The following is a 143204-nucleotide window of genomic DNA, read 5'->3' on the forward strand; positions in this document are numbered from 1 at the left end:
ATTAAATAAGAAAACTCATTAAATAACTGGATATCTGACTAAAAAAAATGATTCTGAGTGTACCCTAAAGTGTAAGCCTCCATAGCTTAACTTATGCTGATTCTTTACAATCAAATTAGAAACCCAGTGCACGAAATTGTGCATGGGTAGGGTCCCTAGGCCAGGCCGGTGATCAGGGCTGATCTGTGGGGTGTCTGGTGGGACGATTGGGGGGGCCTCCACTGGCACCCACCTTGGAATGTCTGGCACCACCCGCTTGCCGGCCCCAACCCCTGCCACCGCCACCAGTCACCTCCCTCTGCAGGGCAACCAGTGGAGCGATTGGGGAGGCCCCCGCTGGCACCTGACTTGGCTGGCCTGGCGCTGCCTGCTCACTGGCCCTGCCCCCTGCCACAGCCACTGGTCGGGGCCTACGGGCTGGGGGCAGCTCCTGCATTGAGCATCTGCTCTCTGGTGGTCCGTACGCATCATAGTGACCAGTCATTCCACTGGTCGTTTAGCCAGGCAGTCAATTTGCATATCAGGCTTTTATTATATAGGATGCCTACTCTTACTCATGACTCAAAACTCAAATTAAATATTGGAGCCAAAATCAACCAGTCTTTCTTCTTAGCACATTAAAATAAAAAATTAAGGAGCCCAATTGAGTTCCACACTGATTTTACTGATTCCCATCTCCCTACCCTAAAACCTTGCTTATTTGGAATTTACCACAGTGGACATAAATCATACTTATTTCACCTCCAGCTTTCCAAATATTTGCTTGTTTCTTTTTCCTTCAGAGCAACCATTTGGCTTCCCTCTAGTCCTCACATTGGATTAGCCTTACCAATAGAAGAAATTGAGTTGACCCTTAGGACTGTGATAAATGCTAATATAGTTCAATAATCCTTGGCTATAAGTCATTCTTCAACAAACTTGACCTAAGCCTTTTTTATACACCAAATTAAAGGCCATAGTAATCATGGTGAATGTCTCTCTTTAGAAATTCTTCCAACCTAATCACTTAGGTAGAACAATTCTCCCCAGTTGTTTCTCCTGGTGGTCTCAGAGGTGAGGGAGGCCATCTACCCTCTCTTCTGTCAAGTCCGTTTTTCTAGACATAAATATGAAAATGGGATGCTGTCACCCACTTTGTAACATTATAATACAGGACGTGAAAGTGTTTATTACATTTACTACAAGAATGTTGTTAAAACAGAAAGGAGATTGTTGACTGTCAGGGGAATGACGACTCAGTGGATATAGGGTTCTCATTTTATGAAAAGTTCTAGAACTAGATAATGGTGACAGTCGCACAATAGTGTGAATATACTTAATGCAACTAAATTGTACACTTTAAAATGGGTAAAGTGGTAAATTTTATGTTATGTGCATTTTATCACAATTTTTTAATTGTGTTTATTTTGTTGATGATCATTAACTAGATTTCAAAATGCCCTCCCTATAAATATCCTTGGGAGGGATGTCTCAGTATATTACTAATATTGTGAACTGCACAGTGGATTGCATTTCCCTTTAACAATGGCCAACAGGAAGGTGTGAGCCAACTTTTGGCCCTTTCTTGGCAAGTGCATAGGATTTCACCGCTCGTCTTTTTGTACAAGTAATTCCAGGCTCCATTGTACTTTCCTATCTTTATTTTTCCTTTGATTCATTTTTCATTTCAATTCCAACTTATTTTGTCTTTTTACCATATATGAATTTTTGTGTGATACCTTAAATCATCTTATGAATCTGGCAGAATACAAACAGCCTAAATCAAAGTCTGACCAAATAAAGTGTTTTGCTTATTTTGACTCTCATAGTGTGGTCTCTTTTCCTGGTATAAATTCCAACATGGTCCTTGCACTGAGATCTCCAGACACATTTTTAGACTCAAGACATATTTTTGTTAGATAATTAGCTTCCTCCTAGTGAACATCTTCTTTTCACTGACTTTATTCCCACCTGGTATTTTCCTTTGCTAACGGAACACCTATCGCCAAGCGCATATTACAAATGCAGTGATAATGATGAAATGTTCTTAACTCTGAGTAACAGCCACTGTTAAGGAAACAAATCACACTTACTCTCTGTCAGGTTTTCACTGCTTTCCCTGATTGCGAGGAAAAAGAGCTTAGCAATGCCTTTTTGTCCAAAGCGCAAACAAAATTGCTACTAGGAAAATAAATAATAGACCACTATGATGTGCATCTTTCTTCTTTTCGTGGCAAATTGGGGAGAATATAAATAATTCTTCAAAGCAACAATGCAAGCTTTTGAGGGGATTCCCCATAAAACAGGCTGGTTACAATGGCAGAACATTTTAAAATAAAATACCCATGGATGATCTGAAACAAAGGTTGACTAAAAGGACACTAGGAATATGTCTTGGAGATTAGGCATTTTATTGTTGACTGGTAATATAGTGGCAATATTAATGATTTTATGTACTAGAAAAATGCAGGGTTCATCTGAAAACCTCCAATATCAATCACTGAGGCCCACTGCAGACCCCAAGAATTTTGGGGGTAAAGCAGAAAAAAGTATAAAGAAAGGAACAGGACCACATACATATACTTCAAACTCTATCTTTAAGATGTTTAACTGATCTCTTCTGAATTCTCTCTTGAACCAGAAAGGTAGTGATTAAAGATTAATACCATATATATTATCAGGTATGATCTTATATTAAAAGAGAATCAAATTTATTAATTATCAAAAGACAAGTTGTCATCATTTTGGAAGATGTTGGTTTTCTGGTATCAACACATTCTTATGTGAAGCTCATGGCAGCATATTCAAGCAAATGAGGAAACACTGTCTGAGAAGCAAAGCAATTTCTCAACAGTCACACAGAGAATAAAGGACAAGACCAGGATTCAAAACAGAGATCTGTTTGTGTTCAGCACCAGTGATCCTAACCATTACACCACAGTGCCTCATGGGCTCACCTAGCAACACTGACAAAGTGCTCTCACACACCTGTGAGGAACACCAGAGAAACACTGATGTTGCAAAATGTAAAAGTTCAAAGTGGTTAGTCATCTGGACTGTGAATACAGTGAGCAAAAATAAAACCTGGGTCTCCTAGCACTCAGTCCAAAACTTTCGCACTATTGCACATGCATGAGCATGCACATGCATGCACACACACAAATACAAATGTGCGAACACACACACGAACACACACACACAGTCACAGGGACTCAACTTTCCAACTGCAGGCTGCCAGACAAGAAATGCATCATCTTATACCGTAAAAGCTGTGAAAGCAGAAAAATCAATCTACCATTTTAATAAAAAATGCGAGAAACTGAGAAGATGAGCTATGGTGCAATCACTTTGGGCGGACCTGGCTGTTTTGCTATTAATCATCTCTCTACTGTGCAGTCAGAAGACTTTTATTTAAGTCTATTCAGTGCTTTGTAGAGTGCACTGCAGAGGCACTGTGACTAAGTGGGGTGAGATTATGAAACCATCATTGTATCCTAAGGACCAGGAACTGTGAACACAATTACAGTCTTCAAGTGGAAAAAACTAACCCGGGGAAACACAATCATTTTCCCAACACTGGAATATTGAAATTTCCTGACATACATGACAACTTACATTCTAGCAACTGCAAATCTTGGATTTAAGATAAAATTTTATACTGCATCTGGACTCAGTTTTCAATCATTACCTTTCTGTTTTAAGATTTTGAATAAGATTAAATTATTCCTTGCAACTAGGGTTTTAAATTTTCTGATAGATCTGGTCATTTTTGGTTATCTTTGTCTTCCACTCCCAAATTAATTTGGGGATGTCAGTGACTGCCTCACAGGCCTTCATACTGTTCCTTCCTGGTGTTTGATACTTAGAGTCATTCTGCTGGTTAATGAGTTACCTAAAGAGAATGGGGAACTTTTTCTACCAAGCCTTTTAAATCGCCCCACATGAGCCAACTGAATACCTAAAATACCCAAGATCTTGAAGCAAAGGCTTATACATTAAAGAACACTATTTTTTAAAAAAAGAAAAAAAAGCATTAATACCTTCAAGCACCCAACTCCACTGATCCCACAGCAACACACTCTCCAGATCCAAACTTCCTCCCCAGAAATGCATGTAGCAATGGTATATTCAATGTTGATCCTTCCTGAACCACCCGGGACTGCCATTAGTTTCTCAACTGCAGGAGCTCGTTCAAGGTGGAGGTGTCAAATCTCAGCATCAACCCAGAGAACATGATAGGGTCCTTTTTCTAAATACCATATTCCCTCCTGAGACAAAGTCACCTGAAGCGGGGTCTTTCCTTGTATAGTTCAATTGTTTTCTATTGCTTAGTGAAGGAAAAACCCAGAACATAAAAATAAGAGGATCATTTTCTTAGGAGCAGGATGTTTTATCTTCTTACTTTCATTCCAGTCCTAAACATCTTTAACTCTTTATTATGCCCTCGTCTGACATTCTGTCCTATAGTTAAAATAATCATAACATTCTCTAAGAATTTTCTTTGAATTGCACAAGTTTACTACCCTGATAAGTCAGTGGCCCTGGCTGTGGACTTTGCTGGCCTCTGCACAATTGCATGCTATGTTATCCAACCTACACTGAGATGTCTTCCTTTTTCAAATATATTTTTAATTTATCTGAGAGAGAAAGGGAGGAAAGAAAGATAGAAACATCAATGATGAGAGAGAATCATGGATGAGCTGCCTCCTATGCAGGGGGCTCAACTGAATACCACACTGGGAAACTGAGCCCACAACCCGGGCATTTGTTGATTGCGAATCGAGCGGTAATCTCCTGGTTCATAGGTCAATGCTCAACCACTGAGCAACACTGTTCAGGTGAGATGTTTTCCTTTTGTCTTCTCTTGGTACCATGCTCCCTCCAGCTACCGGAAAGGCTCCTCTTTCTCATTTGTTGCCTACTTTCTCCTCAAGTGCAACACCAAAAAGAACTCACAATTCTCTAGGCCAGTGGCTGGCAAACTGCAGCTGGCGAGCCACATGCGGCTCTGTGGCCCCTTGAGTGTGGCTCTTCCACAAAATACCACGTGCGGGCACACATGTACAGTGCGATTGAAATTTCGTGCCCCATGCGCAGAAGTCGGTATTTTGTGGAAGAGCCACATTCAAGGGGCCAAAGAGCCGCATGTGGCTCGCGAGCCGCAGTTTGCCAACCACTGCTCTAGGCTCTAAGCCAGCAGTTCTCAACCTGTGGGTTGCCAGCCTGTGGGTCGTGACCCCTTTGGGGGTCGAACGACCTTTTCACAGGGGTTGCCTAAGACCATCGGAAAACACATATATAATTACATATTGTTTTCGTGATTAACCACTATGCTTTAATTATGTTCAATTTGTAACAATGAAAATACACCCTACATATCAGATATTTACATTATGATTCATAACAGTAGCAAAATTACAGTTATGAAGTAGCAACGAAAATAATTTTATGGTTGGGGGTCACCACAACATGAGGAACTCTATTAAAGGGTCGCGGCATTAGAAAGGTTGAGAACCACTGCTAAGCAAACTAACTATTGGCAATGTCGCCTCAAGACAAGACCTCACTAACCACATTTCAGGGCTGTAGTTGGCCCACAAAATGTAAGATGTCACTGGTTCTAGATCCTTTCTGGTTTTGCTCTCCACCCTGGTTTCATTTTCAAACTCACTGATCCATCTAATCTCAAGAACAATAGTGTCTTCAGCCTGTTAAATATTTCTAACCTCAAAAACTTGCATAATATGATATGCATGAGTCTGCTGTCAGTCTCTTCTAAGTCCGCTGGGCAGCATTAAGGTCTATAAGCTCGAAGATCAATGCCATTTATCCCAGTCTTATTGTTTGGGGTACAAAAGAACCTCCTTAAGACAAAGGGTGAAAGAGATTATTCTCTAGAAAACTATACCTCTTTCTATAGCTTTCTCCTCTTCCTCCCTTTCAAATTATCCACTTACCATATTTAATATATAGGAGTAAACTTTTGATTTTATGTGTTGAACTGGTGAGTGAGGCTCAGAAAGAATATTTTCATAGCATAAATTAAATCTTCTAATTCCTTCCATCAGCCCCTTAAGATATGAATTACATATACATAGACCAAATGATGTTTCTACAATAGACAGTCATCAATTCTATACAGATTATTAAGATCACTTCATTCAGACCCCATTAATTTGATATCTCTCATGAAGTATGACAATGGTTTAGCTGTAGTTTGTGAAAGAATTGCTATCCTAAGCAAATTAAGACAAAGTGATAGGAGACCCACATATGACATTAATCTTTAATCTCTTCTAACTACTTTTTTTTTTTCAAGAACTCTGGAAATATCAGTGTATACTACTGCAAAATTCTTTGTTAATCAAGTCATTGTTGATATTTTGTTTGTGTCAAATGGCTACCCTCAAGGCATTTATAACCTAAGAACTACAAATTTCCCTATTTAGAAACAAATCTTATGATTGAATAGTTAATTCCCAAAAATATCTGAGTAACTTTTATATGCCAGGTTCTGTTCCAACCCTAAAAATACAGAAGTAACAAAACTAAGTACCTGTGACATTTGTGGTTTACATGTATAGGGATAAATAAAATAAGCAATAAATGGGTAAAATTCATAGTATGCCTTCTTCTTTGTCTTCTTCCTTTAATTTCTCTACTGAGGGACTCTCGCTTTTCTAACTCAGGTATTTTACAGTGACTGTTCTGCTATGGCAATGATGTCTTCTGCAGATGCTGTCAGAAAACTGAAGCTATGATGTATGTTCAGCCTTGAGGATTTCATCCTAGGGAAAGCTGCTAGCATAGAGCAGGATGTAAGCGAGTTATAATCACTCACTTCTTCTAACATATAGAGCAAGTTGCTTCAATTAAGTATTTCTCTTAACTTGGCAGAAGCCCACCATCTTGATTGATGTTTCAATAGCTGATCATATCAATGGAACAGAATAGAGAGCCCAGAAACAAATTCATGCCTACATGGTCAATTAATCTATGACAAAGGAGACAAGAATATACAATGCCATAAAGGCAGTCTCTTCAACAAATGGTGCTGGGAAAACTGGGCATATACATGCAAAAAAAAAATGAAACAACCACTTTCCATAGGCAGTAACTCTTTGACATCACTCTTAGAAATATTTTTTGGGTATGTCTACTTGGGCAACGGAAACAAAATAAAAAAATAAGCAAATGGAACTACATCAAACTGAAAAGTTTTGCACAGTGAAGAAAACCATCAACAAAATGAAGAGACAACCTCCTGATCAAGAGAAAATATTTGCTAATGATATATCTGATAAAGGGTTAATATCCCAAATATAAAAGGAACACATACAACTTAACACCAAATAAATGGGCAAAGCACCTGAATAGACAGTTCTCCAAAGAGGACATAGAGATATATGAAAAGATGCCCAGTGTCACTAATCATCAGAGAAATTGTAAATTAAAACCACAATGAAACATCACCTCAAACCTGTCAGAATGGCTACCATCAATAACTCCACAAAGTGTTGTTGAGTATGTGAAGAAGAAAGAACTCTTATGCACTTTTGAGATTGTAAATTGGAGCATCCACTATGGAAAACAATATGGAGGTTCCTCAAAAACAGAACTACCATATGACCCGGCTATCCCATTTCTGGGTATTTATCTGAAGAAACTCAAACACTAATTTGAAAAGTGCTTTGCACACCTATACTCACTGCAGCATTGTTTATAATAGCCAAGATACAGAAGCAACTTCAGTGTCTGTCAGTAGGTCAATGGGTAAAGAAGACACGGTACATATATACAATATAACATTACTCAGCCATAAAAAAGAATGAAATATTGCCATTTGTGACTACATAAATGGTCCTAGAGGGTATTATGCTAAGTGAAATAAGTCAGAGAGCGAAGGACAAATACTATATGATTTCACTTTTTATAGAACCTAAAAAACAATAGAAACGAACAAACAAGAACAACTCATAGATACAGAGAACAAACTGATGGTCACACAATGGGAGTGGGATCTGGGAAAGGGGTGAAAAAAAATGAAATGGATTAAGAAGTACAAATTGCCTGGTATAAAAGTAGTCACGGGGATGTAAAGTACAGCATAGGGAATAGTCAATAACATTGAAATAATTGTGTATGATTTCAGATGGATACTTAGACTTATCAGGGTTATCACTTCAGAAGTTATATAAATGTCTAATTACTATGTTGTAAACCTGAAACTAATATAATACTGTAGGTAAACTGTAACTGAACAATAAATTAAATGAATACCTGACCATATTAATAAATGCACCAAGGCGTTTGCTTTTCTCAAAAGGAATAATGAGCTTTTTTCCTTGTTTGAAAAATGATGTCGTTTTCATGGCAAACTTAGACCTTATGCTTTGTATTTATAATGAAAATATTCAACTATAATATATTTTAATGACTACGGGAACTGCACTTTGGGAAAGTTCAAAGTTGCACTCAAGACAGAAAAAAAGATCCTCTATCTAATATTGGTGAAGGCTTCTATGCAGATTGTCCATTTATAATTTATCCCACCCAACCCCACCCCTTTATGCTGTCACCTTCATCTCAGGGAATGACTGCCTGGGAATTAGATTTCCCAAAATCCCTATAACAGAGTTCTGGATTATAGAATGCAAATGAGAGGCATCCTGTATGATTCAAAAGTGGTGCAGCAGGATAAAAAGAAGTTAGGGGGAAATCCTGACAAGTGGGATGAGGAAGCAGAAGCTGACATCTCAGGGGAATAAGTCCCTAGGTCCTCTCACCAGAGCCACCCTCCACAAGATCAAAGGGAAATAGTTTATGGAAGAAAACCCTTCGGTGGTCCAGAAGTTAACAGCAAAAACAACAAGGATAAGATAAAACCATATCCATCCAAGATGGAGGAAAAGCTGAGCACAGACTCCAAAGCTCATTATACCATCATTATAATGGAAATTGACACCACAGGTATAAGCGTATGAATGCCATGACACTTTCAGAACAGACTATCTTAGAAACAAGACCACCCTCCCAACCAGAAGGTGGAGTCAGAATACAGCACCAAAGCTTAGAAACAACCCCTTGGAAACACATAAAATCCAAGAACTGACTGACCACATGTGCAACTCACTCTCAGTCTGGCCCATGTCCACTCAGATGTGTACTTTAGCTTCTTTCACAGTGGCACCCACATCCTGTCCTGTCTCCAACTGAATAAAACTTGCTATTGCTCTCACTTGGACTCTCAAGACTCGTTCTTGAAATCTTTCTCGCACAAGTCCAGAACCCGGAGTCATAGACCATGCCAGGGCAGGACCAGACCCCAGCACAACCTGGCACAGAATCAGTCCAGTGACAGGAGAGAGGAAAGTCAAACATTGTTCCCTGGCTACAGTGAACATGGGCCTTTGTATATGCAGGATTTTACAAGTACTTCTAACATGTTTCCTCATGAATCTCCAACTTGGTGCTGTGGGACTGTGATGTTCCTAGAACTTGCTAATTCCCTGAAAGCTGGTGGTAAACCTGAAATCTAGCAATGGCCTTCCTTGACCTTCTATACCCTCAGCTCTTCTAATAGTTTTGAAAGCACCTAATTATCTGTATTAAATCCCCTTCTTGCAGAAATACCTAGAGTGTGTCCTGTTTTCTAAACTAAATTCTGAATAATACGGTATTCCATTCTTTCTTTTGTCCCTTTATTGATTTCTAAATCCCAAAATCACAAGCAACGTGATTGATAGACATCAAACACAGGAGAAAAGACACCTCCCCACTAGCTCCTGAACTGGAGACCCGAAACCCCAGAAAAACCTAACCTTTAAGTATATTGATTGGGAGCCCAATAGATTCTTTTTCTTTCTTTTTTTAATCATGCTTTTTTTTAAATATATTTTTATTGATTTCAGAGAGGAAGGGAGAGGAAGAGAGAGATAGAAACATCAATGATGAGAAAGAATCATTGATCGGCTGCCTCCTGCACGCCTGCCCTGGGGATCGAGACCGCAACTCAAGCATGTGCCCTTGACCGGAATCAAACCCGGGACCCTTCACTCCACAGGCCGACGCTCTACCCACTGACCCAAACCGGCTAGGGCCCCAATAGATCTTTTGACCTACAGAAAAACAAACATCAACATAAGAATTTCTATTTCATTTCATTATATTGTGGCCATAAATTTTTTACAATATTAGGAACTTTTATTCATAAATATGTATGTGCAAATGCTGAGAAAAATGGCCTTTTTAAGAATTATATATTTTGAACATCTGATTCAGGCAATTACATTTGCTAAACTTCAAAGATCAGATTTCTACTAAAGGCCAATTTACTAAACATCTGAAATATGCCTTACAATTTAGCATCTGTATTAGTTTGCTAGGGCTGTTATAATAAAGTACCACAAACTGAGTGGCTTAAACAACAGAAATTTATTATCTCACAGAAGCCTGAGATCAAGGTGTCAGCAGGGCCATGCTCCCTCTGAGGGCACTAGAAAAAGATCTCTTCCAGGTGGTTGGCTGATAATCTTTGTTGTTACTTGGCTGGTAGATTATCACTCTGATCTCTGCCTTCATCTTTACATGGTGTTTTCCCTTTGTCTTGTCTCTGTACCCAAATTTCCCCTTTTCATAAGAACATAAGTCATGTTGGATTAGGGCCCACCTTAATGACCTCATTTTAACTTGATTACTTCTGTAAAGGCCCTATCTCCAAATAAGGTCACATACTGAGGTACAGGGGGTCGGGACTCCAACATATATTTTGGGGGAAACACAATTCAACCCATACCAGCATCCTTCAGAATTGTCTATCAATAGCCTCCTCAAGGTCAGATCCAGACAGCATCAATAGATTACAAGCCACATTCTGAATCTAATAAAATCCTAACAATTAAATGCAAGTATAGTTTAGTTCCTTAAGTTTTCTTCCGTGTGTCTCCGAAGGGAAAAGACTGTCAATTCTAGGTGACCTTGATGTTTTTGTTTCATATTGTATATTTAGATCTTTTCTTTACATAAAAACAATATATGATCATAAAAATTCAAGCCATACAGAAGTGAACAAAGTATCTTCTCTAGCCTCTTCCCCTCCCTGCCTCAAGTCTCAAGTCCCAGAAAGTCAGAGTACTTTCTCCCAGATCTTTTTAAAGCATGCACTATACAATTTTTGTCTTTTTTGCTTACCTGAATTTTCTAATGTGTCTAAATGAACACAACGTGCTTACCTTAAAAAGAAAAAAAGAGAAGCTTTAAAAAATAAAATGGAATTTTATTCCAAGGTAGCTTAAGTGTATCTCTAGAATTTTAGGGGGAAAGCAAGCCAGAAATACTCTTAGCAGGGGGAAAGGCAACTTACTTGTTTGCATATTGCAAGAGAAATACTCCCATAAATTCATAATCGGTTCAGCTACAGTTCAGCTGGGAGAGAAGCAACTAGCACATTGCCTGGCACACAATAGCTGCTCACTAAGTTTTAATTAATTAATTAATTAATTACACAATAAAGTAGTCTCCAGGAAACATCTTCTGGGACTGGAGAGTCTGGATCAGGAATCTGAGGGGCACAGGTGGTGTTGTCACTGCTTCTTCCAACTAACATTTGGGAGCTTCACAAAGAAAGTAGGCTATGGGAGGTGAAAGACTGGCTACGCAGATGGTGTCAAGGATTGAAATTTAGATTTCTGGACTGCAAGCTAAAGCACCAAAATGCTAAGCTTTGGGCTAGAAATGCAGCACACGTTAGTAATACAGGGAAGCATATGTTTGCCCCAAAATGAACTGACCTGATTAAAAGGTCCTGAAAATGGAACAGGAGGTCTGGACATTGGTCGAAGCTTTGCCTCAATTAAGCATAATTAAATACCTCTATTGAACCACTGCCATCCTAGTCACTTTTTAAAGGACAACATAACGCTCATGAGCCCTTCTAATCTTAGTATTAGATGTATCTCTATTAGGGAGGGAGTAAATTAAGAAGTGAGGTATATATCCACTTATTAAGGACACCTAACAGGCATGGCATGGAAAGAATTAAGTAGTGCCCAAGGAACCCAGTATGCCCACAGACAAAAATTAAGAATAGACTCAGAAATAATAGCCATAGTTGCAGATTATCATCCACTATTATATAGAGCAGGGGTCCTCAAACTACGGCCCACGGGCCACATGCAAATACAAATATTGTATTTGTTCCCGTTTTGTTTTTTTACTTCAAAATAAGATATGTGCAGTGTGCACAGGAATTTGTTCATAGTTTTTTTTCAAACTATAGTCCAGCTCTCCAACGGTCTGAGGGACAGTGAACTGGCCCCCTGTTTAAAAAGTTTGAGGACCCCTGATACAGAGTATGGGTAGAGAACTAAAAAATCTTTATATTGTAAAAAATAAAAAAAAAACAAAGGCAACATTAATGTTGTCCTCAGACTTGGTCAGGCAGCTGCATAAAAATGGCTGATTATGCTTTATGTGAAGAAAGGAGAGGCATATTTAGTGTAAATAAGATATACACCTTGCTCAGAGACTCTTAAATGTGAGATGAAAACACCCTGAAGAATATAGGGTGAAGATGAAGGGAGATCAACCATAATAATTCATTTATCCACTCATTCATTCAACTTGGATGATATTCAAAGCATTTAACACCTGGTATGGTACAGTCAATCAGAATGTTCACTTTGTCTAATCAGAAAAGTTACCAGCTATAAACAAATTGTATAATGACACAGGGCAGCCAGTGTATGTGTGCTGACTGCCTACCATTCCTGTATTTAGCAACTGAATATATAAGAACTGAATATGTAAGAACAGTGTGTGTGTGTGTGTGTGTGTGTGTGTGTGTGTGTGTGTGTGTTTAAAAACATATGGAATGCTTTTCATCACATATACCTCCAACTTTCCTGACATATTAGGTCCAAATTATTGTTAATAAAATTGTAAGATTACATATACTCTTCAAAAAATTATTTGAAATTTTCATTTAATTTAAATCTCATTTTATGCCCTGGCCGGTGTTTCTCAATGGTTAGAGCGTCAGCCTGCACACCAGAGAGTTAAGGGTTCAGTCCCTTTGAAGGGCAAATACCTGAGTTGCAGGTTCAATCCCCACCCCTAGTCGTGGCACGTGCAGAAGGCAACCAATCGATGTGTCTCTCTCACATCAATGTTTCTGTCTCTCCTCTCTCTGTCTCTGTCTCTGTCTCTGTCTCTGTCTCTCTCTCTCTCTCTCTCTCTCTCTCTTTCTCTCTCTCCCCCCTCCTCTCTTTCTCTCTCTCCCCTCCTCCTCCCCTCCCTTTTACCCTCTCTCTAAAAATCAATGGAAAAAATGTCCTTACTCCTCAGGTGAGGATTAAAAAACAAACAAAACAAACAAACAAACAAAACTCATTTTACTATAAATAGTTGGCTTAATCCTATGTTTCACTAGTTTCACATAACCACAATTCTTTTATAACCATATGTTTTGCTCATTCTTGGGACATGGGAATAAAACATTCAATAATTTTAAGTGTTTCTCCATGCTTTGCATATATAAAAACGTGTTTCTCTTCCATTTACACATGAAATCTACCTTAAATAGGTATTAAATTGGTGAGCTCCAAAAGTCTCCTCACAGAAATTTGAAATCAGTGCCCCATTGTTCTCTAGCATTTATCACTCCTGAGAATTCTGAGCCAGCCAGATTTTTATTCCTTTTCAGGTACATGTTATATGCATTAAAAATTTTCTGTTCATCTGAACATATTTTATCAGTAAATATCTACGTGTGATTTTTCTCTTTATACTTTTTAATTCTTTTTTATTTTTATAGATTCCTTTCAGGAAACTTTTCTGCTGTTATATATCTCTATTATTGCTTCTGCTTCTATTTCTCTAGTTTTTCCTTTTCCAAAATAGCAGTAACTCTTATTAACAAATAATTTTCTAAAACTATACACATGCACACATATACATAATTTTTAGCTTCATGATTTACATACACACACAGTGTTTAGCCTCAGCCTCCAAGGCAGGCCACGTCCTTCCTTCCTGTCCCTGGCTCTGTAACAACTTTTCCATTGGCCTTTGTTGTCGTGGCAGATGTTGCTGAGGTGGTGGTGGTGGTGGTGGTTGTTTTCATCATCAAATGAGAAGCAGTCTGCCCAGACAACATGTTTGTCAACAGTGATTTTTCGTTTCCTTGACTTTTTTCACTGTACATTGGATGCTCATCAAATCCCTTCTTGGGGATCTAAAATGAAGGGTGGGTTGATGTACACATGACGAGCAATGGTAGATTGGATGAAAATAGTCATTTGACTCCATACTTTTTTCTGATGCTACAGCATGAGTCAAATGTACCCAGGTATGACATGGAGATAAAGCAGTGATGCTATTACAAATATATATCTACATGAGTGCATATGTAAATGAATATAAATAATTCATAATGACAGTCACCTATTCTATTAATCCTAATCCATAACAGAGAAGGATTCAAAATAACATTAAAACCAAAGATGACATAGTAAAATTCATTGTTATCATGCTGGTGTAAGCAGAAGGTTTAGTACAGTTTATGCAATGAATAATTCAAAGAACACGATACTAGTACATCCCTGTCAGTGTGGCTCAGTGGCTGAGCGTCAACCCATGAACCAGGAGGTCACGGCACATACCGGGGTTACGGGCTGGATACCCAAAAAGAGGCATGCAGGAGGCAGCTGATTGTTGATTCTCTCTCATCACTGATGTTTCTAACTCCCTCTCCTTCTCTTTTGCTCTCTAAAATCAATAAAAACATTTTATAAAAGAACACTATACATTGCAACAAATTGAAGGGCTTCTTTCCTACTCACAATATATGCTTGATAATCCTCCTCCCTTTGGCTTTCTCATTTGCCCTAAAAGAGCCTGTAGAGTTATGTAACTGCAAGATGAAATGCAGCACAGAGAGTGATTTTCCATTTATACCATCCAATGATTAAGTGATCCAGTTTACAGCAACGTCAACAGTCATTAAGAAAAGTCAGAGATTAGATGCTGTATAAAAACAAACAGACTAAGCAAATGAATAAATAGCTTTGAGAACCTGCTGGTTAATAATGGAATTTTATAATGAAATTAAAAACTAATTTACCTGTAAGTAATGATATTAGTAAAACACAAAACTGTTGTACTGCAGTACATTTCCTGTATGCCTTCCCTGGTTTGTCAGTGGCAACTCCTTTATATTCTGCTTATTTACGGTATTGACTCGTTGGGGGATCATGGTCATAGAGGATCACCTTGAACTCTTCAACTTTACATAGTCTGGAAGCTACTCATATGATACCATAGCCCTGCTCACTAGGAGTCTTATTAAATATTTAATAAGCAACAAATTGTTAAAAGGCTAATTAGCATGACCTCACAGTACCTTCAGAAATTTAACTACAAGTTATATCATTTAATCACAGAAATAAAACTGGGTTTTTGTATATGATTCAGTCACCTAACAACCTATCAAAAATTTTCTTCTTGTTTCTAGGCAGATTATTTAGCTTACTTTTTTTAGTTGCAATAAAAACAAAGTAATTCAAAGAAATTCCCCAAAAGTCATGTAGGCAAAATTCACTTGGATTCAGATCCATTGATTTTTTTTCATTTGTTTATAATTTTAATATCAAATAGTAATTTAATGTCAATTAAGGAAAAATTAGAAAAATTTAAATTATTATGAAGAAATTATTACTACCTCTTAGAAATAATCATGGTTAGAATATATATTTTGGTTAGTCATTCAATAAACTTTTACTGTGACTAAACCATATACTGAATGCTGTTCTAAGTATTATAAATACCAGGGTGGGGCAAAGTTGTTTTATAGCTCTTCTTATGGAGAATACTAATAAATAATAATACAAGAATAAACTGTGTTTTCTGTACTCAAAACTGCCAACCTACTTTTGCCCCACTCTGTATGACTAAAGTTTTAAGAATCAGCTATATATCATAGGGCAGAGTTAACTAAAGTCTGTACCTCTTGACCTCCTATAGTTAACACTGTTGTATGACACATAGGAAAGTTGTTAAAGAGAGTAGATTCTAAGAATTCTCATTACACAGAGAATGTTTTTCTTTTCTTTTTATTGCATCTATATGAGATGATGGATGTTAACAAACCCTAGTGTGGTAATCACTTCCTAGTAAGTAAATCAAACCATCATGCTGTACACCTTAAGTTTATACAGTGATGTATGTCAACGATTTACCAATAAAACTAAAAAAAAAATCCAAAATTTTTTAAAACTGCTAAACTGTTTTCCAGAATAGTTAAAGCACCTTTTATTCCTACAATGTGTGAGGGTTGCATTTTCTCCATATTCTTGCCACTTCTGATATCACCAATCTTTTGGATTATAGCCATTCTAGTAGACATGCAGTGATACCTTGCTGTTTTAATGTGCACTTCTCTAATGACATTTTAACATGTGTTTGGGACATTTCCCTACATTCTTTGCGTTACTGGGATGGCTCCATTTTTAACTCCGCTGCTTTTCTAACATCCCATTAATTAACTCTTGTTACAAAAGTTCTTGTTTTCTTTAGAAAATTTTAAATGTTTTTATTTATTTCAGAGAGAGGAAAGGAGAGGGATAGAGATAGAAACATCAATGATGAGAGCAAATCATTGATCGGCCACCTCCTGCACACCCCCTACTGGGGATTGAGCCAAAAACCTAGGCATGTGCCTTGACTGGGAATGGAACTGTAACCTCCCGGTTCATGGGTTGACATTCAACCACTGAGCCACACCAGCCTGGCAAACGTTCTTTTTTTTTTTAACTTATAATACAGTGTAGGTGCATTTCTGTTTCTTGCTGAAAATTTTTCTCAAAAGTATATTTTCTGCCTCTATTTTATTTTTCTTACATTACTTTTCAGAATAATTTACAATTCTGTCAGATTCCATTCTGTTCTGTATCGGCATTATTATCCTTGAATGAGGATAACTTTAACCTGTTATGTATCCCAAAATGATCTGGTAAATTTCTCCCTTAAATCCTAAAATGAAGGAAAGTTCACTAACCTAGCAGCCTGAGGAAGGGACCTGGGACTGTGGGGATGGCAGCACTGGTCTTTGGTTAATCACTTCTTTGTTGAGAAACCATAGCTGCCTTTCTGTATTTGATTCTCTGTTTCTTGCACTCAGGATGATTGACGGGCTCCTTCTCCCTGACATTACTCCCATCATTTTGGGGGGGATTCCATCTTATTAGTGAGAAGCACGTCAAGTGAAAACCTGATCCCTGCTGGCTTCCTATCTGGTATGATCCTGTTACTCTCTAAGCCCCATCAGAGCCACTTCCAAAGGTTATTGATCTGTGTGTAAAAAAGGAACTCCAGGTGGCATGGCCCTCGCTATTGATTTTTCCTTTAGCCATGAAATGTATTTCTCTTACCAGGATTTTCATTTCAGACTCTGCAAATCCTTTTGACCTGCAAACTCAGGTGGTTTTCCAGTGAGAAAAAAAAAAAGTTAAGCAATGTATTTTCCTTTTGTCCTGATCTCTCTAAATGGCCTTTATATTTCTAATTTCTGTTTCCATTCTCATCATTTTCCTATCATCTTTATAGTTTGATATCCTTTTTTTATATTCTAACACAGCATTTTAAAACTGTCTTCCACATATATAATTTTCTAAAATCTCTCTTGTCTTGTAAGCTCTTAATTCTGATTTTAAACCTGAAGTTATGTTTTTCATTTAAATCTGAATTCAGGACTTTATTTCTTCATGTCTTTCAAAAAGCTCTTGTGTTCATTTCAACAGGCTGTCTCATTACACTGTCTTTGACCTTGCATGATAGAGTTGATGAAAAACTACAAATCTAGTTAATTCTATAAACAGATGCTATCAAAATAATTTATAAATCCTGTAGCAAATCTTTATCAGAAAGTTTGTGCTTCTGAATTTTTAATGACTTCACCTATTTTTGAAGAATCCCCTATTGGTTTTCTTTTATCTGCTCACACTGGAATTAGAAGAGGTCTGCCAAGGCCCAGGTTTTCCCTCACTGCCCCAGTGCATGTTGGAATTTCTTACACCTTAAGCTGAATGCTGCTTTATATAGCTTCACCTCACACTTCAGTGAACCAATGGCAGCTGTAGCAAGGAAGCTTCACGTGTCATTTCTTCTTAGTGTTTGGTTGCACAGCTGTGACACAGGCCAGTTTTCTCTTAAGAGGTTTGTGCTTAGACCACAAGTGCACCAGTTCCCTGGTTTGGCCCTCACTAGCCTCCCTCCCTGACTTTCTGCTGGGTGCCAACACCTTTCCAGCTGCCAGCCTTTGCTTAATTTAGTAGCTGCTGTGTGGATTCCGGGCTGCTCTCAGTGTTGTTGCTCCAAGTCAGCAAAAGAGATTCTAAATGGTTTGTGTGCTTTCTGCATCCCAGCTCACCTTTTCCTCTCCAAAATATGGTGTGTAAGGGAATTTCTACCAGCTGCTACTGTCTCAGAAAGAGCAGTGGGGAGTGAGCTTTGATTCTCCATTGTCTTGAATCCTTTCTTAACTCCCCAAAACTGGGCCAATTGGTTCTAAATTTATTCAGTCCCCTAATCTTTATTGATAGTTACTTATCCCACCCCACCAACCAATCTCTGACTCTCAGGACACCTTTCATATAATACCATCAATTCTAACATACACATGCAACACACATACACACACAGCATACCTATAGTTACACACAATTCCACTGAAGTCAAGAATATGACAGACTTATTTATCACAATTAATTATAATTGTTCTGGAAAGTCAACACCATTATGATGGAAAACAAAAACAGCAATGTAAATATTTGCAAAAATGACATCAAAATATATTTATGTGATAGATCTGATAAATGCAAGAAAATCAGTGGTAAAACTACAGGAACTGATAAAAGAGTTAATCAAGACCACAATTTATTGTTCAGTGGAACACATTAAAAAACTGGATGAATATTTTAACTTTCTTTTAATTATCTGAAATAGTGTCCATGCATGTGTCTGTGTGTGTCCACATATGCATGTGGGTGTATGTGTAGAATGAGAATATCAAAATGTCAATAATGGTTATATGTTTGAGTGATAACAGTACAAATGCTTATTTTCCTTATCTATGTTTTCCAAATTTTCAGTAGCAAAAAGCCATGCATTGTTTTTATCACAAAAAAAGGTAAGTTTTAAAATGAACTGACATAATGAATACTAAAGTGCCTATGTTAGCCACTCCTAAAATAGGATTCACCTTAATGAATATTTAGAAATATATTAAGAAAGCCATTCTTAAAATTATAATTCAGATAAAAATGATTATTTTTTATAATAGTGCCTTTCACAAAGCACATCTGAGGAATAAACCCAGCCAAGCATAGATACAACCTAAAAAATTAAAACATGAGCAAAGGACTCGAGTCCTTCATGAAGACCTTGGAAGTTGGTATATAATGAGATTCAGTTTTTAATAATAGAAAACAATTTTAATGCAAAATGAGTATTTTAATGTCAAGTTGGGGTGAAGTGCAAACAAGACTGGCAGCTCTGTAGCATTTTCTCTTCTGTCTTCAATATGCTCTTCCTCACTTGTCCTTAAGTAGCCTCGGAAAATGCTACATATCCCAAGCTTTCCACAAATATTTATAAAGATAAAGGGCAAAATAACTTTCCAAGAGTCATTCAGCTATTTTCCAGGGAAGAAGTTAATTCAGTGCTAGACACTTGATGGAAAGTTCTCTAAAAACAGATTCCAATTTTAAGTTAGTAAATATTTGTCAGACTGTACCAAGTATCCTAGGCATTTATACATACTTTAGCTAATTTAATTTCATAACACCCTAAGAGGCAAATACCTTTTCCCTAGGTTAGCTATGAGGACACTTAAGGTCTTTAAAGCCAAGATTCTCAATCAAAGTGAAGAATAAGTTGGGTATTGCTGTCCTATCTAACAAATGAACAAATAGAGGCAGGAGGGGCAACAGCTGCTGATACCCAACAAGAGGTTTTATTTCAAGTGGAAGTGGTGGTTGTCTTTACTAAACAAGACTGGAGAACTATACTAGACACCAGGGACACAGTGGTTTTTCCAAAGTACAGGCCCTGCTTTTACCTTCCTTCGTGGTACAAACCATCTATTTGGAATGATAAGCATTAAGTGGACACTCTCATTAGAACTTATTTTAAATAGTGAAAAGGACTATAACAGAGAAGCACAGGTGAACAGGAGTTGTCCAGGTAAAGGGTGTAGGTAAGATCATTCTAGGTAGATGGCACAACCTATTTGAAGGCTCTGAAACAGGACAAAGCCCTGAAAATCCAAGAGAATGAACAAGAGTCAGCTCTGTGAGAGGACAGTGACTGAGAACAGAGAGTGGCAACAGATGAAGCTGGAGGAGTAGGCAGGTCACATCACCAGGAACTTGTAAGGTGTCTTAAGTATTATCATCTTTACCCAAGGAGCAAAGGGAAGCCAACAAATGGCTTTAAATAATGGAGTGGCACAACACAATTTCTCTTTTTAAAGACTGCACTGCTGCATTGTGAAGAAAAGACTGAAGGGAGGAAAAGTGAACGTGGGATAGGAATAACTCCTGTGATAACATAGTTTTGACTTTCCTTCTCAGTTTACAAGTCCCCAAAATTCCTCCAAGTTATGTCCCCTGTGACATTCTTAGCCTTGTAGTTTGAATGGGATTCTCTACCTCTAACTCTAAGAATCAGCCTCCAATCAGCAAAACCCATCACTCTGACTACTGTGATTGATATGACCCGAACTTGGTAAATTAGATGATGTATGAGGGTCTTTTTTAAGAGGCTTTGTCACTATTCTATGGAACCTGCTAGTAAAATATTTTCTCTTTATGAAGATCATGAGCAAAGAATTGTGAGGACCTAGGACCCCCTCGTAGCCCCCTTATTTGACAGGATGATTTTTTTTTTTTTGAGCAGGAAGATAATATAGCAGAAAGTAGCTAGGAGAAATGGAAAGAAACCAGAATTAGGGGGAATACTGTTGACATTCGCAATCAAGTCTTGCCCAAAGCCAACCCTAACTCTGGCGTTTTTGACTATATACACCAATAAAAGTTCTTTCTTGTTTAAGCTGTTTTCTATTATTTGCCACCGAAAGTTCCTTATGGAGATAACTCTTAAGAGGCTGTACTCCAGGAAAGAAATACCATTAGCAAAGAGTAGGGTTGTAGCAGTAAACATGGAGTAGGGTTGTAGCAGTAAACATGGATAACGAATTTGAGATTTAAGAGAGATACTCAGGAGATATACTTCAGTTGGTAAAGAGAAGTTTTCGAGTAGAGGTGTCAAGGGTGAGTGCCAGGTTTCTGGGTGGTGAACAGTGGTGGTATTTCCTGAATTCAGGGCCAGCAGAGAGAGAGCAGGCTTCAGGTTGGGTTCAGAGTTGGGGGAGATGAACATAGTTTTGCACATATGAGTCTGAGGATCCTGTGAGCTATCCAAGTGGAAAGTCATAGGCAGGTGGACATACAAAGCATATAAGGAGTAATAAAACAACACTACATAAGTTTTTTTCTGCCTCGTTTCTCTCTCCTTCAACGAAATGTAAAAGAGCAAGTCTACACAATCTCTTACATTCAGCCTATTCTCAGCCTCTAAAATGAGAATCAGAAAGATGACAAGAAGAAAAATAGGAAAAGATACTCATTGTTTAACAAAAGAGGCAAAGTAGAGTTTCTCCCATTCTGTAGAAAATGATAGAAATTCTAAGGAAATGAGAATTGGATGTGAGCCAAAACATCTTCGGTGGACGGCAAAGAAAAACAAAAAACCTATGAGCATTAGTAAAATGATGGTTCAAAACAGAGACGAGTTTCATCTAGTGACAATGTAAAGAAGTCTTTCTAGTCCATTGAAATACTATGATGTATGTCTGAACATAGCCAGGCAGGCATAAAAATGTGCTGTGATAAGCCTTGCTTATGGAAGAAATGGCCTGTGAATCCCAGGGAAGTAGACTTCATATACAATGGGAGGGAAAATATTAAAGACCCCAAACTGAAAGCCACAGATCCAGGGGTGTCTATGATTGGTTTTGTTTTATTTTTCTTTCTTTCTTTTTTTTTTTTTTTAATTCTGAAGCCTTGACATTTTGATGTGGACAGTGAGAAGGAATGTATTTGAATTCCATTGTGATATAATCTTCAAAGCATCATTTCCAGCATCCTGGGCTTTCTCCCTAATAATGCAACTGACTTAAGGAATTAAATAACAGCTTTGCCTGTCTCAAGGAAATGAGACATTATTTCTGTGGTCAGAAAATATTTGGTATTTAATCCAAATAAAATGTTTTGATAAATTAATTGTATGAAGAAAGGCAAATTCCCTGTGGAAGAAGAAAAAATATCCAGATGAAGAAACCAATCTAAAACGAAAAACAATGCTGATGAGATTACAACAGAAAAAGAGATGGAAGGAGCAAAGTGCAACAGAGAAATTAGAATCAACATTGAAAGAAATTAAGAGCAGAATTGATACTTCAGAAAATGGAATCAATGATAGAAAAGACAAACTTGAAAATTTCCATAAATGTAGAAGGGAAAAAACAAAGATACACAGGAAATTGAAAATATGAGCACATGTGGAAGACATGCCAATTAAACTGATTTTGACTAATATAAGAAACTAGTGTTCTGGTGCACGGATTCATGCACATTGAAAAAAAATTAATTATAAGAGATATTTTAATATCGCTATTCGCCCTTTCTCTATAATAGAAATGTCAGAGGAAACCTGAACTCATTTTCAAGTTCCACCATTTCTTACATCTTTTCAGTTGGGTCAAGATTCTAAACTTTCTAAATCTCCGTTTTCTTGCTAATGAAAAGAAAATAGGATTCTACTGAGTCTCCTATCTAACTACTCCAGGACTTCTGTGAGGATCAAATAAAATGAGGCATGGGAAAAATCTTCACAAACATTTGGTTAAACTGTAAAATGTTTGCACCTGGCTATAAAGCAAGTCAGGTCCCTGGGATGAAGAAACTCCAAGGAGGCTAGTCGCTAGGGAGAAGAAGCTGGGTGTTGCTACATGACATCATTACCTGGAGCCCACAGCCACCATTTCCGGGACTGAGCTGTGGGCCACATTTTGCGCCATGAGGTCTTGGCAGCGTTAGCTGCGATTTGGGGGGTGTTGCTCCGGGGTGGTGGTGGGGCCTGTGTCCCACTTGGGGGAAATGGCAGGTCCGCAGTGCCGTTTATTTTTAAATGGCCAGTGCGCGTCATGGCAGCTCCTGCATTGAGTGTCTGCCCCCTGGTGGTCAGTGCACATCATAGCTACTGATTAGATGGACACTAAGCCTTTTATATATAGAGACTAGAGGCCTGGTGCACAAAAATTTGTGCACTCGGGGGGAGGAGGGATCCCTCAGCCCGGCCAGTGCCCTTTCGCAGTCTGGAACCCCTCGGGAGATAATGACCTGCTGGCTTAGGCCTGCTCCCGAGTGTCAGAGGGCAGGCCCAATCCCTAGGTGCAGCCCCTGGTCGGGTTCAGAGCAGGGCCGATTGGGGAGTTGGGGCGCCGCCCCCTGTCATTCACAGAGCAGGGCAGATCGGGAGGTTGCGATGCCACCCTCAGTCACGCTCAGGGTAGGGCCGATTGGAGGGTTGGGGCACCGCCCCCTGTCACACTCAAGGCAGGGTCAATGGGGAGGTTGCGGCACCACCCTGTCACGCACAGAGCAGGGCCAATCAGGGGGTTGGGGCGCTGCCCCCTGTCACGCACAGAGCAGGGCCCATCAGGGGGGTTGGGGCTCCATACCCTGTCACGCACAGAGCAGGGCCAATCAGGGGGTTGGGGCGCTGCCCTCTATCACCCACAGAGCAGGGCTGATCAGGGGGTTGGGGCGCCGCCACTCTCACAATCAGGGCAGGGCCGATAGGGAGGTTATGGCTCTACCCCGTCACACACAGAGCAGGGCCGATCAGGCTGTTTGGCGCTGCACCGTCACACACGCTGCAGGGTGATCAGGGGGTTGGGGAGCTCCCCCCTATCAGGAACAGAGCAGGGCTGATCAGGGGGTTGGGGCGCCTTCCCCAGTCATGAACAGAGCAGGGCGGATAGGGAGGTTGTGGCCCGCCCCCTGTCACACACAGAGCTGCAGGGCGACCAGGGGGTTTGGGCGCTGCCCCCTGTCACACTGATCCCGGTGCCGGGAGGCCTCTCAGCTCCGCTGATCCCAGTGCTGGGAGGCATATTACCCTTTTACTATATAGAATAGAGGCCTGATGCACGGGTGGGGGCTGGCTGGTTTGCCCTGAAGGGTGTCCTGGATCAGGGTGGGGGTCCCCACTGGGGTGCCTGGCCAGCCTGGGTGAGGGGATGATGGCTGTTTGCAGCTGGTCACACACCCTTCAGGGTAGGGGTCCCCACTGGGGTGCCTGGCCAGCCTGGGTGAGGGGATGATGGCTGTTTGCAGCTGGACACACACCCTTCAGGGCGGGGGTCCCCACTGGGGTGCCTGGCCAGTCTGAGTGAGGGGCTGAGGGCTATTTTCAGGCTGTCGGGTGACTGAAGCTCCCAACTGCTCCTTTTTTTCTTTTTTTTTTTTTATTCTGGGCCAGCTTTAGCTCTGGCTCCAGCTCTGAGGCCTCTGCTGCTGAAATCCGGTATCTGGTTTGTTTGGGTTCTATAACTGAAACACTGTATCAACTCCAGCTCTGAGATTCCAGCGGGCTGAAAGCAGGTTTCTCGGGTTTTATTTAGCTTCTATATTTGTAACAATGTTTCAAACTGCAAGCTCAGAGGCCGGCAAGGCAGGCGGGGAACGTTGGTTTCCTCCTTCACTGAAGCAAGCAAGCCTCATGTTAGCTTCAAGCTGCCTGGCTGCCGGCTGCCATCTTGGCTGGCAGTTAATTTGCGTATCTCGCTGATTAGCCAAAGGGAAGGGTAGTGGATGTACGCTAATTACCATGTTTCTCTTTTATTAGATAAGATAAGGAATGTTTTCAAAGGATTTCTAGGAACTCACATAATCAAGAAAAGGCTGGAAAATCAGCTTTGGAAATAGGAACCAAGGAAGCTCCAGAGGATAAAGATGCAGAAACTCTAGTCCATCCTGTGGATAGAAGAGGCTCTAGGGCACAGCCTACAAGGGACCACCACCCATTGGTTCCGTGTCACTTGCTCTACTGGCAAATCCCAGAAGAGAGCATGACTTAAGAATAAAACAATCCCAGCTGGCATGGCTCAATGGTGGAGCATCGACCGATGAACCAGGAGGTCATGGTCTGATTCCCAGGTAATGCACATGCTCAGGTTGCAAGCTCGATCTCCTGTGGGGAGCGTGCAGGAGGCAGACAATTAATGCTTTTCTCTCATCATTGGTGTTTCTATCTCTCTCCCTCTCCCTTCCTCTCTGAAATCAACACACATACATTTTTTAAAGAATAAAACAATATTTCCAGGTCCTTAAATAAGTTTCCCTACACTCTAAGCTTCTTAAGGATCAAGACCAAATAATATATAAAATACACAGTCCCACATGCTTAAAACATTGGGTGACTTTTTTTTAGGTAGCTACTCAACAAATGCTTATTGCATGAATGACTAAATAAAATCAAAACCATTTGGGCACCAAATAGATTATCTTTTCAGAAAAAATTAATGACAAAATTAAAAATAATTCCTTCAATATTGTCTCCATTTAAAAATGCCCATGGCTTTCATTTCTAAGAGATCCCACAATTCCACCCCTTTCCCTCCATTCTCACTTCCATTATCTTAGTCCAAACCCTTAGCCTTACTCACTGTAACTACAGCCATGAATCTTAATTACTGATCCTCAGGCAGGCCTCCACATAGCAACCAAGGTGACACATTTAAATTTTTCTAATGATTTTACCTGTTTCTCCTTAAAATATTTCAATGATTCATATTACCTACTTGAACACACCCACACTCCCTACCCTGGCCATACAACATATTTCTCTCTCTCTCTCTCTCTCTCTCTCTCTCTCCCTTTCTCTCTCTCACACACACACACACACACACACACACAAACACACACACACACACACATACTTTATTTGCCTCCATTTGAAACTCCTGAAAATTCTTTGCCTTGTACAGTACCACCTTTATTCTTAGCCTACTTTCCACCTGCAAAAAGACTTAAGTCTCCTTTAGGACTCAATTGCCTTGAGGTTTATGTTTTATGGTTCAGTATTCGACTGGAATTCTGTGAGCTTTTTGAGGGTGGAAACTAAGTCTAATTCACTTTTGGATTATCTTATACCTATTACACAGTTCCTGGCTATGCAAGCCACTTGTATAAGATTATTAATATATCAATTAATTAGCTGATGCAGGCCCAGAGTTATTTTATGATCAATGATTTTATGACTATTTCCAATGTGTGAGCAAGCTATGATACTTCTAAGATCTCCCATCGTTGACATTTTAATATCCATAGGATAGATCTTCAAACACAAAAAACTTACATCTAACCAGAATTTTCTTTTCACAGTCCTCTGGGTTTGCCTGTCATAGACGCACAAAACTGATTTTGACCCAGCTGTATAAGATAGTTTTGAGTGTTACTTTAAGCACAGTGACTTTAAACAATAGCCACAGACTAATGATTGAAGATAATGAATAACTCACTAGAAAATGACAAATAAAAGCCAACAGAAAAATTGGGTTTTATTTGTCTTTGATGTTAAGATGTATTGTGTAGGGATTGTAACTGAAAGTGACAGATATGCTCTCAATTCTCTCATGTATCATTATCAGACTCTCTGAGTAACAACTTTCTAAAAGGAGGAGGTTATCCTCAATATAAATGAAAAAACAGATTTATAGCTATGAACGGAAGCTATCAATATCAACATCAAGATGTACTGTATGCCGAAACCGGTTTGGCTCAGTGGATAGAGCGTCGGCCTGCGGACTGAGGGGTCCCAGGTTCGATTCCGGTCGAGGGCATGTACCTGGGTTGCGGGCACATCCCCAGTGGGAGATGTGCAGGAGGCAGCTGATCGATGTTTCTCTCCCATCGATATTTCTAACTCTCTATCTCTCTCCCTTCCTCTCTGTAAAAAATCAATAAAATATATATTTTTTAAAAAAGATGTATTGTATATATTGCATATAGTTCTAGATTTGAAATGAAGCCATAACCCAACCAGTGTGGCTCAGTGGTTGAGCATCGACCTATGAACCAGGAGGTCACATGCCCAGGTTGCCTGCTAAATCCCCAGGAGAAGGCATGCAGGAAGCAGCCAATCAATGATTCTCTCTCATCACTGATGTTTCTATCTCTCTCCCCCTCTCCCTCCTCTCTAAAATCAATGAAAAAATATATATTTTAAAAAAGAAATGAAATTCTAGAATTCCTGCTTTGACCCTTATTAGTTGTATGGGCTTAGCTGCAAAACTAGCTTTCTGAGCTTCAGTGCCATCTACTTTATCTACCACACAAGATGATCGTGCGAATCAAGTAAGTAACAAATGTAATACATTTTATAAACCATAAAGTGATTATAAAATTTAAATAAATAACAAAAAACACCCATTGGCAGAGGTAAGTAAATAGGAATTTAAAATTGTCTGGATGATAAACTTTTACTGCAGGCTCAAAGTTCTCAGCAGGGTTTAAAAGTTTCATGTGACAAAGGTCTAGGAGTGTACATGAGTGTTTGTTTCCCTCTGGGGTCACTGTCTCTCGGTAGCTCACCAACTTCACTTTTGTCACATCAGCACAGGTGGTAGGACAGTCACTGCCAGGCATCCTTTTCTCATAGGCAGTACAGCAGTGGTTAGGAGCATGAGTTCTGGAATCTGATTACCAGGGTTGGGCTCCCAGCTGCTACTGTGCAAATCCTGGCATGCTTCTTCCTCTCGCTCCTCATCTATAAAATGGGAATCATCCTCTAGATTGGATTTCTATTGCTGCTGTAATAAAGTACTATAAATTGAGTGGCTTAAAACAACACAAATTTATTATATTACAGTTCTGGAGGTAAGAAGTCTGAAGTGGGTCTCACTGGGCTAAAACCCAAGAAGTAGGCAGGGTTAGATCCTCCTGGAGATCTAGAGGAGATTTAGAGGAGGATCATTTTCTTTGCCTTTTCTAGCTTCTAGAAGCTGCTCTCATTCCTTGGCTTGGGCGTCCCTCCCCCACCCTACCCCCAATTCCCTTCATCTTCAAGGCCAGTAGCATAGTATCTCTGCAACCCTGCTTCTAGTTTTACATTTAGCTTTCTGATGTTGTCTTTTTTACTCTGTTGGAAACAGTGTTGTGGTTAACAGCTCAGGCTTTTAAGCAAAGGTTTACCCAATTAAATGCCACTTCTACCTAGTAGCCATAGCAAGATATCTAAGCTATCTGTGCCTCGGTTTTCTCATTGTAAAAATGGGGACAGTAATGGTACCTGGAAGAGTTTTGTTAGGCATTAAGTAAGTTAATACATGTAAAGCAATTCGGGTAGTGCCTTACATATAGTATTTACTCAATAAATATTAATTATTATTATTCGATCTATGTCAAACACAATCTTTAAGAATACATGCCCATTTTTAACAATAACAAAATGTTAATTATTTGGTAGCCTGGTTCTTTTACTAAGTAGTGTATCATAAACATCTCTACAGTCTAAATCTTTTTCTACAACATGTTTCTTAAATATAGAACATGGTCTCATATTTGAGGACATTGAGGCGAGTTCCAGATTTTGGATATTATGAAGTGCTGCAATAAGGCATGCTTGAACATCTCATTATTTCCTTAGCAAGAAGTAAAGTTGTTGGGATAAAAAGTGTCCACATTTGGTACCTTTCAGGCCCCAGGATTTATATCAATCAAAGTTCTTTTCAATGTTGTTATTTTGGGCTTATTATGATGGGTCTAGGAGACTGTTTCTAAGCAAAGTGGAATAATTAATTCAAGTTAGGGTGCTCCTTAGCCACTCTGAACAGCAACATGATGTTGAAATAAAAGGTATGGGTGATGTGAGTAGCCAGTGAAGGTAACTTGCTGATAGACATGGGCTGGCTACCAGACCAGCATCTCCTGGCCCAGGCTGCTTGAGGTATCAGCACTTCTGATGTAACTAACTTCAGATAGGAAGAGCATCTTCGGTCCTGAGTGTCAGGAAACCTTAGCCTCAGGCAGTGCTGAACTTGGGGAAGAGCAGCTGAGCTGCACTGATACACATTTCACAGGCTTTCTCTCTTAATTTATTCCATTTGTGGAGAATTCCTCTGGACAAGGTGTTATGGCCCTTGTGTCAGCAAAACCTTGTATAATTTAGAAGTGTGTTCCTAAAATAGTGAAAGGATGAAATGTCTCAGAGGCAGAAAAAGTACCTAAAAGGATTCCACTGGGAGCAACCCTGCCAGAGGGAATTAACACATTGAATCACAGGTGGGGAAGCAACATGACATAAGTGTCCAACCCATTGGCCCAACACGTTAAGCCTGCCTGTTATTAAAGAAAGAGGCCTTAAAAATAGATCATCCTATATAATAAAAGCCTAACATGCAAATTGCCCCCTTGGGCGGTCATTTGACTGGGAGACTGGGAATTTGGCTGCTCGCTATGACATGCGCTGACCACCAGGGGTGGCGCAGAACATGGCAAGTGTCAGCGACATGCTGCAACCTCTTGCCAGCTACCTGGGGGCGGGGATGACAGGGACAGAGGTGCAGTGAGAATGCAGGGTGTCCGCCGAGCTCGATTTCACTTCCCCTGCTACCGTCCCCTGGGACACGCACCAGGGAAAGGCACCTCCCCGCCCCCGCCACCCACGCTCAGGCGAGGAGCCCGCCCGCACCCGCAGGCACACGCACGGCATCTTCCAGGTGAGCCGGGCCACAGCCGCCAGAACCGCAGGGACCAGTCAGGCTCCCCGTGGGCTTTGCGCAGGAGCTGGTCTGCGAGGCTGGCCGGGAGAGAGCACACTGGCCGGGGAAGAGTGTGCTGCCCGCTTGGCTTCTCTGTGGCGCCGTTGGGCAGCCCAGAGGCCCACACTGCACCCCAGCCTGTGGTGTCTGGCTGCACTCACTACATCTCCGCGTGGGGACTTGGGCACTGTGACTCAGGCAGAGGGGGGCGTGTGGGGTCCCAGAGGTCCAGGTGCTGCCCAGGGCCCAGAGGTCATCTGGGACCTGCCCTTCCACACTAGACACTCACACTTCAATCGCCGGCCAGGCCTAGGGACCGCACCCGTGCACAAATTTTGTGCACTGAGCCTCTAGTTAATAAATAACTGTCCTAATATTTAGACAAGTTGAAAAATCATGGATTCACTGACTCCCAAGAGTATAGAGATTTTCAAGGTCATCTATTCTAGCCCAATGGTCACTGTTACTTGAATTCCATTTACAATTTATCCCAACAAATGATCTTCAGTCTCTGCTTGGACATCTGCAGTAGCAGAGAGCTCACTACTTCCTGCAAGCCACTCTCTCTTTAAGACACCTACTATACCTAGAAAGTTCATCCTTATTAGGATCCTAAAACTCATCAGCCTAAATAAACAAATATATATGAATTCTGGAATCCAAAATGCACAGATGTTTTTCAAATAAACAAATAAGTAAATAGGTGTTTTTCAAGCATTAGTGAAACAGAGTGTTGAAAGCATTATCTTTACAACTGGCTCCAGAGCCTTTTATAGGGAGGGAACTAACTTTGTTCAGAAAAACTCCTTGGCCCTAGCCCAGTGGTCAGCAAACTGCAGCTCACAAGCCACATGCGGCTCTTTGGCCCATTGAGTGTGGCTCTTCCACAAAATACCACGGGCGGGCGCGCATGTACAGTGCGATGGAAACTTCATGGCCCATGCACAGAAGTCGGTATTTTGTGGAAGAGCCACACTCAAGGGGCCAAAGAGCCGCATGTGGCTCGCGAGCCGCAGTTTGCCGACCACTGCTCCAGTTTGGTTCAGTGGATAGAGTGTCGGCCTGCAAACGGAAGGTCCCGGGTTTGATTCTGGCCAAGGGGACATGCGCCTGGGTTGCGGTCTCAATCCCTAGTAGGGGGCGTGCAGATGGCAGCTGATCAATGATTCTCTCTCATCATTGATGTTTCCATCTCTCTCTCCATCTCCCTTCTTCTTTGAAATCAATAAAAAAATTTTTTTTAAAAAAAGGAAAATACCTTGATGAGTCATTTTGGGTGACAAAGATGAGGTCCTTAGGGCTTATAATGTAAGAAGAGAGCAAGACCAAATGGTTGTGCTTTAGAAATTAATGGAACTTTGAGGTTGGGTGAGCAGTGAAAGGTTGAAAACGAATTGTAGACCGAGAGAGGGAGCTGAAGGACACAGCCAGATGCTGGAGCCTGTGGGGGAAAGGCAGCCAGTCAGAAATTCCTTGTGCCTGAGATCTTTTAAGAACAATATTGAATTTTAAGTGGATTTCATTTCTACCTTAGAAAAGATAGACTGGTATAGCATTTTTGGAAACCAATTTGGCAACTATAGCCTGATAATCCCAATTCTTGACATCTATCCTGAAAATTAAATCAAATACGGAAATGCAAAAACTTGGAAACAGCCTAGATCCTAAAATAGATTGCTAAGTGAGTTTATAGTACATTAAATAACCATTGCAACTATTAAATAAAAAAACATTTAAGGAAAAATAACTAAAATGTATCAGTGTACCTTCTATATGTCAAATACCGATGTAGAGACTTTATATACATTACCACACATCTTTACAAAAATGCCATGAGGTTGGTGTCACTCTCCCCATTTTACAGACAGTGAAATGGACACCCACAGGCTAAGTAACTCAGGTCACCTAGCTAGTCAGAGGCAGAGCAGGCTTCTACACCACCGTGAAACAACCATGTGCAGCAGAAACAGATACTTTTCAATGAAATCACTATTCCCAGGTATAAAGCTGTCAAGTAGCTGAACTCAGCAGGAAGCCTCACAAATTTCTCTGCATAGGAGAAAGCCTCCCTATCCACAGAGCCCCAGTGTGCACTCTGAGATTCCTTTCCATATCATGTTCCATCCACAGCAAAAGGGAAATCTATAGATTAAAATGGCAAAAGCTTCCCAAGAGAAAAACTCTTCCAAAAACCTCCGAAATCTCTTGAGATTTTTGGTAACACATGGCAAATGTGACAGGTTTCCTGGGTGTCTGCTAGTATTTGGCATCGTCACACTCCGCAGTTTCAAATTGTCATTTTTTGGCCCACTGAGGCTTTAAATAGCACCTAACAAGCAGGCCAGCTTTTGTAGCTTTCGCTTTCTATTAAGAGCATGTGAGGGCTCACAAGCTAGTGAAAATAAATGTCACAGAGTAAATGCTTTTATGCATTTGGTTTGTTTAAATTGCTTTGAGGATGCTGAGAATCAAGACACACGGTTCATAATGAAATCTTACCGAATAATGACGCCATATCTTGAAGCATCCAAAATAACACTTGCTACCCTAAACAAGATGCTGCAATAGATATGTATATGTCACATTAATGCCAGAGCCATAAAGTGAGAGAATAAAAGAAAATTAAATTTTACAACACTGATGTTTTTTGAGCACCTTCTGCTTGCCAGGAATTTTGGAGAACTAATCTCATTTAGTCCATACAAAACTTGTAAGCAACCCAATTTTACTGCTGAAGACACAGAGCCTTAGAGAGGTTTAGTAACAGGATCAAGGTCACTGTGCTGGACAGCAGTGAGGCCGGGGCTGTCTGGCCATGAAAAGAACCCACTCCCCACACAGTCAATCAAAGAGGCCAGGCTCAAGGATACAGGACAAGAGTCAACCCTGACTCATTGGAAGACAGCCTGAGTTGGAAAAATAATATTTATTTGCTTACAGGCTGTATGGGAGACAGGAAGCATTTAAAGACAAAGATAAAAGACCGGCATGTGCAGCTATTTAGTTCCAGCCACCACAATCTCAACGCACCTCACAGGAATGGTGATAGTAACATCCTGTAATTACATAGTGCCCTTCTCAGGGAAGCTCAGAGCTCTTTACAGACACCTTCACATTTGTCTTCCCAACAGCTCTGCAATGGAGGAGACAGCACAGTCACCTTCCTTTTACCAAGGGAGAAGTAATGCATTTGCCCAAGGTCATTCAGGGACACAGAGGCTCAGAGAGACAGTAGCTCTGAGACTCTTGTCCGGACTGCTTACCCATTGGCTATGGAAAACCAAATTCATTACTCTGAGCTCAGAGACCCTGGTGATACATTCATTTAGCCAGCTTTACAATGCTCTGTAAAATAGCAGTTAAAATGGCCCTTACCACTGGAAACAGGTGACAGGAGGGGCCTCTACAGCCTTCACCCTCCGGACAGCCACTCCTGGTGGAGAGGCAATCTTCCTTTTGCTAATCAGTATATTTGCATTATCGAAGAAGAACCGGCCTTAACCAGAGAAAGGTTTATCAACTTGAGGCTCTACCCCCAAAGAACCTCAAATCCTTGAGCCAAAAAGATCCTCAATCATTTCCCAGGATGGAATTCAGAATTAGAATTTCTGACCTTGTCTATAAGGATCACCAACTAAGGAAAGTAAAACCCCAGGGGAAGGCTAGAAGAAAGAAAAGGAAAAGGGATAGAGACCCTGCAGAGAAGGGACCCTCAAGTGAGACATCTGCTGTATGGGCCACTCCCCGGGTGAACCCTATGGATGGAAAAATGTTGTTTAGCACAAGCTCCCTACATCCTTGATGTTTGCAATTGGTTGCTGGTGTGACTGTGGTTTTTATGAGGGTTTCACTTTTATGTTCTCCAGGTATTTCAGGGCCTAATAGTAAGTATACACAAGATTCAGAATGTGTCTCCTATTTGTCTCACAATACTACACAGCATAAAAGCAGGTAGAACTCCAGTGGTCTTAAAAAGTGTGCATCATTCCAATTACCAGCTTTAACAAAAGGTTCTACCTACAGCACCTACATAAAAGTCGTCACAGTGAAGTACTCCTCATGACACAAGGCTTAGCACTCAAGACCTGCACTGTCAGCTTCCTCAGCTGTGATCTTGACCAACCATTGAGGTATTCTCAACTACAAGGGAAGCAGCTCCGTGGTACTGTTCCCTCCCTGAGGCAAAGACTTTATTTACCATTATGAAATATTCAAAAGCTCAAGCCTGATTTAGAAATGCTAGTCTCAAATGTAAATTCAATGAAAATCTTATGCAATTTTGTTTTGTTTATTGCTCTTATATTTGAAGCAAGTAGCAATTAATTTTGGATTAATAAAATCGGTTTTGCCTACCCCCCTTCCCAATTTTTAATGAATAAAATGCAAAGGAAAATAGAAAAGGAAGAAAAAAACTGAGCACTCTGAATTAGAAGAAACTAGTAAATAAGATTTTTTTTAAAAGTTCTGGCCCTAGCCAGTGTGGGTCAGTGGATAGAGCGTCACCCTGTGGACTGAAGGGTTCTGGGTTGGATTCTGGTCAAGGGCTCAATCCACAGTAGGGGGTGTGCAGGAGGCAGCCAATCAATGACTCTCTCTCATCATTGATGTTTCTCTCTCTCTCTCCTCCCTTCCTCTCTGAAATCAATAAAAATATATTTAAAAATAAATAAATAACTTCTGCTGCACAGACAACAGATGAAGACAAAATGAAGGAAAAGAGCACAATCTGGCTGGGAAGAAAGGGACCAGAACCCAAAGGAAAAGTCACAAACAGCCTCCCCAACCCAGCTCACACCTGCAGGGGATGAAAGCAAGAGTAGCTATGAGTCAAATTCCCACTCTCCTAGGCCATCGCAATTATAACGATACATACATATATCATTAATACATTAGAAAATTAAATCTGTCAGGACATTTAAAGAATAATACACCATGACAAAGTAGGATTTATTCCAGGAATGAATGCAATTATGGGCCAATATTAGAAAATCTATAATTCATCATATTAATAGATCAAAGGAGAAAAACCATCGAATTTTCTCAGAGTTTTTTTTTTAAAAAAAACCATTGATAAACTTTTAAATTTATGACGTAGAAATAGAAGGGTATTCCTCAATATGATATGGAATCTCCATAGTCAAATTAGTTGGCAACATAATACTTAAATATTTTAAAACACTATGGACATTTTTATTAGTGTAAAGAATGAAACAAATATGCCCACCATCACAGCTAATATTTTAACATCCTTCTGGCAGTTCTAGGCAACTAAAGACCACTAGAGTTAAAAAGAAGTATATATATCAGAAAAGAGGAGGAAATTTTATCCTTACTTATACATAATAAAATATCTATCTGAAAAAAAATCCAAGATAATAAAAATAAATATTGGAACTAATATGAGAGTTCAATAGTATGACTATTTTAAAAACAAATATATATTTAAAATGTTAAATTTTGTACATTCCAATTGTGTCCATTTTCTCCCCAGCTCAAATTCACTCATGTTGAGGAAACCCCCCTTCCAAAAAAAACGAGAGTAAAAGAAAACCAGGTTCATGAATATTTCAGGAAACATATATATATACCAAAAGAACGCCAGTCCTCAATCTTATAACTTCCCAAAATACAATGGCAGAGTCAAAAAAAGGTCAGAAACATGTCAAGGATCAATACAGATAGTTACCTACAAATAGGAACAAGCAGCATTCCCTTCCCTTTTTTGTCAAAATATTCTACATTTTTATAACAGATTGAGTCTTTACCACAGTGTTCCACACCCATGCACCAACCTGCTGTAAGAGCACACATATCTAAACTTGAGGTTTTAGAAGCCATGCTTAAGTCTCCTTGCAGTCCCCAGTCACAAACAGGTAATTTCACGACCAGACCCTCACAGGTTCCTGTGGAAGTCTCCTCTAATCTCTATAGCAGTGGTTCTCAACCTTCCTAATGCTGCAACCCTTTAATATAGTTCCTCATGTTGTGGTGACCCCAACCATAAAATTATTTTCGTTGCTACCTCATAACTGTAATTTTGCTACTGTTATGAATCGTAATGTAAATATCTGATATGCAGGATGTATTTTCATTGTTACAAATTGAGCATAATTAAAGCATAGTGATTAATCACAAAAACAATATGTAATTATATATGTGTTTTCCGATGGTCTTCGGCAACCCCCGTGAAAGGGTCATTCGACCCACAAAGGAGTCACAACCCACAGGTTGAGAACTGCTGCTCTATAGCAATGGTCATCTTCCTTTCTTCCTAAAACTCCGAATTTATTCCTTCATTTACTTTTCAACTCCTCATCAACCAATTCTATTCATTAAGAAGAAAAACTTTCTCTTACTACTTTTACTTGGGAATTGAAATATTCCTACCCACTCAGCATCTGTTCTGTACATTTCTTCATTCATACATTCGTCCAACAAATGTCTACCAATGCCAACTATGGCCCAGGCATTGTTGCTGGTGGCATAATAATGACTAAGCTGGACACAGTGGGCCACCTCATACAGTTTTATAACCTGGTGGGAAATCCAAACATGTTGAGAGGCAATCATGACACAGTCAGTTACTGTGTGTGAAGGGGAGCACAAGATGCTAATAGGACCGAAAGTAGGGTTGTCACCCAGCCCAGGTCGAGGAGGGAGACGCAGAGAGAATGAAGGACGAGTAAGAGTTGAAAGGTAAAGTATAGGGTACTGAAGGTGAGAGGAAGAAGCCTGACTCATTTTACTCATTTCTGGCATAAAAACAGCTTACACCTTCAATTAATATTCTCAGACCCAGTAGGCAAGCCTCTAAGAGTTGTAACAACGTTAGCTGGTATAGACACCATGTTACATGCAGTGTTTTACAGCTCCTTGGAGATCTCTGACAGCACTCTAAATAATCCTTTTGGAACTAACAGAAGTTTCAAGTAAATAAAATGAATTCTGGGCAGAGTGGCTTTAAGAGCCTCTTATCCTCTGGAGCTGAAACCCCTTTCAAGGACTGCTCTAGCAGTGCTAGTTGTTAGATGACACCCCCATGGTTACCAAGGATAAGAAAAGCATATGAAGAAAATACTGGTTGGGTCTTCAGTAAATATTTGAACTCTGCTGAGTCTGATAGAGAAACCCCAAGGACAAAGATGAATCTTACGATGTAGGCTTTTCCCATCAAGACTCAAAAGTAAGTCTTTTTAGACTCAAATCGGGGTTTGCTACCATGGTCAGCATTTAAAGTATGTAGTATAGAAAAGAGCGGCTCTATAGATTTGGAGAATCTTACTGTCTATTGTCCAGAACAATCTGAATGTTATAAAGCAAAAATGTTTCTGGTCTCCTAAGAACCAGCACTGCTATCCAACACTAACAGCCCTCAGCCACTACAAACACCATTTTATTAATATGTGGCTACTTGCCTCTTCCAACATCGTTTAATTTTTAAATAGCAAAGACATAGTAACTATGAAAGTAGTTACTATGACACCTTCCTAAACTTAAATATTTAAGTATTATGTTACATCCTAAAAGTGAATGAACTCTAACATTCACTCATATAAATCATAGGGGAAAAAATGGTTTTGAAGCTATTTTTATTAAACACAATATATTTTTTGTTTAAAATGTGACATACTTGTTGGTATTTAGGAATTAGCAACTTTCCTAAATTCCATAAGGGAAACATAATTACTTTCCCCCGAACATCAGAAATAAAATAAGGATTTCTGTTCTTACCTCCATCTTTTAACATTGTACTAGATATTCTAATTGAAGAAATAAAACTATATTTACCCATAGACAACTTAATTGTCTATACAGGAAATCCTAATACACTTTCTGGTCTTGGTCAGTATGCTTTCATGTTTGCATAATTTTTTAAAAGTATAAATTAAATACTCTTATTTTTTTCACCAAACATTGTATTATAATCTTTCTAACATATAGCAGACTATTATATTTTTAAATAAACCTATGATATTCCCTTCATGTTGCTGGATCACAATTTACCTAATCTTTCTCTTTCATTGGATGTTTAAAATTCCCTCCTCAAAAATAAAAAAAAATAAAAAAAAAATTCCCTCCTCTTTTCCCCCTCTTGCTGTTATACTTAACTTTCAGAACTACCTTCATGCATATAACTTATACATTCTTTTAAAATACATGTTACCCAATTGTTTTCCCAAAGGGAATCATCATTTTATATTTCCCTCAGCAATACGAGTGTGTTGGTTTTATCATAAATTCATCAGTATTGCATTGATGTGTTGTTTTTGCTATTCTTGGGGTTTTGAGGGAGAGAAATTATCTACTTTAAAAAAGGCACAAAATGATGTATCATTGATTGCTGACATGGTTGAGCATTTTCCATGAATTTGTCTACTATCTATATTTTGTCTTGTGTAAATGATATTATCATTGTCTTATTATTACAAGAAAACAGTTATAGTTAATAATTTCAAAAGGAGGAAAAGGAAAGAATGAAGCTACATCTGTATAAAATAAATGAGGGGGAAAATGATATATTTTACTAAAAGAGGTTATTGATAACATGTTTCGGTGGATAGAAAATAATACAAGTGCATAAGCTGTAATTAATTTCCTAAATCCGGGAAACACTGTTCCAGGGTTGGGCAGTGACAGATAACTGTTTCAGAGCTGTGAATGGAGCTGATATTGGGGTGACTGTAGCAAGCCAATGAGCATATGCACAATCACCCCTCATATCCAGTCAATTGGCACCAGGTGATAATGTATGACCACCTCTTCTGATCTGTTTTAAAGTTGTATGAATTCTTGGTTATAATGTGAACACTGCCCTGTATTTATAATAGTACTAATTCAATAAAGAGCAAGCTTTGTACATTCGAAAGTCTGGGGCTGTTTTGAATCTGCAGGCTGCTAGTTTTCTGCTTCTGGGTTGAGCTTACGCCTGAACATCTGACTTCAGTTCCAACATTTTTTATGAACATCCCTCACCATGCTAAATCGTTCCTCAATAGGAAAGGGATTAACACTCTCAGTGAAAGACATCTGGTAAATCGTGGCACAATGAACACATGCGCTTATCTCTACTTCTCAAAACTCCACAAATGAGAATAATAAGGTAGAATTCCATAAGGACTAAGAAAAGAGTGGAGAAAACTGCAATAATAAAGATAACAAGAGAGGAGATATGCCAACAAACTTTTGAAAGATGGAAAATAAATGGAGGATTTATCTTAGCTGAAAATACCAAAACCTGCAATGAAGGGTGATAAGGAGAAGTAAATCAATTCATACCGTTAGCCTCATAAAAACATAAGAATTGGTGGCACCAGGTTTACAAAATTGCATATGAAGTATGGGGCTGAAAATATGAGCATTGGCTGACTGTCTATGCAAAGGGCAGTAGGACAGGGAATTAAATCTCTGAAGAAATTAAACCAGAGATTCTCCAAACCCAGACCGACATACAGTGGAAGGTAGGGAAGAGCTGCCATGCTAAAAACAAGAGTGGTAAATAAAAAGTCTACATTCTTAATAGTGAGGTTCTCATCCAGCCTTCTTGCATTGCTTAGACCCAAGCGTACTAAGAGCCACAAGTATATAGTCCTGTCTCCACGCAGAAATATAATAGAGCCCTGAATTGCCCCCAAAAAGACTTATGAGAATTCCCAACTAAAGGAAGGTCCCAACCAACAAGTCTTCACAAAACCTCCTGTAGAACTGACCTCAGAGAGGAGAACACTCTAACACTGTGTTTCTCAAGGAACCCAAGTGGTTCTGTGAAAGATCATAATTCAAAAAAATAATAAACAGCATTAGTCTTAAACTTCAAATGCCTTGTGATGAAATGATGGACAGTGACTCAATAGCCCAATATTTAGTAAGAGGTCTTTAGTAAGAGATCTTACAGCAATGCACTATAGGATCGTGTTTTGGGTTTTTGTTTTTTGTTTTTTGTTTTTGCATTAACACCATTCTGTTTCTGACATAAAATAAAGGAGGTTGTTAATAATTGGTGAGTGCTGCCCTGCATAAAGGTGACTATGGTGGGCTGAAGACATTCTCTCCAAAATTACATCACCCAACCTCTATTTATGGGCTGTTTATGTGAATAAAGAAATTCTTCTGGTGTAATAAAAAGAATTTGAGGAAAATTTTCATTCTAAAGAGTGAATTTTTATGTGCTGTGATTCAATTGCTTTCCTGCCAATTCTGTCATTTTGCTATAATTTTAAACATTGCAAAATGTGGTTTGTCAAGGTTAGAAATAAATTGTATTTTGAAACTCATTTTTTGTGATATTTTGTGTGGTTATTTATTGTCTTTGTTTTACATTTCACAAACATGTTTGGTGGCCCAAGATGGTTATTTTGAAGATGAGGTATGAGTTGGAAAAAGAGAATACTAAACCTGACTCAAGGAACAATTCCAGTAAGATCAGGGATGAAGAATTACAATCTCAAGAGTAATTTCACTGCAATAATGCAGCAGTTGATCAATAAAAAGTTCAGTCACTCTCTGAAAGACAATGAATATTTTTTTCTGTAGTTTTCAACATTTAACTTGTCTGAGCAAACATTTCTTATTTAATAACTAGAGGCCTAGTGCACAAAATTTGTGCGGGGGGGGGGGGATCCCCTCAGCCTGGCCTGTACCCGCTCGTAACCGGGACCCCTCAGGGGATGTCTGACTGCCACTTTAGACCCAATCCCGCAGGGGTGGGATCTCTGCAGTATCGGGCCTAAACTGGCAGTCGGACATACCTCTCGCAATCCAGGACCATTGGCTCCTAACCACTTGCCTGCCTGCCTGCCTGATTGCTTCTAACCACTCTGCCTGCCTCATCACCCCTAACCATTCGCCTGCCTGCCTCATTGCCCCAACCACTTGCCTGCCTGCCTGCTTGCCCCTAACCCCCCTGCCTGCCTGCCTGATCGCCCATATCTGCTCCCCTGCCTGCCTCATCAACCCTAACCACTCACCTGCCTGCCTCATCACCCCTAAGCTCCTCTGCCTGCCTGCCTGATCGCCCCTAACTGCTCCCCTGCCTGCCTCATCACCCCTAACCACTCACCTGCCTGCCTCATCACCCCTAAGCTCCTCTGCCTGCCTGCCTGATCGCCCCTAACTGCTCCCCTGCCTGCCTCATCACCCCTAACCACTCACCTGCCTGCCTCATCGCCCCTAAGCTCCTCTGCCTGCCTGCCTGATCTCCCCTAACTGCCTCTGCCTCACTCCCGCTGCCATGGCTTCATCCAGAAGGACGTCTGGAAGGTTGTTTGGCTGTCAGTCTAATTAGCAGATTATGCTTTTATTATTATAGATCATCAAGAGGTCATTTGGTTCAAAATGAAATATGTGCCCTATCTGGGTGGCTCAGACGGTTGAGCACTGTCTCATACACCAAAAAAGGTTGTGTTCTTTCAATGTTTAAAAAAAATAATATATTTAAAATATTTCACCCTAACTGGCTTTGCTCAGTGGGTAGAGCATCGGCATGCGGTCTGAAGGGTCCCAGGTTCGATTCCGGTCAAGGGCACGTACCTTGGTTGCGGGCACATCCCCAGTGCAGGCTGTGCAGGAGGCAGCTGATCAATGTTTCTCTCTCATCGATGTTTCTAACTCTCTGCCCCTCTCCCTTTCTCTCTGTAAAAAATCAATAAAATATATTTTTAAAAAATATTTCAATAATTTCAATTCAACATAATTTTCAATGTTTAAGATAATAAAATATTTCAGTCATATTTTTATTAAGTAAATCATATTTCATGCATTCAACTATTTCTGGAGATTTCACTGAGCCTGATGGTTGAATTCACCCCAGACAAAGGTATAATTTAAGCATTGCTGTAATATTTTTAAAAATCTAAACATTATGTTCAAGGAACAGAAAACACTAATTGTAGCTGTAACTGCATCTGCTCAATTCATCTACATTTACTGCCTCAGTATCTCTGTCTGGGAGGTAGAGATAAGGCTTACCTTTATCATAGTGCAACTAGGAAGCTTAGTCTGGAAGAGGATGTGAAAGTTCTTTGAAAAAGATGTATGAACACTCTGATTATATATTATAGTCCTAACACTAATATATTTAGGAAAATCCAATTAGGTAGCAAGATTCTGCTATAGAAAATCTATTTCTCTTTTCTTAATCAAAGGACAATTTTCAAGGAAAACTTTCTTTTACCCCTAAATTTTATTTTACCCTTTTCTTTTCCAGGTCCCTCTGTCATGTGACATATCAGGTCTCGGCAGCTTTCAAAGCGAGCCCCTGTAGGATAAGAACTCGTGGTCTTTAGGGGAATTCTCTAGAGCAACTTAGATGCCACAGATGACATCAAATTCTTAAAGAATACCTTTTGCAAAAATACACTAATGCCAATAGAGCCAAAAACCCACAAAACAAAAAATTTTAAAATTTTTAAGAAGGAGTTCAAAAAGTTTTAGACTTTGTAACTACCTGCTACTAGCTCTCCTTTTTCCACTTTCATATTACCATAGCAACAAAGGGACTTATCTGCCAGTTAATAAATAGGTGAAAATATAGCACCAAGCAGCTATTTAATTCATTGATTTATAGGGTGTTAGCCCCCTGGATATATTGGCAGCGCTGGGCACGTTTTGCCACTGATCCTACTTCAATAAATCCTGCATGTCAGGGAGTTAAAGCCACTTCCTTTCACATTCATTTTTCATGCCTTTTCCTACTGTCTCAGATGAGGAGACTGGAGAAGAAATAGCTGCCTTGCTCAAAAGGCAGTCAACATACATAAATATTAAATTTTTGGTCAAATAATGGCAGAGCCATCAACCCCTCTCAATCCCATACAAAATGTTAACCTGAAGAAATCCATAGAAAAATATAAAACCAGACATAGAAATCAAAATTTTTGGAATTTGTCCAAATAAAGCAATGAATATATGTACTGAAAACCCTCGGGCTTCCATTTTAAAACTGTCCTAGAGCACAGAGGGGGGACTCAATTTTACCATGTAGCCAATTCTATTAAATTGATTCGGTAGTAGAAGAAAAGTTGTCTCTAGAGCAAATCTTTCAACCATTCTTTCAACTTATTTCCATCTAAGGGGGAATTCTAAGAAAGGAGTTAGTATCAAAATATCTATAATTATAATGAAATAGGCTGGGGATTTCCACTGTACTGGAAAGAATTTAGATAACAACTTTAGTTTTTTAGAAAACTGCTTGTTAACTGCTCCATTCTGGAGGGGGAAAAAATACTACACATTTTTCAAGAAATTTATGAAATCAGCAGCTGAATTTAAAGCTACAGATTTTTTGTTCTCTTTTTTACTTGCACCAATACAGAATATGAGTTTATGACTCACATTTACTCATTAACAGAGCAATGGAAGTTCTCTTCAACTACAGATCAAGGCACTTTTATAAGCCTACAGCAAAAGGAATCCTCCCACATAGAAAATTCACAAAGCAGAAGGCTAATAGACTCAGCTCTTGTGTTCCTGAGCAGAGAGCTTTCTAGACAGTATTAAACAGCTATGCAAAGTTCATGCCATGCCTGTCTAATCCCAGTAATGCCCTGAAGATACACAAAAATACCAAGTCCTGGGGACTGCAACACATGGATCAATAATGAGGGTACAGCTAAATGAATGCAGGCAATCTTCACAGTTACGAGAGTATTTTGATAAGATCCACCCCGTAGTTTTGGCTAGGAAAACCTCTTTATTAAAAGGTTCTATGATTCCCTTTGAGCATCAGTTGATTATCAAATAGGCTGCCAGAGATTAGGAGATGGATATGGTGGTAAGAAGGGAGCCACTGACTAGTGGTGAGACTTGATGAAGTACCTGCTGTGTTCCATGGGGCTCATGAGCTAAAAGAGACCTCCAGGGCTGATTCTAGGAGAGGTAGCCTGCCAATAGCAAAAGAGTATGTTCCACTTAGATCAGCCGTGGGCAAACTACGGCCCCCGGGCCGGATCTGGCCCGTTTGAAATGAATAAAACTATTGAAAAAAAAGACCGTACCCTTTTATGTAATGATGTTTACTTTGAATTTATATTAGTTCACACAAACACTCCATCCATGCTTTTGTTCCGGCCCTCCCGTCCAGTTTAAGAACCCATTGTGGCCCTCGAGTCAAAAAGTTTACCCACCCCTGACTTAGATTGTTAAATGTTTCTATAAACAAAATGATGATGAAGGAAAGTTTTTCATAAAAGAATTTCCACTAATAATGAAAATAAAAGCCCTAACTGGTTTGGCTCAGTGGATGGAGCGTCAGCCTGCAGACTCAAGGTCCCAGGTTCGATTCTGGTCAAGGGCATGTACCTTGGTTGCAGGCACATCCCCAGTAGGGAGTGTGCAGGAGGCAGCTGATCGATGTTTCTCTCTCATCGATGTTTCTAACTCTCTATCCCACTCCCTTCCTCTCTGTAAAAAAATCAATAAAATATATGTAAAAAAAGAGAAATGTTCTTTAAAAAAAAAGAAAATAAAATAATTAGAAAAAAACAACCTTTATATAAAGCTTGATGAATAAAGGATCTGACCTTAATTACCAATGGAAGCTAAAACCATTAAGTGACAAGCTAACAGTGAACGTTAATCTGGCTAAACCACCTAGACCTACAGATCAACTTTAAAATACCATGAAAAGTGAAACAGTCATTCTGTGCCTCACCACCTGTGAATTATTCTTGCCAAAATAACTGAATCTAAGTCTAGTTGAGCCTTTAGATCACGTTAACAGTACACAGGGAACATATGAAATTGAAGAGGATGTTAAAACACCATAAAGATGCAATCAGCCAACTACAAAAATGAGACGAATTCATTGTCCCACTTTCTTTAAGAAATAAACAGTATGAAAAAGTGAAGACAAGAAGGGCTGTTGGAGATCAAGAGAGACTTTAGAAAGAGAGGCAAACTAATGCAATGTGTGGATTCAAAAAAAACAACTTAAAATGGCATTTTGGGGACAAATGAGAACATTTTCAAAGTGGTTGTTTAATCAGATGATATGAAATCTTTGCTAATGTATTGTGGTGTTTTTAAATACTTCTATAATATAAACAAACTGACATATTTATGGATTACATGGATTTGCTTTAAATGTGCCACCAAACTAAATATGTGGGGAGGGAAAGATGAGAAATTGGCAGAATTTGATGATTGCTGAAGCTGGTTAATGGGTACATGAAGATGCATTTTTCTATTTTGCTATTATATATGTTTGAAATATCCTATATAATAAAAGCCTAATATGCAAATCGACCAAACAGCAAAAGGACCTGTGGAACGACCAGTCGCTATGATGTCACTGACTACCAGGGGGCAGACAGTCAATGCAGGAGTTGCCCCCAGGTCACAGGCCCCAGGCCAGCCAAGGCGGATGCCAGCGGCCTCACCCCCCACCCTCCCCCCCACCCCGTTCGCCCCACCAGTTGCCCCACAGATCAGCCCTGATCCCCGGCCAGGCTTAGGGACCCTACCCATGCATGAATTTCATGCATTGGACCTCTAGTTCTATAATAAGAAGATTAAAAAGAGAGAGAATTTCTGTGGCAAAGTGTTTCCATAGTTTAGTCTCCCTTAACAAATCCATGAACAAAGAACACAGAGAGGAAAGTGCACAAAAAGAGAGAGAAAGAAGCAAGAAGGAGGAAGAAAAACACAATAGCTGGCCAAGTAGCTACAGGTCATTTGGGTCTCTCTAATGGAGAAGACTTGAATTCACTTTTCTGATTGATTCTCCCTTTTTTAAGGAAAAATAATCTCAGATGAACCCTTTGATTAATCCACTGTTATCATTCATCATTCTTCAGGAAAATGGTGATATAATATGAACACAGATGTTTAGTTTGAGAAGATTCAATTTCGACCCAGTGATCCCACTACTAGGAATATATCCCAAGAAACCAGAAACGTCAATCAGAAAGGATATATGTACCCCTATGTTCATAGCAGCACAATTCACCATAGCTAAGATTTGGAAACAGCCTAAGTGCCCATCAGCAGATGAGTGGATTAGAAAACTGTGGTGTATATATACACAATGGAATACTATGCTGCGGTAAAAAAAAAAAAGGAACTCTTGCCCTTTGCAACAGCATGGATGGAACTGGAGAGCATTATGCTAAGTGAAATAAGCCAGTCAGAGAAAGATAAATACCACATGATCTCACTCATTTGTGGATTATAGAGAACAACATAGACTGATGAAAAGGGACAGACCTAAAGACTGAGAAACAGCGATCAGGCTATCAATCCCCAGAAGGAAAGTAGGGGAGGGCGGGGGTAAGGGGAAGAGATCAACCGAAGGACTTGTATACATGTATATAAGCCAAACCAATGGACATGGACAACAGGGGGATGGGAGCATGAGTGTGCGGGCGAGGGGAGGGGGAGGTTGGGGGTTAATGGGGGGATGAGGACACATTTGTAATACCTTAACTAATAATAAAAATAAATAAATAAATAAAATAAAAACATAGAACTCCAAAAAAAAAAAAAAGATTCAATTTCCATTGTAGATACAGATTGTTGTAAAAATGTCTTTGCCAGTATTATGTCTCTAAGGCTTTATTGTTTATCTTTATAGTACTATTTCTTTTCTATGCATGGATTTAAATAATATGATTGCTTTTCCCTGGAAATGCGTGGGTGCAGGAAAAGGAAGCTGTATTGAGAGTTGCTTAGATAGATAAGGATATGAGACTCCCCGGATGGCAAAGAAACAAGCAGGCAAGATCTTCAGCGGCTTTAAAAGCAAATTAAACTGGGCTCAGCATGGCTCAAACTGGACAGGAATACCGCCACCTTCCTTTAATAGGCCACCTTATTTAAATCTGTAAATCCTTAATGTGCAGATGTTGGGCTATTGTAACTTGGTATCGTTGCTTTTATGGGAGCCACTGGTCAAGATCAGTTGGCAGGGGAATTTCTTTAAAAGGAGAAAATATCCCTGCTGCCAATTTCTCTGAAAAAGAGCAGATCCTGGGGCACAAAGTGAAAATTGAGGAGCCAGGCATACACTAGAGAAACAAAGAAATTCATTTCTCTCTCTGGAAATTGGATCTGGCCTTCAAAGTGTCACCAGCCTTGAGGGACCCATCATCATGGATCCAGACCTATGAAAACTAAGAAGGTCCTCATCTAGAAGGGGTTTGGGGTTAAATTCCATATCGTGTACTTCCCTTCCATTGTTCTTAAATATTCATTGTTAAGTCTGATCGAAGAATTGAATCGATACCCTCTTTCCTGGGAACTGACCTTTAGGCCACTTCACAATGGACATTCCACTTGCTTAGACCATTATCTCTATCTTGCTTAGACCACTATCCGGAGTTTCCCGGAATCCAGACCTGCACAGAAAATTCTCCATCCAGAAAAAGCCTGGTAGAGTCCTTTAAAAACCTGACTCCCCATCTTTGGGAGCTGGAGCCATTTGGGGGCTCCTCTTGTATCCAGATGACCTAATAAATTTATAATTCTTCACCCCTTTTGGCCTTGTGCGTTCCTCCTTTAGCGACCCTAACATTCATCAGTCTTGTTGATGTTGTGGTCGGTCTGATCTCAATCATCTAATGGGGACACACTCTGACAAAGGCTTGTGCCCAATACTCATGCAAAGAAGTTTTAAAAATGCCAGTCAGGAATCTTGTGGTGACCTAAAGCAGAGTAAACAAAGGTTCATGTACAGAGCAACACAGAAATCAAAACTCCAAAGCCTGAGGCTCGACACCAGGAGAGACTTTTTAGTATAGGTAAGCATCTGGATTTCCAGAGAACCTGGTGACGTTTGTACTTATTGCTGGAAGTCAGAGTGGAAGCATAAAGACTTTATAATATAGCATATTAGTACGAATGTGTTCTCACCAACTGATGAGGTTCATAACAAGTTAAAATGATAAAAGGAACACTTAATTTTAGCTTGGATTTAAAAATAAAACAAAATAGCAGTACATTCAATTGCAAAGAAAAACACACTGCAGCTGAAGCTCTGACCGCCCCCCCCCCCCAAAAAAAAGCTCAAAACAATTAAATGTGTTGGATTTACGCCTGTGTGTATGGAAGAGAGAGAGAGAGAGAGAGAGAGAGAGAGAGAGAGAGAGAGAGAGAGAGAGAGAGAGAGAGAGAGAGAATATCATATCAGCTTTCAATATATCCACATCTCCTGACACCAAGGAAATGGAAAATGATTGTTAGACATTAAACTTTGTCAGATTCTGTTTCTGCTGGTGACCTACTGCTCTGAATTTGATAGTTTGATTGACTTTGGAGACCTGATGTATTCAAACTTCAGGACACATTAACGTAGGATAAATAACAAGATCTTCCAAAATAAATGACAATGTGAGCACAGGTGACCAACTTCCCCAGCAGATGCCACACAGAATGATCCCAGTACAGATTTGGCTCTGCCTTCACTGCTGAGACTATACTGGGGGCGGGGGGTGGGGGGGCCTTTTTTGGCATCTGATCCTAGTCTTCTCTGCATTAGACTCCTTAGCCCCATCTCCATGATGTAAGCTGAGAGTTACTTACTTGATAGAATCTAAGATTGAAGATGGTAACTAAAACTAAACTTCCTCCCAGCACTCGATTCTACACCAAACCATCCACCTGCCTTAACCAAGAGGGAAACCAAGTCTCTATCTATCCAGTTCATTCCAACATCCTCAATTCTTATCAACACATGCTCAGCCAAGGATAAATTATCCTTTATCCTACCATGTTCTAATTAATCCCTATTATAATTTTCTTTAGCCCATAACTTTCTACCAATTCACTGCCTCCCGGTCTAGTTGATTCCAAACAGATCTAACCTCAGTAAAATTACCACTATATAGATTTATATATGGGTTCTTTGAAATAAATAAATGTAGTTCCTACATTTTCTTCTTGAAATATGGTTTTCCTGTGTCCAAAGCTAACATGTAATGACAGTGTAAGTGACACTGTTGGTCTATGGACCTCCATACTGTAGCATTACTATAATAATAACAGTAACAACTAATATTTATGGCATTTTCATCATGTGACAGACAATCTGCAAATAATGTCTGCCCCTCCTCTGGTGGTGAGAAAACAATTGCAGAGATACTGATTCCAAGTCCCTGGCACATAGTGGAGAATACTTGTTGGATAGGTGAACAAGTGAACACAACAAACGTAGAAAATTCCTAGCCCTGCACTTCTGGGGAAAAGGTATTCACAGTGGAAGGGGTGGGGGTGGGAGGTCTGTCCCTCCTTAGTGCTTTAATTGTAACAATTAATGACAAACACATGCACACTTTTCTTGGCAGCATCTCTACCACTTTCTTGCCCATTAGTTCTAAAACATGTCAAGAAGAGTCTAATTCTTACCCTCTTTATGTATCAAAGTAGAATATTCAGTGTTCCATGCATGAGTGTAGAATCAAAGGGGCAGTTTTAAAAAGTCAAAGCAAGAATCAAGATTCATCACATAAAAGAAACATATAAATCCTAATGGAACATCTAATGAACAAAATAAACTGATGAACAAGATAGATCCAAAGACACAGAAGCATGGAACAGACTGACGAATCTCATAGGAAAGACAGGGGTGGGGATTAGGCAGTCTGGTGGGGAGACACACACAGACATCAGGACTGTGTGACGCATGCTTCTTACAGGGAGCTATAGAGCCCAGGAGGATCCCCTGACCTCGCCGGGGCCCTGCATTTGGAGCAGATTTTTTTGCAGAACAAAAGGATCACTCTGAAAATAAGAATTTCATCTGGCTTTCCAAGGCAACTGTGGCATTGGAAATATCTTCTCAGGCAATGGCCAAAGCTTTGGGTGGAAACCACAGGCAGGTAGAGAAAACCTTCCTCCACCCTCTCATACTCACCTGGAAGTTTGTGCTCAACTAATTCAATATATTAGAGCAGTAAGATATCCACATTTTGAAATGCTCTTCACTTTATAGTAATGTATGTAGTAATGTAATGATGCTTTTGGCCACCTAAGAAAGATATACTCCTATGAAAACTTAGCTAACCTAAGCTTGAAATAACCTGATGGTTTGGGGAGTCAACATCAAATATACCTTCTCTCAGAGCAACCTAAAAAAAACTCCTTGAGGAAAGAATCTCATCAAGTTATTTTATCCTCCATCTTCCACTATCTTTAATATACTTTTAAATGCACATAGTTCTTTATGCCAGTATGTACCATGAATAAAAATACTGTAAGTGCAGTTTTGCACATTATGGGCAGCATCAAGTATTTTACATAATGATGCCATAGTACAGATTCTCTCCTACTGAGGAAGAAAGAACTGAGGTAGAGCATACAGCAAAGATTTTATAATTTAACTGTGTTTTCCCAGCAAACTCTACAAATTCCAGTAGGTTAGCCTGGCATAATATACTGGTGTTCTTTTTTAAAAATATGTATTTTATTGATTTTTTTACAGAGAGGAAGGGAGAAGGATAGAGAGTTAGAAACACCAATGAGAGAGAGAGACATCGATTAGCTGCCTCCGGCACACCCCCCACAGGGGATATGCCCGCAACCAAGGTACATGCCCTTGACCAGAATCGAACCTGGGACCCTTCAGTCCACAGGCTGACGCTCTATCCACTGAGCCAAACCCATCAGGGCTGGTGTTCTTGTTTTTATTCAATTACCCTATGATTGCATTAAGTGGATTGCTAATGTAGTTTATTAAATGAAGTCCTTTGAAGAGAATTGGTGATTTTAATGTTCCTGGCTAAATAATAAATATCACTAGCATTACAGACTGTATAGCACAGAATACAGAAGTTCATCAAGGATTGAGCTAATGGAGAATGGATGGCTGTCTTCAATTAAAAATAATTTGTTAATATTATAAAAGAAGAAATGGGAAGTGAACATGGCAATAAATAAATGTTAAGAAGTCAATGATGTGCCAAGTTTACCAAGAATGCTAGGGGAACTGGAAACTCTTTATTAAGAAAATTATTGTTCATACATGAAGCTATTTCTATAAGATTCTAGTATTCCCATTTAAACATTAGAAAGTATTATTTTATAATTGTATTGAAGCTTCTTATTATCAAAAGTAAATGCCAAAAATACAGAAATAAGGATTAAAGCAGAAATAAAGATTAGCCAAATTCTCATTAATGAAAATAGCAGCATGGTAGATGAGAGTGGATGAACAGTCCTCAAAACTAAAACAATAGCATGTTAGATAACATTTTTAAATACTTTTAAAATGCAATTCAATACAAAACTGAGCAGGTAAGAAAGTAATATACACACAGAGCCCTGGAATGAAGTGAAAACAGGCACTCATGCAGGTAAGCAAAGCACCAAAGCTGGCTTTTACCCAAAGGCTTCTGTTGAACCCTGGGGACCTCAAGCTTCTATTTTGATGGCTGCATGGATCTCAGTGGATAAGAGAGCACTCCCAAGATCTACTCAAAATGAGTAAACTAATTTTTAAAAACTACACATAAAGCTGAAACACTACAGTCTCCGGTGCAAGATGAATCCCACTGCACAAAAAGGAATGTCAAAATCTTGCCTATTTTCACTTTGGCAATAAGTGGAGAGTTGGGGGTAGGAGGTTGGAGGGGATTAGTAACAACCCTGAGAATTAGTAACAACTAGGTTGCACTTGAGTTTGCAGTCTAAATTCACACCACCTATGAGGACAAAAATCCTCAAGCAGAATATTTAATTCGAAGTAGTCCCAATTTAGTCATTCCACTAAGCAACTGGCAGAAGCCAATGCTAATCCCACCAAGAGGAACTCAACTTCAATCCAGAGCTCAGAGATATAATTCCAAAGAAAATGAAGAGTCCATAGTAAGAAAGAAGTTACTAAACACACAAGGAAAATAAGGCAATATAAATGAGAAATATGTAATAGACCCCTCCCCAAAAGATCTGCAAATGGAATTCTGAGTCCCTGAAAATAAAATACCCATGATTTAAAGAAATAAGAGAGTTTGAAAATATGATAAACAAACAAGAGTCCATAGAGAATAATTAAGCATACAGAATTGGAACCAAGTAGAATTCTAGATACAGATATTAAAATAAGTGAAATTAAAACCTCAATGGAGGGATAAAATAGACAAGACAGAGCTAAAAAGGGAATTGGTGGACTAAAAAATAGATACTCAAAAAACTCCCAAAATGAAATCCAGAGACATAAAGAGATGAAAATGATGAAATACAGGTTAATGACATTATCATCAAGATGGCGACATAGGTTGTTCTAGACCTCAGACCCCCTCATAAGAAGATTCAACTAGCAACCTTCCATAGAGGAAACACCATTGTGAAAATCCCAGAATCCTGAGGTAAGGCTGAAACCTCTGGTGGACCACAGAGACCAAGAAGACTCCCATTAGAAGGGGATGGGGAGAGTTTTCACTTTGAACTCACTGCCCCTCCGTAGACCAGTACAGCACCACACTAAGAGCTCCCCTGGGCTTACAATTTCTCCAGTGGCTAATAAAGTTCCCAAGGCAGATATTCAGCTTCTCTAGCTTTATGGGACACTTTGCAAGAGGCCCACTTAGGTCTCATCCCATGGGGATTATTGAAAGAATCTGACAGGCCCAACCACTGGTGATCAAATAGAAATGGAGAAGGGAACAGGATTTATTGCAACAAGTAAGTGCTCAGATCTGATTCCACAAAAATACAAAGGATCATAAGACACTACTATGGACAATTATATATGAACAAACTGAACAACGAAGAAAAAAATTAGAAATTCCTAGAAACAGAAAACCTACCAAGACTAAATAATGAGTAAGAAGCTGTATCAATAATCAAAAGCCTCCCAACAAAGAAAAGCCTTTCACTGAATAAATCTACCAAACATTTAAAGAATAAATGCCAATCCTCCTCAAACACTTCCAAAATAAGGAGTACTCCCAAATTCATACTATGAGGTCAGCATCACCCTGAGAGCAAAACCAAATAAAGGCACTAAACACACACACACACACACACACACACACACACACACACCCAAAAGGCCACTATCCCTAATTAATATAGATGCAAAAATTCTCAACAAAATACTAGCAAACTGAATTCAACAGCACTTTAAAAAGATAATACAATATGATCAAGTGGGAGTCATTCCTGAAATGCAAGGATAATTCAATACACAAATCAATGAATGCTCAACATCATATTAATAGAATAAAAGATGAAAATCAAAAGGTCATCTCAGTAGATGCAGAAAGAGCATTGACAAAATTCAACATCCTCTCATAATTAAACGCTCAACAAACTGGTGTACTTCAACATAATATAGGTGATGTATGACAAGCCTATAGCTAACATCATACTCAATGGCGAAAGGTTGAAAGCTTTTCCTCTAAGATCAGGAATAAGACAAAGGTGCCCACTTCCTACTCCTATTCAACATAATACTGGAAGGCCTAGCCAGAGCAATCAAGCAAGACAAAGAAAGAAAAGGCATCCAAATCAGAAAGAAGAGGGTAAAAGTGTCTCTGTTTACAGATATTATCTTACATACTGAAAATTCTAAAGACCACCAAAAACCTATTAGAATAAATGAATTCAGTAAGGTTGCAGAATACAAAATCATGTCCTTTCAATTACCTCTCCCAGCAATAAATTTTGATAACAGAGAAAGATGCCAATATACTTCAGAAGGTCCTCGAATACAATTATGTCATTCAACATTGTTTTGTTATAACATTGATGAGAGGAAAAAATCTATTCCCTGCCAGGGCCACTGTCTGTGGTGTTTGCATGGTCTCCCATGTCTGTGTGGGTTTTCTCCAGGCACTCCGGTTTCCTCCTACACCCCAAACAACGATGTGCAGGTGAGGTGAAGTGGTGTGCCTAAACTGTCCCAGTCTGAGTGAACGTGGGTGTGGGTGTGAATGCACCCTACAATGGAAGGGCATCCTATCCATAGTTGGTTTCCACCTTATGCACTGAGCTGCTGAGATAGGCTCCCGCCACCCATGACCCTGAACTATAGAATAAGCAGGTTGGAAATTATCTTACTTGTTTTTATTAATCTTTCTTAAATGTATGTATGGTTCACATTCATTTTAATTTTTAATATTATAATTGTGTGGGTCTTTATTTAGAAGCTTGCTGATGTTTTTGTGGCTGGAAATATGCTGTAGAAACTAAATTCAATTATCATTTAGCCTATGGCAAAATTGGTGTCACGTTGTTTTGCTTAAAGTTGCAGTTTTAATAACCTATCAATAATGTTAAATGAGGACTTACTGTATTGGTAAATTACTATATCTTGATAGTAAATAAGGCAGGCTAAAAAACTGTAGGTATAAGTTTGATGGCAATATGTTTATTTAAAAAAATAAATATAATATAAATTAATATAATCTAAGTAACTACTGAAGAATACTTGTATCACTGTAGCTGCACCATCAGATGATGCTCCTATGCAAAACTTTAACTCTAAACCACATTTTGACAATGTAATTATCCATATTCTTATACATTTTAGAGTTCATTATGTTTGATGGCAACTAAGTGCAAAAAATATGCTAATTCTTTCTTCAAATCACCATAATGTGCAAATTACACATATACTTGATGAATGAATCCACATTACTAAATCCTGCATGTAAATGATATTTGTTTTGATAGTAGTACACTGCTTCTTTAGTCAATATACCTCCACAAATTATATTAGAATCTGCAAAGTAAAATTCACAATGTCTGGAATCCAATTAAGATTACCATGCCTACAAAAAAACAACAAAAAACAGGAAAACTATCATCTAAGGTGAGGAGAAAATTCTATTAGAACTGACGCAAATGTTGGCATTAGTAAACAAGGCATTAAAAAGAGTTATAACTGTGGTCCATGATTTCACAATCTTAAGTAGAGACAGAGAAGATATTTAAAAGACCCAAATTGATTTTCTAAAGATTATAACTACAATGCATAAAATTAAAATACATTGATGGTATTAATAGGAGAAAAGCAACTGCAGAATAAAAGATTACTGAACTTGAAAACATAGCAATACCCAAAAAGAAAAACAAAGAGAAAAAATAATATTTTAATAGCATAGCATCAGTGAGCTGTGGGACAAATTCAAATGGCTTATATATGTGATTTCAGGGTCCTGAAAAAGAGGAAAAATAAAAAGAGGACAAAAATATTTGAAAAATTACAGCTGAAATTTTTCCAAGTTTGTTAAAAACAATCAACCCACAGATCAAAGAAACTCAATGAACTCAAATAAAAGAATTGAGAAGAAAATTACACCAAGGCACATCATAACCAAATTGGAAAAATAAAATAATCATTAGAGGAGAAGATAAATTATAAAAGTAGCCAGATATGCTAAGTGAAATAAGCCAGTCAATTAAAGAAAAATACCACATGATCTCACTCATTTATGGATAATAAAGACCATTATAAACTGATGAACAAAAAGATACAGAGGCAGAGCAGCATCGAACAGACTGTCAAACTACAGCTGGAAGGCTGGGGAGGGTTGGGGGGCGGGAAGCGGGGTAAGAGATCAACCGAAGGACTTGTATGCATGCATATAAGCATAACCAATGGACATAGACACTGGGGGGTAGGGAAGCCCGGGGGAATGTCAAGGGGAGAAAAAAAAAGGAGACCTATGTAATACTCTTTGTAATACTTTAAGCAATAAAAAATAAATAAAAGTAGCCAGAAATAAAAGACACTGTATTTTAAAAAGAGAGGGAGAGAAATTACAAAGGTGCCCTCAGAAACACTTGAGGGTGATGGACATGCTCATTATCTTGACTCTGGCTATTGCTTCACATTGTATTTATACACAGATATCTGGGTGTGTGTGTTTGTGTATGTCAAACACTATCAAATTGTACACCTGAAATATGTACAGTTTGTTTATATCAAGGATACCTCAATAAAGCTGTTTTTAAAAGATCAGGTCAAAGACAAAAACATAGGTTTTCATCTTGGTCTCAGATCTTATAATCATTTTTGGTTTGGTTTGGTTTTACCCTTTGCTTCTATGTACAACCTCAAATAATAGTCTCTGTAGCGTGGTATAATGAGCAGAGTACTGGGTTAGAAATCAGAAGCAAATTTTTATTTTAGCACTAAATATATGTGTGACCTTAGCGTATTGCTCAAACCTTGGGTGCTGTATTTTATTTTTTCATTCAAAAAAAATGAGATTGAACTGGATGCTCCCTTAAACTTCAGCATCTATGATTTCCTGTGAATCAGATTATAGGTAACACAGAACGACTCCTCCTGTAAAAACCGATTCTAGACCAGCAGTAGGACTTGCATCTGGGCACAATTAAATCACTCACCATTCCAACAGACAGAAGCAATGAGAGCAGAAAGACTATCTGGCACTCCCTAAGTTTCCATCTGCTATACATGCAAAGACTATCTCTGCAAAGGGAAAGTGCTGACCTGTATATTGTACATCAACACAGGGAAGTCACTGAGGCAACAGACAGCTCCGTCCTGTCGTCCTGGAGAAGACACCGATACCTTCCCATAGGGCTGGCACAGGAACTCCCGCTTTGAATCACAGATTAGGACTTCAGACTAAATGGTCTATGAAGGCCCTCCTACTTGCTCCAACATTCTGATTTGCATTTTGATCATAAAATGAGAATTAAAATGGAAACAGATGAACATTTTCACAGCCAGTCCCAGTTTCATGTGAAATGTTTCTGCACAAAGGTGTTTAATCACTTTGCAAAAGTCACAAAGATGATGCAATGCCCTTTTCCTCTCCAAATATGTGTAACTATTAACTATGCTTGTATGGTATAGAAAACATGTTTTGGGATAATTTGGAAATGAACATGGACATATTCTCTAAAATAGCTATCACTTGTATCTAAGTCAGCAGGTGCTTCTGAATCTTGCTTTGTTCATTGCCCATTTTGGCTTTGGCCCTTAAGAACATTTATGTCTTTTAAAAGTGTACTTAAACAAAAAGCTAGAGCACTTATGTCTACAGTGGTTACTTACATTTATTGGTGAGTGTGGCAAATACTTCCAATACCCATGCCTGCCTGGCATCCTTCTTCTACCTACCTGTCTTCATTAAAGTTTGAATACATTTCCAGCCTATTCTTTAATGTGTGTGTGTGTGTGTGTGTGTGTGTGTGTACACACACACACACACACACACACACACACACTAAGGGGCCAGATTATTAGACCGCCCCATCGGTACTTCGTTGGGCCACCTTTTGCCTTCAATACTGCGGCGATTCTTCTTGGCATTGACTCCACAAGATGTTGAAAGGTGATGTGAGGAATCTGACACCATGCCTGATGAATAGCACTGTCCAGTTCTGTGAGATTTGATGGTTGTGGAACCAGCTGCCTGATGGCTCTTTTAACTTCGTCCCACAAATACTCAATTGGATTGAGATCTGGAGATTGTGGGGGCCACCTAAGCAAGGTAAAGTCTCCCTCATGTTCTTGAAACCACTCCTGCACAATACGAGCACCGTGGCATGGCTCATTGTCTTGTGGGAAGCAGCCATCTCCGTTGGGATACGCCATCAACATGACAGGAACCTGATCAGCAACGATATTTAGGTATGTTGTGCTATTCAGACGTTGTTCCACATGAATTAAAGGGCCCAAATCATGCCAGGAAAACATGCCCCAAACCGTAACACTGCCCCCACCAGCTTGAAGGGTTGTACTCATGCATGTGGGGTGCATGCTTTCATGCTGTTTCCGCCAAATTCTCACTCTGCCATCTGCATGATGCAACTGGAAACGTGATTCATCAGACCACATGACTTTTTTCCAATGCTCGATTGTCCGATCCTTGTGTTCCTGTGCGAATTGGAGACGTTTTATCTTGGTAACTGCAGACAGCACAGGCGTTGGAACAGGCCTTCAGCTTCCATACCTCATACGATGCAGTCTACGGCTAATTTGCCTACAAACGTCTGGTGGTCATAATAATCTGGCCAATCAGTGTGTGTGTGCGAGTGTGTGTGTATTATTTTTGTTGACTAGAAGCCTGATGCACAAAATTCATGCAAGAGTAGGCCTTCCTTCCCCCCACTGCCAGCACCTGCTTCCCTCTGGCACCTGGAACCTGAGCTTCCCTCCAGCCACTGGCAGGCACCTGGGACCCAGGCTTCCCTTGCAGCCCTGGCTTTGTCTGGAAGGTCGTCAGAAGGATGTCTGGAAGGACATCCAGTCTAATTAGCATATTATGCTTTTATTATTATAGTGTTACAGATTATCTCCCATTTCCCTCCCCTTTACCTTTCCCCTCCCAGCCCCAACCCACCCACCCTAGGTTTTCACTATCCTATTGCCTGTGTCCATGGACTATGCATATAAGTTCTTTGGTTTACATCTTCTCGTCTCCCCAACACCACATTGAGGTATGTCAGTCTGTTCCATGCCTCCATGCTTCGGGTCTTATTTTGTTGGTCAATTCATTTTGTTCATTAGATTCCACAAATAAGTGAGATCATGTGATATTTGTCTTTCTCCACTCTATTCTTGAAGTTAAAAATGAACATATGACAATTCTAGCTATCTTGTAAATATATAAAAGGCTAAGTGACCGACCATACATCCGTCTGACCGTCCAACCAACCAACTGGCCAGTACATATGATGCGCACTGGCAATCCTATATAATAAAAGGCTACTATGCAAATTGTCCCCTCGACTGGAAGTTTGACAAGGGGAGGGGGCCAGCCGGCCAACTGCCCACGGCCCCTGGCCCCAGCCAGCCCCACCCCTGATTGGCCCCCCCCACCCCGATCGGGGGCTGGGCCTGCTGGCCAACTGCCCACAGCCCCTTCCCCTGGCCAGCCCGACCCAATCAGAACCCCACTCGGGTCGGGCCAGCAGGACCCCACCCATGCACAAATTTATGCACTGGGCCTCTAATTTAAAAATAAACGTTGACTCACGCAGGTAAGATATATATAAAGCTCCTGCTGGCACCAATCGCATATGATGCCAGAATGTATCTGAAGACCAACTATGGGCCCTTTGTTGTTGTTATACCACGTTGTTATTGTTTATTTATTAATCAACTAGTGACCCAGACCCACAGGAAATCACACGAGACCTGGGACCGCCAAGTCCCACTGGCGCCACAGGACTCCCCCAGGTCCCGGCACACCACAGGACCCAGAGTCAAGTCCCTGCCCACCCGCATGCACCTCGCTGTGCACGCAGCCCCGCCCACCCATGCACACCTCGCCATGCACGCAGCCTCCTGGTGACCAGTCTTTGGTCGTTATGGTGTTACACCGATTTTTTATTATATAGATTTATCAATCACTGTTTTTATCAATGTTGTTTTTATATCATGTTTTAAAATAAAATGTCTTTGTTGTTTTTATGTATTATTTTCATATACATTTTACTAATTTTCTTTCATGTCTGACACTTCTATTAGAGAATGGGTGATAGCAATATTAAAATATTTTGTATTTTAATTTTATAATACTATATCATATATACTATTTTGAGATGTAACTTTTTGCAGTAATGTAATTACCACACAAATCTTCCTTCTAATTAATTTCCTTTCAATGTGCACGAATCTGTGCACTGGGCCACTGATTCATAAACTGGGTCATAAACAGAAATCATTCAGCAGCCACTGGAAACTTCTGCTTAAACTGATGAGGTTTATACATCCCCCATGACCCATCCCAACCCATCCCACAGCACTGTCTTCCTTCTCTACACACAGGTGTTATGTCTGGACCTGCAGCAGCTGTAGTGCAGCCATGCAATTACAAGTCAGCATGCCAAGGACAACAGAGGGAGAAATAGAAAAGGCTTAGGTCCCCAATGGCATAGCTGAGTTAGAAAGATAAATAAACAAGTAAGCACCTGTTTGTTTAGGCCTCTGTTAACTAGGCTGCCTAGCAGTTGTAGCAGAACTTATTCCTTATTGATACAGTAGGTTTGGGGGGAAAGATTAATTGCCCTCTAGCTTGAGAATATATGTGCCACTTGCCAAAACAAATGAACTTAATCCTTTATTCTTTTTTAATATTAAGAACACCACCATTATTTAATAGGGCTATTACATATAGTGTTGGTTTCCATAAGATTCCAAGGAGGAAATAGCATTAGCATATCATCATCATCTTAGATAAACAGCATATCATATGATATACTGCTAATATATATTATCATCTATTTTCTATCATGGTCACAGCCTTTCCTATTACCAAAAACCATATTTAAGTATTTAACATACATATGTTTTCTGCCTCAGGTCATAGTCATTTCATTCATTCATCTAATAAATAATTAAAAGACCTACTATGTGTCAGATACTATAATTTCACGTTTTCTCAAATGATAAATGTAGGGACTTGTCAATCCTTCTCATTCAATGTGCTTCAACCTCTAAGGACCTAAATTTTTCATACATAAAAGAGAGTAAAATAGTCATGATTTGTTATGTTATTTTAGCTCTACTGAAAGTCAAGATTACGTCTCAGCAAACTGATTCTATAAAGGGCCAGACAGTAAATATTTTAGGCTTTATGGGCCGTAGGGTCTTTGTTGCAACTATTCAGCTCTGTCACTGAAGCACAAAAACAGCCACAGACAATATGAAAATAATTAATGTGACTGTGTTGCAATATAACTTTATTTATAGGCACTGAAATTTGCATTTTATATAACTTTTAGATGTCACAAAATACTCTCCTTTCCGGTTTTCTTCAACCATATAAAAATGTAAACACCATTAGCTCTTGGACCATAAGAAAGCGCGGAAGCTTACACAAACAGTTGCTAAATGAAAACTGTTGTTTTGCCTGAGTGTTTCCGTCACCTGATTATACCTTGCAGAATAAACGAATAGGAGCTTGCCAAACCTCACTCATGTTTCACATGTAGTCTTTTTCTAATAAAGTTTTCAACAGAATCTCCAATGTGTGATTTACAAATAAGTGACCCTAGATTTCTTAACCCCTGCTTTCATTTATTTGGGGGAAATCAGCCATGTACAGCAATAGGGGGCATTACCATGAATGAATTATGATCTGAAATCACATTTCTACTGACAACTGATAATCCCCATGGAAGCTGCATCCACAGCACAGGGCAGTACCCCATTCACCTCTGTGCTTATCCCTCTTAGTATCTTCCCCAGAGATCACCCTATCATGGTTGTTTTTCTCATGTCATATAGCACCCTGGCAGGGTAATAAAGGAAGGCATTCTTTGGTTGGCACGTGATTTTAAGTGTCTTCCTTGAGTTTAGTCTGGCCACTAGAGATTTGCATAGCATTCTGTTTCACATAGAAGTTAATGGGATATGAGGTCAGTAATAATAACAATTGTTATTACATCATTAAACAGGAAAAAAAAATGCTTTAGCATTCTTGGTGAAAAGGACAAGACAACATTATTATAACCCAGAGAATGACTTGGACATTTTATACTATTGTTTTTAAGATCATCTCTTATGCACATTTGGCATCAATAAATCATATAAACTGTCTTTTTATGATCAAGTATTTTCTAATCCCCTCATTTTGCTAGCCCGGAACAGAAATCAGTGCTTTGTGACAGCACCAGGCAGCTGCAGCCCACCCACCTTTGCCCCATTCATTTGACTTATTACCCTTCCTGTGGCTGCAGCGCCTCTTCTAGGACTGGACCTCTGCCCACATTTCCATTATTTTTGGCTAGAGTCCTATTATATGAAGGTGACTTTGATTTCCAGGCCCAATAAAAATACTTGGATATAGCTAGGAGTTATGGATAGTGACTGATCTACGGATAGCATCTACTAATAGTAAGGCCCTATACTAAGTTCTTCATATATTTAACACATTACCTCTCATATTATTCCTCTAACCTTCAACAATACCTCAGGTGAGTGCTATTGCCATCTTATAGACAAGGTAACAGGGGGTACTTGTTCCATTGCACCATACTGCCTCCTGGATTCTAGATCTTTCCAGCCCCTTTCCCTAGAATGTGAATTTATCTCCACATTCTCCACATGGATATAGAAAGATATCCCAAAACAATGATCACCCTGTATTGATTTTGGATTACCTGGAGCTATACGCACCTTTTTCCTTTCAGAATAAATTTGATACCATTGTGTTCTTGCTCCAAGTCAAGCCTCTATCACTAGGCAAGTTTTCACCAACCCCTACCCTATGCCTGGTGAAAAGACCCCACTCCCTCCTTGACAGCCAGCATTTCTGGATAACGAGTATACCCAAACCATGTCTACCCAAGTCATGTTATCTCACTGCAAATCTTTGAATGCTTAATCCTACCAATGTACAGGAAGGACACTGTCCCACCTTAAATAATACTTCAATAATAAACTGTACACTATAAATGCATGCAATTAAATTTGAATTTTTCTATGAAATAAAATATTACAATTAAATTTTTATTTTCTCCAATAACAGTTTTCAGGTGCTAGATCCTGGAAACTGTAATAGTATGCATAAAGCGATACATGGAGCTTTTATTATGTATTTAAATGATCACACCTACTCCCAACTCTAAAAGCTTATATAAATTAGCTAGTGAATTTATATCCACCATGAGAGTGTTGTTTTATGTTGCATAGTGAGGGCATATGCAGCCGAACTGCCTGGGCCTATGCCAAATACTGAAATTGCTGAAGCTGTCTTTGATGTCTCTTCACCTTTTCCCTAGATACCATACTACTGTCATGTGTCACTCAGACCTGCCCATAGAGAGCCCCCTAAATGCATATCCCCTATTTTTTCTCTCTGTCAAAATTACCTGTACAGGGTCTCATTTTCTCGGCCATATTCTCTATTTTTAGCACCAAAAAAAGCCACACTATATTCTAATTATAAGTACCTTAGAATATCTCTCTTCAAAGGTAACAAATTATCAGTCTGGCTCCAAGATTCTGAGCTAGAGGTCACTGGTCAGAACAAGGAGGATCAAGGTAAAATACTTCCAATGACCACAGAAGCACAGAATACTGGACAGCTTGGCGAATAGCCAAGAGAGATGGCAGGTACAGATGGCAGCAGTCCAGTGCCCAGGGATTCAGATGGCAGGTAATTGACAGAAGAAAATAATCAGGCAGGTGGCTAACAGCACAAGATCAGCTATCTAAAGTTAGGTCAGGCACAGATTTAGAAAAATCAGTAATATTCTGAGAAATAAATTCATAGAAACTGAATCATTCCATCTGAAGAGCTTGGGTTACTGAACAATTTCCCTCCCCAGCTTTGGCAATAGTTTGCCCAGGTGAGATTAACCATAAAAGTCTGAGAATAAAAGGGATGTGATAGGCTCAGGTAAGGAGAAATCAGATCATCTCAGCTAAGGTTAATAAAACCTCAAGCCTCATGAGTAAATCTTGATTATTTCCCTCCTTCAAGAATGGGAAGAATTGCAACCACTGAATCCATTCTACATGCAATGCTCAGATCCATTCTATAACAAAGTGTGTGTGGGGGGGGGTGGGGAGCCTCAGGCATTAATTCCACCTGGGAGCACTAGGTTGGACAAGGAATTGAGAAGAAATAGTCAACAGGGGTTTCATAAGGAAATAATATTGATCTTGATTATAGAGCATAAATTGAATATTATCATATAGGAAGAAGGAAAGGCAAGGAGGCTTAAAATATAGGTTACACTTGAGGAATTATGGCTTGTCTAGCAGTGGTCACCAACCTTTTGGACCTCACGGACCACCAGCGGTCCGCAGACCACCGGTTGGCGACTGCTGGTCTAGTGCAGTGGTCGGCAAACCGCGGCTCGCGAGCCACATGCGGCTCTTTGGCCCCTTGAGTGTGGCTCTTCCACAGAATACCACATGCAGGCGCGCACATACAGTGCGATTGAAACTTCGTGGTCCATGCGCAGAAGTCAGTTTTCGGCCTGGGCAAGTCTATTTTGAAGAAGTAGCATTAGAAGAAGTGGGGGTACATTCGCTGAGGTCAACCCCTCATATTGAGGACGTTTTTAGCAAAGGCCAGCTTAGGAGTACCCTAATTAAGTTAATAACAATGTACCTACCTAACTAGTTTAAGTTTAAAAAATGTGGCTCTCAAAAGAAATTTCAATCGTTGTACTATTGGTATTTGGCTCTGTTGATTAATGAGTTTGCCAACCACTGGTCTAGTGGGATTAGCACATAGGCAGCATGGTAGGAAATAGCAAAAATAAGCTAGAGTGCACATATATACATATACACGTGTGTGTATACTCATGTTTGCATATATAAACATACATGTACATACATATATATTTTGTTGTTGTTAAACTATAATCAGATTGTGAAGGTCTTTGACTATAACTCTTACGGAACTGAACTTGACCTTAAGGGAAACCATTTAGAAATTTTAATCTAGCCCTAACTGGTTTGGCTCAGTGGATAGAGCGTTGGCCTGCGGACTGAAGGGTCCCAGGTTCGATTCCGGCCAGGGGCATGTACCTTGGTTGCGGGCACATCCCCAGTGGGGAATGTGCAGGAGGCAGCTGATCGATGTTTCTCTCTCATCGATGTTTCTGGCTCTCTATCCCTCTCCCTTCCCTCTCCCTTCTTCTCTGTAAAAAATCAATAAAATATATTTTTTTTAAAAAAGAAAAAAAAAGAAATTTTAATCTAGCAGAAAGGCATAGCTTTGTAAAATCACTGATAAGAGCACAGAGGATGAATTGAAAGGAGAGAACCATAGCACAGAGACCAGAGATCAACTGATCAAAGGTCAGTTACAATGATCCCTGCAAGAGATGATGAGGGGCTAAAGCTGGGCTGTGGTCACGGAGATGGAGAGAAAAAGGCAGCATCAGTAGTCTTTGAGGGATAGAATCAACACAATAACAACCTATTTCACATATAAGAAGAGAAACACTGAGGTTCCTAACTTATGCATCTGATGAGATAGGAGTGCCATTCATTAATGAAGACAAAGAAATAAAATTCTGGGGACAAGATTATGAATTGGATTTAAATTTGAAAAACAAAAAGCCTGGAACATCAGAATGATGTGCTACAGAATCAAGAATCCAGTATATTAGTGATATCTGAATACTTGGGAATGCACAAAATTACCCAGGAAAAATGTCTAGAAGGAAAAGAGGAAGAGACAGCCTAGAAAACACTAAATTTGTTTACACATGAAAAAATGTGTCATGACTACGAAAGTAATTATGCAGATATTTCAGCCAAATGCCTATTACCCAAGAGAATGATTCCTATATTTGAAATAGGTGGAAAGAGGAATAGATCATGCTTAAGGGAGAAGTAGTAAAAAGCAAGAAAGTTTTTCTGTACTCAAATACACCCATGAAAGTCAGCTACTCTCTCTAGTTAAGGCTTTTTGAAAGAACGAGAAAATGATAGTGGTCTGTGAGGTCCTTGCTAGTCTTAGAATCTGTAATCTTTTAACGCTCTTTCATCAAAAACACTTGCTTACCTTACACCTTACTGATAGAAGCCTGGCCTTTTCATGGGCTGATGCTAAACTGGCAATGGCACAGGCAGCATCTAAAATGCATCTAATTAGTGGAGTTATCACATTGTAAGGTATAAAATAGTCCAATACTTACAGCGTACACCTGAAACTAATATAACCAATATAAGATTGTAGACCAACTATTCTTAAATTAAAAAATCAATTTAACCCAACTGGCATGGTTCAGTGGTTGAAGTGTCAATCTATGATCCAGGAGGTTCAATCCTGGCCAAGGCACATTCTACAGGCTTGCTTCCACTGTGGGGCATGCAGGAGGCAGCCAATCAATGATCCTCTCTCATCATTGATGTTTCTATCTCTTTCTCTCTCTCTCACTTCCTCTCTGAAATCAATAAAAAATATATACTAAAAAAAATTTAAAATATGTTTAATCTATTTACCTAAATACATAAAAATAAAATACATCTACTAGTAAGTTCATGACAACCAAGTCTACCCAGCAATAATATTACGCAGCAGACCTGAATGACAACTTTCCGGAAACGCACCAGTCCTGTTGCGGCCACAATATCCCATGCAAATGAGGTATTTATATTCATCCTTATTTCCTGCTAACAAACAATTTACATGTAATTTTTCAGCTCATTCAGCAACATATAGTAAATGACATCTAGGGCACTGGTCAGAAGCTAACATCCATATTAATTAACCTGACTGTGGTAATCATTTCACAAAGCATCACGCTATGCACTTTAAATATATTCCATCTTATTTGTCAGTTACATCTCAATAAAGTTGGGGGGGGGGGGCAGGAACCAAACATCTAGTTTATTAGTAGAAACCTCAGTATTCTCAATAGTAAAACTTGGATTACAAATGTACCTTACAGGAATGTTGTGAAGGCCAAATACTGGTGAAAATGTTTTACAAACTTTCAATTACTGTACAATTGTTGGTTGTTCTTAGTAGTATCAGATCCCTAAAGTTTAATGTATAGCTAATCTTACACAGAATTAAATGTCAGTGATTTTCAATTTACTTTTACTACAGTTTATAAAAAATAATGAGTAAAACAGTAACCACAAGAAATGTGACATTTTAACAGACAAAATTTGCATTCTGATGAACTATCTGAAAAATATTTATTAAATTTTATAGACAAATACAAACAGAAACTCTAGCCCTTTCATTGTAAATGATGGAATATAGTAAACTAGGCTGCCAATAAGAACCTGCACAAATGTGTTTCATCTAATCAGTAACACTGTGTGAATGGTAAATTATTGAACATCAGGGAATTAAAAGGACATCAATTTCACTGTTGTATCTTAGGAGTGATATGTATGAAAATTATTTTAGAAGAAAATTCTGTTCCAAAATGATTAATCAAAACTAGATAAAATGCAGAAAAGCATTGTTGTTCCAGATACTGGGTTTAATAAAGAATTAGTTCATCCTGAGGAAATACATTCTAATTTCTGCATCTCTCTGCAATATTTTACAACTATGCTCAAAAAAAGCCTGGGGTGAAAAAATATATATATATATGTCTGAATGACTGAACATTTCAGCAGGAAAACCTTTTAACTTATAGTAGAATAATATTAGCTGGTTCAAAAGAAAATCAAGTGATGAAAAGTAAAAAAAAAAAAAATTATAGGCAGGATAAGCGAAGTAAATTCAGGCGCCCACATTTCACAAGAAAACATATGTGCTTATGAGGGGTAAAAAATATGTTGACAATGAAGCTAATTCTCTGCGATTCCCAAGCATTTGAGGGTATTGGAAAATGCAATTTTCTGAAAGAAAATTTTTGTTTAAGAATTATTTATAAATGGGGACAGGACTCTTGTCTGGAAAGACAGAGAGAACGCAGATAGAGAGAGAGACAAGAATCATTTCTCCTCCAGGAGAAAGCTGCAGTTTGTACAGTGGAGATCTATTTGGGAGTGCAGATCTGATTCTGCTGTTCACAGTGCTTAATGTCTCCAAGAATTTTCAGCCATTTCCTCTTACAGAGGCCCTGGTCTGACAGCATATGCTGAATGGGGCCCCAGGATAAGAATCAATCCCAGCTGTCTTTTTATGTGATCACAAGATAATTGTTAAAGCCCAAATATTTTCCTTGATTGAGTGTTATGGCAATTGAGCTCATTTTTCAGTAAATGAAAATGCACGACTATATATTGACCCCTAAACCTTTAAAAGGGAAGCAGAACGCCATATTTCTCAATAAAAGCAGGCTTGGCTTGCCTAGATTATAGATCAAATTAAGTGGGGACCATGAGGCAAATGAGCCCAGATTTGGGACAACAAATTGTCAATAGATTTGGCTCCATTAGACTTAGGGACAAACTACACTAAAATAATGGGATTTGGTTGCATGTGAGAACAAAATTATGGAGCTAAAAAAAAAACAACAACCTCCTTCCCATTACAATCATCTACTAAAGAATTCTGCAAGGGAAATACACTCCAATGAATTAGTTATATAACTGTTACTCTTTCGTTAAAATGATTTAATAGTTCTACAAATGTCTTGGCATTAGCATTTTATGCAAAGCTATAAAACAGTAGCAAGGAAAAAAATCAACTGCCTTTAAAAGTCAGCACTTTTGGACTGTTTATGACACTACGCGGTCACTCTGTGATATGAAAGGGTAACATCACTACGATAAGTACTGTTTGCTCACCAGTTTTATTTCAGGCAGGAGGCCATTAAAGGAATGAGGCTGCCGAATTCATCTTCCATTTGGATGGGCTTCAGCAATGCGTGTACACTGGCTAACTCATCCTAAGATTTCTCTAAGAGAAGAGAAGCTTTTTGGAATACATAGATGCTTAAGAAACTACTTAATTATGTATTTTTATAACGTTTAAACTCCCCTGTCAGTAATACCTAACTGAATATCTAAATATAATAAATAAATTTCTATGGACATATCTATAAACATTTACAGACAGATATGTCACGGCAAAACCTTAACAAATGACATCCAGAAAGACAAAGGTAGCATAGTCTATCCTCAGTTCATTGAATCTCTAAATAAATATTAGGCATTTTCCATCCTCAACAGAGTACGTGGATGATGTTCACATTTTCCATTTGTTGTTGTTTCCAATACTATTCCTTATACAAAATTTTGATTAGAATTAGCAACACATTTAGGTAGGGGAGTAACCCACAGGATTCCACAAGGTTTAAATTATTAATTGTACATTAGCCAATTGTTCAAGTTTAATGGTAACAAGTGCCTAGTGATATACTTAGCATTCAGATTAAAAATAAAGGGTCGTATTTCATAATTTTGAGTGTAAATGGATAAAATTTAAATAACTAATTCAATAATCATGGTCCTTTGGGAGCTGATACCACATAAGAGATTGGTTAGCAAAAACAAATGAGGCATATAATAAGTCTCTTTTCTGTTATTGGCCTTATTTGCATGTTACCTAGGCTATTTTCTTGCTCATACGTTCAGTGACATGTTACAAAGGAAGCAGTATGAAGTAGTGGGAGAACACTGAATCTGGAATAAGATCTGGATTAAAAATCTGGCTTGACCTTGGGAGGTTACATAGTTCATCTCTAAAACTATGAGACTGAATTGGAAGATATCTAAATAATGGACAGGATGGTGTGGGTAAGAAGACCTTGTCACTACACAACAATGACAGACTTCTAGTGGCTTGTCCAACAATTGCCAAGACCCTCAGAATATAGGACAGTTTGGTGTGGCCCCTTAATATCTATTAAATTAAATTAATATGGAAGTTTTGTTACAATGGATTGTAAGAGTGCTTTTCTGGACCCTGTGTGATCTCACTCCAAGAATGAGCTAATTTCATTTATCTTAAATTTCTAGGTGGTATGTTAGTCTTATCACTTTTAAAATTCTATATTCTAGTTATAATTAACTCTGACCAATATCTCTATTCCTTTATTATTAAAATCTCCTCAATTTTAAAGGCAGGCAAACTGAAGCAGGAAATTAAGATGCAGTGAGTGTCAGTCAGAACCTAGAGTATTCATGAGACTGTGTCCTAACTCTGGGTTCTAACTCTGTGGGGCCTTCCATTATTACCAGAAGCTTTGATTGGAAGCTCCATCATATTGAATCTTTCCCACTGTTAATTAATAGATTTAATTTTGCTGCCTACATCAAAAATGCAAGTATTGAGTAGGCAGGTAGTAAATGTCTAAATGTCTATTGCAGACTTTGGGAATTTTAGGATTCCAAATGTAGTTGATAACAATCCCTGACCTCAAAATGTTTGCAGTCTGATTAGAGAGGTGAATATAAAAATGAAAAGTCAGCAAAGTGTGTGCAATAGTTCTCAAAATACAGTTTATAAGAATCACTTGGAAAGCCAAAACCGGTTTGGCTCAGTGGATGGAGCGTCGGCTTGCGGACTGAAGGGTCCCAGGTTCGATTCCGGTCAGGGGCATGTGCCTGGGTTGCGGGCACATCCCCAGTGGGAGATGTGCAGGAGGCAGCTGATCGATGTTTCTCTCTCATCGATGTTTCTAACTCTCTATCTCTCTCCCTTCCTCTCTGTGAAAAATCAATAAAATATATTTTTAAAAAAAAAAAAAAAAAAAAAGAATCACTTGGAAAGTATGTTGAGGATGCCGATTCCCAGGCTCCACATCTAGACTCAAGGATTCCACGACAGTAGATCTGGGGTGGTTTCGGCAATCTGCATTTTTTAACAGCACTCACATAGGTGACTCTAACTAATGCAATGGGCCAGAAGGACACACCGAGAAACACCAGTGAACAGGAGCTCAGGCTTGGGAGTCCAATAGTCTGGGTTTGACTCCTAGCCCCACCACTATCCAGCTCTGTGGCCATGATTCAGTTACTAAAGTCCACTGGGCTTTAATGTTCTCATCTATAAAATGAAGATAATAATAGTGCCTGTGTGTTAGGTGGTTGTAACATTGGAACCCACTAAGCACTTAATCGAAGTTGTTCTTGTTTTTGTTATCATTAATATTATTATAACACTAGAAACTGACAAAGTGCTAATTGGTCTGGCATTATTCCCAGAATTCAATGAATAAAAGGAAGTTCTGGATAAGGGTATGGCAAGCTTTAAGAAGGAAGAAGTTGGACTAAACCCTAAAAATCAATGAAAGATTGTATTATCAGAGTAAATAAATTCTGGGTGAAAGAGACATACTGATCAAATTATTAAGGAAGGTGAGAACAAGCCCTGTGAGAACCAGTAAGGGAAGCAGCCCTAAAGTGGAGGATTGAGAGGGAGGGGAAGTGGGAAATAAGTAGCCAGAAGACAGGAGGCTCACAAAGCCTGAAGTCCCCTCATCTTATTATCTGAAACACCTGTTTTAAGAGGCAGATATGTTGAGATAGGCCCCCACATAAGGAAAAAGAATACAAAAAGATCAATTTGTAGTAACTTATTTTTACAAAAATAATATTTTCTTTACAAAATAATTTATCATACAGAACCTTAATTCATTGGATATGATAATAGGTATAAGACACAATTCAACTTACTAAAGATAAATAGTTCAACCTTCTAATCCTCAACCAATGGTTGTTGGCACCAATTCAGCACCAACAAGAATCCTCAACTTACGGTGTGGTAAAGAAGGAGACTTTATTCAGTGCAAAGACTGTGAAAACAGCTTAGCTATGGAGGTGGCCCTGGGCTAGGTGGCCTTGAGGCCAGGCCCTGCTCCATGCTGGTCTGCTTGCCACTGTGCTGGTCTGGGCTGATCTGTTCCATTATGCACTGGCAAGACATCTTTGGTGTTTCAGCTCAGTCAGGAAAACATAGTCTTAAATCTTCAGTGGAAAGGGAAAGTGTGCTCCCCAAGCCAGCGGGGAGCTGGTTTATATAGAAAAAATGTCCCAACCCCTGACTCCTGATTGGTCTGTCCTCATGCAAATGAGGACTCCAAATATACAGTGTGATTGCTTAAAAAGGCACTGTCCTGATTGGTCAGAATGAAGTTACTCTGATTGGTTGAAGTTGTGTAGTTCCAATTAGATGGGGAAAGCCTCAGTTCTCTTAGTTAAAATAGGATTCCAGGAACTCCTTTATAAGGGCTGGCTCAGAAGGCAGGAACACAGTCCAGGTAGGCAGTTCAGTACAGATTCTTCTGTGCAGTAGAGTTTACATGAGATGCCCCTATATAGAAATGACTGCTGGGTTCTGCTTTTTAAATTTGAACCCAATTAGCCACCAGAAGCACTTCATAGTAGGTATCTTCTTTCTCAGGGTACACACAATAAAGGACTATGGGCTTTTTTAAAATCAAAGGACTATTTTATTTATTTCAGAAACCACAGATTCTAGCACAGGCCAGGAAGATAATGACAGCTCTGAAGATAAAAACATACTGTTGCTCAACTAAATAGTTATATATAGTTATGATATCAAATGGGATATCCATGAAAAAAGTTTCTTCCCTTTGGAGAGCTGCCACATCCATTTATTGTTCATATTCCCAGGTGAGGCTATTGCTTTGAAAATGCAGCCAAATTCATTGCTCATTTACAATGATTGTCCATAACTGTGTAAGCAGCAATAAATTAAGTATTGTACATGTCAATAGTCAAGCTGCATAATTCAACTGAAAATACACAACTCTCATTTGATTTCCTAGGTATCTGAAAAACTTCATTAAATTCGTAATTTAGTGGATTTTGAGAAAAACACAGTGCACTGAAACACTAAAAGCCTGTCTTGTTTCTCTTTTCCGGCCTCTGTTTACATGGAACCTCAGAAGTTTACTTAAAGTTGCACTTGATCCTCCATGAAACAACTCTAAACCCCCAGAATGGAAGTAGCCCCAAACCAGGGATTCTTATTGCCCATAAGTTTCTTTTCTGATTTAAGATATTTTCAACCTCTCTTACTTTATCTCAGGGGGAAAAAATGTTAAAAGAGCATATGGGATAGTTATTATTTCTTTCTTTGACTCCTCAAATGATGTCTTGAAAATTACATCATGATTATAAGACACTCAAAACATATGGCCAGAGTTCATGAGGGTGGGCACACTTCACTTTCATAGAGATCATCCATGCCCCACAGACAGGGAAGCTGCGCTTATCACCTATAAGGCACAAACTGAACGTAGATCATGGAACTCTGTCACTGAGGAATCAGTAATCTAGGCAAGGGGAGGGGTCCATATTGGTTATTAATATATTCATTATAGTAGAAAAGACTTGCCTTAAAAGAACCACAGCAGAAAAATGGGAATTTATCTGAAGTGATACTTTTATATTACTAGGCCCATGAAGTAATTACTATAATGAATATATTTCAATAATACAACTTGTAAGGTTTGATGAATTCAAAAATATGTCTGTTCCCACTACCATTCATTTCCTGTTTTTTTGTGAACTGGGAATACAATGACCAAGTTAAGCTTCACTTCACTAATTTGATTCCGGTTAATGCCCCAAGGGGAGCTATCAGCATGTCTCTTCCAATTGCCTCCTAGGGAACAAGAGAGAAATATTTGGCCTATTAAAAACAAAGGACACATTCACTTCTCTGCTGGCCTGGTGGAGACCCTATGAAGCATTCAGCTCCTTGATTACTTTCTATCAGTGTGTTCATAGCCAATCAAGCCATAGCAGGAGACAATTAAATCCACTGAAACAAAGCAGTGTTTATGGCCACACCTGCCTAATGTCCGCCATTTTATTTTCTGCACATGTAATTAAGAGCCTTCTATGCCAATAACTCAACTTCCAGCAACACAGATTTGGGTGGTAAGAGCTTTGGTTCTTGCCTTGGAGTGAGCTAGCCTGGGTATGTGTTCCAGCTGATACACTTGGTAGCTGTGTGACCTTCAACACATTATTTAATCTCTCTGAACCTCATTTCTCTATCTATAAACAATATTATCTCATGAAAATATTGATATAAATAATCTAATACTCAGCATGTACTCAACCAAGAATTAGTTCTTTAATGAACATTGCTCAAAACTATGTAAAATAACTATGACTTTGACCATATGGGACTTAAATAATGGAAACAGGCAATGATGGGCTCAGAATTGTTGGATTTTAGTTACACACAAATTAATTTGTCATGTAAGTTCAAATAACTGCAACAAATTGATTCTCATCAAATATAAATATGCCCTTATAAAGATATACTGCCCTGATATGAGGTATCTAAAATAATCTCATAGATGTAGAATTGTGGTTGTCAGGGGCTGAGAGGAGGGGAAAATTGAGATATTCAATGGGTATAAAGTTTTAGTTACTCAAGATAAGTTCTAGAGATCTGCTTTACAATATCGTGCCTATAGTTAACAATACAGTGTCGAAATCCCCCTAGTATTAACTACAACAATCAAGGTTTAACTACAGGAGGACTGCACACAAGACCACTAGGGGGTGCACCAAGAAAGCATAAAAAACGCGGAGACAAAGAAACAGGACAAAACTGTCAATGGAGGATATTCAGTTCAGAACCACACTTTTAAGGTCTCTCAAGAACTGTCTAGAAGCCGCTGATAAACTTAATGAGATCCTCAACAAATCTAATGAGACTCTCGATGTTATGATAAAGAACCAACTAGAAATTAAACATACACGGACTGAAATAACGAATATTATATAGACTCCCAACAGCAGACCAGAGGACCGCAAGAATCAAGGCAAAGATTTGAAATGCGAAGAAGCTAAAAACACCCAACCAGAAAAGCAAAATGAAAAAAGAATCCGAAAATACGAAGATAGTGTAAGGAGCCTCTGGGACAGCTTCAAACGTACCAACATCAGAATTATAGGGGTGCCAGAAGATGAGAGAGAGCAAGATATTGAAAACCTCTTTGAAGAAATAATGACAGAAAACTTCCTCTACCTGGTGAAAGAAATAGACTTACAAGTCCAGGAAGCACGGAGAACCCCAAACAAAAGGATTCCAAAGAGGACCACACCAAGACACATCATAATTAAAATGCCAAGAGCAAAAGACAAAGAGAGACTCTTAAGAGCAGCAAGAGAAAGAAACTCAGTTACCTACAAAGGAGTACCCATACGACTGTCAGCTGATTTCTCAACAGAAACTTTGCAGGCCAGAAGGGAATGGCAAGAAATATTCAAAGTGATGAATACCAAGAACCTACAACCAAGATTACTTTATCCAGCAAAGCTATCATTACAGGCCCACAGCCAACATCATACTCAATGGACAAAAACTAACACCATTTCCCCTAAGAACAGGAACAAGACAGGGATGCCCCCTCTCACCACTCCTGTTCAACATAGTACTGGAAGTGTTAGCCATTGCAATTAGGCAAGAAGAAGAAATAAAAGGCATCCAAATTGGAAAAGAGGAAGTAAAACTGTCCTTATTTGTAGACGACATGATATTATACATACAAAACCCTAGAGACTCCATCAAAAAGCTACTAGACTTAATACATGAATTTGGCAATGTAGCAGGATACAAAATTAACCCCAAGAAATCTGAGGCATTTCTATACACCAATAGTGAACTTTCAGAAAGAGAGATTATAAAAACAATCCCGTTTACCATCGCACCAAAAAAATTAAGCTACCTAGGAATAAACTTAACTAAAGAGGTAAAAGACCTCTACTCAGAAAACTACAGGACGTTGAAAAAAGATATAGAGGGAGACATAAACAGATGGAAGAACATACCGTGTTCATGGATTGGTAGAATCAACATCATTAAAATGTCCATACTACCCAAAGCAATCTATAAATTCAATGCACTTCCCATTAAAATACCAACGGCATACTTCAGAGAGCTAGAACGAACTCTCCAAAAATTCATCTAGAATAAAAATGACCCCAAATAGCTGCAGCAATCCTGGAAAAGAACAAAGTAGGTGGGATCTCAATACCAGATATCAAGATGTATTACAAAGCCACAGTTCTCAAAACTGCCTGGTACTGGCACAAGAATAGGCATATAGATCAATGGAATAGAATAGAGAGCCCAGAAATTGGCCTGAACCAATATGCTCAATTAATATTTGACAAAGGAGGCAAGAACATACAATGGAGCCAAGATAGTCTCTTCAATAAATGGTGTTGGGAAAATTGGACAGATATATGCAAGAAAATGAAACTAGACCACCAACTTACACCATACACAAAAATAAACTCAAAATGGATAAAGGACTTAAATGTACGACAGGAAACCATAAAAATTCTAGAAGAATCCAAAGGCAACAAAATCTCAGACATATGCCGAAGCAATTTCTTCACTAATACAGCTCCTAGGGCACTTGAAACTAAAGAGAAAATGAACAAATGGGACTACATCAAAATAAAAAGCTTCTGCACTGCAAAAGAAACCATCAACAAAACAACGAGAAAACCCACTGTGTGGGAAAACATATTTGCCAATGTCATATCTGATAAGGGCCTCATCTCCAAAATTTATAGGGAAATCATACAACTTAACAAAAGGAAGATAAACAATCCAATCAAAAAATGGGCAAAGGACCTAAATAGACACCTTTCAAAAGAGGACATTCAGAAAGCCAAGAGACATATGAAAACATGCTCAAAGTCACTAATCATCCGAGAGATGCAAATCAAAACAACAATGAGGTACCATCTCACACCTGTCAGAATGGCTATCATCAACAAATCAACAAACGACAAGTGCTGGAGAGGATGTGGAGAAAAAGGAACACTTGTGCACTGCTGGTGGGACTGCAGACTGGTGCGGCCACTATGGAAGACAGTATGGAGTTTCCTCAAAAAACTGAAAATGGAACTCCCATTTGACCCTGTGATCCCACTTCTAGGAATATAGCCCAAGAAACCAGAAACACCAATCAGAAAGGACATATGCACCCCTATGTTCATAGCAGCACAATTCACCATAGCTAAGATCTGGAAACAGCCTAAGTGCCCATCAGTAGATGAATGGATTAGAAAACTGTGGTACATCTACACGATGGAATAATATGCTGCTCTAAAAAGGAAGGAACTCTTACCATTTGCAACGACATGGATGGAACTGGAGAGCATTATGCTAAGTGAAATAAGCCAGTCAATGAAGGAGAAATACTACATGATCTCACTCATTCATGGATAATAGAGACCATTATAAACTTTTGAACAATAATAGATACAGAGGCAGAGCTGCCTCAAACAGATTGTCAAACTGCAGCGGGAAGGCCGGGGAGGGTTGGAGGGCAGGAGGGAGGGGGGTAAGAGATCAACCAAAGGACTTGTATGCATGCATATAAGCATAACCAATGGACATAAGACACTGGGGGATAGGGGAGGCTAGGGGACTGTCTAGGGCGGGGGGAAAAAAATGGACACATATGTAATACCCTTTGTATTACTTTAAGCAATTAAAAAAAAATACAGTGTCAATACACTTTTTAAAAATGTTTAAGAGGCCAGACAACATGTTAAATGTTCTAAGCACCCAAAATGTTGGGACAACATAAAGGGAGGCATTCTTTTTATTATTATTATTGATTTCAGAGAAAAATGGAGAGGGAGAAAAAGATAGAAACATCAATGATGAGAGAGAATCATTTATCAGTTGCCTCCTGCACATTCCCTCCTGGGGATCAAGCCTGCATCCATGGCATATGCCCTGACCAGAATCAAACCGTGACCTCCTGATTTGTAGGTTGATGCTCAACCACTGAGCCATGCCAGCCAGGCATAAGGGAGGCATTCTTCAAACCATCTTGGAATAAGAAATTGAAGCTTTTTTGAATGTACAAAATCTAGAAAACGTGGGCTTCATCTTCAACAAAAAGCAAGAAATCTGAGAATGCACTAAGATCTGCATTAATCATCCAGAACTGGCACCAAGGTTACAGCACTCGGTTGAAGATAAGACAACACTATGCACTCACCATCTTCCAGTCCATCAAATATGCCAGTGAACAAGGCCAACTGCAGCTCTCCAACTTCTTTCCTTCATGTTGGAAAACTACCCAATAAAAGTGAGAAAGACTCAGAATTAGTAAGTCTGCTGTTTAGTTACACCAGGAAAACAAGGACAGACAGGACTACGTGGGACTGATAGGTGTCCCAGACTCCTATAGTGGCCCTAGGCTGTAATTTCAGTTACTCACATCTACTGATACTGATTTACTTATTGAGTCCTTCAAGGAACAAAGATTCTTCATGCTTATTATGTCTTAGAAATGCTACTGGAAACCAAGAAAGTCCTAAAACAAATGCTGAATTTTACTCACATAAAACATATCCCTCCAGAATGCAGATTGGTACAACCACTATGGAAAAGAGTGTGGTGGTTCCTCAAAAAATAAATAATGGAATTGCTTTATGACCCAGCAATTCCACTTCTGAAAATAAAAGCAAAGAAACCTGAAACACTAATTCAAAGGGATATTTGCACCCCTCTGTTCATTGCAGCATTATTTACAATAGCAAAAATATGGAAGCAACCCAAGTGCCCATCAATAAATGAGTAGATAAAAATAGCTGTGGTACCTATACACAGTGAACTACTACTCAGCTGTATAAAGGAATGAAATCTTACCTTTTGGGACAGCATTGATGAACCTAGAGGGTGTTATGCTAAGTGAAATAAGACAGAGAAAGACAAATACCATGTGACTTCACTTACATATGGAATCTAATGAACAAAATAAAAAAACAAACTAGAAACAGACTCCTAGATACAGAGAAATACTAAAAGTTGTCAGAGGGAGGTGGGTTAGGGGCTGGGTGAAAAAGGTGAAAGGATTACGAATTACAAATTGGTAGTTACAGAATAGCCACAGAGATGGAGATTATAGCATAGGGATTATAGTCAGTAAGATTGTAATAAATATGAATGGGGCCTGGTGGGTACCTGAAGCAGCAGGGGCGACCTCTCTGTCAAGCATATTATTTTCTAACCTCTTTGCTATACATCTGAAACTAATAGAGTACAACACTGAATATAAACTATAATTGAAAAAAAATTAATTAAAAAAAAACTTGCCCCTCTAAACAGTTAGCAATCTGTGATGATCTACATGGGAAACTAGAGTATCTCTGTTTCATCTTCTACAAGAATAGTTTCCCCTCAGGGAGGAATTCGTATGTTTTTAATGGTGATTTTTTAGATGGAGGAAAAACTTCATGAAATCCTAATGATCCTGTTTGTGACTTTTCTTGTCTATCCTGGTGACCTGGACTTGAACAGAGGGAACCATCAAGACTTTTTGACAAATATGAGATTCAGCTTCACAAAAGAAGTTGTACATAAATATAAGCTACATGGGGGGTGGGGGTGTTATAAATCTTGGAAGAAGTCTATGCCTGATTCCCAATTCATACAATCATTGACAATGAAGTCTTGGTCACACATGATTGGGTATCAAACTCCAAAGATTTGAATTTACTTCACCATCTAGAGAGAAACAAAATGAAATATGTGCTGATGTCACTAATTCCAATAGATGAAGACCAGGACACTGACCTGAAGAGAAATAAAGTAGATATACCTCAGGGAGTCAGAACAGATGGATCCCTTTCTGAACCGTTAACAAAGCACGAGTGGTGGGAACAGGTTTTCAATATTGTGTGGCGTGATCCCAGAGGCAAAAGAGGCTGTATCCAAACACATGTTGAGAAGGGGGGCTGCTATTTTGGACCAGATATTACCTCCCAATACTTACTATATTTCTCAATAAATGCCAGTGGAAGATGCTCATTAGGTTTCATTAACATAAGTCTGAAGGGTATGGAATTTGACATGATGGGAAGGTTATTAGTGTATTTTCTGCTTCTAATTATTATGAAGGCAGCAGCGGTCAAGGAGCTTACATCAGGCTGGGTTTTAGTCTGACCCTTCGAGTTTTCCAGTACTGTGTAAGTAAGGCAATGTGCTTAAAATCTCTTTATCAAAAGGTAAATGTAAAAAAAAAAAAAAATTGGTGCTCCGTTCAAAACCAGACCAGTAATCCAGAGACCTAGGTAAAAAGAGGCATTCAAGGTGATATATCTAAGAAGGCAGGCAGCAGACAGAGATCATTAGAGCAAGTTAAAGGGGTGGAAGGGACAGGAACAGGAGCAATCTCTAAAAAAATCCAAAGAGGAGATTAGGTTCATTTCATGAACATTCATTTAGCACTGTCCTAGTGCTAGGGATACAAAGGTGAATAAGGGGTACTCACTACACTTTGGCAATAAGCAGGGTGCTTTGGGATCAAAGGGGTGGAGGATTCTCACACACAACCTGGGATTTGGAGAAGACTCCCTAGAGAATAGGATATCTAAACTCAATCTGGAAGGATGAGAATTGGTAGGGTGTACCAAAAGATGTCTCTGTTCATAAAGAATCCAGGGGCCCCTTGATACTGTGCTGAGATTGTCTAAAAGAATGTGATCTTTTTAAGAAAAGGAAAGGCACAACCTTCATACACACATACACACACACACGCGCACACACACACACACACACACACTTGGACATAAAGCACCACAAGTGTGACACCTCTAGAGTTGGAGAGCACCTATAGGAATAGCCAGTGAAAAGCAGCAGCCACATTACAGAGCACAGGGAACTATGGCCAGTGGGAGGAACTGATCCCTGCCTATGAGGACATGAGACCAGAAGGGGAATTAAGCTACACATGCCACGTGGAAACCAGTTGGATCTGTTCATAATACATGTGAGCTCCCACACCACTGCCACCTTTGAGAACTACCAGAGAAACACAGAGGACTTTGCAGGGGCACATGACAGCAAGTGAGAGCAAGCCAGAAAAACCAAGATTAAAAATAAAAATAATGCAGATCTCATAAATGTTGTAAAAATGAAGAAAGAAACATAAGATAACATTTCAAAGCAACTGCAACTTAAGATATACCACCTGCATTCCATCTATCAATGTTGGATACAGTCTGCATTTGTATTTACTTTATCATCTTGTGTTAATTTGTCATCATTATTACTTACCAATATTCATTTCTTTAAAAATATATTTTTTATTGATTTTTTAGAGAGGAAGGGAGAGGGATAGAGAGTTAGAAACATCGATGAGAGAGAATCATCGATCAGCTGCCTCCTGCACTCCCCCTACTGGGGATGTGCCTACAGCCAAAGTACATGCCCCTGACCGGAATCGAACCTGGGACCCTTCAGTCCACAGGCCAACGCTCTATCCATTGAGCCAAACCAGTTAGGGCCAATAGTCATTTCTTGAAAGCAATATATTTTGGGAATGATGTCTCCATACCACAAATGAGGTTGCTTTAATGACTCTGGCAAGTGACAATCTAATGGGGATCATAGCAGCTGCAACCGTGAGCACACACAGGCATGCTTGGACCTACTTTGTGCTGCAGCTCTCTGCTAATTGGGTTTAATGGAGGAGTTTTAAGTATTCTCCTTCTGTTTTCCTAATGATGTTAACATCCTCATGAGGTTAATGAAACCATTAACATGAGCCAACTGTGATTGCCTTCGTGTATAATATAAAACCATCTAATCTCAGCCTTATGCAAACACTAGGGTTTACTATTGTGGTGGTTTTGTATTTGTATTTGTTACTGTCTAAAAATATCAGGGTTTTTTTTCTTATGAGATTCAGAGTTAGAGAGCACCAGGATCTGATTCAAAGATTCCTAGACTGTGAGGTGGACATCAGCTGGTAGTGTATAAGTATATAGCCCTGATTTGGTCATATCCTTTATGGTCTCTACTGCCCCCTGCTGGCCTTCAGAGAAAGAAGCAGACCTCCAGCAACCCCTCGGGAGATGGAAAGCACCAAAAGACAAAATATGAACAGCTATCATTAATCACTTACTATGTGCTTTCTAACTTAATACTTACAACATCCCCATGGGTTGGTCTTGCTACTGCCATTTTACAGATAAAGAAACCTAGGCTTGAGTAATAAGCCAAATTACCTATGACATGGGACTTGTGAGAGGCAGATCCAGGACAAGCTATAAATCTGTCTAACAACTATTGTTACACTCTCACTGGGAGACATGGCATATTGAAAAGCATACATCTTTACAAACAGATAAACTTCAGTTTTGACTTTAATTCTCCAACTTAAGCTGTTTAATATAAATGTAAACAAGTTACTAAATGCATTTAAATTTGCTGAGCTCAGTTTCTTCATCTGTAGAATGTGCACCACCATACCTACCTTGGAAGACGGTTGTGAGGGTCAATGTTAAAATAGGCAAAGCAAAGGACCTGTAGTACAGTGGCTGCCCAATAGAGAGTGGTGCTATTTGGGGTCAGAGACAGAAGGTTGAGAAGGATCTGCCTTCCTGTGGCTGAGTGGTTGCTTCATTCAGGTTCCCAGGAGGTTTGTAAGTCTCCAGCTCAAAAAAAAAACAAAAACTAGAATGTTCAAGTAATGGTACCAACACATCTGAATAGCTCCTTAATACTTATAAACCACTTTTGTGTATATTTTATTTTATCTTCATAAATAGGTACCTATAAATTTTGCATAAATATGCCAAAAATAATTGAGGAAACACACAATATGCCCAGAATTACATTTCACACATGAAATACATGGTTAAGTTTCATCTTCAACCTATAGGTTGGTATTATTATTATTTTCCCTACTGTATAGGTCAGTGGTTCTCAACCTTGGCTGCACATTCGAATAACCTGGGAATCTTTTTAAAATCCTGATTTCTGGGCCTCATCCTCCGGAAATTCTGTTTCTTTGTTACTAATGTTGTGGCCTCGCGCCATAACAAAGAAACAGAATTTCCAGAGGATGAGGCCCAGAAATCAGGATTTTAAAAAGATTCCCAGATGATTCTAATGTGCAGCCAAGGTTGAGAACCACTGGTCTAGATGAAGAAATCGAGGTTCAGAAAGGTTAACTTTTCAAGAATCACACTGTACTAAGTAGCAGAGCTAAGACTTTAACACTGGCCCCTCTAACCACAACACTCATTTCTCCCAACCACTGGCCTTTTTCTGAAGTAGGCAGGGCAAGTACTACGCTTCTGCTATATACATGAGAACGTTCTGACCTGTATAAGGGTAAGTAACTTGCTCAAGGACTCGCAAGTTGTATTTGGGGGAAATTAGGCCTAAATGACGACCATGGGTATCTGCAACAAGGAATAAGTTCCTTGTCTCTGAAGAAGATCAAAGTGAGATCAGATGATCACTCTCCAGGTATAATATAGATAACACTTATTAATCAAATAAATTACATGTTTTATTTGCCTCTAAGATTCTTTTCAAACCTTTGATTCTCTAAGTCCATTTTTAATGTAGAATGACTCAGACTTTAGACTAGAATAATTTTTATTAAGATAAATATAAAGCAATATTGGAACAAGAAGGTTCCATGTGTGTTGGGTTTAAAATGTGACAGCTGGGGGAAACTTTGTGAAAGTAATCAATATCCAAAAGCATTAATGTCCAAAGATAACTTAATAATAATGAAAAAATATCTATTGAAACTGGAATGAGGTAAGGAAAAAATGTTATCTCTTTGCAAATCTGGGCCAGCACTTTCACTATAAATTAAAGTGTATGATAGATCACAGATAAATTGAATAGACATCTGCAGCAGAAATGAAATTACCAAAGGAAAAAACTGAACATTTGGGGGATTTTATGAACATGGAAACCACTATGAAAGATGGCTTTCCTTTGGATTCATTTAGCATTTAAAATATTTTAAAGAATAAATGTGATGCTTCCCACTCATTAGCTCCTTTTGAATATTATGTATTTTCTAATAACTGGTCTGTGAAGAGGGATATCTCCAGCAGTAAATCCTTATGTCAGATACATAAGGACATTGCAACACAGGGAATAAAATATATAATGTCTAATTACAACTTTATCAGGTTGTGAATACAAATTTGAAACTTATAACCATGGGATAAAACAAAGCTCAATTTAGTCATAATTATGAATATCATAAGACCTGAATGGAAAAAAAGCTTTTATAAATATGAACTTTCTTATCTATAAGGATGACTTAGGTTTCTATACATAAGGTTCTTTTTATTTAAAACTAGAGGCCCAGTGTACAGATTCGAATCCAGCCTCTAGTCTATATAATAAAAGCCTAAGTGACCTTTATAGCGGAACAACCAGAACGACCAGTCGCTATGATGCACACTGACCACCAGGGGGCAGATACTCAATGCAGGAGCTGTCCCCTGGTGGTCAGTGCACTCCCACAGGGGGAGTGCTGCTCAGCCAGAAGCCAGGCTCACTGCTGGCGAGTGCAGCAGCAGTGGCGGGGGCCTCTCCCACCTCTGTGGCAGCGCTAAGGAGCAGCGAGCCGAGCAGTAAGGAGCAGCAAGCAGGCAGGCGGTAAGGAGCAAGGGGTCTCGGACTGTGAGAGGGCGCAGGCCAGGCTGAGGGACCACCCCCACCCCCATGTAGAAATTTCGTGCACCAGGCCTCTAGTATGCATATAGGATCTTTGGTTAATCTCTTCCTGCCCTCTCCCCCTGCCCTTTCCCTCTGAGATTCATCAGTCTGTTCCATATTTCCATGCCTGTGGTTTCCATTCCTGCATTGAGCATCTGCCCCTTGGTTGTCAGTGTGCATCATAGCTACCGGTTGGCCGGTCACTTAGGCTTTTATCCTTTATAATAAAGAGTTAATATGCTAATTAGACCAGACAGCAGAACGGCCCTCCAGAGCAGGTAGGGAGTGGGGCCGCTGGGCCGCAAGGCTGCGAGAGCTGAGGCAGCCAGGGCTGCAGAGACCTACTCGTACACGAATTTCGTGCATTGGGCCTCCAGTATATATAGATGAACAGTGAGAAAAGTGTAGATAATAAACAAATACAAATAAAATAATATTGTTTCCTTAAAGTTGTATATAAAAGGAAACTTTAATTACTGGAGATCTTGGTATTTAAAATAAACCTATAGGAGAAACCAAGATGGCGGCATAGGTAAACACTGGAGACTGCTGCCTCACACAACCACTTCAAAAATACAACTAAAAGACAGAACGGACATCACCCAGAACCACAGGAAGTCTGGCTGAGTGGAAATTCTACAACTAGAAGGAAAGAGAAAAGCATACCAAGACTCAGAGGAGGCGCAGTGTGGAAGTAAAATACTAAGGTGCGGAGGTGCTCGCAGAGCGGGCTGGCGGCTGAGGGCGCGGTTGTCTGTTTCAATTGGGAGGGAGTCTCAGGCTCTGAGCTCCAGATCCCGGCGAGTCTCTACAGACCCAGACTCAAACAGGCAGCTTTCTCTCCGAGGTTTGCAGCGGCTGCTGGGACACTGAGAGGCAGAGCCTCTGGGGACGGGACTGAGAGCAGCCATAACTGCTCACTCCGCCCACCCTGTTGATCCCCTGGGACCCGCCCCGCCCAAGCCCTGCACAGAAGCATTTGCCAGATAGCCTCAGGCAAAGGCTAGATTAGTACCTCCCTAGAGGACAGAAGTTCTCCCACTGCAAACACAGCTGATTCTCACAGCCAGTTGGCCTGGAGGTCAACCCCCCCCCCCCAGTATTACCTACAACAATCAAGGCTTAACTACAACAAGACTGCACACAAAGACCACTAGGGGTGCACCAAGAAAGCATAAAAAATGCGGAGACAAAGAAACAGGACACAAATGTCAGAAATGGAGGATATAGAGTTCAAAACCACACTTTTAAGGTCTCTCAAGAACTGTCTAGAAGCCGCCGATAAATTTAGTAAGGCCCTCGAAAAGACTGGTGAGACCGCCGATAAATATAGTGAGATCCTCAAGAAATCTAATGAGACCCTTGATGTTGTAATAAAGAACCAACTAGAAATTAAGCATACACTGACTGAAATAAAGAATATTATACAGACTCCCAACAGCAGACCAGAGGAGTGCAAGAATCAAAAGATTTGAAATGCCAGGAAGCAAAAAACACCCAACCGGAAAAGCAAAATGAAAAAAGAATCCAAAAATACGAAGATAGTGTAAGGAGCCTCTGGGACAGCTTCAAGCGTGCCAACATCGGAATTATAGGGGTGCCAGAAGATGAGAGAGAGCAAGATATTGAAAACCTCTTTGAAGAAATAATGACAGAAAACTTCCCCTACCTGGTGAAAGAAATAGACTTACAAGTCCAGGAAGCGCAGAGAACCCCAAACAAAAGATTCCAAAGAGGACCACACCAAGACACATCATAATTAAAATGCCAAGAGCAAAAGACAAAGAGAGAATCTTAAAAGCAGCAAGAGAAAGAAACTCAGTTACCTACAAGGGAATACCCAAACGACTGTCAGCTGATTTCTCAACAGAAACTTTGCAGGCCAGAAGGGAGTGGCAAGAAATATTCAAAGTGATGAATGCCAAGAACCTACAACCAAGATTACTTTATCCAGCAAAGCTATCATTCAGAATTGAAGGTCAGATAAAGAGCTTCACAGATAAGGAAAAGCTAAAGGAGTTCATCACCACCAAACCAGTATTATATGAAATGCTGAAGGTATCCTTTAAGAAGAGGAAGAAGAAGAAAAAGGTAAAGATACAAATTATGAACAACAAATACGCATCTCTCAACAAGTGAATCTAAGAATCAAGTGAATAAATAATCTGATGAACAGAATGAACTGGTGATTATATTAGAATCAGGGACACAGAAAGGGAATGGACTGACTATTCTTGCGGGGGAAAAGGGATGTGGGAGATGCGGGAAGAGACTAGACAAAAATCGTGCACCTATGGATGAGGACAGTGGGTGGGGAGTAAGGGCGGAGGGTGGGTGGGAACTGGGAGGAGGGGAGTTATGGGGGGGAAAAAAGAGGAACAAATGTAATAATCTGAACAATAAAAATGTAATTTTAAAAAAATAAAATAAAATAAACCTATAGCTTGTCCCTTTCCCTTCTTCAGACCCTGTTGGTTTATTTTCATTTTAAATTTATATTTTTTTAACAGAAATATTTATAGTTCTTCAAAAAAGACTTTCAATGTCTGAAAGTGTATTAACTGAGGAAAGTTGGCATTAAACACACTTTCCTGCTTTTCAAAAAGAGTTACCCTTTCTATGACCACAGCATAAAGACTGGGCCAGAAATTGCCTGCATTTCATAAACCATTATGGGTCACCACAATATAAGGACAATACAAAAAGATTGCAAGTGCCCAGGAGCTAAGAAGGAAATCTCCCATCTATTACAAGATGCTTTTAGTGTAAGGGGACAAGGGGGGAATCATCTTAAACACAATGAACATCCCAAATTCCCAGCCTTTCCTCTCCAAATCTGTGCCATCTCCTGAGCAAGTAATGAGGAGTACTCCCTGTACCCAGTCAGTACTTCTGCTCTTTCCCATTCCTGCTGATGGTATGGTATAAGACTCTATCTCCAACAGTGAGACTCTTGGCAAAAAGGCAAACATAGCTATTATTTTAGTAGTCTCTTGAGACCTAGAGAAACATGGAATTAAGAGAACTCTCTTTAACTAAAGAGTCAAAGCAGACCCAGGTGCTCTCCAGAATTTACGCTGGACATGACACCTGAAGCAGGGTGTCCAGGTGTCAGAACAAAGCCCTATCTTTCCCCTCGCAAGGAAGCCTTCAGAACCCAGTCCATACAGTAGCTATCTACCAGGCCAGAGAAAATGCCCTGCCTCAATCTCTGCACGAGAATAGCTTTAACATTTTAGTGTATACTTTTTTCTGGGTGAATAAACTCCTTTCTTTTCGAAAAGAAGACTGGGGAAGACGCTTTTATTTTCAGAAATCCTTAACCCTTTGCAGTCCAATGTTATTTTTGGAATTCAAACACTCTGGTCCAAATTAATTGACGGGATTGAATGTTGAACTTTTTAATGTTCTTATTGCTCGACATTGGACCTGCTCCTAGCGCCTGGTCTGTCAAGTCAGCCTCGAAGTTGGACTGAAAAGGGTTAAGGGGTAAAATCAACCCAAGCAACCTAGAGAAGGAAATCAATAAATCAAACATCAGAGCTTAAGATTTCATTGTGCCCTGACCCGTGTGGCTCAGTTAGTTGAACGAGGCTCAATCCCCAGTAGGGGGCGTGCAGAAGGGAGCAAATTGATGATTCTCTCATTACTGGTGTTTCTCTCTCTCTCTCCCCCTCTCCCTTCCTCTGAAATCAATAAAAATAAAAAAAGATTTTGCTGTATATTAACTGTGAGCTGGGAGAGAAGTGTGGCAGAGACCCATCTGACCCCTACACGGTCTCAGACTAGATTCTAGAAAATCACTGGAGCTGAGACCGCACTCCACAGCAGGCCCACTCCAGGCAGACCTGAGAAAACTGTCTTCTGCCTCCGCAAACAGGTCTGACTTAGGAAGCATGAAACATCTTTTTTATAGCACCTTCCCAACATATAGTTTAGAAAAAGGAGTTGGTGCTTCTTTTTCCTAATGGTTTAAGATTATATAAATGTTACTGAGAATTATTTTCTGGAATAAATGCAGTAGGAAATATACCAAAATTTTATGGTGTGCTGTGAAAAAGACTGGATCTATATCCAGAATACCTGGAGCTCTAACACAGACATTCACTACCAAGTTCCCAGGGCTCTCTCTGGCTCTGTTTCCTCATCTGCAAAACAGGGTGATTGCAAGGGTTGTGAGTTGACAGCCCCTGGGATAACCGCACCATGTTTCTCAAAAATTTGTAGTTAGTCATCTTTAAATGAGGCATATGCTGCTAGGCAGCCAGAGTCCATCACTTTTTGTCTTATACTTGGTACTCCACCCATTTGAGCTTGAAATTCAGGAATCTCAAATAGTCTTTCCCCATTAAAAAAAAAAAAAAAAAAAAAAAAAAGGAAAGAAATCCAGTGTTTTGACCCAGTCAGCCACAGCTAATGAATGTCCCCTCATTGCCTCTATATTAAGTTATCTCACCTTGAGCTGCATTTTGAAAATGAAAAAAGAGATACAGGCAGCCAAGTAGGAGGAAGGAAAATCATGTGTTAAAGTGTGGTAGTGTGAAGTGTCACATGACATTCTAGAAATGCAAGCAGGAGGGTGTAAGGGGAGAAGTAAGGAGAACAGGAAAAGTGAAGTGAGATGGCTAGCAGGAGGTAAATCTTGAAAGCTGTGAGCTAAATGGAAGACCTTGAACTTTGTCCTGAAAACTGAGGGGAGATGGCAGAAAAGGGATAGGGGTCATTGAAGGTTTTTGATCTGCTGGATTTCTATTTTAAGCCTCTCTATTCTGGAGACTCCATGGAAGATGGACAAGTACTTTCCCCCACCAGCAAAAAGCACTTTCCCCATCAGTAAAATGAGTTGGTGTAAATCAGCAGTTCTCAACCTGTGGGTCGCGACCCCTTTGGCGGTCGAACGACCCTTTCACAGGTGTCGCCTAAGACCATCCTGCATATCAGATATTTACATGACAATTCATAACAGTAGCAACATTACAGTTATGAAGTAGCAACGAAAATAATTTTATGGTTGGGTCACAACATGAGGAACTGTATTTAAAGGGCCAGAAGGTTGAGAACCACTGGTGTAAATCAAGGTGCTCACAATGCTGGTTGCAAAGTAGAACCACCTGAGACGCTTGTAAAAATGCTGCTAACCTAGCCTCATGCCAGGGAATTTTTACTAAATTGGAGGATGGGGAGAGAAAGGAACAGGTGATTTTTTTAAAAAACTTAAAGACTGAAATTCTAACTGCATCGAAGAAGGTTCCTACCATTCCGAGTGAAGTGCGATAGAAAGCCACTGCCTTGCATCTTCAGACCCCAAATCTGGAACAACGTTTGGAAAGCACCTCCCAACAGTTTACGTCACTCTTCTTTAAACTGGTTTGATTCTTGGGTGTATCGAGCTTCTCCCTGAAACAGCGTAGCATTATTTCAGAGAATTATTTCAAATTTCTATTTCAGAATTCCACACTCTCACGTCATTTAGATGTGAAATACCAGCACCTCTCAAATAAATGGAATACCAATATGAAATAATCAGCAAAACCTATTCACATCTTATAAGGATTATTTTTAGTCAACCAGTATGTGTGTGTGTGTGTGTGTGTGTGTGTGTATCCTTAGTCTGTAATATTTTCCAAAACTCCAGCATGGTAAGTGAGCAGGCGCCCTACTCATTCTCATGAGACATTAATCTCAGTTTCAAGATCCCGTCCAAATCCAAGCCGCAGATCATTCCTGGGGTCCTGAGATGAGTCTCCACCTCACCGACTGGATGTGGTTATTTCCCTGGGTTCGTACTGTTCGCATTAAACCCGAAGCGTGAACCTTCACGGCTACTGTCTCCTTTTAAAAGCGTGTTGGCGAGGAGGAGGAACGTCTCCGATCTTGGGATGCCGAGCCTGCTTCAGGAAGCACGCAGCCCTGGATGCTTTCTTTCTTTACCCAGAAATTATAAAACATTTAGGGACCCCTGGGGCAAGTGCATCATAAAATATTCAGCAACATCTGTGCCCCATCATTTACTCGCAGCCGAGACCCAGGAAATATGGCGCCGGTCCCGCCGCCCTACGCCACGTGGCCCTTGGCTGGTGGCTGGAAGGCACTGTCTCCCGAGTGAAACCCTGACACAGGCGGCCCGGGCCTGGGCGGCTGGGGTCGCGACCCCCTGCTGGGAACTTACACAAGTGAGTGCCGGGAAGCCAGGAACAGCCTGAGGGCGGCCTGGCCTTGAGGTGCGAGACGATGAGAGCCAGGCTGCAGCCTTGCGTTTGCGCAGGCGCACACCACACCCAGGCAGGTGCGCAGGCGCACACCACGCCCAGGCAGGTGCGCAGGCGCATTCGAAAGCTTCAGCCTGCCCCGCCCCGGAAACTGGCAGAACTGCGTGGGAAGGAAAACAGACTAGAGGGCAAAACGTCTGACGTCCGTCCAGCAGTCAGTCAAGACTTCTCTGTGCCAGGCGCAGTGCTGGGCTCTGGCGCAGTCCTGCCTCTGCCGCCTGGGACCCTCGTACCTCTGTGATGCTCAGTGTGGGTGGCAGGGTGGGCAAACAAGGCAGTCCCCTGAGAGCTCTTGTAAACGCATACTCTCCCTGAGGAAATCTGAATAACTGTGCTCTCCGCCCCACTCATCTCCCCAACCTCAGCTGCATATTTATTCTGGAAAAGGCTTCTCACAAAACTACTAGATTCGATCCTTTAGAAGCAGAGTGACCATACACCCAGTTTGCCCGGGACTATTGTCGCCTTTTGTCCTGGCTTTTAGTAATAGCCCCTTTCACTCTCAAAAGTCTCCCTGATTGGGGATGTAAATTGTACGGTCACCCTCTATAAGGTCCTCTCCAGATTCCATGTGACTTAACACACTCTCGCCAAAGCTTTCAGGGCTTTGAGACACTTCCCTGCAAAAGTCTCCCCAGCTATTTTTGAGGTTCCCAACTGGGGTGTCTCCGCCTTCACACCGAGGTTCCCTATTTCCTCCTCTCTTGCTCCGCTCCAGTGAGAAGCTATGTCAAGACCCCTCACCCCTGAGGCTGCACAGCAGCAGCCAACGGCCCTCAATTCTGGGTAATGAAGGGGGAGAATCCCCCCGGCCCCCTGCTGGTGCCACACTCAGGCAGAAGGTCTGGGAAGCAGTGTGAACCCAGGCACCCAATGACTCTCAAAGGTCTTTCTTGCATAACAACTATTCTTACTGCTTGTGGCTCCTGTGAGACCACAAAATGAGGGCCTAGCAGCCAATCTAGGTTACACGCGTGTTTCCTTAAACTCACCACGTGTTTTTTTGTTTGTTTGTTTGTTTTCATGGTGAGCCAACATGAACTGTTCAACCATCACCTCAATCTAAGTATTGCCTTTGTTTTTAATATAATTTATTTAGGTATATGTTTATATAATTTGCTTAACAACTGCTCACAAAGTTCTTGAAAATTAACATTTGGCTCTCACAAGTGGTTTGTTAGCACATCACATGGTAAGCATGATGTATTTTAAACCTTGACTGGTATTGCCAGATGTTTTCCCAAAAAGTTCTCACATTTCTAATCCCAACCAACAATGTATGACTATCCATTTTTAATTTCACCAACATGTAGTGTTTTCAAAATTTCCCATTGTTAACAGACCAATGATTTTATTTTCCTAAGTACTAGTGAAACAGAGCACCTTTTTATGTATTTACTGGATATTTGCATTCTTTTTGTCAATTTTCTGTGCATATATTTTGCTCATTTTTTCAATTAGGGCATTTGCCTTATTTTTATCACTGTTTATTAAATTTGTCTATCATAGATGTCAAAATATTTTTCCTTTATGTCTTCTATCTTTTGCTTTCATTTGTTATGTTTAAATGTACATGTTTTTAAGTTTCTGAAGTTTAATGTCTCAGTCTGTTATTGCAACTGAGTTTCTTGCCTTGCTTAGGAAGTTCTCCCTTCCCAAGATTATGAAAATATGCTCTTTAATACATCTTTAAAAATCTTTAATATAGCCACAATGCATTTTCATTGAGGTAAAATTCACATACCAAGAAAGGCACAGATGTTAAGGGTATGATTCGATGGTTTTTGACAAACATGTACAACCAAAGAAACAAAAACAACAACAAAAACATTGAGATCCAGAACATTTTCATCACTCCAAAGAGTTCTCATGTGGCTTTTTGCCATCAATTCACAGACCGCATTAATAGCCACTGTTCTGATTTCCATTGCATACGTTCGTTTTGCCTATTTTGAACTTCATATCAATGCAATCATACAGTGTCTGTCTTCTTTCACTCAATATAATGTTTTTGAGGTTTTTCCACGTTATTGCTAAGCCTGCTGAGCTGTATTCCATTGTACGAATATACAAGAGTTTGTCTACCCATTCTCCTGTTGATGGATGTTTGGGTCGTTTCCAGTTTGGACTCTAATGAATAAAGCATCCATGAACACTCACAAACACACGTCTTTATGGACAAATTGGGTAGATCTTCTCATTTCTCTCCAGGGAAATAGCTAGAATAGATATGTCTTCAGGTAGATGACGATTTAAACTTTTTAACAAGTTTAAATAAACTGCCAAACCTTTTTCCAGAATGACTGTACCATTTGATACACATACAAGCAAAACTGAGAGTTCCCGTGGCCTCCCATCCTCACCATTTGTTGCAGTCTTCTGAATCTTAGCCATGTAAGTAGGCTTGAAGTAGCTTCTCATTGTGATTTAAATCTGCATTTCCCTAATGACAGATATGGAGCCCCTTGCCATGTCCTTAGTACCATATAAATTGGGCAGTTTGTCTTTTATTGCTGAGTGGTAGAGTTCTTTATATGTTCTAGATACAACCCTTTTGTCAGATCTCTGTATAGGCCTTGAAGTTCATTTTTTCTCCCAAATGCTTAAGCAGTTGTTCCAGCACCACTAAACTGAAATCTTTATGAGGGCAGGACTAGTCCTATAGAATAAAAATATAAAAAATAATTGCAATGACTAGAATTATTAAAGATAGAATTGGACATTTTTATACAAGCTGGTATATAAATCATAAATTGATAGTCCTTTTCTTCAGAGCAATTTGGCAAATTATCAAGATCCTTAAAATATATGTAAACTTTGAACTAACAATTAATTGATTTTAAAAGTTGAGCTTGCAATTTAATTTCTAAGAATTTATGCTAAGGAAATAACTCATATGCCCAAAGATTTATGTACAACAATAGTCACAGGATAGAAGTAATCCAAATGTCCAAAATCAGGAGGTAGGTAAAATAAATTATGATATTTATAATAAATTTTACAATAGAATTTATGCAGCTATAAAATTGGGTTCATAAATGCTTTAAAATCCTATCGCTATATAGTTGTAATATATTAAACCAAAAAGTAGTATAAAACACCAAATATCATTTGACTACATTTTCACAAAAAGATGACATAAAAGATCAGAGGGATATACACCAACATGTTGTAGTCTTTAAAGAGTAGTTCATTCTTTGCACACATTTATTCTTTAATCCTTTACAAAATTTGGCATTGGGATTATAGGTAGTGTTATTTTTTTGTCTATGTTTCCTTTTTTTCTCTACAATTAGCATATGTTGCTTTTGTACTAAGAAAAAAACGTAATAATTTTAAAAGAAAAAGGGGGAGCCTCAAAAACCAGTATGTGTTTTTGGTCACACATTGTTTTCCCACTCAACTTCTAAACAGCTGTATTTCAGGGAATCGCTACTTCTTTCCCCTTGCTCTGTGCAGATATCCCGTGGACACATGGCAGATTTACAATCACTCCTCCTCCACTCAGCTCACCTATTGTTTTCATCACAGCTCTGGTAGGTGTGTGTCATGTGGGCAACCATGGAGAAATAATGAAGAGCTCATCAACACTATCGCGGAGTCAAACAGGAAATAAAAGACTAAATTGAGAAAAAAAGATAATTTCTAGCAAATATATCCAGAATTTCAGCTTTCATGCAGAGAAGAAAATTAGGGGAAAATTGGAATTGCACTTACTATCCATGTGTTAGAATAAAGAGAACTTGTCTCCTCACCTACCCCGCACCCGCACCTCTGTACAGTTTGTACAACCATTTTATACATTTGCTTTGCTCATGCAGATAATAAACGGGGCATGCTATTTCTCGTTCTGTTTCCTCTTTATGTCAGTGACATAACTTTAGCCCATTTGACCAGTGCCTGGAATCAGGAGTTTCCTGAAACTGAAAGACTTCCCTTGAGCTAAACGCACAATTCATTAGGATCTCTTTCCTTCTTCTGGAGTCAGTTATTCTACTGCGAAAGGAGTAATTGCTCCTAGCTCCCATCCACTCTTTAGTCCCCCACAGGACTGTAGCATTTTGGAACTAGAAAAAGTCTTAGACGATAATAGCTGTCACTTAAAAGTGCTCACTCTATAATAGGCACCTTTCTAGGAGCCCTGCACGTATATTAACACATTTAATCCTTACAGTTCTGAGGTATGGTCTATCCTCATTACAAAGATCAGGGAACTGAGGTACAAAGATGTTAGGTGAAATTGTCCAATGTCACATGAGAAGTATTCCAAGATTGGAAGGGAAGTTGGCACTAAAGTCCCTTAACCTTCATGTTCTGCTGTTGCATTTTTAAATTCTATTTTAGTCATGTCTATGTTCTTCTTTATTTTATCCTTCTATCTTTTCATCTAAGACTGTTGCCTAATTATGATTTATTGACCCATGTATCTTCCTGCATTCTATGGAGGATATAAAATAATTACCTGAAATCTTTATCTTGCAGTATTTTGTTTTCAAAGATACGCTCTTCTTTTGAGTTTTCAGTATCATATTTACTCTTCCCTGTTTTATCACCTTTTCCAAATGTCCCATGTTGAGTACTCGACTTTTGTCTTTAAATGAAGTAAAAAATTATTAAATAAAATATTTGCTCAAAGTCAGGTAAGTGAACTTCTCATGCCTACTTGTTTCTTGAGTGCTGGATCTTTCTTACTCAGATATACAGCTGGAAAGTAGATTGTAGATTGGGGGTAGAATTTAGATTGCTTCTAGCAGGCAGCTCTGCTGTTCTGAGGTGAGGAGTCTCCTTCCCCCTGTTCCTAGGGTCTCTGGCATACTGAACCAATCCAGTGAATTAAAAACCAATTCCCCAGGATGCACTGCAACAAATGTCTCTTTTCCAGTCTCCTCCCCTGACCATAATGTTTTACCTGTTGAAAACTACACATCATCATCATCATCATCATCATCATCATTCACTACATCTTGAACACCTACCATGTACTGACACTGTATATAACACACTTCATATCTTCAATTTACACAATATTGTCTCCATGATATAGATGAGGAAAGTGAGGCTTGAGAAGAATAAGTCATTTCCCCAAAGCCTCTCAGCTATTAAGTAAAAGAGGATTCTAACCCAGATTTAGCTGCTCATTCATTGCTCCTATGCTCATCCCCTTTTTGCAACTGTTGTTTTCTAGTAACCTTTTGTGTAAATTAATATTGAAAGATAGGGAGGTGGAATTTTGTACTTTTGCCATCTTAAAATTCATCAATTATGAAGGAAGGAAGTTCAGACCTAGAGTCCCTAAGATGAGGCTGAGGCTAAGTAGGAGGAATCACAGTATTTTTCCTTTTTTTTTTTTTTTTCAAATAGTGTCTGTTTCATAAGGTAAAGCATGGATGTGCCAAAAAGGGAAGATGAGGAGGTATTTCTTAATCTACTCTCTGTCAATAAGCCTTTGTTCTTTATCTTCTTAGGTGGTATAATGTAGTTTTATGATTTTCCTTGTACCTTCATAGGCATGTTCATACAAAGTTAGGAAAGGTTATGTCAGAGACTGCTAGCCTAATACTATTTTTAACACTGCAATTTTCTATCATTGGGCTAAAGTAGGTGGTTTATGAGAGTCACTGAAATATATGGGGCACACTGACCTACTCACCCCTCTCCTACACGTGAGCCTATTTCACACACATATAGACACCATTACCTGAGAATTTTCAGAGGTCAGCTGGGGGAAATTTGCTACAAACAGCCACAAGTTTAAAAATCCTCCTGGCATTAATTTCAGGTTAATTAGGAAGATGAGTTTGTCATGAGGCCAAACACCTCCTCTAACCTGAAGGAATGATCATTCAGAGCATATCATTCAAGGTGACAGAGAAGCCTGAGGGTCACTCAGTTCTTTTCAGAGTTGCTGCCTATAATTATCTTTATTTACATGGCCTTTTTATAATTTTCTACTTGAATCAAGGAAGAAAAATAAAATATCCATGTTCAGCATTCTTTTCATGCGTGCATACGTTCCCTAGATATTTTTCCTAGAGAAAACATCAATTCAATAGGAAGAATGCTGAGAGAGCAGGATATGGTCCGGGTTATAAATTAACAGCCCATACTCTTAAACAATGAGGATCATTCATTAATGAGCTACATACAATGGACCCAAAAAAATGCATTTTCCTTCTTTCAAGTCATTTGGTGAAATATTAGAGCTTAATTAATTGTAGTTTGAGAAAGAACATTCTCTAAAAACATTTTGACTTCATTCTTCAGTAACAGAAGCCTACCATTTAGTATCCAGGAGTCATAAAATCTGTCCTTTGTGCTCTTGCTGTTAACAATTTTGTACTTGCAACTACGCGTTACTAAAAATATTGAAGGAATTAGCACGGGGTTACGACACTGGGAGCTGAAATCCTATGCCCAGAAACTCCTGTGGGTTTTGAAGTCAGCCACATCGCTGAGTCAGTTGTTCATGTGCATGTCTGCTGGAGAGCGTGATCAGCTGGTGCCAGACTGGGCAGGTGTTGTCTTCACATTCCAAAGTAGGGACAGAAGCTCTCTAAAAATATCTTCCTTCCTTATTCACGCAGGCACCATATTATTCTGGGAATGAATGCTTTACTCCCAGCCACGGGGTGTGTATGCATTCGTTTACCTTTTATACAATTTCTTGTCCCAAAGAAAAAGATGTGTGTTTACTATGTTACATTTGACTTGATGCCTGTAACATATTCCTCAACAGATGCTGAGGAATGAATGATTCAGCAAGCAACTCAGGACCTCTTTCCTGGGAATTATATTGTAAAATACTGAAAGCCCAAAGCAATTGGCTTATTTTTAAGTGCATTTCTAACACATTTTTATTTATTTTCATAATGCTCATCCTTATCTAGATATACAACAGAATTGTAGGTTGTACATCCATGTTCCCTTCTCTTTCAGAGCCTCCTACAATTCTGTATACAAAGTAGTTTAGGGAGATACAACTCCCTTTGGCAACATAGCCCTCAGCTTCTGTCTTTCTGAGCTTTCTCCCAAACATATCTCCCTAGGATCCTTCTCACTATTTTCGCTCAAGCTATTACCTCCTTCTCCAATGATCTCCTTCTCATTGATAACAATCTGAATTTCTTAAGTCCCAGTTCAAAATTCACTTCTTGTAAGACTCTCTCCCCAGGAGCCCACCATCCTTCCCTACGTCACCCCTCACCTCATACACACTATGTCTGTGCTGGTGACCTTGGTGCTTCTAGTTTCCCTCTTTATAGTTGTTCTCAAATTACTTATGATGCACCGCTATTTTATGTCTCCTTAATTATGAATGCCTTTCAGGAAAGCACCTGTTCTGTCTTTTAGACACACTCCCTCCCACTGCCCCATAGGGTTGATTTCCCTACATCGTATACAGTAAGAACTCAATGAATGCTAAACTGTTCAAAGATCACACTTCACAAGGTATCAACCAAAGCTCAAAGCAGTTTTTTGTTCTTGGTTCTTTGGGTGATCCATACAGCCCTCTGACCCACAGCCTTTGCATCCGGCACTTCATACACATACATTTTCCTACAAACATATTAGTAGTCACATCTTGGTAATGTAGTCTAACTTACCTTCTACTAGTGGCCCGGTGCACGATTTGTCCCTCAGCCTGTCCTCCGCCTTCTCCCAATCCGGGACCCCTGAGGGATATAGCAGTGTGGGAAGCAGCAGGCGGCCAGGGAGGAGCCTGAGCCAGGGCTGGGCGCTGCTCCCGCTTATACCAGCCCTGCTGCACCTGCCGCTACCTCCACTTGCAACTCGATAGCACTGTCGTGGAAGCGGGACAGGCTCGCATCATGGTGGGGCGGGGGGGAGCGGGCAGCTCCTGCACTGAGCAACTTCCCCCTAGTGGTCAGTGCGTGTCATAGCAATCGGTTGTTCGGTCGTTTAGCCACTTAGGCTTTTATATATGTAGATAAGGCCTTCCTAATAGGACCTCACACGTAATTTTATGTCAACTCAGACTCATCCATGCTCCCTTCTCTTTCAGAGCCTCCCACAATTCTTAGTCCAAATTTCCTTCAAAGCCTTCCTTGCATTCTTCACCTTGCCCCCTATCCTCCCCTAACCAGACAGAACCACTGTGTCCTCTACCTCCTGTAGGTCTTCACTTATGCTTCTGAAAGCACTTATGTCTCTCTTTCCTCCACTAAATTGTGAGCTCCAAGAGGGTAGGTAGGAGCCACATCTTATTCATCTTTATGCCATGAGCATAAATGCCATAGCACCATTTGCAGCGTAACCATGGGCCACAGGGGAAAATATATCATTGCTATTATTACATGGAGAGACAGCATCATGTGGCAGCTAGGAGCACAAACTCAGAACCAGACTGCCTGGGTTCAAACCCTGGCTCTGCCCTCACTAGTTGTAACTTTGGACAAGTTCATTAACCTCCATGCTGCAGTTCTCTCATCTGTAAAATGGGGATAATACTAGCACCCACTTCACAGCAAGATCATGAGAATTGTATGAGGCAGTATTTGTCAAGAGCTTAGAAGAGTACCTGGCAGTATATAAATGTTCGTCTTAAGATGTTTGCTTAAAAACAAATATTACTCAAGTCCTATTCCTGTGCCACATCATTCGAGAGAGAAGGAAATGCAGCTCAAATTCAAACTCTTAAGCCTGATTTTCCCCACCAACTGTTTTCACCAAGTATTTGCACAGTCAGAGCACATGAGCCCTTCGCATTGTTCCCTACCCTGAAAAGAGGAACTTGGTAGCTGGAATTGATTTCAGAGATCACTGAGTTTAAACTTCTCATTGTAAGGGTGAGGAAGCCAGGGTGAAGTGGCTTTCCCAGGGCACAGGGCTTGTTCATGACAGCACTTTGTTTGCCAACCCACTGCTCTTTCCACACGTTCTCAGATAATACCAGAAAGCTTGGGTGTGGTTAAAATTATTTGGAGGAGAAAAAAAAAAATGTCAGCAAAACCTGTGTGAGCACAAGGCCAATGGTGATTAAACCTCTGTTCTGATTCAAAACAGACCTCATTATTTTTCTGACCACAGTTGGATTCTACTCCTTCCGGTGAACTACTGTGCCCTTCTCCTTAGATAAAATTACCATCAGTTTCAGAAAAGGCCTCTAATTGCTTAATGGGTGGCAGGAAGACTTGCAGAATGTTGAGTTGCCTTAGTGTCATCCGGGGAGAATCCCATCAATTTTATGCCTCCAGTGGGAGAGTACAGATGATTGCTACTGTAACACAGCGGGGACCTCATGGAAGAGAATGCAAAAGGGGCATGCTTTCTTTTTTAAGGGTTGAAGTGGCATTGCAAAGAAATTTCTCATGTCTGAGAGGGATGCTTCAGGCTGCACCTCCAACCCTCGAAGATCAAGTTCACTCTCGGCTGCCCTCATGGGGGCTTCAGTAGAACGGACGTTGTGAGATGCAGTGAAACAGGGAAGTCAGGGCCATGAACCACGGGGTGGGTTACATTCAACATCCTCACACGGGGCATCTGGTCCTAAATACACAAGCAAAAGCAAAACCCGCGTGGCCTCTTTGGAGAGACGAATCCTGGTTTTTTGCCTGCTTCTCTTTGACGAACATGATGTGCAACCGGGAAAGAGCATTTTCATAAATGTTTCATTCTCCCTCCTCCAGGCAGAGCATCGCTGGTGCATGAATTATGGCCACTTGGCTGACAAGCATCTTCCCGTGAGCATCCTTTCTCATTTGCGGTCACGGTAGTGTCTCCTGGGGAATTGACTAGGAGAAAAGAGCTCAGGATCGGAAAACACCCACGGCTTCTCCCTTGCCCTGGGGTTTACCAGGCGTTGTAACTTCTCTGTGCCTCAGTTTTCTCATTTATAGAATGGGGATAGTAATAGTATTTACCTTACGGAATTTTTTCCTCAAAGCAGAGATGAGCGGGGTTTTCTTGGTTGTGAACATAGGAAGAGTCTGCTGTTGCTGACTTCTCCCTGTTATGACTCCCCTTTCAAACATTATTGCCGTTGTGTCATATTTAAACAATAAATTAATGTTAATCTTTTTTAAAAAAATGGTGAATGACTTGCATGGTTGCTGAGTGTTCCCCATTGCAGCTGCATGCACAGCACTGTAGGGGTCACGCAAGGAGAAAAGGACACGGTGTAGCCCCAAACACCCTCTGCCTCGTTCATCTCTCCTAGAATTCCTCTCCCTTACCCATCCTTACCTATACCATAAAACCATCCACAGAATCCACTTAATTTATGGAGAGGCCCTCATAAAACACTTCCATAATATCTGGGAAAGTAGAAGTCGCTGAAGTAGAAAAACCAAATCATCTTTAAGGAAACCCTCCATGGGAGGTAAAGCAAAATGCACTCTGAAAGTGTTGTACTTTCCAGGACTTGACTTCTCCTGTGTCCCCAGCTCACTGATGGCTCCTTTGCCCAGGCAGTCACCCAGCTCAAAACCTTCCTCTTCCCTCCACCTCATCACCAACACAGTTAAGTTCTACTTCTGAAATATTTCTTAAATATATCCTCTTATCCCAGTGGTTCTCAACATTCCTAATGCCACGACCCTTTAATACAGTTCCTCATGTTGTGGTGACCCCCAATTTCATTGTTACAAATTGAACATAATTAAAGCATAGTGACTAATCACAAAAACAATATGTAATTATATATGTGTTTTCCAATGGTCTTAGGCGACCCCTGTGAAAGGGTCGTTCGGCCCACAAAGAGGTCACGACCCACAGGTTGAGAACCGCTGCCTTATCCCTAACCTCTGTTACAGCCTTGATTCCAATCATCGTTTCTCAGTATGCTATTTGAAATATATTTTGGAAGACCTATTGGGTGACTAGGAACCACTGCTCTGTGCAGTTATTTTTTTTCCAGGAGATTTATTAAGGGGAAATCAAGTCTGAGAACCCGGAAGTAAAACATGATTAATGGCTTGTCAACATGAGACATTGCTAATAATATGACCTTGGGTAATATGTAACCTCTCTGTGCCTCAGTTTTCTCATTTACAAAATGGGGACAGTAATAGTATTTACCTTACAGAATTGCAGTAAGTAAAAAAAATGAGATTTTTGAATGCAGAGTACTGAGCATAGCTTGGTACTTAGTAAGCACTTAAAAACATAAGCATTACTATCACCAGTATTGCAATTCTTGATTATTTTAAGAGCCTATCAATGCCACAAAGTCTGTATTTGGAAAGAAAGTATAAATATGGGACAAAATATGTTCTGGAAATTATGAGCGCATAATAAGATTCAAACTTATATCAATTAAGTCTTTGTACATGTCCCCCTCCAATTCATTCCAAACAGTAGGGCCACTGGAGTTCCTCACTGGTAAAGTTAACCAAGTCCCAAATAATATGTTTCAAGAATTTGAGATTTTGGACAGAGCTTTCCTCCAAACTTTATACAACTTGCCCAGGAATACAGCTGTTCAGATGGAGAAAAAGGTGGGACTATTACCTAATGAGATCTAACTCACAAAATGAAACGCCATACATAGAGTTATTTCAATAGATTTGTTTCCTTTTGACCAATCGGTATTACTCGTCAGTTTTTTATGATAACGCCCCCATTTTGTAAGCTGAGCTGTCACTAGCTGACAAAACTGGAGGGTGTTTCAACAAGAGAGAGAGATTTTGTTCTTACTTCTACATGCTGTCCAAGTTCCTCTAATGCAGTGGTTCTCAACCTTCCTAATGCTGCGACCCTTTAATACAATTCCTCATGTTGTGGTGGCCCCCAATTTCATTGTTACAAATTGAACATAATTAAAGCATAGTGATTAATCACAAAAACAATATGTAATTATATATGTGTTTTCCGATGGCCTTAGGCGACCCCTGTGAAAGGGTCGTTCGACCCCCAAAGGGGTCGCGACCCACAGGTTGAGAATCGCTGCTCTGATGCTTGGTCCAGGTGCCTAGTTGGATTAGGTGTTAATGAAACAATCAAAATCAAAGAACATTACTCCTAATGCTGCTCTAACTGCAGATCTTAGGAACAAATCCTAGTAACAATTAGTCAGTGTTTCTTCCAAGCTTTCTAGGTTTATTCCATTCATTTTAGAATGTCAGTTTCAAATTTTGGAATATGTAATTTTGTGATTGAGAGACTTAGGTAATGGAAACTGAACTGAAGCCACTAATTCACATAAATGCTGCTATTCACTTGAGAACTCCTGATTGTTTTTAGTCAGATTTTAGGAGCTAGAGAATGAAAGTAATGAGCTAGAGACAATTTTGTCCCCATCATCATAGTAATTGCTTAGGGGGTCTGTCCATGATTAGCAAATGTTTATTATGAATTTCCATCTAGCCCTAATTGGCTTAGATAACACATTTGGATTCTCAATAGGATTTGGGTTGCCATAAACAAAAAAGTTACTGCATTGTAGCTGAAGGGGCCAGGTTTTGAATGAAGGGGTTTCTAACCGGCTTATGCATTTTCTCTATGTCCATGGTAACAACTAACATTTTGGGAATGCAAAATCTGTTCCCCAGGCCACATTAAATACTTCTCTGGATCCTATCTTTTCATCTCTGCCATAAACCTACACGGAGGCTACTATTAACATTAGCACTTAACTCTTGAGAAGAGTGACATTTAGAGGTTTTAACTTCCCTAAGGCCCAACAGCTGGTCAGTGTGGGGCAGCAGTGGGCAGACCAGGCATGGATCCATGGAGCCCTTGCTCTGCATCACATATGGAATCTGAAAGCAGTTCCTGGGAGATCACAGTTCTCTTTTCATCTTTTACCTAGTCACCTCTCCCTCCCTTTTTTCGTTGCTAAGGAAGTCAGGGCCAATTTTCAGTGGTTCCTGGGGGGAAAGCCATTGAGCATATTGGAGGATGGCTTAGGTCTGATCTGTCAGAGACAGGCCCATATGTCAGCTCCACCACTCCAGCCGTGAGAACATGGGCCCATGATTTCACCTCTTGGAGCTCTGGTTCCTCATCTAGAAAACAGCAATGTAATACCTGCTTAGAGTTATTATAAGGACGCAGTTAGATAAATTAATGCATGTCGTCTTGTCAGTAGACCGGTGGCGATGTGTTTGATGAAAAGATGTCAGCCTTACACAGTAAATACAAGCACTGTTTCATAAAACATGTGCCTGGTGTGGAGTGCTAATACACACCCTACTGTGTCACCGTGTACAATGTGTTTGAGTTGGGGCCAATGTTCCAAAGCCACTGCTCTAACCCCTCCTCCCTCCCACCCCTTTTCTCTGAGAACTCCGGGCTCCCTTTCCACCCTCCTTTTGTTTCTCTTGCAATGAGGAGTAGAATCCCCTTTTCCTCAGGATCTGAGCTTCCTGGCAGAGATGTTAGGAATACACTCAGCACAAGAAAATAAACTCTGATGTATAGGCCCTTGCTGATCTGGGGAAAAGAAACCAAGAACCTTTTCAGTGTCCTAAGCTAAGTGGCAGAAATTCGTCTGATTCTCAAATACTGTCCCCAGGTATCTCTGCACATAGAAGAAAGTCCAGCACAGTTCTCTGACCTAGTGGCTTGCTAATAACTAATTACCCCAACGTTTTCCCAAGTGAGTGTGTCTGGTGATTTGGATCAGGTACTTCACCCTAATTCTTCTGGTTTTCCTTTACTTCTCCCATTCTCCCAACCCCTCTTGTTTATTCCTTCACCCCCTTAAATCCTTCCATTCTTCCTTCAGGCCAAATAACTTATTGGAATGCAAAATGCTAATTTATAATCCTTCATCATGTATTCTTAATGACAATTACACAAAACCAACAACATCCTTTCGTCAATTTGAATTAGCACAGCTCTTCCATAAGTAAATGGTTATCAGAACAGGTCAGAACAGTAGTATTGGTAACAATTGTTTCCACCTTCAGTCTGCCATTAATCCATCACCAGGGGCATAAGCTCACACTGGACTCCCCAAATTCCAGCAGCACCTCTACAAAGTGACGTATGAAGCTGCCCTTTGGTTTGCTAATCATGCAGGCTTATATTCAGAGCCCTACATTCAGAAGGCGCCCTCATGAAAGCAAACAGCTCTATTAACAACGGGAAGCACTGACACAGTCATTCCGAGCCAGTAGCATCATCACATGCACAAAACAAGATGAATGGCACAGTTTATGAGGCCAAGCGAAATCCCTTCCAATACAGGATTTAAAAAAAGAAAGACACCTGATTTACCATGAATGCGAGAGATAATCGTCATCTTGTGATATATAGCTACTTCTCTTCACTGCAGACTATGAGGAAGTGTTTCAATCACGTTATCTGGGGTTTTTACTTTTACCACAATAATTATTATTGACAGATTCATTTGGGGTAAGAAATGGTCTTTCAGAAAAACACTGGGTGATTTCAGCAGAGCCCCGGGTCTGGGAGCAGATGTGCATTATAAAGCAATATGTGGTATAATGAGAAAAGCATCCTTCCCTATCCTATTAATTATTGGCACTACCTGATAATCCAGAATTACTGACCCTTCCCACCCTCCAGCTAGCAGATATTTGTGTATCATAATGCACTGTGGCCCAAACACAAGCTCAACTCTGTGTAATGTTGAGAGCCAGTGTTTCAGTGATATTAACCTGAACTCCACCTATTCCTTCTGCATTGCCTATAACACAACTTGGGAATAATACATTAATTTCCTCCAATAGGTGAAGAGCTTAGTAATTGATACAATGTAATTGATGCACAGAAATTTTCATTGTTGATTACAAAGATGACTTTAAAAGATGGTAAATGCTTAGGATGTGAGGCTAAATGATAAAAGGAGAATGCAAAACTGTCAGAATATTAGGATTACAGATGAGTAAAAGTGCAGGTGGATATAGGAAAGCAGGAAAAGGCAAGCTGTTGTATCCACAGGGAGGATGACAAACAATTTCTTTTTTTCCCTTTGAAAATACCCTTTACTGTTCCTTATCATAAAAGTTATTTTAAAATCAAAGCTCACCTCTTACAAAAAGTTAGTTACTCCTTACCACAAAATGCGTAAACTAAAAGCTGCATGTGATAAACGCTGGAACTTTTTTTTTTCAGGTTCAAAAATAGTGTTGGAATCTGCCAAGGAATTGGCTCACATTATTCCACGTCAGACACATTTACACTCAGATGTATTAGTAATTCCTTTGGTTGACTTTTCCTTGCCGTTGTCATGGCAACCATTCCCACTGCCATTAGTACCTCTAGGGCCCAGCTTTGTTCACATATTTTTAGGCCGGTTCTCTCCTAACAAAGCAATTCATACTTGTGGCATATCTGTAGCAGACGCCCTGGCGACCTGTCCTGTCTCTAGAACTGCTGAGCCCTCGGGTTCCCGCCTTTCTTGCTCTGTTTCTCTTGGTGCATTTCTTCCCTAAGTCATGCAAGCCTCTCTCCTGTTTCCAATGACAGGCTACGTGGATTATTTAAAGTTTCCTTTTTCCACACATGCTCCATGTTTCCCTATCAAATGACCCGCTAGCCATCATCAACAAAATAGCACATTTTCATTAGTGATCCCTTTGGACCACCGCTACAGAAGAGAGGCAAAATCCCCTAGGAATAACGGAGACTGTACAGTGCCTCTAGACTGGTAATCAGAGGGTAATTCAGTCTGGACTTCCACAACTCTAGTTGCAAGGAGGTCACAAAAGCAGAAGATAGCCCCTTGCATTTTCTGACCACTGGAACCATTGACTAGTCCTTTCTAATGAAGATGAAGAATATCAGCTTCCTTTTGTCGTGTCAAATCAATTTTTCATAGTATGACCAATGTGGAGAGGTTGTTATAAAATGGGCTTATTCTTATACTTATACTGCTGAATAGAGAATACATTTTGCACTTTTTCTTAAGCAATAACCACTATTAAAAAAAAAACCACACCTTATCAATGTTTGCCCCTTTGGCTCTAAATTCTTATAGGAATATTTTCTAGGAAAATAATCTAAAATGTAGAAAAAATCAGGTATATAATTTATGGCAAAGTTGCTTATAATCGCAAAAACATTGGGAGCCATCTAACTGTCTAATAGAAGAAAAAATATGTGATGTCCACAAGGTAAAATATTATGCAAATGATACATCTATAATAGCATAGCAAGTGCAAACGATGTAATGATAATTTAAAATATTAATTTAAGAATAGGATGGGAATATATGATAATTTTGTAAAAAGGATAAACTAGCCCTAGCCAGCTTGGCCCAGTGGATAGAGCATCAGCCTGCTGACTGAAGGGTCCCAGGTTTAATTCCTGCCAAGGACACATGCCTGGGTTGTGGGCTTGATCCCCAGTAGGGAGCGTGCAGGAGGCAGCTGATCAGTGATTCTCTCATCATTGATGTTTCTCTCTCTCTCTTTCTCTTCCTTCCTCTCTGAAATATATATATATATATATATATATATATATATATACACACACACACACACACACACACACACACACACACACACATATATATAAAAACTGGTTGTCTTTGGGAGACAACTTTTGGTGTTTTCTAAATTGTTATTTACTTAATTGTGTTTTCCATCTTACTAACTTTTAAAGACTTTTGGAGGAGTTGAATTAATCTTCTTAGGTCTATGCATTCCCTAGGAATCAATACAGAATAAATCTATACCCTTTTTATAGAGAGTCATTCAAATAGTGGGGGTCAGTTGCAGTGATTTCAAATAGACTTTGTGTGACACAAATTCCCAGCCTCACCTAAGGCTTTAACTACTTCATTCTACAGAATTAAATGTTTTCAAAGTTGGTAGAAAAGCTAAGTAAACTTTAGAACTCTGTACACATGAGCATTCTGTACACTAAAGTTACATTTATTATTTTATAAATTCTCTTCCTAATGTATGGGTTAGATCTTTTCCATCTTCAAAATTTTTCTTGCCTAATGAATTAAATTCAACTTTTTAGTCTAGCATTTAAGGACTTCCGAAGATGGTTTTCAAAGTCGATCTCCAATTCCATGTCCCATCACAATATTACCCAAAGCCTACACACTAGCCTCTCCAAATTATTTGCCTTTTGCTGTGTATACAATACAATGCCTTGCCTTCCTTCCTGTGTTCACTCTGTGCCCTTAACTTGAACTGCTCTGTTCCCTTCCTTGTCAAAACCTTTCAGCACCACCTCACATATACCTTCTCTGGGCATGAAGATGCTAACAATGATGAAAACCAGTCTGTGTAATACTTAGAATTGAATCCCTTTTACAGTTTCAAATACTCGGGCATTTTAGTTTTTGCTATCAAATCGATCAAAAATGAAAACATCAATTATTCATTGGCCTTCTAATTAGGATCTACTGTGAGCAAATCTCATTAACGAGAAACATCCATTTTACCTGGCAGAGGTTCACTCAAGTCCATCCTGACAGGGAACTGTGTGTGTGTGTGTGTGTGTGTGTGTGTGAGAGAGAGAGAGAGAGAGAGAGAGAGAGAGAGAGAGAGAGAGAGAGAGAGAGAGAGAAATGGAGGCTTAGTTCAGGGTTAATGCAAACAGCACTCAGCAGCATGTGTTGAAAGTGTGCGTTGGGTGATGAGGGAGAGTAGCACACAGGAGAAATTTCTGGGGTTGTGGAACCATTTGCTAACTTCTTTAAGAGTTCCAAAACTGAAGTGTGGCTCACTGGTGGTAAGAGAGAAGAAAAGAGTAGTCATTCTCTAGGCTGGTAGATAGGCCAAGAATAGCATGTGAAGGAAAAAATAAATTTCAAAGGACATTTGTTTCTACCTTTTAAGGCATACTTGGAAAAGTTATCAAAGGATGACATTTCAAAATTTTTAAATGTTTTTCTTTTCTAGTGGTTGCCCGATACTAGCCGCCACCCTGCCAACGAGCACACACAGGAGATAAAATCACCAGCCCAGAAAAACACCAACTGTCGGAAGCGACGGATACATGGCAACCTCGGTTAATTCAGGCACAGAGATGCCTACATGGAAGCGCCTGTTCTTTTTCCCTCCCACCTCCTGTGGGTGACACCTCAGCACAGCCAAGCCATTGCCTCTAGCTCTATGGTCATCTTTCTGCAGTCTTTTAGAGCATTTATTACCTTCCCATTCTTAATAAATGCTCAGATTTTCATCCTCATCACTAGAGGCCATATTTATAATACCCCTCTCTAATTTGTATGAAAGTCCACTCAACCAGTTCATTTCCAATAAAAAGCACGCACTTTTCCTCACTTTGTCCTTCACTAATTCCCTCAATAAGGTCTAACAGAATTACGCCAATATGTCATCGCAATGCCCTTTTCCACTCATTCACGGGAAGATTGCTAGTTCAAACTATTTCAAAGGTCCAGATGATTGATGCTGGCAGGTATTACTCCATCTCTCCAGAAGAGTGAACAAAAAGAAATAGAATTAAATCACCTCTAAGAGGAAATTCTGAGACAGAAGGGAAAAGCTTCTTAAGCATATACGTCACATATTACAAGAGTTTCTAAGTCATTTTTAGAACACCAATCCTCAAAGCTCTTTACAAAGAAGTTAAGTCTATTTTTAAAGCCTCAAACCCCTTGGAAGAAGTGATCTTGAATGAAAGACTACTCGATGCTTTGTACACTCTACTAATATACTAAAAGCCATTAAGATATCGAGTGGATTCTAGTACCAGTCTCATTTCACTATGGAACTAATAAGAACATAATTACATTATCGTTTGTACAGCTAACATTTATGGAGCATTTCGTAAGCAGCAGAAATTTGGCTAAGAGCGTCACATGAGCTGTGCTATCATTATTCTTGTTTTACAGGCAACATAACTGAGTTTGAGAAACACAAGGTCACATAGTTATCATGTGGCAGATCCAGGATATAAACCTGGTGTTCTGACTCCTGAGCCACACACGTAACCACCACATTATCTGAATTAACTAGCAGGGCCAGAGATTAGCCAGACTTTCTCAGATGGTTCTCTCTGGACCTTCTTCTGGCCCCTCAGTCTTCATGTATGTGACTCCCCCTGCCCAGCCTGTCCTCCGCTGGGCTCTCTGGGGTGTCCTATGTCTCTTCCGGGGCTTTTATTATAAAGACTTGGGTCTATGGTTCAGTACTTACTCGAAGACTGATTTCATCATATTCTAAATCCCTAAACATCTGCTTGGCTTCCCTCCCACAGATTCCGGGTAATGGCTGCCTGGGGCTGGAGCTCCCCGGTTCTCCTGTCTCGGTGCTCTGCAGCTGGCTCTCTTGGCCCTCACCTTCCCTGCTCTGTAGCTGAGCTCTGGCAGCAGGATCAGCATATGTCAGAGTCCCTGTGACATAAAAGGCATACATCTGCTGGAAGAGGGAAGTTAAAATGACTCCCTCATTGGACAGCAACCTGGAAACAAGGACATTCTCTATAAAACACCATTGATCAACCCCATATTTAATGTTTAATTACTTCACACCCAATTTTGTGCAGGTTGTTCTAGAATAATCCAATAGGAAACAGAGCTTTTGGATCACATCAGTAGATTATGAATTGAAAAAACTTTAATAAATAAAATCTCCAGGTACTTTCATGTCTCGCGCATTCCCGTCCTGCAGCACACACACAGTAAGAGCATTAGTTGTACCATTTCATCCAGTAAGCCACTTATCTTTCTATCATGCTTTCTGCTTTGGCATTTGGCCATTTACCACAAAGGAGGTGAGGACCATAGGGATAAAAGATGGAAACATGTAGTTCTGCTACTTTTTTTTTCCTACCCCCCCCCCCAAAAAAAAAAAAGTTTTTAAAGACACATGGTCTCTACATCATATGTCTGTGCTTTGGATTCATGTTATGGGGATATTTGAAGGAGCTGGGATAATTCCAGCCACACTGGAAAGGAAAAAGTACCAAGATAGTTACCAATCATGTTTTCAAGCAGCTATCCGCATATTTTTTAAATGCTGGATGAAAAGGCATACGAATAAGGAGTATGTTGAAAAACTCAAAAAAATGCATCTATATTTAAACTGCTAAAATCTCCTGCCTCATTAAGTGCAATAGGTAAATTCCAAATGGAGACCATGTAGCTTTAAGAAAATTAAGTTCCTAAACAGTAGAAACATCGCCAAACATTATTATCAAAATTATTTGTCTATCTTGCTTAGTGCACAAGGCATCACTTATTCCCAAAAAGAAATATTAGGGCTTTGTGGTGTGGCAGCTTCTCACAGCTGTCGGAAGCCAGTTTTCTTATCAGTCCAGCAGGAGTGTAATTAAAGACAATAGCCAGAGCAGCTGTATTGAAAAAACAAGTCATTTGTCTTCCCCTTCCCCCACCCCTTCTGCACAAGTAGTTCATCTGAACACAGCATCAGCTCCAATCATCAACGCTTCTTCAAAAAGCAGAATAGAAAACATATCTGTTTCCCACTGTGGGTTGTGAGGGTTGAAGAAATACTTGCTCTTATCTTGCTATTGCATTATGTAAAGTGCAAGTGATTTAGGTCTGGATATTCGAATGCCCCTGAGGTAGGGCAAGATTTTGGAGAATGAGAAAAATTACCTTAGAGAGAGAGAATCTAGGAAAACAGCTTATACTCAGTGTTATTTTGGGAAATGTTTAACAACAGGGTCTCCTGGGGAAAGGGCCATTATTTGTAACATTTTCCAATGTCTGTGGTGTGAATATCCCCACCGTGGCTGATTTCAAGCTACCAATATGACATCATTGAACAGAGAGTTGGGAAAAGATGCACAGTAGGATGCTCTTATACAGTATTTCTACCACATCTACAGTAGATGCAAATATTCTCAAGGACATAGGTAAGGATAACATAACTAGGAAGTGGTGAGTTTTTTTAATATTTGTTTTTAATGTAATATGTTAAAATTTTATATAATTTTTAATAATGGCTATGTTTCTCACCTTGCAGAATTCCTGAAAACAATCAGCTCTCACAAGCCAGTACCAGATAACTCCAGCCCACCACTGTACAGTCTATACTATGCTCTAGCTACCACATTACTGGAAGTAGTAATTAGCCCTCTACAAGTGAAAGAGAAGGCTCTGAGAAGACCTCTTGGAGAATTTGATATTTGGCCTCCAGGGATTGGGACATACAAACTGACTCTCATCTGAAGAAGCTAAAGGTCAAGAACGAGCTAGCAAGAAGCTTTAATAGAAAAGCAAATGAGCCCAGCCAGCATGGCTCAGTGGTTGAGTGTCGACCCATAAACCAGGAGGTCACAGTTTGATTCCCAGTCAGGGCTCATGCCCAGGTTGCTGGCTCGGTCCCCAGTGGGGGGCATGTGGGAGGCAGCTGATCAATGATTTTTCATCGTTGATGTTTCTGTCTCTCTTTCCCTCTCCCTTCCTCTCTGAAATCAATCAAAATACTTTTTTTAAAAATCCTCACTCCTAGGATGAGGATAAAAATATATTTTTAAAAAGTAAAGAAATTAAAAGCAAATGAGAGGCAGCTCCTTGGGGCAGCCTATTTTCCCAGAGTTTGTGAAAAAAAGGATGTGTGACTATTTCCTGTGGACCAAATGGGGACCGTGCACAAGAGAGCTAGCGTGGTCTTCTTAGATCAAGTCCAAGAGAGTCACCCGGAGGCACAGGACCATGACAAAGAAGCCAGGGGACTTCTGAGTTCCTGAGGGATGCGGGAGCTTTCCTGAGCCTTGGTTCAGAATCTAGATGCCCATGTCAGGGAAACAGTGTCTTTTTTTCTTCTGAAAAATCAAAAATCAACATGGGGAGGAAGAACAGAAGTCCTAGGCTGGAAAGGAAAAGGCAGCAGCCAGGGCTGTGTAGTGTTCACACATGGAGTCTTCTTGTGTTGCCACAAGATGGCAAACACTCATTATTGCCTCTCAAATTGAGCAATCTTATGGACTTCTGTAAACAGCAGCTTATAGATAACTTTTGATTATCACATAAAGGGGTTAGGGTCTTCACTATCAAATGTACTTTGAAATTGTTTTTTAATTAATGTAATTACAATATAAACAGCAAGTGTAAATTCGTTAAAATTAAACAATTCAGTGGAATCATTATTTCTTCCTAAACATATTCTCTGATGCTGCAGTCTTTTATGAGGAGACATACGTTTTCAGGCTTCTCTCTTACTTCTGCTGCTCTCCTCAGACCCCTGCCCTGAACCTTATCCCCGCCCCATTCTTCTCTCCAAAGAGAAAATTCTAATTATAAGTCACATTCCAGGGCATGGATCATACCACATTTGCTAGTGGGTGGAGCCACCATGCATAAAGGGTCAGCACATGAGTGCGCTTTCTCTCTTCTTTCTCTTCCTTATGCGATGCTGACGTGATAAGATGACCCATGTCCTGGCCATGTGCTCTCAGAAGATGATACAATGATCCTCAAAAATTCTTAAGGGGGACAAAGGAAGTCGTAGAAAATTACTATAGTATGATAATATCTATTTCTTTCTCATGTTCTCTTTTCCATCCTTCTTTTAAAAAGCGTCTTAACATGTTTTTTAAATTTTATACCCAGAAACTATTTCATTCAAAATTCTAAAAGAAAAAAATTCTAAAAGTTCTAATTCTGCTACTTGTTTCTGATGACGTTTACGTAAAGTGAATTATTTCCATATGTGTTTTGTACTTTTAGATTGTAAGCTCATGTTTAGTGCAGCCTCTAATTTGAAAACTAGCTATAAACATGGGGGAGAAGGGTGTTCCCATCATTTACTCTTTAACAAACATTAGCTAATATGCCAGGTAAACCTATCCATAAGGAGCTTTAGAGTTATATCCATTGTACTGATTGGATCAAATAATCCACATCCTAGATATTATACTTATAGCTAACACTTACTGAGCAATCCTTAGGTGCCAAGCACTTGATATGCATTACATGTAATCCTTCAACAAGCCTTTAAGGGAGGTACAATTATTATCCCCATCTTACTGAAGAGAAAAGCTAAGGCTTATAGAGAAGTTGACAACTTTTCCGTGGTCACTCCTCATAAATTGTACAACCAAATTTTAAGATCGTGTCATCCTGATTCCAGAACCCAAACCAGGCTATAGTATAGTCATACATAAATTTCAAAGCATTCACACTCAGACACGAAGCAAAGGTAACAACCTAAGGCCAACACGGGGGAGACTGGATGGAGATCCAGATGTTCTTCATTCATTTGGGCATAAAATACGGGCTGAGAGTAAATAACCTGCTGCAGAGACCCACCGTAGGGAACACACACCCAAGGTCTGGTCGGGAGCGAGATTTAATTTCAAGTTTCACAAAATAGGGACAATGAGACTGCTGCTTCCCATGCCCCCATTGGAACAATCCTGGGCTTTCAGGAGTCCAGCTGCAGGGCGTTTGAAAGAGAAAATAAAGTTGGGGTTTCTGTGGGTTACTTCTACAGAAGTAAATATGGTTACACCAAAGTTTATTGATATGCTGAAGCCCACCATCTAGTACACACATTTTATTAGGATAAAGAAATCAGGATTTTCACCACGTGCTGTGGTATTTGAAAATGTCACCGCATGCGTCTGGAGGACACAGCTCTCTAAAATTTATATTTCTGGGTTTAAACAAAGACCAGTTGAGGTGGTCTGTCACATTAAAAACATGAGAAGCTAAGAGTAAAGCGTTTGGGAATGAGCTTCTAAATGGTACGCTGAAGTCATTATGTAGATAGATAATCAGTACCAATAAACATCAAGAACGCTTGTGCCCACTTACTAGCAGATGCAACCTTTTCTGAAGAAAAGGTATTTTCAAAAACTCAGTAAGTGAAATATGGTAAAATTCTTGCATCTCAATAGAATACATCATGCAGCCTTGAAAATCTCTCGTTAACAGTTTACATCACTATTTGCCATCTATAAGAGTTCTACCTGGAACAATTAAGAGGGGGGAGAAACTGAATACATTCCTTCAAAATAACCCATGCTCTTCATTATGGAAATAAGCCCTCTGTAATTATTAACTCTCAGATTCTTGCCTGAGGCTGATTAATCTCTGGAGAACACCAGACAGGGTTCTTGTTAATGAAGTCATGGCCAGGGGTCAGTTCTCAGGAAGGCTATTCAGGGTCACTGTGTTTCGTGACTTCCACCACCCCAGCTGGTGGCAAGGGGGACAAACCAGGACAGAGGGAGGAAATAGTCCGACTGGTGCTGCCTTTATATACAAAAGAAAATGTATTATTAGGTCATTGCTGTCATTTAATAGGTAATTCACTCAAATGACTTACCATTTCATACCCTGTAATTTCATTGGATTCTCCTTGTAACGGCACACTAACAGATGCACATTTCCCATTTACATCCGAAATCACAGCGATTTCTCCTTTCACCAGTACGGCTCTTCCGAAGGGGGAGGAGTGTGAAGGTGAGCGCACCAGGGAACCGCACCCAGAGCTCTCGACTTAACTGCCTGTCATATCATTGCTCTGCCTCCATCTGCCTCTTGGCCTCTGTGAGTTCATTCCACCCCCACATCAGGGCTTGGCCTGCTTTCCTTTCCCTGTTAGAGCTACTCTCTCCCTTTGTGCTTTGGTATAGGACTCAGTTTCCCTGGGCGAGATCTCCTAAAGTAAGCACCAAGAACATTCTTGAGGATGCTGCCATCTATCCCAATGGGAAAACAAACAGGTGTTAATCACAGTAACAAACATGTATGTTAGAAACTGAATAAGACTCCTCGGCTCCCCTGGTAATTGTCCTCGGGGGAGCACAGTTCTGGGGATAGGGCAGATTCAACATATGTTTCCAGAAAGAGGAATGCCCTACCATTTAGTAGCTGTGGGTATAACTATACAAAGTAAAATCCAAGCCACTTTAAAAAAAAAAAAAAGAAGAAGAGATGAGGGGTGGGGGGAGGTAACTTGTATATTTTTGTGGAATGATCTCCAAGATAATTTAAGTGAAAACTAAGTGTAGAACCGATACACTTTGCATTAAAAAGGAAGAAAAATATAAATATACCTACTTATAAATGCCTAAAATACCCTCAGAATGATACACTTGAAAACAGGTAACACAGATTGCTTCCATGGAAGGGGCCTGGGTGGCAGCAGGCATCCCTTGGAAAGAAAACTTCTCTCTACAGTCCCTTGTATATTTTTTGAAGTTCTGTTCTTTCCTCTCTCAGCCTCTTTACATATAAATGTACTCACCATTCCATAGGTATAGATAGCTGATAGACAGGTTTTAACGTTAAGAATCTGAAGAGGAGGAGCAACTAAGATGGCGGCATAGGTAAACACCGGGAAATTGTCGCCTCACACAACAATTGAAAATTACCGCAAAGGACTGAGCAAACATCATCCAGAACAACAGGAAGGCTGGCTGAGTGTAAATTCTACAACTAGAAGGAAAGAAAAGCACGCTGAGAGCCAGAGGCGCCGCGGAGGTGAAGTGCAGAGGTACGGCGGATCGCGCGCGCGCGCGAGAGGAAAGGGGGTAGCACCTGAGGACGCGGCTGTCTTTTTGAATCACAAGCTCCTGACTGCTCTGAACTCCGGTTCCGGGAAGTCTCTGGGGACCCAGGGCTCATACGGGGAGAGGCTGGTCTGTCCGGCAGCGGGCGAACTTGAGGGCGGCTTTCCCTCAGAGGTGCTTGCAGCCGTTACCGGGACACTGAGACGCGCGACTCCGGGCGGAGAATCGGCCATAGCTCCCTGATCCGCCCTTTGATTCCCTGAGACCCCGCCCCACCCAGGCTGCGGCAGAGGCTTTTGCATGTGAATGTACCTAACTGCAGCCGAACCAGGCAGACCCTGAACTTCCAAGAGAAGGCCCAAGGCCCCGCAGCGGCTTGCATTGCTTCACAACTGAGCCTCTTCGTGGCTCCTGCTGTGTGGCCTCAGGCAGAGGCTGAATTAGCACCTCCTTAGATCCAGGAGCCACTGTACCCAGTGGTCAGAGGGGGTCCATCCAGACTGCAACTCCTCAGATCCATAAGGGACACACTCAGGGAGCAGACTCAGTGAGCACCAAAGCCCCACTGAAGCAAGTCTTGCCCCAGAAGGGTGTCTTCAGCACAGAAGTTCTCCCACTTTAGACACAGCTGATTCTCACAGCCAATTGGCCTGGAGGTCAATTCCTCCCAGTGATTCTACAACAACCAAGGCACCAAGAGTGCACCAAGAGTGTCCACCCCAGGTAACTGGGGAGGCTGAGCTACTGGGCCCTACAGGACACCTGGCGCACAGGGCCACTCTATCAACACAGGAAAGCTGCCAAAATGCGGAGACAAAGAAACAGGTCACAAATGGCAGAAATGGAGGAAAGCAAACGATTGGATATAGAGTTCAAGGCCACGTTTATAAGGTTTTTCAAGAATTTTATGGAAACCGCCGATAAATTTAATGAATCCCTCAATAAGTATAGTGAGACCATGGAGGACATGAAAAAGGACCAACTAGAAATTAAGCATACACTGACTGAAATAAAGAATAATTTACAGAGATCCAGCAGCAGACAAGAGGATCCCAAGAATCAAGTCAAAGATTTGAAATACAAAGAAACAAAAAATACCCAACCGAAAAAGAAAAAAGAAAAGAGATTCCAAAAATATGAAGATAGTGTAAGGAACCTCTGGGACAACTTCAAGCGTACCAACATCAGAATTATAGGGGTACCAGAAGGAGAGAGAGGGCAAGATATTGAAAACCTTTTTGAAGAAATAATGACAGAAAACTTCCCCTACCTGGTGAAAGAAATGGACTTACAAGTCCAGGAAGCGCAGAGAACCCCAAACAAAAGGAATCCAAGGAGGACCACACCAAGACACATCATAATTAAAATGCCAAGAGCAAAAGATAAAGAGAGAATCTTAAAAGCAGCAAGAGAAAGACAGTCAGTTACCTACAAGGGAGTACCCATACGACTGTCAGCTGATTTCTCAACAGAAACCATGCAGGCCAGAAGAGAGTGGCAAGAAATATTCAAAGTGATGAATAGCAAGAACCTGCAACCAAGATTACTTTATCCAGCAAAGCTATCATTCAGAATAGAAGGTCAGATAAAGAGCTTCACGGATAAGAAAAAGCTAAAGGAGTTCATCACCACCAAACCAGCATTATATGAAATGCTGAAAGGTATTCTTTAAGAAGAGAAAGAAGAGCCGAAACCGGTTTGGCTCAGTGGATGGAGCGTCGGCCTGCGGACTGAAGGGTCCCAGGTTCAATTCCGGTCAAGGGTATGTACCTGGGTTGCGGGCACATCTTCAGTAGGAGATGTGCAGGAGGCAGCTGATCGATGTTTCTCTCTCATCGATGTTTCTAACTCTCTATCTCTCTCCCTTCCTCTCTGTAAAAAATCAATAAAATATATTAAAAAAAAAAAAAAAAGAAGAGAAAGAAGAAAAAGGAACTCTTACCATTTGCCACAGCATGGATGGAACTGGAGAGCGGATAAATACCACATGACCTCACTCATTTGTGGAATATAATGAACAACATAAGCTGATGAACAAGGACTGATCCAGAGACGGAGAGGCATTGATTGGACTGTCGGGACTTGGAGGGAAGGTAGGGGAGGGTGGGGGTAAGGGGGAAAGATCAACCAAAGGACTTATATGCAAGCATATAGGCCTAATCAATGGACATGGACAACGGGGGGGTGGGGGGTAGAGGGTAACGTAGGGACAAGGACACATATGTAATATCTTAATCAATAAAAAATATATTAAAAAAAAAAAAAGAATCTGAAGAGATCATCCAATTCTCTGGCATCAAAAGATAACCCTCTCCTTTCTCTCACTGCCACTTCTGTCTTCATTCATCCGTTTACTACGGATTGTTGTGACGTTAAAATACATTCTTGAAGTATAAGAAAACTACAGGAGATGAAAAACTAGTTCCCTTCTCTTCCCCATTTCTCTCCTCCACTCTGCCTCCACTTTACACAGAGCCTTCCTTTTCCTAAAAATAAATTTTGACGAAAGCTCATGAGGGATGTCTAATAAATACCTTGTTGATTGTTAAATTGAACTTTAAACATTTTTAAAGACTGTGGGAGCATATGCTTTGTTCCCAGGGCTTTTCATCTTTGAGTACCACCAGTAATACTTAATCATCTAAGATGTAAATGTTCTCTGAAAATTAAGTTGAAGGCCTGGCAAGTCTTCTGATAAAAGACAACAGCCTCCTGCACATAATGTCTCCCTTCCATCAAGCATTTTTCAAAAGAAAATGAACAACTTCAAGTTTAGTAAAAAACAATTTGATCCAAAGGAGAATTGATTGTTGCAGATGGCTCTCAACTTCTGTAGCAGCTTTGAAAACATTCTTCCAAGTAACCAGAAATTGTTAGTCTAATGTGAAAAAATGAGAACTCAGCCCTGCCATAGAAAATGTAGCAAGAGACAATAGTTTGCATTTCCTCAGAGCAGGAACTGAGAAAAAACAGTAGATCAGATAGAGGCGCCATGTTAAAATATATGTCAATGTGCTGCTATTATTGTTGACAACTATTTGCTCCCTACCCTGCTAGAGAGTTACTCATCTCCGTGGTTTGCCGTGATTCCTACGAGGCAGAGCACAGCTCACTGCCCATCATCAGATCTGGCCATGGACTGACTGGCCAATGAATGTCAGCAGAAATGACAGTGTGCTCCTCCCCAATCAGAAGCTTAAGAGGCCTGCTCTTGCTTTGTAATTTCTGCCTGAAGAACAGCATATCCTAGATGGGATGCTCCATTAGCCTGGATTCCAAAATGAAGACTCATGGGAAAGAGCCACATGGAACAGAGCCCCAGCCCCAGCTACAACCACAGGCAACCTGCAGCAATAGGGGAGAGTGTCCGCCCATCCACGCAGGACAGACAACGAGGCAAAGAAATCAAGCTCTGTTGTTATTTGCCACTGAGATTTGGGGGTTGCTTTTTATCACTGATTAGATTACTAATACGACAAACAAATTATGAGGCATACACCCCAAGAATGGGGAAACTAGGTATCTGTGTTCTAGGGAAAGGGGGAAAGAAATGAACATCTATAGAACATTTGCTCTAGGCCAACTACTGTTCTAGGAGTTTTCATGGAATTGCCCGCCAATGTGATGCCTGAAATAACCTCTTGAGTCTCATCTAGAAAATGAGAGGATCTGTAAGTTCCCAGAGTGGCATTTCACATGAGTTATTTAGTGGAGCCTTTTGAAAAAAAAGAAGAGAGAGAGAGAGAAAAGAGAGAGAGAGAGAGAGAGAGAGAGAGAGAAGAGAGATATTCATGCTATAACCTATAGTCACTGTTTTTCAAGGAAGTGATTAATCCCCATGTTTTTTTAAATAATATGACTAGTGTTTTAAATGTACTATGAATTATTAGTACTTTTTCAGAGAAGACTGTTGTTTAATTCACTAATGTTTGAATTTTCTTACTTTAGAAAACAAACCCATTTTTATTTCCTATTTTTACAAACTTAATATTGCCTAATTACCAAAAAAAATCTTAGAATTCTTTCATTTTTTCAGGACAATCTTTAATTAAAATTTAGCTTTCTCTAAAATGTTCATGAATTTCATTAAGATGCCGAGAAGTGTAATGATATAAATGTGAATCTAACTACTAATTTGTCTTTTCCAAAAGTTTGTGAGTGACAAGAAATATCATCAAAAGATTTCAACTCATCAGAGTCTGGTATTATTAGAGATCAATACCATCATCATGAATAACATATGGCCATGGTTCTGGGAAAGGAAATACATCTGGAATTTGATAAATGGATTTCTAATAAAGAAGACTGGAAATAATTTATTCAGGCTGAAAGAAAGCTTCTAAAGGCAGGCAAAGTCAAATATGATATTCTGAATCAAAATTCTCCCATGTCTCTCCTGATTTGAAAGGAAAAACATTAGAAAGATACCATAAACATCTTTTAGTGACACTAATATTTTTAGCCATTTTATTTAACACTTTAAATATATACCTATTGAGTAGAACAAGATATCTATAAATATGCCAATCTTCTTAATTCTAGGCAAAAAATGAAAAGATGTTGGGCCAGAATTAGAACCAAGGTATTAGAAAAAATTATATGGAGGCTATTTTTTTCCAAGTGCATCATTAAAATTCAATGCTATGAACACTCATTTCATGTGTGCACTGTTATAGATGCATACATAATACAGACACAGACAAAAATATAAAAAATAAGTTAGATGAGGGGGTTTGGGATAATCTTTTGACTTATATATTTTTTATTATTGTTATAATAATATTTTTAAATAATTACAAATAAATGCTGCTCCTAGTATCTTATTACAGATACTAATTTAATGGTCTATTTATATATCTTAATGTTAATACGCCTAAGCAAACATGCTCTTTTTTTTTTTTAATATATTTTATTGATTTTTTACAGAGAGGAAGGGAGAGAGATAGAGAGTTAGAAACATCGGTGAGAGAGAAACATCGATCAGCTGCCTCCTGCACATCTCCTACTGGGGATGTGCCTGCAACCCAGGTACATGCCCTTGACCAGAATCGAACCTGGGACCTTTCAGTCCGCAGGCCGACGCTCTATCCACTGAGCCAAACCGGTCTCGGCGCAATCATGCTCTTTTACAGAAAACATTTACATCAACAGCACCAGGGAGTAAAATGAAAAACAAAATTATCCATGAGCCTACAAAAATTCTAAATTACGTCTTTTGTCACTGCATATTTATGAATAAAGGGAAAATAATGGAGTTCCATCCCCATGAACTCCATAAAATTTTTTAAAATAATATTTTTTTAAAAAAAGAATAAAAAAATAAAACTATAACGCAGAGTTTTACCTAGCCTTCCTATGGAGAACAGCTAAAAGATGGGCATAATGTTCTTATATGTATATTTGAAATATGCACTACCCTTGAAAAACTCCCAAGGCAGTAAGAAGCCAAGATCTAAGAGAAGAGGAAAACCAAGAGAGGTAATTCCAGAATTTAGAACACTTTTCTCCTCAGGACAAATGCCAGTCCTGGAAATGACAAATGAGAAGCTGAGAAGGTGAGCACAGTTCAGTCTCACAGGCTGAGGGGAACAAGCATTTGAGTTCCAGGCTTGCCACGGAGGAGGGGCTCTGCACTTTCAGGGAGATTCTGAGAGGGTGTGGGGGTGATGGAGAGACAGACTAGCCACCACAGGAGCTGAAGCTCAGATTCCAGTCTGCTCTCAGTTTCTGGTGGAGTTAAGTTGATCTGTCCAGATGAACTGTCTACAAGAGCCAAAGGAACCATCCCTGGCGGAAGAAAACATCACCCAGAGCCTTAAATAATCTCTAACATTTTTCAAAAGTAATACCTAGCACTCAATACGTTTAAAAAGGCACAAAAGAAGATAAAATTTATTTGAAAAAAAAAATCAAGAAAAACAAAACACAGGAAGCAAACTCACAAGTGATACAAATATTGAGCTATCAGAGACAGATACAAATTATTATTATGTTAAATCAATAAAATGGGAAGATGGAGAATTTCAGTGCAGAACTGGAAAGCAGAATATAAATCAAATGGCAAGTCAAGAACTGAAAACTAAAACATTGTAAATTGACGACAGGAGATTACACACAACTGAAAGGACGATGGAGCAGAATGTCAGAAGAAAACCTGCAGGCTGGACCATGGAGGGTCAAAGTGGAAAAACAGAAATGAACAGCAAAGAATGGGATGTGGTGAAAGGGTCCAACCAAAATAAGAGAGAATAAAGCAGAAGCACTCTTTGAAGAAATAATGGTAGAACTTTTCAGACTAATGATAGAAACCCTGAAAAGTGCTACAAACTCCAAGAAGAATAAATATAAAGAAAACCATACCTAAGTGCATCCCAGTCCAACTGCTAAAAAACAAAGAACAAGAGAAAAATCTTAAAATAAACCAGAGGAAAGGATGTCTTACCTTTAAAAGAACAATCCCAAAACCAAAAGGAAAGAAAAACAGCAAGAAGACAATGAAATATCATCAAACTGGTAAAAGAAAAAACCTCCCAACAGAGAATTCTATATCCACCTAAAGTATTCTTCAAATATTAAGGCAACATATCTCTATATATAAAAGCCTAATAATGCAAATTGTCCCCTAGGGAGTTTGACCAGGAGACCAAGAGTTCAATTGCTCACTATGATGTGTGCTGACCACCAGGGGGCGGCACAAAACTAAGGGAGGCCCCAGCCAGCAGCCAGAAGGCCCCAATCCGCCCTGATTGCCAGCCAGACCTAGGGACCCTACCCATGCACGAATTTCTTGTACCAGGCCTCTACTATTTAATACAAATACTGAGAGGATTTGTGATCAGCATAAATACACTAATGAAAATACAAAAGGCAGTTCTTCAAGAGAAAGGAAAATAATCCCAGAAAGAAGCACTGAGATGCAGAGTACAGTGCTGAGAGGGTAAAATATGTCAGCATATCTCAGTGAATATTGCCTACAAAATCATAGTAATAATGTCATGTGGAGTTTAAAATATAGCATTAATATCCTTGACATTAGTAGCACAGAAGGCAGGAGTGGCTGCTCTACTATTTTTGCATTATTCAGAACTGATAAAATATATAGGTAGATAGATCACAAGTATTTGATCAGTCATAAGAAAGAGGGAAAAAAGAGCATAAACTAGTAGGACAAATAAGTATTAAGATGATCAATTTAAACCCAAATATATCAATAATACATTGAATATGAATAGATAATTAAAAGAAATGGTTGTCAGACTGTCAGATTAAATATAAGCCACTCAATCACATAAAACAGATACATTATAAATAAATGAGATTGAGACTAAAAGGATGGTAAAATTATATATGCCATGCAAACACTAACCAAAAGAAAGCTGGTATATCTTCACTACTATAGCACAAAGCAGACTTTAAGATAAGAAGCATTACTAGATAGACATAAAGATGGGCATTTTATGATGATAAAAGAGTAGATCTAAAAAGAAAATATAATAAGTCTAAATTTGTAAGAATCTAAGAACCTGATCTCAAAATATATTAAGCAAAAAAAAACCTGGCAAAATAACAGAAGTAGGAAAATCCACATCATAGAGACTTTAACACATCCTTCTCAGTAACTATAGAAAAAGCAAATATGCCATCAATAAGGATATAGATTCTAACAAGATTAACAAGTGACCTAATGGACAGTGTGCCCAACTAGTGTCAAATATACATTCAAGCACCACTGAATGTGTTTAGCAAATTGTCCGAAGTCTGAGACAAAAATCAAGTTTCAAAATCAAATTTCAGAACATAAGAAATAACATATAGGTTATTTCTTGACTAAACACAGTAGAATTAAGCTAATAATTAATACCAAAAAGATAATTTAAAACCCTCATGTTTGAAATTAACCAACGCCCTTCTAAATAGCTCATATGTTAAAGAAGATAATGAAAGTGAGAAATATTTTAAATGAATGACAATAATTTTTTAAATACTATATATCCATTTTTACAAATGAATAACTAAAACCACACTTAGAAGAGCATTTATGGCTTTAATTATCAGAACTCATCTTAAAAGAAAGGGACATTAAATTAAAAGCAAAGGAAGGTGAAGAAAGAAAACATAAAGATCAGAAATTAATTTAATAAAAAGCAACCAGATGAGAGAATCCTTGACAGGCCTAATGAAATTAATAAGCCCCCCACCAAGACCAAGAAAAAAAGCCAAAAACAGGAATAAAAAAGGACATCAATTACAGTGTCTACAGACATTAAAATACAGTAAGTGGATATTATTAATAACTTTATGCCGATATACTTGAAATGATAAATCAACTGAACTAATTCCTAGAAAAACATAACTTAGCAAAAGTATCAGAAAGTCCCAGTAGTCCTATATCCCTAGAGAAATTGAATATAGCCTGATATTTTTTCATGTAGTAATTTATTATAAGCATTTTCTTATGTCATTAAATATACTTGTTCAGTGATAGAGGACATTTATTAGTTACGACTGGGGTTTCATAAGCTTTACTAATTCTTAACATGACCTTTGGTTAATTATATAACCTCTTTAGGCCACAGTTTTGTTAAAAATAGTAACCTCACAGTTGGAATATCACATTTACTTAGTACAATGTTTGATCTAGTAAATGTTTGATAAGGATAGCAATGAGTGTGTTTAATGACTGCATAGCAGCCTATTTTTCCCTCTTATAAATGTTACAAGAAAATCTTTGTTTATCTACCTTTACACAAAGCTCTAATTCCCTCAGGATAAAATCCTGGAAGTAAAATTGATGGATCAAAAGAGATTCATGCCCAGCCAGTGTGGCTTCAGTGGTTGAGCATCGACCTATGAACCAGGAGGTTACAGTCCGATTCCTGGTCAGGGCACATGCCTGGGTTTCGAGCTCCATCCTCAGTGTGGGGTGCACAGGAGGCAGCCAATCAATGATCCTCCCTCATCACCGATGTTTCTATTTCTCCCTCTCCTTCTCTGAAATCAATAAAAATATATTTTAAAAAAAAATAGAGAGATTCATGATGGATGGAGCCCAACTGTCTTTCAGAAAAGCTGAATCCAATTATGCTTCCACAAACAGTATAAAAATACTCACTTTCTATATCCTTGTCCACCTGGACATTACCCTTTTATATTTTTGCCAATTTGGTAGGACAAAGTGGCAGATCAGTATTGCATTTAGTTGGCTTTTTATCTATTACTTAGTACGTGTGAGCATTTAGTAGATCTCTTGGCATCTGTAATCGTCCTCACATGCGTTGCCTTTTTATATATTTTACTGGAGAAGAGAGGGTGTTAAATTGCGAAGATCACAAAGTCTTTGTCGCAAGGAGAGACAAAGAAAAAGGCAGACTACTCCAGATTGGCAGGGGGCAGGTTTAAAAAAGCAAGGAAACTTACAGAGAGGCTTGTCTTCTGCAGTCGCACCTGCCCACCAGAATCTTTAAAATGTACATAGAGGCCTTAACAGGGTTCAGTCACATTTTCAGTTCAGATGACCCTCAAGGCTGCGTCCTTGAAAACAGCTCCCACTGTGGGAACTGTTGGGGGGAGGGGAGTAACTGTCCAAGGACAGGGGAGGAGCCTCTGATTGCCTGGATTTAGCTCTGGGGTCCACGGAAGGTCACATCCTCTCCATTACCTTCTCCAACAACACCATCTGAAAGTGTTTTAGCTAATCTTTCCTTTCTGGAGACCCAAAAATTGTTTGGGCTTCTTGACAGCCCTTCTTTCGCCAAATTTTCTCCTGGGACACTTGTATTTCTTCACATTGATTTATAAGAGCTCTTTATAGAATTGTTTACCTTTTAATTCTGCTTAGGTTTATTTACTTTCACCCCCACTTAATAATGAAAGTATTCAGGCAATGGATTTGTCTCTGATTGCAGTTTTGGTCATAGCCTCTGGGTCCCTATAGGGAGCTTTCTCATTATCTTCCCAATTTTTCCATCTGCAATTTGTTTTTCATAGTGTCTAGATTTAGTACATAAATGTAAAAGAGAAAACAAAATCAGGGCAGCACAATTACCAACTCACATTATGTTAGGTGTAGATTCTTGAATATTACATGAAACAAAGCACATAAAAATCATACCATGAGGATATTCTCAGCGAGAGTAGTTGGCATCTTTCCCAACTCAAAGGTTAAAGGAAAAATATTGGAGCAGGGAGAGCATATAAATTCTAAAAGGCAAAAAAAAAAATCTTCGCTGTCAGAAGGTATATGTAGTTGGAATGATATTGTGCCCATTATAAATCGTGTTTTCACATACCAGATGAAGTCCACAACACTCAGGTCTCACAAAATGAGAGAATTCCAATGCCAGGCTGTGGACAGGCACCAGCTGTCGCTAAGTCCTCAGTGATCTGAGTGAAAAGCATGTCACCACAACAAAGTGCCCTGGGGTCCGTTTCCCTGGGACTAGAAATTACTTCCATGACTAACAATGTATGGAGCATTGTGTATATTGTAGCGTTGACAGCTTAGAAATGACTGACATTTGCAAAAGAGCCATCTGATGAGCTTCTGTGCAGTGAGAAAAATGGGCAACCCCAACTTTGCTTAATCATGTTTATAAAATTAATAGTTAATACCTTCCCTGAGGAGCAGATTACAATAAAAAAAAAATCAAATCATGCCCCATCCAATGAGATACAGTAAAACGGGGCTAGAAGAGCTTCAGAAAAGCAAAGTAAAAAAGATGGGGAAAATGTCCAATTGCATAAGGGATGCTGATTCTAGCTTCTATTTTGGCACAAATGACCCTGTTCCTCTCAATGCTTAACTGTAACAATCTGAGGCACTGGCTTTTTTGAGATGTCACAGACATAGAGGATTTCTTAACATTGGCATTATCCCAAAATGACTTCCCATAGCATCCTTACAACACAGTACACGTTGCACATTGGTCGGGGAAACATCATTTGGAATGTTTTTTGTAAAAGCATGTTTATTGACAAGCATAGAATATATTGCCTAGTAATGCAACACTACCTATGCACAATTAGTAACAATGATCTCATATAATAAAAGCGTAATATGCAAATTGTCCCCTCAACTGGGAGGTCATCCAGGAGTTTAACCTGGGGGCAGGGCTGGCAGGGGGAAGGGAGGGAGGCCCCTGCCAGAAGCAGCCAGCAGCCACTAGGGCAGCGGTTCTCAACCTGTGGGTCGAGACCTCTTTGGAGGTCGAACGACCCTTTCACAGGGGTCGCCTAAGACCATCGGAAAACACATGTATAATTTCATATTGTTTTTGTGATTAATCACTATGCTTTAATTATGTTCAATTTGTAACAATGAAATTGGGGGTCACCACAACATGAGGAACTGTATTAAAGGGTCGCGGCATTAGGAAGGTTGAGAACCACTGTGCTAGGGACCCTACCAGTGTACAAATTTCATGCACTGTGTCTCTAGTGTTATTATATATATTTTATATATTATTTGTTATGTGTATATATAATATAAATATATGTAAAATGTATTTAGGTAGTATTTTTGTTATTATATATACACTAGAGGCCCAGTGCACGGGTAGAGTCCTTAGGCCTGGCCAGTGATCAGGGCCGATTCGGGCCTTCTGGCTGCCGGCCAGGGCCTTCCTTCATCCCACGCCACCCCCTGGTGTCAGCACATGTCATAGCGAGAGATCAAACTCCCAGTCTCCTGGTCGAACTCCCATAGGGACACTTTACATATTAGCTTTTTATATATATAAATACCCAATTGCTCTTCATTAATCTTAGATTCCATATTTACAAAGTTTCCTATTTTCTAAAATTTATTCATAACCCCAAAATCAATACTCAAGGTACTTTCACAGTTATCTGCTGACATACAAAAAGTGGGGGAAATCTTGAGCTGCCTAATGCTCATATTCTCAGCTCAGGTGGAACCAGGTGACACTCTTATTGTAGCTCTCATGCTGTGAAGAAATGGGTGTTTTGTGGTTTATTTAGTAGTTTGTCTCTACCTCTCCAAAATTCATCTTGTGTGCTATATATACATACATATATGTGTGTGTGTATATATACTAAATATATATATGTGTGTGTGTATATATATATGTATCTCAACATTTAAAACTCTAGAATACAAAAGAACTACAGTTGGAAACACTGAAAATCCTTAAATATGAATCGTTTGAATAATTATTTCTAGAGGTTATAAACAGGGGGATAGAATGTTTTGAAAAAAACAAGTGACATTTTGAAAACAAATTGATGTGCAATAACCTGGAGAGGATACTAAGAAGACGTGACACAGGGGTGTGACTCTGAGAGCCTCCCATGCCCAATTCCTTCTTAGGTGGATAGGGAAATCCTACTCCACAAAGAACCACTACATGCCTGAAAAACTTTCTGCAAAAAAGGTGCAGTAGAGGCATGGGGTGGACAACCCACCTACTTTATTTTCCATCAGTAGTCACAAGCTGAGAATTTTCCCTTCTGGCATCTCCTTGCTGCAGACCTTGCCACAAACAAGCCTTCCCACTCGGCCACAGCATTCAACTGCCTAAACTAAAGGGATTTAACAGTGGCCAGCTAGTCTCTTACCTGTGTATGCACAAAAATAATGAGTTTAGTTCTGATTTGCCTGTTTTTATAAGTATAAGGGACACTAAGAAACTACAAACTATCCACTGTCTTTACCCAAAATGTTTTGCCGGGAAGATCATCTGTAGGAAATGTATTTTATTGTTTAAAATTTGCAAAATGAATTAACATTATTCTGACTCAACAATGTCTGAGCACTTATAACCTCATAAATAATCCAAACCACCCATGCCAGGAATGTTTCTTGAATGAAAGGTAAATAGCTACAGGGCCTTTGGTTGGTATCTTGACAAATGAAGTGACTTAATTGTCCTGCTATGGGAAAGCATGCAAAAGAAATTACAAGTAATTTACATCATGTATGCCCATATTTTCCACTAAAAAAAAAAAAAAAGATATAGCACACTTAAATGCCTAGCTCCTGAAAGGAATTAATAAATACGCTGACGTATGTGAGCCAAATTTCCAAGGAACCTTAAGAAATTCACATGATCTCACCCAGAATGTTTGCTTCTTGAGAGACAGGTTGAATTGCTAATTTCTATGGGAAGTCAGCTACATACTAGCCAGATATTAAGGCTTCTAAAAAGTTTACATCCATCCCAAAATTTTGTCTTAAAGGGCCAGATAGTACATATTTGGGGGCTTTGCAGACCATTATGGTTTCTGTCACAACTATTGATAGTTGTGCAAAAGACTAACAATATATTCGCAAATGGGCATGGCTGTTTCAATTAAATGTATTTACAAAAACAGGCAGAGAGCCAGATTTGCCGCTAGGGCTGTAGCTTGCTGACCCCTCACTCTAAACCAGTGGTTCTCAACCTTGGCTGTACATTAGAATCACCTGGGAATCTTTTTAAAATCCTGATTTCTGGGCCTCATCCTCCGGAAATTCTGTTTCTTTGTTATGGGTGGGGCCACAACATTAGTAACAAAGAAACAGAATTTCCGGAGGATGAGGCCCAGAAATCAGGATTTTAAAAAGATTCCCAGGTGATTCTAATGTGCAGCCAAGGTTGAGAACCACTGCTCTAAATCTTTCCTCTAGAACTCACAGTTGATGCAAAATAAAGTGTGAGGAGAGGGGCAATGAATACTCCCCTCCATCCCTGAATCGGAGCCCCGAGTTCTAAATACAACACTAGCCAATGAGACCCTCTCCTTTGTCTTGCTTGTTAGTAGGACAGAGTGTTCCTCAGAGGCAGTGAAGACGTGAAGGTGCAGAGGAGCTCTCCGAGGAATCGTCTGTAATAGCATGTGATTCAGTCTCACTTCAGAGGGATCCTCCTCTGGTTCAGAGAAAGGCATTTTAACCGGAAGCTTCTTTCTCCAGGAGAATCAAGCACCGGAGGGTCTTAGCCTGTCACCTTGTGGCGAGTTGGAGTATGGACAGGGAAATCTTAAAACCAAGACAACGGTAGCAAGGTAAATGCTTTGTAACATTCGCTAGAGTGAGGCTACAAGTCATACAAGAAGCCAAAAAAGCTAGTCCCTGTCCTCAAGGAGTTTACTATCGGGAGGAGAGGGAACTCATAGGAATCCAGAAGAATTGCACAAACATATGTAAAATTACAACCACAAAAAAATGCTCTCGCATGGTGCTCTGAAAGTGCATAGAAGTGATTCCACCTCTCGGGAAGGGGGAGCAAGCTGCCCTGAGAGTACGATTCCACTAGGCAGAAGGTCAGTAGGGACTTAGCAGGGGGAAAGGTGGTGGAAGATGATTTCAGAAAGGGAGCAGTGTCTGTAAAAGCTCGGCCACAGGAGGAAAGCATGGGGGCTCTGGTGTGAGACAAGGGCAGGAAGGAAAAGGGGCCAGACTGCGCAGAGCTCCTAGAAACCATGAAAATGGGAGAGAGGGTCTTTATTCGGTAAGTAGAGTGAAACCATAAAAAGGTTTTAAGCAAGGAGGATTGGCAAAATCAGATTTACACTTTTAAAAGATCACGCTGCATCTCAGTTAAGGTGTGATCAGCACACAGAAATTACACAGCAATTTGGGGAAGTTTAATATCAAGAATTATTACCTATTTAACAGGAGATTGGAGTCATGGGGGAATGGCCGGTAAGAAGTAACGAGAACTCTAAAAGTACAGGGCAGAGCAAAAGTAGGTTTATAGTTGTGAGTACACAAAACAGAGTTTACTCTTATATTTGTATTAATTGTTGTATTATTTTCCATATGGGCAACTATAAAACCAGTTTTGCCCTCCCTGTATAAGCATAGTGGATACAAGGAGCAACCACTCCCAAGGAAGGGCCTCCCACTCCCAGGGCTGAGACCCAGACCTTGCAGGGTGAGGGGTTAGGGGTACAGATAGGGTTAAGGTTAGGGTTAGGATTAGGGTTAGGGCTAGGGTTAGGGTTAGGGTTAGGGCTAGGGCTAGAGCTAGGGGTAAGGTTAGATAACCCTAAAGCTAGCCTCAGCCTTAACCATAACCCTAAACCTAGCACTACCCCTAACCTTAAGCCTAGCCCTAACCTTAACCCTAACCTTATACCCTAACCCTAACCCAGTCTTAGCCCTAACACTAACTTTAACCTTGACCCCACCCCTAACTCTAACCCTAACCCTAGCAAACCCTAGCCCAAGCCCTAACCTTTACCCTAACACTAACGCTAACCATAGGCCGAGCCCTAACCATAACACTAACCCTAACCCTAACACTAGCTCTAGTCCTAAAGCTAACCCTAACCCTAACCATAGTCCTAACCCTAGGCCTCATTGTAACCCTAACACTGGCCTTAATCCTAACCCTAGCCCTAGCCCTAGCCCTAGCACTAGCCTTAACTATAACACTAACCCTAACCCTAAATCTAGCCCTAATCTTAACCCTAACCCTAACCATAAACCTAACACCAGTGATGGCAAACCTTTTGAGCTAGGCGTGTCAGCATTTTGAAAAACCCTAACTTAACTCTGGTGCTGTGTCACATATAGAAATTTTTTGATATTTGCAACCATAGTAAAACAAAGACTTATATTTTTTTATATTTATTTTATATATTTAAATGCCATTTAACAAAGAAAAATCAACCAAAAAAATGAGTTCATGTGTCAGAGGTGTCATAGGTTCGCCATCACTGCACTAGCCCTAACCCTAAACCCTAATTCTCCAGGTGATTCCAATGTTCATGCAAGGAACCAGATGCTAACCACAACACTAGCCCTAACACTAACCCTTACCCTAATTCTCCAGGTGATTCCACTGTGGATCCAAAGACCCAAACTCTAACCCTAATGCAAACCCTAGCCCTAGGCCTAATGCTAAACCTAAATCTAATCCTAGTCCAAATCCTAGACTTAGCCATAATCTTAACACTAAACCTAAACCTAAGCATAGCCTGAGCCACAACCCTAAAAGTTACCCTAACCACAATAGAAACCCCAACACTAAAACGAGCCCTAACTCTAATCTTAACTCTAAATCTAACCCTAACTCTAACTTTAACCCTATCCCTAACCCAAAACTACTCCTAGCTCTAACCATAACACTAACGCTAACTCTAACCCTAAGCATAAAATTAACCCTAACCCTAAAAATAACCCTAACCCTAACAATAAACCTAACCCTAACACTGGCCCTAACCCCAACCTTAGCCCTAATCCTAAACCTAACCCTGGACCTAGCCCTAAATATAAGAGTAACCTTAACCCTAACAATAGCCCTACCCCTAATCTTAACATTAACATTAACCCTAGCCCTAGCCCAATACTTAAACCTAGCCCTAGCCCTAACCCTAAACCTAACCTTACCCTCTCTCCTCCCTTATGGGCTCCAGCTTTCCAGACACCGGTGTTTTCACTGATTCCCCGTTAACTGTTCCTTACCTACCTCAAAACCACCTGGGTAGGCGTTCAACACACATTTTCTAGGACACCACCCCCAATTATCCGGAGGTCAGAATGGAGCCACCCACCAAATGGGGACGAGATTAACCAGAGCAGGCTCAGCTGACCACAGTCCTTCACCCCCTAAATAAGTTAGAGCTTTCATCCTCTTTACAAGCACTCCCATGCCTGGCCATTTCTGAGGTCCTCTGCCAAGAGGTTAAACTCTAAACCTAATACTAACCCTAACAGTAACACTAGCCCCACCCCTACCCTTAGCTCTAACCCAAACTCTAACCCTAGACCTAGACCTAGCCTTAACCCTAACCCTAGATCTAACCCTAGCCTAGCCCTAGGCCTAAACCTAACCCTAGCCCTAAACCTAACCCTAGCCAAAGCTCTAGCTCTAGCCCTAACCCTAATCCTAAACCTAACCCTAGCCCTAATTTTAACCCTAACTCTAAGCCTAAATCTAACCCTAGCCCCAACCCTAACCCTAACCCTTGCCCTAATCCTAATCCTAGCCCTAATCCTAATTTGAACCCTAATCCTAGGCTTAACACTTACCATAGCCATACCCTTAACCCCAATCCTAATCCTGGCATTAGCCCTAGCCCTAACTCTAAACCTAACCTAACCCTAGCCCTAGCCCTGGTGTTGGCAAAGCAGGACACACTGAGGCGCCTGCAGAAAGCAATGCACCCCTTCCTCCAATGTCTCTGTAGTGCCCTCTACTGACAATGTTTAGCATCATGCAGATGGCAGAGGAAACATATTTAAAGGATCCAGCAAAGCACCAAGTACTTGAAGCTGAGAGGCTACAAATTGATAACCAATACATGCTGGCCTCCATGTAGAGAGCCTTCTAGAAGAGGAGGAAAAGTATATAAAAATAGACCAGTTAGGAGGCACTATATATAAAAAAGGGCTAATATGCAAATCAACTGAACAGCAGAACAACTGGTCGCTATGATGCACACTGACCACCAGGGGGCAGAAGCTCCACTCAGGAGCTGCCCCTTGGTGGTCAGTGCAGCCAGAAGCCAGGCTCACAGCTGGCAAGTGCTGTGGCAGTGGCAGGAGCATCTCCCACCTCCGTGGCAGTGCTAATAATGTCTGACTGACAGCTTAAGCCTTGCTCCCCAGAGCGGGCCTAACCCTTCAGTTGGACATCCCCTGAGGGCTTCCAGACTGTGAGTGGGCACAGGCCGGGCTGAGGGACCTCCCCTCCCCCAGCCCCTGAATGCACAAATTTTGTGCACCAGGCCTCTAGTAACCTATCAGATGCTGCACAAAACACACTAGCAAGTTCCCTGTGGGCTATGGGAAGGACAGCAAAGAGAGTGGTTTGTGGCCCTATGCTCACTGGACTTGAAAAGCTTCTCCGGAAGATACGGCAAGAGAGCAAAGAGGGTCAGCTGTCACAGGTCCTAAGACAAGAGATTGGTAGTACTTGCTGTACTGAGTCAATTCTTTATAGACAAAAGGCACAGGGGCAGGATTGCTCCCAAGAGACAGACTTGCTGGGCTTAACAAACACATCCTGTGCAATCAGATCCACCCAATCCATGCAAACACGACCACAGCCAGGCTTGCAGAAGCAGGCCTTGGGCTCTGCTAAGTCACTCAAGAAAAGTGAGTGTCACTGACAAACCATCACTCCTATTTTTTTTTTAAGTTTTTAAATGAATGGTCCTTTTTTAAAAATCCAGAAAATGTGGACTTCTTGTGCTTCATACAGGCCTTCAATTTACCTGCTGTCTCAAGATCATCAGGGGAGCAAGGTTCAGGTGGTGGGGGTGGTGTAAAGTGCCCCAGCTTGTCTATAAGAGATGCCGCCTTTCTCCAAAACCATTAATAGCACCAGGTGGTAGAACTTGAGTACCATCTGAGCAGGCAGGGTTGAAGTAAATGTGTCTACAACTAACACGTGCTACCTAAACACAAAACCAAACAAGAGTTGCCCTGGCCGGTGTGGCTCAGTCGGTTGAATGTCACCCTGTGCATTGAAAGGTCACGGGTTCAATTCCTGCTCAGGGCACATACCCAGGTTGCAGGTTTGATCCCTGGTTGGAGTATATGTGTATGGGAAGCAACCAATAGACGTTTCTCTCACTGTCTCTTCCTCTCCCTTCTTCTCTCTCTAAAATCAATAAAAACATACAAAACAAAACAAGAGTTTATAATGACCCCCTCTGGGCAGTGGGACTGAGGATGGGGAGATGAGTGGGGCAGGTGACCATTATTTTTGTTTTTTGTTTTTTTAATAAACCCATCTATGTGGTTTGATATTTTTTTAATCAGTGAAGTACAGGTGCTGAGAAACGTTCAAATGGATGAGAGAATGCTGTTATATCATAACAACACTGGACTGGAACTTTAATTACTCAAAGACCACTGTTGGGTCTGAAAGTAACACAAGGACTTTTATAAACACCATTCTCTGCCCATCCTGTGTATCAAAAGTAGTGAAACAGACCACCCTAGTGGATTTGCAAAGAACTTGGCTAAAAACCACTTGAATCAACCATCATCCTGCCTATAAGATGATATGAAAGAGTCAGAGCAGAGTTGGAAAAGGGGGTGAGACCAAGAGCCCCGTTGGCTCTCCGACCAGAGGTGGTGGGTGTAAGAGGCCTGCCTCCGACTTCAGCTTAGCAAATGGGACCGCTGCAAGACCACGCAGGGAGCTTGTAGTTCAGGGCTCACAGTGGATTGCCGTCTGGATTTGAACAGGTCTGAACACCTGGAGATCAGTGGCACCTTCCAGGTATGGCAAATTCTCGGGACTGAGCCTTTTTCTTGTGGAGCGTTTGCAGAGCTTCCTCCTTCCATGTGTCTCCTTCAGCAAGTCCCCAACAAAACACCCCCTCAACTTCTGCATCTAACACTACAGCTCTAGCTCCTTCTGCTTGGGTCTCCTTCCCGCTGAAGGAAGCCAGCAAGTAAGCAGGTACCTTAGGCTCCGCTCTTCCTCTCAGGCCCAGTCGCAGCAGGGAACAGACGCTGAGACATGTGTGCCGATGGTTTATGGAAGGCAAGTGCTCTCTGAGGGCTGAGGGAGGATGCAGGTGGAGGGGTGGGGGCAGTTGAACCACTGATTCAGTTCCAACAGTGGCCTCAGCCAATCCTATGATGATCTGGAGCTGGGATGGCCTTCAGAATAGCCCCTCCCTGAGGTAAGGGGTGGGACCCATACTCTCCCATCAACCTGGGCCTGCACCGTGGGCTGTTCTCAGGAAGGGCCATGTGCTTGGGTGAGGTAGATCTCTTGGTTGAGGGCAAATTCGATAGCAGGACCACCTGAGAGGCATCCGAAACACCTGAGGTACCAGTGCCTCATCTGCAAGAGGGAACCTGGGCATCACACCTTAGACCCCACTACATCCTTCCTACTCAGAGCCATCAATACATGTCTCCCTTATGTCTACATTTTAATTTTCAAATAAGGTCCTTCTCTTTTCAAATTAATTTACTATTTAAAAAATACCTGAAAGTCTAAATGTACCAGGCACTGTGGTAGGGACCTAGCAATAGGTCAAGCAGACAAATAACCATCTAAATATATACTTTGAAACTACGTTGTGTTCTGAAGAAAATTTAAAAGTGCAGAAAGCTATGTGATCATACAATAAGGGAGGTTTGCCCAGTGGGAAGTACGGTGCAGGCAGGGAAAGCTCCCCTGTAGACATGTCATATGAACCAGGAAGATGAGTGGGAATTCGCCAGGTGTGTGCTTAGTTGGTGGGGTGGGGTGGGGTGGAGTGGAGTGGAAGAGGTGTGGACAGGCTAAGGGATGGCCTCTTCGAAGTTCCTGAGACAGATAGACAAGGGAAAAGAGGACCTGAAGGGCCCTGTGTCTGGAATGCAGACACTGAGAGGGAAGAGTAATCATTGATGAGGAGCCAGATCCTGCAGAGCTAAATATGTAGGTCTTTTTTCCTAAAAGCAATGAAAGCCCTAAACAATTTTAATCTCTAGGTAGTATAAATTATATGCCTTGGTTAAGCAGCATATTCAACTATCCCCACTCAATGCAGATTAAATAGATCATAGAGATAAACAAAATGGCCAAAAGCTAAACTCTGAGAATGTTAAGTGCTGGGGGCAAAAAAAAAAAGTTTTGAATGCACATTCTATTATCACTTCCTCTAACAGCTACTGCTACTTGCATTTCTCTAAACAATAGTACCTAGCTGTTACTGTTTCTAAATGCTAGTGTGAGTCCTTTGCATAAATTACCTGACTTAATAAGACACTTTTACAAAGAGGTACTATTTAGAAACTAACAGAATGCAACTAGCCCAAGTTCTCACAGTCAGCAAATGGCAGAGCCAGGCTCCCCAGGCTCGCCAAGCCTCACTCAAGGGGCCAAAGAGCCGCCTGTGGCTCCCGAGCCGCAGTTTGCCGACCACTGAGTTAGAGAAAACCCACCACACCAGAATGTAGAAGCCACAGCCTGGTTCATGCTGCTGAGGCCCAATGTGCAGTTAAATGTGGTCCAGTGAAGGCGCTGCCACTCCGGAGGCCTGCTGTGGGCACATGGACCTGAGGTGCTGAAACTTTAGGCACTTTAACTTTTTTGCTCTTTGTTTGTTTTGTTAATCCTCACCTGAGGGTGTTTTTCCATTGATATTTTAGAGTGAAAGGGAGGGGGTAGGGAGGGAACAGGGGAGAGGGAGAGAGAGAGAGAGAACAAACAATGTGAGAGACATATTGATTGGTTGCCTCCTGCATGCACTCTGACAGGCTGACTGGGCTGAGACTGGGCTGGGAATCGAACCTGTAACCAAGGTACGTGCCTTTGACTGGGAACTGAACCCAGGACCCCTTGGTGCCAGGGCCAATGCTCTAACTTAGCAACCCTGGCCAGGGCTTAGGCAGTTTGACTTTGAAGGAAGGAGTGGATAATGATCTTTCCTGAAGGAAGGAGTGAGTAAAGAAGTTGGCTAATTTCTAAATGAAGCTATTCTTCTGAATAATTCTTCTTGGACTCACATTTCAAGAATGTTCTCCTCATCACTCTGTGACTATCATTGCCTTTGAAAGGGTAAGGATTCTCTATCCTCAGGTACTGTCTGGTTTCCAAACCTCCCTGATATAATTCACTTTAAGATCAGAGAAACATCATATATTGTTCTAAGCTTAAACTTAGCACTATAGTGGACACCACAGTTTGGATGGTTCGGTTCAGTTTCTTGCTTTTGAGTTCACTGAGCTATTCCTCCGGCTAAAGCTTTCCCCTGGCATCAGTCGTGAGAAGCAGCCACGTTATCCTGATAATCTCCTGGGCTAATCATAACATTGATATCAGTCTCATTAGGCCATTTAAATTTGCATAAGCTTTAAATTCTCAACAATCTGTCTAGGTAGGTAGATATATTGTTTTAGAATAAAATAAAACCCATTGAAATGATTTGTCACTTGTATTGTGTCACATTTATTTGGAATGCTTCGATAAAGAGGAGAAATAAATGAACAGAATTTCGCATGGGATGCGCTTGGCTCTAGCTCAAGCAATGAAGACTTCAGAGGGAAACGTACATATTGTCAGCTGTAAGGAAATAGGACTAAAAACATGCGAACCTAACTGAATGCGAGCCAAAGAAAAACAAGGAGGCAAATCCGCTGTATTATTTGAATAACATTATTATTGTCCTGTCATCCTGTTTTGTGATGTTAAAGTTTGCCCTCTATTCCTAAGTGCTGGTATGTTCCAAACTGCAGGTTTATGAACAATTATGAAATCAATATCCACTAGATGTCAGTCTTGAGCCGCAATGGGTTTCCCTGGCACAAGGAGTAAGCCATTAAGGAGCAAACATTTGGAGTTTGAGTGATTTCCTTTGCAGTGGGAACTAAGACAGAAATTGTAATCAACTTTTTGTGTGAACACTGGTTTGATTTTTCAACGAGTAAAAATAATTAATCAACAGATTAGATCATGTCACTTGCTCAACAAGCTCCAATATGTCCTCATTCAGAGTAAACACCAAAGTCTTTGCCACAGCCTATATCACCCCCTCTTCCCACTTTCCACCCTCACCCACGTTAGCCACTGACCCCTGACCACACTGAAATTTGTCCCTCAGAAATATCTGCATGGTTGACTCATTCACTTGGGTACTTTGGGGACTGTTGCATTAGTCTGAGTCATGTCATCACAAATGTATTAGCGGCTTAAAGTGGGGTTTCATGCAACCCGTGGTTGGCTCACTCATTCATTCACTCAATCTCCCTATCAGAGAGATCTTCCTGGACACTTTTTCTAAAATGGCACCAGCCTGCACCACCCCAGCCATTATGCCCTACCCGCTAACCCTGACTTATTTTTCTTCATAACACCTATCACCACCTGGTATGTTTACTTACTGTAAGTCTCTCTCTGGGATGTTAGCTCTCTGAGAGCAGGGACTTTGTCTTGTTAATTGCTTTATGTCCAGAGTTTGACTCTACCAGGCTTATAGGAGGAGCTCAATAAAGACCAAGTAAATAAATGGCCTAAATTCAAAGATCTTCAGAGAAGATGTCATATAGCTCAGTCATTCATTTGTTTTCATTTCATATATACTTATTAAATACCTAATAGAAAGAAGACATTGAATTATGGGAGGTGCAGGAGGCATTATCTTATTGATGAGAAACACAGTAAGTCTCCTGCACTCAACTCACACTCTCAGACAGAATGCATGCACGTGAGAAAAGGTTTTACAAAAAGAGCTGTATGAATATGACACTCCTGGCTGCTCATTGTGAAAGCTAAGGGACAGAAACATGATGCAGGCATTGGTCTCTAGGCACTTGATTTATTACCCTGCTCCCAAATAGATTGTTCAGTTCTTAAACTCTCTCTGGAAGGAGGTGTTTCTGCAGAGAAAAAGTCTTTCTTTGTGGATAACCCAACTCCCTTCCCCTACATCTGAAACCCATGTTCTTTTGCTTTCTGCTCAGTGACCACAGAGACCACCAGACTCCTGCACAGGCACATTTAAAGACGTTCCTGGCTTTGATCTGTAATTCAGTTGAGAGAGTTAGTTAGGGGCCTAGATGACTCATGATTAAGTTTCACAATTTCCATGTCCATTCTCTCCATTTCTATGCCGCTGAGGAAAAAAATGTAATCATCATCATCCTTTCTGCACAAAATTTTGAAAGTCAAGGAAAGCAATCCACCTTATGCATATCGTCTGATTTCCATCAAACTATGAGAGTAAATGACAAGCTCCTTTGGATCCTAACCAATTAGTTAGCCTCTTTCCAGCCCTGCTGTCTTCCAGATGCTGTCATTCTGGAGAGGAAAAAGGAAAAGTTTAAGACTGACATTGGAAAGGGGTAACTTTTTAAGAATATGGGAGAATGACTACTATATCTTGAGTGATTTTACTCTTCAATACAGGTTTGCCTGCAATGGTGGTGGTTGCTTTTTTATGTGAGAAAGATGTATGAGTTTCAAATAGAGACCTTTCTGGTGAACTTTCCTCATGGATCTACAACCTCTTGTTTATGTGAATATTTTTCCTCCTGTTGAGGACAATTTAGTCCTATTTCCTTACAGCTGACAATATGTACGTTTCCCTCTGAAGTCTTCATTGCTTGAGCTAGAGCCAAGCGCATCCCATGCGTAATTCTGTTCATTTATTTCTCCTCTTTATGGAAGCATTCCAAATAAATGTGACACAATAAAAGTGACAAATCATTTCAATGGGTTTTATTTTATTCTAAAACAATATATCTACCTACCTAGACAGATTGTTGAGAATTTAAAGCTTATGCAAATTTAAATGGCCTAATGAGACTGATATCAATGTTATGATTAGCCCAGGAGATTATCAGGATAACATGACTGCTTCTCACGACTGATGCCAGGGGAAAGCTTTAGCCGGAGGAATAGCTCAGTGAACTCAAAAGCAAGAAACTGAACCGAACCATCCAAACTGTGGTGTCCACTATAGTGCTAAGTTTAAGCTTAGAACAATATATGATGTTTCTCTGATCTTAAAGTGAATTATATCAGGGAGGTTTGGAAACCAGACAGTACCTGAGGATAGAGAATCCTTACCCTTCCAAAGGCAATGATAGTCACAGAGTGATGAGGAGAACATTCTTGAAATGTGAGTCTAAGAAGAATTATTCAGAAGAATAGCTTCATTTAGAAATTAGCCAACTTCTTTACTCACTCCTTCCTTCAGGAAAGATCATTATCTACTCCTTCCTTCAAAGTCAAACTGCCTAAGCCCTCGCCAGGTTGCTAAGTTAGAGCATTGGCCCTGGCACCAAAGGGTCCTGGGTTCAGTTCCCAGACACAGGCACCTACCTTGGTTGCAGGTTTGATCCCTAGCTCAGTCAGTCTGGTCAGGGTGCATGCAGGAGGCAACCAATTAATGTGTCTCTCACATTGTTTGTTCTCTCTCTCTCTCCCCTCTGTTCTCTCCCTACCCCCTCCCTTTCACTCAAAAAATATCAATGGAAAAAATATCCTCAGGTGAGGATTAACAAAACAAACAAAGAGCAAAAAAGTTAAACTGCCTAAAGTTTCAGCACCTCAGGTCCATGTGCCCACAAAAGGCCTCAGGAGTGGCAGCGCCTTCACTGGACCACATTTAACTGCACATTGGGCCTCAGCAGCATGAACCAGGCTGTGGCTTCTACATTCTGGTATGGTGGGTTTTCTCTAACTCATCTCCTTGCTACCTGCCCTTCTGAACTGGGTTGCTCAGAAGGGAGGCCTTCATTCTCACAGTTCCCCCTGGAGGAGTAGGTGAAGCCGGCCTGTGGCTTCCCTGCTAGTTGAGAAAATGGACTGTTCTGCTCCACAAACCTTGCTCTCCATACTGCCCACCAGAGCATGCAGTAGGGAGAGAGGAGGGTCTATCTCTCGTCTTAAGTCTAAGCCACATTCTGCAAGAGAATTTACCAGATGCTCTACATTTGAGGGATTTGTTGGACATGTACCAGCCAGTAATAAAGATGACACTTTGGTCCCTCTTTGTTGGCAATCCTTATATGAACTCTTCCATCAGCCAGAACCTTTAAGAGGAATGGGTTGCATCAAACCCCACTTTAAAACCCTAATACATTTGTGATGACATGACTCAGACTAATGGGACAATCCCCGAAGTACCCATAAGGAGACACACACTCCTATTGCAACCACAGCAGCTGATGTGCTTAGCTACATGAGCATGGCCTTGGCCTTGGCCAGTGTACCAGGTCACAGCAGCTTTCTCTGAAGTGTCAGCTGCAATATCAAGTACAGCTGACTGAAATCCTCAGGTGCCAAACAACGGATAGTAAGAGAAAAATTCCATTCTAAGAATCAGAAGCAGCTTTTCTTTGGTGCACACAATGAGCAAGCAGACACTTGGCCTTGAGCTACGCCAGGGACGGGAGGGAAGCTCTCACAATGGCTTTGGACCTGAAAGGCAATTCTGCTTCTCAAGGACTTTAGAGTCCTGGTGGAGAGGCTGAGGAGCTTGCTGGAGTCGAGAAAGGATCAGTTAAAATCGGGCTTTTCTTCCAGCTGAGGGGAGAGCCACAGTGGCTAGAGTAGGGGGGGGGGGCTCCAGGGTGGGAGCTTCCGGGGTAGAGTCCCAGCTCCCCTTTGTTTCTCAGGCTGGGCCCAGGGACCAGCAACCCAGGCCGTCAGAGGCTCAGGAGTGTTTTCTTAGAATCCCCGTCTCAGCGAATGGCAGAGCCACTGGCCCAAGTGAGAAACCTGGCTCTCATTCGCTTCCCATCACAACCCACATCCAAGTTTACCCTGTTCATAGCTCTGCCCGTGTCAATGCTGTAGGTCGGGTACTACTTTCTTCCCTGGACATGCAAGGGCCCAAGTAACTGGTCTCCCTGCCTCTAGTGAGTTAATAGAGCAACTTTTCAAAAACATTGATCATGGCGCTCAGTTTAAAACCCCTCAGTGGTTTTCTATGGCCTTTGATGTAAAACCCAAAACACCATCACATAACCTCTCTAGCTGTAACTTGGCTTGAATTCTACATCATTTAGCTGATTTTGAATTGGTCTTTGAATGCCAACGTAAGCATCATTTCCTCTAGCTGTCACACAGCCCCTCCCAGCTTGTTACATGCTTCTTCCTGCGCGCTCCCGTCATCCTTTCTGAAATCTGAGGCTTTTATCACAGCACAATGATGCTGGGTGACGTGGCCATCTCCTCCACCGGTGGAAAAGCTCAAATGCAGGGACCATGTCCTTCATCTCTGCATGCCCGATGCCTACAGATGGCTCTCCAAGTGCTGGTGACCCACATGAGTAAAATACAGTTCCTGCCCTTGAGAAGCACAGTCTAGAGGACAGGGACACAAACCAGACAAGTGCTATGACAGATATAGGATCAACATTCTACACCAACACCTCCCTCTCCACAGTTCCATTATCTTACACACAGCACTAGTCGCGTTGTTGAGTTTTTGCTTCACTGTCTGTCAAAACACGGAGCCAGAGAAAAGGGTTGGGAGAGAGGAAGGGTGTTCGATTCTTCTTTGAATCTTCAGTGCCACACACAGAATCTGGCATATAAAGGTGCTATATATATTGAATATATGGAATAATTAATCATGCCCCTCCTAGGTGGTGGGGAGGTGACCAAGGAAAGCCAAAACAAGAAAATTGACATTATCATTGAACTTGAAAGTTATCTCCCAGAATGAGAAAAGGCATTGAGTGGCAGGACAGTCTGGGGAGGGCCCTGGACAAGCACAGCTGATTTAGAAAGGTGCCCCAAATACATTCAAGCCTGAGGGTAGTCTGCTTCTCCATTCTATCCTGGGGGAATCTTTGGATGTCCTGGGACGCACAGAGAAGAGATAGTTATCCTAAAGCGCCTATCCGCTTACAAATCGCCGAGGGAGTCTGACCTGACAAGTGCAGCTACAAATCCTCAGACATCACGTAACTCAGGAGTGGTCACAGGAGACACACAAAATTCAGCAGAGGCTTCTTCCATTTTCATCCACCTCAAACCAGGTACTAGCATACCCCAAATTCACATAGAATTGAGGATGAGACCACAAGGACCATGCCCCTTAGACCTGACTCAAATATGCCATGCAACTTATTTGGGGACCATAATTTGTAATTTTAAAAATCATATTTCAATAAAAGAAGCTATAGAAAACATGTGTCAGAAAAACGGGGGGGGGGGGTAGTGCAGTAGTTTCATGTAATGGAATTGCAGTTAACTATGATTCTGTGGAATATGTTATGTGATATGCCCCATGCTTTTCAGCTGATAGAATCAGAATGAACTTTGTTCTAAAGCAAACCCTTAGATGTGCAGGCAAAGCAAAGAATAAAGCCAAAATGAAAATACTGTTTTAGTTTATATGTTTATGAAAACTTGTTCAGGAGAGTTCGCACACACTATAAATACAATCTCAGCAAGCTGACGTTTCACGCGCCTCTTATTACTAATTCACATTTGGCCTGTTTCTCTCACCTGTAAGCCCGAACCAGCCACCACACAGTCTCCAGGAAAGCCCTGGGCCATCCCCTGCAGGGGACAGGGTGGCACTTTCCTACTCCAGCCGTCCATTCTGTGGAAGAGCTTAGCTTGAAAGTGGCCCCATGCC

At 40.2% G+C, this 143204-nt stretch overlaps 1 pseudogene; it reads left to right on the forward strand.

The window, feature by feature from the left end:
• The first annotated feature begins 8879 nt into the window (after window positions 1-8879).
• On the forward strand, window positions 8880-107767 carry LOC118667705 (annotated as a pseudogene).
• The last annotated feature ends 35437 nt before the right edge of the window (window positions 107768-143204 follow it).

The sequence above is a fragment of the Myotis myotis genome, unplaced genomic scaffold (genome assembly GCF_014108235.1).
Source record: "Myotis myotis isolate mMyoMyo1 unplaced genomic scaffold, mMyoMyo1.p scaffold_m19_p_12, whole genome shotgun sequence".
Classification (NCBI taxonomy): Eukaryota; Metazoa; Chordata; class Mammalia; order Chiroptera; family Vespertilionidae; genus Myotis; species Myotis myotis.